At 57.2% G+C, this 129,498-nt stretch overlaps 1 protein-coding gene across 4 annotated transcripts; it reads right to left on the bottom strand.

Annotated features, from left to right (window-relative positions):
* Positions 1-25,857: 25,857 nt before the first annotated feature.
* On the bottom strand, positions 25,858-93,945 carry SHISAL1 (shisa like 1). Of its 4 annotated transcripts, XM_045552825.1 has the most exons (5): positions 72,868-73,242; positions 68,285-68,382; positions 64,662-64,875; positions 54,935-55,246; positions 25,858-30,984 (listed from the first exon to the last, which is right to left on the bottom strand). In XM_045552825.1, coding segments are annotated over exons 2-5 (594 nt in total). In that variant the 5' UTR covers positions 68,352-68,382; positions 72,868-73,242; the 3' UTR covers positions 25,858-30,983. The 4 variants fall into 4 exon arrangements, with proteins under 4 accessions (XP_045408781.1, XP_045408779.1, XP_045408780.1 ...); XM_045552823.1 differs by lacking the exons at positions 25,858-30,984; positions 72,868-73,242 and adding an exon at positions 93,676-93,945 and having other exon boundaries at positions 54,518-55,246; XM_045552824.1 differs by lacking the exon at positions 25,858-30,984 and having other exon boundaries at positions 54,518-55,246; positions 72,861-73,242.
* Between the last annotated feature and the right edge of the window lie 35,553 nt (positions 93,946-129,498).

The raw sequence follows: 129,498 nt of genomic DNA, 5'->3' as shown, positions 1-129,498 counted from the left end.
AAATTAATTTTCTCACAGTTCTGGAGGCCAGAAGTCTGACACTAAGGTGTTTGCAGGGCTGCATCTGGGGCTATAGGGGGAAGCTGCGCCTTGTCTCTCTGGCTTCTGGTGGCCACCAGCATCCCTGTGCTTGTGGCTGCATCACTCAAGTACCTGCCTCCGTGGTCACACTGCTTCCTCCTCTTTTCTCTGTGTGTCTTTTATAAGGGCAATTGTCATGAGATTTAAGGTCCACCCGGATAACCCAGGATCATCTCATCTCAAGATCCTTAGTCTAATGACATCCGCAAAAAACCTTTTTTTCCAAATAAGTTAACACTCACAGGTTCTAGGGATGAGCATGTGGACAGATCTTTTTGGAGGCCACCATTGAATCCACTACATCTTAAACTTATTGCAGTCTACTTTTAGATAGTACTATGTCCCCTTCTCACTTTTGATTGTGTCCTGTGGTTGTCATATGTCTTATTTCCGTATCTGTTATAAATTTCACAAAACATCATTATTGCTTAGAAATGTCAACTGTCCTTTAAAGAGATTGTAGCGTGGGTCTGCTGTTAATGAGTTTGTGTACCCACAGAAATAGATTCAATTTTGAAAATTGTTTAGAAAGCCATAGAATTCTAGAATGACAATTTTTCTTTCAGTACTTTATTATTTATTTATTTATTTTTGAGACAGAGTCTCACTCTGTCACCCTGGGCTAGAGTGCTGTGGCGTCAGCCTAGCTCACAGCAACCTCAGACTCCTGGGCTCAAGTGATCCTCCTGCCTCAGCCTCCTGAGTAGCTGGGACTACAGGCATGTACCACCACACCAGCTAATTTTTTCTATATATATTTTTATTTGTCCATATAATTTCTTTCTATTTTTAGTAGAGACAGGGTCTCGCTCTTGCTCAGGCTGGTCTCGAACTCCTGAGCTCAAACAATCCACCCACCTCGGCCTCCCAGAGTGCTAGGATTACAGGCGTGAGCCACCGCGCCCGGCCTCTTTCAGTACTTTAAAGACTGGTGTCTTCTGGCTGGCGTGGTTTTCAGTGAGAGGTCGGCTGCCGTTCTTACCTGGGGTCCTCTGTTATGTGTCCTTTTTCTTCAGCTGCTTTTAAGATTTTCATTTTATTGCTATTTTTCGGCAATGTGATTATCAAGTGTTTGGTGTGCCATTGTCTATGTTTCTTTTGTTTTGGGATTACTGAGCATTTTGATTCTGTGAGTTTATGATTTTCATCAAATTTGGAAAAACTTTGACCATTATTTCTTCAAAAAATTTTTTGGTCTCCCTTGCTCTCTCCTCTCCTGGGACTCCAAGCACAGAGTTGTTCGGTGGGCTGATGTCAGCTCGCAGGCCATGGCTGCCACCTTCATTTTTCTTCAGTCTTCTTTCCTTCCACGCTTTATTTTGGATGGTTTCTATTGCCGTGTTTTCCCAGTTCATTGATCTTTTATTTGGTGGTGTCTACTCTGCTTTAATCCTACCCATTGTGTTTTTCATCTCAGATATTGTGTTTATTATCGACAGAAGTTCATTCTGAGTCTTTTAAAACATCTTCTATTTCTCTCCTCATCATACTTATCTTCCACCGTCACCAACACATGGAGTATATTTATAATAATGTTTTAACATCCTGGTCTACTAATTCTGCCATCTGTGTTATCTCTAGGTTTTTTTTTTCCCCCATTGATAGATTTTTCTTCCTGGTTATGATTCATGTTTTCTTAATTTTTTGCCTGATAATTTTTAACTGGATGCTGAACATTGGGAAAATTTACACTGGTGAGCACTGTTTGTTTGTTTGTTTGTTTTCAATATTCCTTTACATGTTTTGGCGTTCTTGCTGAGATGCAGTTAAGTCACTTGCAGTCAGATCTTTTTGAGGCTTGTTTTTCACTTTTTGAGAGTGGGTCCAGGACAGATTTTAGTCTGGGACATCTTTGGCCCCACAGCTGAGGCAATGCCTATATGAGGACCCTTCCCACGCCCCGGGTATAGGACGTCTTTCCTCTGTGGCTGGCGGGATCGCAGACTGCGCCCTGCTTGAGCCCCAGTGATTGTGTTACTTTCCTTACTGCTTCCCCGTGGCTCTTTCCCCAGCCAGGGAGGTTTCCTCACATGCACGTGCAGGTCGGCACTTGACCCAGGGACGCAAGAACCTCTGCAGGTCTTCAGAGCTCTCTCTCTCTCTGCAGCTCCTCCTTCTCTAGGACTGCGCCCCACAAGTTATAGCTGCTTTGGTTCTCCCACAATGCAAATGCTGTCCCCGCCACTCGGGCTGTGTTTGGTTCCCCTCCCTGACTCTGCAGGCAGCGAGCCGAGGCCCTCGGAGGGCTCATCTCGTTTCCTTCCCTCTCTCGGGGGTCACGCTCCTGCGCGGCCTGTCACCCAGGGCCTGAGGACCTTTGCTTGCAGATATTTTGTCTGGAAGACAGAACAGTAAACTCAGACCCTGCTATTCCATCGTGGCTGGAAAACAGGGCCCCCTCTTGCCAGAGTTGGGGTTTCATTTCAGCCTCAGCCTCATCTGGCCCCCTGGATCCAGGCTTTTCCTTGGATGACTGGGCACCAGGCTTCCCTGCTTCCCCTCCCAGTCTCACCTGCGCTTTCTTTGGGCTCTGTTTCCTCCGCCGTCCCCGAAGACGCAGCGCCGGCTCCCAATCTTCACACCATACGCCTTCCCTGGTGACATCTTCAGCGTGTGCAGTGCCTGGCCCTCCTCGCTGAGGGTCACTCTCCCTTCTCGGCTCCAGCTCCAGCCCTGAGCTCCACTTCTACGTTTCTTTCTCTTTGTTTCTTTCATTTTTTTTTATTGTGATGCAAAATGTGCCACTTTATCATTTTTAAACGTACGGTTCAGCAGTAGCAAGTACATTCATATTACTGTGCAGCCATCCCCACCGTCCATCTCCAGAACTCTCCTCATCTTGCAAAACTGACACTCCGCACCCATTGAACAATGCCTCCCTCCTGCCTCCTCCCGCAGGCCCTGGTGACCACCATTCTACTTCCTGACCTGACCCACATTTTTCACTGTCCCGGGCACAGCTCCTTTTGGGGAGCCCTCCTCAAACTCACCGCACCCAAGTCAGAACTTGCACCTTCCTGGGTCCTCACCCTGGTCAGCTGGTGTCCCCGCCTTGTCTCCTCTGACTCCAGCTCTGCACCAGCAGCCGCGGCGTTCCTGTCCTCGGACCCCGATCTCGGTACCGTCCTGCTCTGACCCTCCCAGGTCCCCCCTCCAGGCAGCGTCTCCTGCTCACCGTGTTCAGGGCTCTGTCCCCTCTCGGCTCTGCCTCAGCCTTTCCAAACTGCTTCCAGGTAGTTCCCTGAAATTTCTGTGCTCTTTCCAGGCCTTTCTGATGCTGTTGTTTCTGCCCAAGATACCCTCATCCCACCCACCCCAGGAACTTGTAATTCACAAAAGGAGTGGGCAGGTCTCTGGGGGAGAGAGTGGGGAGAGGAGGCCCGTGGGACAAGGTGAGTGTCTGGGGGCCCCGTGCCTGGGGGCGGGTGGAGGAAGTGGCCCCACAAAGGAGGCTGAGAAGGGGCAGAGCAGGGACCTCTCTCTCCCCTCAGTCCACTGTCCATCACCCTCATGCTCTCTCTCCCTCCATCCCAAGAAACCCAACTCCAGCAGAAGTCGCAGCAGAAGCTGGAAGCAGGATAATTATAGTGAGCTGAGCAGGAAGGCGTCCAGGGCCAGAGAAGGCGCTGGCAGCCTTGGGCTGGGTGTGCAAACAGCTCTGGAGTGATGGGAAATGCCTCGAAGGCTGGGGTGCCTCGGAGTTGAGCCGCTTCCCAAAATAATCCAGGGGGCAGCTGTCTCAGATTCCGAAACTGGGTCTGGCCGCCTGAGCTGCAGGAAGCCCCAGGCCCCACACCAGCCCCGCTCTGGGAACAGATGGAGCTAGGAATTCTTTTTTCTTTTACCAAAGTCAGCTGGTGAGCGAACAGCTTGTCTAGAGAAGAGTGTGTTCCTCCCCCTCTCGCTCTGGCAGCTGGTCAAAGCTGCACTGCCCCCTACACGCCCGTCTCTGTCCCACCAGCCTTCGCTCCTTATAAGGCACGGGCAGCGGTGAGCACGGGATGTCACACACCTTTCTCACTCGGGGACGCTCGGGGTCCTCACCTATAGGAGGTGTAACCCAGGGAGCACCCTGGGCCCTCGGTCAGTGGGGGACTGAGCTGAGATGGGGCGGCAGATTCTGAGGGGCCTGGCTGGTCCAACAACTGACGATGAGAACGTCCCAGAAATGATTCTTCCAAGGAGAGCCAGCCAGAGGAGGAGGACTGGCCAAAAACTGCACGAATTCATTCATTTATCCACAACCCTTTCATCTCAGTTGGTTGCTTATTACCCGAAAAGGCAATGCATTAACAGCCAGGTAGGTTTTTGCATTTGTACAAATCATTGTGCACAAACCATTCCTAACAGACCTTCCTCAAGCACCTACCGTGTGCAGACCCAGGGCTCAGAGCTGAGGCTAAAGAGAGAGCTCAGACCGAGGGTCTATCCCAGGGTGGGAGAGGCTGGGGTTAGAGTGTGAACCTCGAGTCAGACACGGGGGTGTGGATCCCAGGCACATCCTCTCCTCACTCTGTGACCCTGGACAAATCACTTGCCTCCCTGAGCCTCATCTTCCTTCTCTGTCAAATGGAGGCAATAAGGAATCTAGTCTTCATAAGGTTCCATGAAAGCTAAAGGGGAGTATCCGTCTAAAGAGCCTGAAACATTGCTGGGTACGTAACGTTCAATAAACGTCAGATGACATCATCACCACCACCACTGTCACCTCCATCGCTGTCACCATCATCACTGTCACTATCATCATCAAATCACCACCATCATCATCATCATCAAATCATCCCCATCATCACCAGCAGAATCATCATCACTATACTCACAAAAGCAGTGCTGAAAGCCTCTGCCTCCCTGGATCCTGGTGAGCTGTGTGAGGTCGGGGGCCTGGTCCTAAAAATCCAGCTCATCAGTTGAGCCCACCTGGGTTTCGTGTGATCTGCCCCCCGGGCTCTGCTCGTTGGAAACCCACAGCAGCACTTTGGAGGCACAGAGTAAATACCTGCTGGCTGACACACTGACGGTGACCTTTTAATTCTCCCGGGTGAGACAGATCCAGACCTGCCGCTTCAACTTGCAGCCCCCCCAGCCGGCCACCCCAGCACCCCAGGATGCCAGCGTTAAAGCTGAGCTCAGCTCTAGCTTCGCTGCTCTGACCTCCGGCCCGTGTCCTTGGCCCCCGTGCTAGGCTGGAGGGCTCCCCAGCTCACCTGAACGCACAAGGCGCATGGAGGGCTTCCAGCTCCACACTCCGTCTCCTTTCTCCTCTTTGAGGCAAGAGGCAGCAGTGTGATGTTGTGGCATGTCCTGGCTCCAGTCTTCCTGGGTCTCTTAGCAGCTGCGTAGTCTTGGACAAGTCACTGCCCCTCTTTGAGCATGAATTTCCTCATCTGTAAAATGGGAATGATCTTCCCTGCTTAGTTTAAACCCCAGGGTGGGGTAAGGATTCACTGAAATGATGGTGGGTAGGGTTTGAAAAGTGCTGTCAACTAAACAGCAGTCATGGCTAGCGTCCACTGGACCCTCCCCTTTCTTCAGCAGCTGTGGCCCAGATGGCCTGGCCGCTCAACAACCCACCTCCTCTCCCTGCTGGGCACGTGGCTAGACTACATCTCCCAGCCTCCTTTGCAATCGGCCGTGGCCACATAAAGGAGACCTCATTAGTAAAATGTGAATGAAGTGGGATGCAACACTGCTGGGCCTCGTCCCCAACTCCGGTCTGCTTCCTGGTCCTCGGTACACCTTGACGCCAGGTGATGCAGACAAGCGTGGTGATCTTGGAATCACGCCTGGAGACGGTGGAGCCACAGATGGAGTCACCTGGGCAGAGAGCTGCCTGCAGTCAGGAACGCTTGCTTTGAACTTCACATGAGCACGGAATGTTTAAAGCTTTATCCATTTGGTGTTGGTTCCAGCAGCTGGTGTGACAAGCACTGCAGCACCTTGACTAAAACAGCTTCATCAACTGCTGTTTAATTGTTCATTTTATTCCAATTATATATTTTTTCCATTTCCAGAAGTTTTATTTCCTTCTTTCCCCAAATTTCTTGGCCATTTTCTAGTCTCTTGTTATTTATTCAGATTTTTGAACGCTTCTTTTAATTCTTTCTGTGCATGAGGCATCTTTATTTTATGTTCTGTGTCTGATGATTCTAATATCCGTGGTCTTTGCAGTCTGTTGTTTATGGTGACGCTTCCTCATGGTGCTTTTTCCCTTGTGTGTCTTTGTGAGTTTTGACTGTAGTCCTTTCAACGTAATCATCAGCAAATCTTCAAGGCCCAGGTTGAAAATGGGAACCTCCGGAGATAATCCACACCTGCTTCTGCTTGATACGCAGGGCCACTCCAAGTTGGCCCCCTTTAGATTAAATGCTCAGTCTGAGGCTTTGGGGTCCACACAGCTAGTGTAAAACCATATTACAGCTGTGGCTACGACCCTCGGCTGAGCCTGTCCAGCTGCCGGTTGTGACTTCTTAGGGGAGGTTTTTTTCCCCCTTTTCGCCTAATACCAAGACTGATCAGGAAAATGTCCCCGCTCTCCCTTTCTTAGGTTTCTTCCCCCATCTGATTCCAACAGTGAACAGACAGCCCTTTGGGGATAGCATAGGTAGGCGCTTCCTGCCTGACTTATGCTCAGTGGGCCCAGGCTGTGCTCCCATCCCCAGGGCCACGCGTGGTCATGACAAAGAAGATCTGGTGACCAGGCGTCGCAGATGTCCCCAGGGCAAAGCCAGCTTGGGCAATGGCTCCTCTCTTGGGATTTCACTTTCACTTTTAGTTCCTTGGCTTGTATTTTTCTTGTTCTTGCTTGCTCAGTGTGATGCATTTTAATACATATATATGTATATGTATATATGCATATGTAAAAGTACATTTATATATATACTTACATATATATTATTTTTTCCATTGCTTTGCAGCGGGACTCTTGTGCAGTGAAGGAGTCTGCCATGCTGTGGAAATAGAAGCATTTGCTGGTAGCACATAGCAGAATTTTAATAAGCAGCAAAGGATCTTTGAAATTCTCTCTCCAGCTCTGCCCCTCTCGAGTCTCCACCTGGAGGCATGTGTCCCCACCATCCACGCTCCTCCGTTCAAGACACCCCCCCCCACCCCAGTCCCTGGTCCAGCCAGGTGGGGGGGAGGGGTAGCACTTACTGACAGACGATCTTCTCTGTCACGTCAGCGCAGCCGCACTCTGTGACTGTGGGTTGGCATCCGTGGATTCAACCGACCTTGGGTTGAAAATATTCAGGAAAAAAACATTAAAAAATAACAATACAACAATTAAAAGTAAGACAAATAAAATTTAAAAACCCATACAGTATAACAGCTATTCACATAGCAGGTACATTGTGTTAGGTATTATAAGTAACCCAGCGACGATTTGAAGTATACAGGAGGATGTGTGTAGCTTATATATGCAAATACGACTTGAGCATCCTCGGATTTGGGTACCCCCAGGGGGTCCTGGAACCCATTCGCCAGGACACTGAGGGACAGCTGTATATACTGTAAGGCTGGTGGCAGGCACCCCTCCCTTCCCTAATGAAAAAAGAAGAAGCCCCTCCTATTCCTAAATACCCACCCTAAAGCTGAAACAAAGAAATTCCTCACTCCTCACACCGACATCTCCTGGCCGAAGGAACTCCCATCCCTCAGTCCTAAGAACCTATAGAAACCCACTCAGACTGCTGGGTGGCCCGGCCTCTCTGGTACCACTCCGTGGGTCCCCTGAGGCTCGCCCGGATCCCTCTCTCTCGGGGACTCGTTACCCCCACCCGGGAGCGCTCCAATAAAGCCTCTTTACTTATCCCTTTCAACTCTGCTCGTCTTTCTTTCTCTGGCGCCGGCTACTTCAAAGAAACCTTACATTTGGTGCCGAAACCCGGGAGGGGGGTTTGGCTGCACCACCCCCTTCCAAGAACTCTCACTTTCCGGACCGGGACCTCCGCTGACTGCCTTCGAGTCCCTGATTGATGACCTCGGCCTGGGTGAGTCACCCCGTGTTCTCCCAACCTGGATCCCCCAGGAGCCTCCATCCCTTCCGGGCAGCTGTTCCCTGTCTGTTAAACCGTGGGCCCACGTCGGAGGCTCCCCCGTTCCAGGGGCTGAGGCTATTCGGGGACGCCTGAATTCCTCTCACCCCTTTCCGTGCCGGCACTCTAGTCTCGGGTGGAGACGTCCCCCCAGACTTTTGCTGACTCCATGGCCAGGAAACTGTTCCTGGCTGTTTCCCCATCCAGGTTGTGGTGACATGGGTGACCAAAATTCCCCGCGAGACACCCCTGGGGTGTCTGCTGGCCAATCTGAAGGCCCTAGATTTGGGCATCCGGCCCAAGCGCCTCATTCTTTACTGCAACACTGCCTGGCCAATGTATAAATTGGACAACGACTCCCAATGGCCTGAAAGTGGGACTTTCAGTTTCAATATTCTGCAAGACCTTAATAACTTTTGTTGCAGGAATGGCAAATGGTCGGAGATCCCATACGTCCAAGCCTTTTTCTGTTTGCGCTCCCGTCCTTCTCTCTGTGTGACCTGCCACCCCGCATAGGTCCTCCTTGCGCAGGGTCCCCCACCCCCTTCCGCCTCTTCTCCCTCTAACTCTCCACCGGACGACGTCTCTTCAGACGCCCCTTCTGCTTTCTCCGATCCACCCGACCCCCACCACACCCACAGGCGCCCGCCCGTCCTCCCGCACCGCCCAGCCACTGGCCGCTGTCTCCCGTCAGCCGGCACCCCCGCTCCCACCAAACCCCTCGGACCAGCCCCTCCTCTGTCCCTTACGGGGCGTGGCAGGCGCTGAGGGGCTTGTACACGTACATGCTCCCTTCTCCCTTTCTGACCTTTCTCAGATTGAAAAGTGCCTAGGTTCATTTTCTAATGACCCTACAGCCTACACCAAAGAGTTTTGTTACCTGACACAGACATATGACCTTACCTGGCATGATATTTTTGTTATACTATCCTCTACGCTCACTACTGATGAAAAGGAGCATGTCTGGACAGCAGAGGGACCACCTGTTGCAGTGTGTCCTTGCCGGCCTCCAGGCCCCCGCCCACCGTGCTGTAAATTATGACAAACTCAGGGAAATCACTCAGCAGACAGATGAAAACCCCGCAGCCTTTCTCAGCTGCCTTACAGACACCCTTATCCAATATACCCGCCTAGAGCCTACCTCCCCGGCAGGGACTACTGTCCTGGCAACTCACTTTATTACTCAGTCCTCCCCTGACATCAGAAAGAAACTCAAAAAGGCAGAGGAGGCCCTCAGGCCCCTATCCGAGACCTGATGAACATGGCATTTAAAATCTTCAATTCCCGAGATGAACAGGCAGAGGCCCAAGAGGAGGCCTGTGTCCACCAAAAGGCACACCTGCAGGCCCGAGCCTTGGTTGCAGCCCTGAGGCTGGCGGGACCCACAAAACCATCGACCTTGTCTAAGGCGACCAGCCGCGCTCCACCAGGCACCTGCTTCAAGTGCGGTAAGGAAGGCCACTGGGCCAAGTGGTGCCCGCAGCCACGTCGGCCCACCAATCCTTGCCCGGCATGTGGTCAAGAGGGACACTGGAAAAGTGACTGCCCCTGGGGACAGAAGTCCGGAGGGTCAGTCCTTCCATCCCTAGACCTGCCGATGACAGCTTTGGGTCTGGCTGCCGGAGACTGAAGAGACCCCGACTCAATGACCCCATCACCCTCGCCGAGCCCAGGCTAACAATCAAGGTAGCGGGTAAGGCAGTGTCCTTTCTGGTTGACACATGGACTACCTACTCTGTCTGGCCTTCTTTTTCAGGCCCTACTTATGCTTCCCAGGTGTCGGTTGTGAGTATTGACGGCAATCCCTCTCGAAGCCCCACCACCGGTCCCCTAACCTGCCTGATAGGTGACTGTCTCATCACCCATTCCTTCCTTATCATGCCCTCCTGTCCTGCTCTGCTATTGGGAAAGGACTTACTAACCAAGCTGGACACCACCCTCCACTTTTCCTCCGGAGCCTCCACCCTTCTTCCTCTCTCTCTCTCTCTCTCTCTCTCTCTCTCTCCCTCCCTCCCTCCCTCCCTCTCTCTCTCTCTCTCTCTCTCTCCCCCTCCCTCCCTCCCTCCCTCCCTCTCTCTCTCTCTCTCTCTCTCTCTCTCCCTCCCTCCCTCCCTCCCGATTCCTCAGCTCCGCCCACAGCCTCTCCCACCTTACCAAGCCCTACATACCCTCTCCTGTCTGAACCCCGAGTTTACATTAAAAAATTATATGTGTAATTTTGTTTAATTCAGAGGTTGTTTAAAAATTGGTTCAAAGCCTAGATTTGGAGGGAAAAATAAAACCAAGATAGAAGGTAACTAATAAGGTAAAAAAGAGATGTAGAAAGGCTATGAACATAGAAATGTATTTTTGTTAAAAAAAATCAGCAAGAGAATAATTTGTGCAGAGAAGGATCTTGTGCAGTGACTTTTTGTCCTGGAACGGAATGGCTGGTTATTTGAAAAAGAGGAAATTTAGGACAAAAAAGAAAGCCCAAGTATGTTGTAGACGGTCTGTATAGGTTATGATGAAATTCATAAAAGGAATTTACAAAAGAATTTTATATATGGTTGAGTCAGCTATAATTAAAAAAAGAAAGGTTTGGTTAAAATCACAAGGTATTCTTAAAATACCGGTTTGCTCTTAATAAAACCACAAAAGTGTTTTAATTCTAAATCTACTGACAGCTAAAAAAGGAGGGACCTACGTCTTCCTTCAAGAGAAATGCTACTACTATGTCAATGACAGGCCCCCTCCAAAGTTCAGCTGTCTAAGCCTGCTGTCACATACCTTGGACTTAGTCTCACCCCCACTTCCCGACATCTGTTATTCACCAGCAGGCTCTTCGCGACCTCCAGCCTCCCACCACTGCTAAACAAATTCTGTCCTTCCTCGGGTTTGTTGGTTTCTTCCGACACTGGATCTCCAACTTTTCTCTCCTTGCCAAACCCCTCTATGAGGCAGCACACGATGCCTCCACTGGCCCTCTCTTAAACCCTCAGGCTGTCTGCCACGCGTTCCTAAAACTTCATGTCTCTCTCCTACAAGCACCCCCTCTTAGACTCCCTCATCCTAAAAAACCCTCTAACCTCTACACGGATGAGCGCCAGGGCCTGGCCCTCGGCGTCCTCACCCAACCTCTGGGACCTACTCCCATTTCCACCCCAGTGGCCTACTTATCCAAACAGCTGGACACCACGGTCCGTGGCTGGCCGCCCTGTCTCCGCGCCTTAGCAGCGGCCACTACTCTCACCAGGGAGGCCCTGAAACTCTCCCTGGGACAGAACTTACATGTCTTCTCCACCCACCATTTACAGGACCTTCTAACTCACCGCTCTTTAGCCCTCCTCACTCCGTCTAGACTACAGGAATTCCATCTCTTGTTTATTGAAAATCCCACCATTATTATATCTCAATTCCCAACTCTAAGCCCTGCCACTCTGCTCCCCATTCCCTGCCTAACCCTGTCCTCACACTCCTGCTCAGAAATGGTTGAAGCCTCCACTACCCCTAGACCTGATCTGTCAGATAAGCCACTCCCTACAGGGGACTTAACTTTCTTTGTTGATGGCAGCTCTGTCACAGGTGAGGACGGCAAACGCTGGGCAGCCTATGCCATTGTCTCTGCCTCTCAGGCAACTTCTCCGGGCCCACGCAGACAGATACCTGCCTCAGCCTCCAGAGACCGACTCAGATATCTCTCACACGGATATCCTCTACCCTTGAGACCAGTGTTGCAAATTAAAGTCACAGGCAAAGTATACTAAAAAATATACGATTATTACCCCTCAGCGACTATTCATGTCAGCCGTGAATACGTCCTGGCCCACCAGACACAGGTTCAAATATCTATCGATATTCTGGAAGCAGAACAAGCTCTAGCAGGACAACTTTCCTCCCGCCCTAAACATTCCCCTCTTACCTCCTGGCTAAATATTGTTCAACATACCCTCGCCTTCCTAAACTCCTCCACAATAATCTCTAATGTCTCCCACTGTTTCCTCCGTGCCTCCCTTCAACGACCGCCTACTGGCCGCTGTTCCCCTAAACTTTTCTAACCCCTAAAAGACTCCGTCATTGGGTCCCTCCTGCTCCACTCCGCTCACCCGAGTTCCCCCATGGGAACCTGAGCCCACAGGCCAACCTTATGCAGATCGCGTGTGCTTTCTCACCACCCTCACTGACCCCAACCTACAACTTCATGGACACTGTCTCACTAACCATACTGTGACCACGATCACCTCTTCTGCTCCGGTGCAACGGAACACTTACCCGCTACGTCAATACATCCACCCCGGGTCCTTGTTTCCCTGTCATGGTGGTCCCTCAATTAACTCTATATGGTGAGTCTGAATTCGGGTGGCTTCTCCCGGGACCCCGCTCAAAACGAGCCATCTTCTTGCCGGTCATGGTGGGTCTCAGCGTGGTCTCCTCCATCGCAGCCTCAGGGCTTGCGGGAGGCGCCCTGGGCCACAGTGTCATTTCTGCCCAGGACTTTGCAGATCGCCTACAGCTATCCCTGGAAACCGCGTCCGCGTCACTAGATTCCCTGCAGAGACAACTGACTTCTCTGGCTCACGTAGCTCTCCAAAACCGGAGGGCCCTGGACCTATTAACGGCTGAAAAAGGAGGAACCTGCATTTTCCTCCGAGAGAAATGCTGCTACTACATCAACGAGTCAGGCCTTATAGAACAAAACATAAGCAAACTCGACACCCTGAGCGAAGAGCTACACAACTGCCATGGGCGGAGTACTTCCCCCTTCGGATGGATACAGTCCCCACTAGCCGCCTGGCTGTTACCCTTAATAGGACCCATTGTCGCCATTTGCCTAAACTTTCTCTTTGCCCCCTGTCTTTTACAGTTTCTCCAACGCCGCCTGCAGGAATTATCCAGAGTGACAGTAAACCAGATGCTTCTTCATCCCTACTCTCCCCTTCCAGTCACCCCTCCACCAGCCGACTCCGGCCCAAAGCCCCCACTATGCCCCTCAAAAGCAGGAAGTAGCCAGAAAGACCGCGGCGCCCTATTGTCACTAAAAGGCCAGAATGTAAGACTGGTGGCAGGCACCCCTCCCTTCCCTAATGAAAAAAGAAGAAGCCCCTCCTATTCCTAAATACCCACCCTAAAGCTAAAAGAAAGAAATTCCTCACTCCTCACCTGACATCTCCTGGCTGAAGAAACTCCCATCCCCCAGCCCTAAGAACCTATATAAACCCACTCAGACTGCTGGGCGGGGCGGCCTCTCTGGTACCACTCCGTGGGTCCCCTGAGGCTCGCCCGGGTCCCTCTCTCTCAGGGACTCATTACCCCCACCTGGGAGCGCTCCAATAAAGCCTCTTTACTTATCCCTTTCAACTCTGCTCGTCTTTCTTTCTCTGGCGCCGGCTACCTCAAAGAAACCTTACATTTACCACCGTCCAAAGGCTGCGGTGGTCTCTTCTCAAGGGCGAAATTAGTGTGGGCTGTGCTGGGAGACAGAATCTTCCTGAATGCCGGTCCTGGCTGTGCTGGGGGGACGGAGCGGGTGGAGGTAGCAGTGCTGGCAGGAAGGAATCGGCCGGAGCCCCGGGGCCGAGGGAGGCAAGAAAGGGGTGCGAGGAGCCGCAGCCTGAGGTGCAGCCTCTCCCGTGGGCGTCCCTGGGGCGGCGGAGGCCCCAGGTGCCAGCCCCTGGAGACAGATTCAGTGTCAACAGCAGGCAGAGCGTTCTAGTGGGCAGGGGTGAGTCCCTGTCCTGCGGGGTGTCAGCAGAGGGGGACACCACCTTCCGGGGAGCCTGCACAGGGTCTGGCATCCGCCAGACGGGCGGGCACGGGGTGCTCCAACGGTGCCGTGTTCAGACCACTCTGGGCCCGGCCCCGGTGCCCGTGCTGTCTGCTCTGGCCATCGACACCTGGGCCGTGGGGGTCGGGCAGGGCATAGCTGACGTCCACTCACCACTAGGGGCCCGTGGAGACAGGACCCGTCAGGAGTGAGGGCCAAGGGTGAGACCCAGGAACCCGACTTTGCACGGGAAGCGCCAGGCTCGCTGCTGCCACGGCGCCGCCCAAGCCGCACTCACCAAGCCAAAGGCAGCCAGGCTGGCTCCGCCCGCTGACGGCTCCCGGCGCCTCGTGCTGCCGTCGACAGGCCACACGTGGAAGCTCGGCCCCAGAGCGGTTCTCGCCGTGGCTGCACATTGGACTCACCTGAGGAGCTTTAGAAACACCTGTGCAGGCTCCCACCTGCCGATGTCCTTGGTCTGGGGTGGTTTGGACGCTGGGAGCTCAAGCCCCTGCCGTGTGATTGTCCCGTGCAGCCACGTCTCAGCGCTGCCATTCTAGGCCACGCGGGCACGGACCCTCACGCCTGCTTGGTCCGTCCTTCATGGCTCCGTTGCGACAGAGATGTGACTATGAGGAAACGTTAACGCCTGTCTTCTCTGAGAACAAGCCGTACAGTGTGGGGCTGAGGAGGGACGGGCTGGCCCAGGACAGGAGTCCCTCGGAGGCACAGACGAGACCCCCATGGACCCTCCCGACAAAGACTCCCCCACCGGCTGACTGTGCGTGTATTTTTAGGAATCTCACACGAGGGTAAAAGCCTTTAAACACTTAGCTACACATTTTACCAGCTGCATCTATTGATAAGAATAAAATTACATATAAGAATCACCAGCTTCAGCCAAAACTACCTTCCATCGGGCACATCTCATGCTGGTCACTCGCTGTGGGGGTTGAGGGTGTGCTGACACCTTTGTACTTCCGGCTGTTCTCTGCACCTACTATGCGCCAGCTCCGGGCTGTGCAGCTGGGCACATGGTTTGGGTCCTCACGACCCAGTGGGGGTCTCACACACTCCTCAGGAGCCCAGGGCTGCGGCCGAGCCTGGGGACTCAGTGGCATTAACAGAAAGACGGTGCAGGGCAGGGGATGCCCCGCTGTGCCCACCAGTCCCACATCTACTCCTTCTGCCATGTTTACGGAGCACTTGTCACGGGAACAGTTTGATCTTTGCGTCTTCTCAGCGCTGCCGTAACCAATTTCTGCAGATGGGTGGTGAAACCCACAGAAATGTACTCTCTCACAGCTTTGGAGTCGGAAATCGAGGTGAGGGCGGGGCTGGTCCCTCCCGGGCTCCGAGGGCCAGTCTGCTCCAGCCTCTTGCCCGGCTCTGGAGGGTGCGGCACCCCTGGCGTCCAACGCTGTGGCCATGTCACTCCAGTTCCCACCTGTGTCGTCAGGTGGCCTTTCTGCTGGGTCTCGCCTGTGTCTGTGGGTCGCAAACCTCTCTCCTTTGTCTCACAAGGACACCTCATCTTAACCACATCTGCAAAGGCCCTCCCCCCACACACGATCACACCCACTGCTCCTGGGGGCTAGGACAAGGACATATCACTGTGGGGACACTCTTCAGCCCACTGCAACCTCAGAGAGGCCCAGGAGGGATGGGATTTTCCTTCTTCAGGTCTCTGCATGGCTGTCCCCAGGCAAGGGAAGTAGGCACAGGGCCCTGAGGGCAGGGCTGGGCTGGTGGGTGGGTGGGGCAGGAAGGGGCTGGATTTGGCCTCGCACAGTCCGGCAAGCACAGCGACCCTCGGCCTTCAAGGCCTCCACAGGTCGGGGAGCAGCCAGACCCTGCGCCCCAACTCAGCCCCTTCTCTGTGGGCATCTTGGTCCGTTTTCTGTTATTTACTTACAACAGAATACCCGAAAGTGAGTTCTTTATAAAGAAAAGAAAGTTCTTTCTTACAGTTCTGAAGGCTGGGAAGTCCAAGGTCAAGGGGGCACATCTGGTGGGGGCCTTCCTGCAGGGGTGGTCTCTGCAGAGACCGGAGGCACCAGGGCGTCGCGGGGGAGGGGCTGAGCCTGCTGTCAGGGCTTTCTTCCTCCTCGTATAAAGCCACTAAGCCACCCCTCTCCGTGATACCCATCAATCCATGAATGGGCGAACCCGCTCTCAGGGCAGATCTGTCACCTCTTCAAGGCCCCAGCGCTTAACAGTGCCACACTGGGGGTTCAGTTTCAACGTGAGCCTTGGAGGGGCAAACATTGGCCACACGGGGCTCAGTGTGGCCTCAAGAGCCTCCTGGGGGTGTCTGTTCACTGCGACCAGAGCCCACCCTCCCCTCCCCCCAGCGCCAGTCAGAGCAGGTGGGAAGACCACGAGGCCTGGGGCGGCGGCGGCGGCCAGAGGTGAAGGGGCTGCCCGCGGACGGTGCCCACCTGCAGGCGGCCAGTGCCAGCGCCCGCTCCCGTTTCCACTCCTGGGACCGACTGCCCCGGTGAAGAGGCCAAGGGCGCCCGCCCACCTCTGGGCATCCCTCCCCCATCCTCTGTCCAGCATGCTCCCTCCCTGGCACCCACACGTACAGCTCCTTGTCACCCAGCTCTCGGCTTAGTTGACACGGCTCCCCGTCACCATTGTGAAGGGCCCTGCCACTCTCTTCCACCGTGCTGTGTTCTCTGCCTCCCGTTAGCACTTGCTGGCATCTCCGCCCCCTCTTCCCTTTGCTGTCTGTGTGGGTTCCCTGCAGGACTTATTCACTATATCCTGTGTCTAGAGCAGTGCTCAGCACATTATAGGAATTCAGAAAAGGAGTTTGTCAAATGAAAGAACTTTCTAACAATTGGAGCCATCTAACAATGGCATGGACTGCTTAGCGGTAGTGAGCTCCCCGTCATTGGTGGTATGTAAGCAGTATTTGGATGAGTACCAGAAAGATACATGAGAGGGATAAGCACAGGAGGTAAAGCTCAAGCTTAGGGCAAGCACAGATGCCCTCCACGGGTCTCTGGCTTTCCAGTGCCCCCTCCCTATCCTGCTACCATCTTGCTGTGAGGCCCTGGGTGATGCCCGCCCCCTCTCTGGGCCCGGGTCTCTCTGCAGTTCTAGAGAACAAGAAGTGGCAGCATCTATTTGGCTGAGGCAACCAGATGGAAAAGGCTGCAGAAGGAAAGACCAATATTTATTCATTATCATATTCAGAAATTAGAGCGGGGAGCCACAAATAGACATTTCTAACAAGAGCCCGTCTGTCCCTGCCTGTCGGGCTCATACTGCAGGTTCCTCGTGCATGTCACGTCTCGCCGCCTCTCCCACTGGGGTTTGGCTTGAATATTTGCCAGCCGCTCGGTTATTTTCCGAGGCGATTAATGAGAAGGTGGGACGCCGGCCACAGTCAGGATGTTCTTTTAAAAGAACTTGAGTTCTCCGGACAGGAGCCCGGCTGAGCAGGACAGGGGTGGGGAGAGCCGAGGCGAGTGCCACTGGCCGGAAGGTCTCCTCAGAGCCCAGGCTTTGTTGGGTGGCCTGTCTCCTTCCCGCAGTGGCCGGCTGCGGACAGGCGCCGGCTAAGATTTCTCCACCTTCTCCCATGGCACGAGCTTTGCGCGAGCAGGCATTTCTCCGTCTGCAGACCCAGCTTTGGTCTCCACTTCTGCCCTCCACACCCCTGCGCCTTTCCCCTCTGCGACAGCAAAGCCCCTTGAAACAGCAAAACTTCTTCCCATCTTTCTGGACCCCCGTAGCACACTGCTGGCCCCACGGAGTCCCTGCAACTGCCCTTCATGAAGCCAGAAGTCACCTCCAACCAGCCCCTGATGGCCGGCGCTCAGGCCTCACCTATCGGGCCTCAGCAGCGCCTGGCTCTGCCGCCGGGTCCCTCTCTCCATGCCACGCTGTCTCTACCTGCCTGCTGGGCCCTCGGCGCTCTTAGCTTCACTCCCGCCCCTCTGGCGGCCCCTCCTCACGGCCTTGGATGTGTTGGAGAGTTCCGGAGCTCAGTCCTTGGACAGTGTCTCCTCTCATTAACCAGCCACTCCCTAGGTGGCCTTGTCCTGCCTCAGGGCTTTAAATGCCATCAAGATGCCAACGACTCCCATGTTATGCCTCCAGCCTGGACCTCTGTCCCAACCCCCGTGCCACTCCCACTTGGATGTCAAAGCCACCTTTTCTCAAGCTCAGAACGTCCAACACCAGTCCCCTCCTGGGCTCCCCACCCCAGTTGGTGGCAGCGCCGTGGTTCTAGTGGCTCAGGCCAGGAACGACGTGGTGCCTCTCTGTCTCCCATGCTCCACACCCAACCCGCCAGGCACCGTGTTGGCCCCTCTACCCGACACATCCAGAATCCGACCCCTTCTCTCAGGCCCGCTGCTTCCATCCCGGCACAGGCCCTTCTGTCCTTGCCCCCTGCAGGCTGCTCCCAGCACCGCAGCCAATAGAAGCCTTTGAAACATTGAGCCAGGTTATGCCACTCCTCTGCCTTGCCAGGCTCCTACTTTTCACCTGAAATGCAAGCCAGTGTCTGTTCCGGGCTTTGCAAAGCCCCAGGTAATTCGACTCCCTGAGCCTTCTCTACCATCACCTCCTCCCGCCCTCCTTGCCCCTTCACTCTGCTCTGGCCACACAGCCCTCCGTGCTGTTCTTCCAACGTGCCAGGCATGCTCCTGCCCCAGGGCCTTTGCACTTGCTGCTCCCACTGCTTGGATGCTCTTCTTCCAGACGTTCACTGGGCTTACAGCCTCACCCCCTTATCTTCCTTCCACTTACCTTCCCAGTGCTACTCACCCGACCACCTTCATATTGCAGATACTCACCCTCCCTGCCTCGACTTTTCTTTTTCCCAGAGCACTCACGGCCTTCCGGCACGCTGGTATTCATATGTCTGACGATGCAGAATGCTATGGTTCATCATCTGTCTCTGCCTGTTAGAGTGGAGCCCCTACAAGGGCATATATGAGGCGCTCAATGGATGCGGGCAGAGAGCTCTTTGCCTGGGCCTGTGCGTGGCAGGTGTTCGACATTTCTGGTTATGAGTGGGAGCTGCAGAGAGGTAGCGCCTTTGTGCCTGTTGCAAATTCGCTAATCTCAGCCCCAGCGCTGTCACCTGCAGGAGAGGTAACAGTGCTGACCTGTTAATTTGCTATGAGGATTAAATGAGGCAAGGTACTAAAGTGCCTGGTACAGCGCCCGGTAGTATTATTACTGCTATTATTATTGTTACCGACAACACCGAAATTGTGTGAAATAATCTAAAACTAGAATGGTTAACTCAGATTGAGAGCAGAGCTTGCCCAATAATTTATAGGGAGATTTCTCTGCTGGGGCAGATCTTTTCTGCTCCTGCCTGTGAAGTGGGGCGTTTCAGGCAGCATGATATCACCCACAGGCAGCTGAGTCAGCTTGGGGGAAGGCTCAGTCCCCACCCCAGGGAGTGGGGACCAAGGGGACTCCTAAAGCAAACACGGTATGCTGGGCAGCCAGGGCCCCATCAGCCTGCTGTCTGGCACGGTGGCAGGACGTGGCGGTGGGTGGATGGGCCGATGGATAGACGGATGGAGGAATAAACGCAAACAGGTGGGGTCTGGGCAAGGCAGGCAGACTGCTTTGGGCCAACAAGCAAGAGCCACTGGAGAAATGTGGGTGACAAGGCTGACATTTTATCTGAAGACCTGGCTGGTGTTTGGGCTCTGCTACTGACAAACTGTGTCGCCCTCCCTTCTAGGCCTCAGTTTCCCCATTGCTGGGAGATGTTTGGACTAGATGCTCACTAATGTCCCTTCCAGCTCTGACTATCAGTAAACCTACGATTTCATGTGGGACTATGTGTGAGCGAGGGCCTGGACCATGGCAGTCCACCGAGTTTCCAAAGATGATCACCACAGCATCTCCCATCCCGCTACACCGTTGCAACACGGTCTTGCACTTCTCCGTCAAAAGGTGAATTCTATTTCCCCTCCCCTGGACTCTGAGCCAGCCCTGTGATGGTTTTGACCGATGGAATGTAGCAGAAATGACGCAGCTCTAAGCCTGTGCGTCTTGGAGAGCTGCTTCTTAGAACCCAGTCACCATGGTGTGAGGAAGCCCAAGCAGTCACGTGGAGGCCCACATGGAGAAGAGCTGAGCTCCCGCCTTGTGGCCAGATCAACCCCAGCCATGTGAAGGTCACATTGAACCCTCCAGCCCTCCCAGCTCCCCAGTCAACACACAGGAAGCAGATAAAACACATGCTCAACCCACAGAATTGTCATAGGAGATGGTTGTTGGTAATTTGAGCTAAGTTTTAGGGGGATTTGTTATGCAGCAATAGATAACCTAAATAACTGTCCAGCTGAAGACTTGGTTTAAAAATGTATTTTAATGGCATGAACAAATACATACATATATTACACATAAATGCCAAAATGTGTTTCCATCTGCAGAATTTGTTTTCTTGGAAGTCTTTTTGGTTCTGTTTTCCTATTTTGCTTGGCTTTTTTTTCCTTCTTCCCACACAGAACACCCTATGCCCCCAAATCGAGTTGATTTATTCTTTGGAATACTTATGCAATCATTTATTAATGTGTGGAGACACATATAGGGAGGCTTTTTTGGGGGGGTCATTATGTTACAAAAATGTAATTAATATCATACTCTCTTATTCTATATTTTGCTTTTCTTATTTAATAATTCTTTGTGAAAATCCCCCCAAATCCCCTGTAGAGCTCCAATTCATTCTTTTAAATAGTTGCATAAAATTCCACGGCATGGCCATTCCGTATTAATCGACCACTCCCAGGGGTGCGCTGGGGCAGCACACACTGGCTGGTGAGAGCCTATTGTTAATTTTTCAGGAATTTTGTGAGTCTGTTGCTAAGTGCAGCCAGTAACAAAATTAAATTATATAAACTTCTAGTTAAAAACAAAGACAATAAATACTCAGAGTAATCACTTCCTAATGATCTTACCTCATTTTACTATTGTTAATGCTCTAGAGCTGATGTGTGCTTGCTGCAAAATCTACATAATGGTGTGCTCTGTGCACCTCTTCCCAAGGCTGCGTTCAGAGACACCACGTAGACAAAGTTGGCCACAAAGTATACACACCATGGAAATCGGCAAACACCACAAACCAGGACTTGCTATACTGTTTTGTCAATTGTCTACACTGTACAAGTGATGGACACAATGTTGTCAATGAAAATGCAACTTAAAAGTGTCTGTAGCTATCGCATTGTGAATTGCACAGTTGAGGGACTATTCTTCCAGGATTTGCAAACAGTTGTCCAGTTCAGCAAAGAGGCGACTCACACCGTTGGTGCATGAGTGAAGTTCCAACGTCCTCTTTGGTTCACTTTCATCTTCTTCGTTAACAAAAACGAAATATCGTGTTGGAACTGTATTTGTTATCGCTCACAACTATCTGCTGGCTACCGATGCACCACTTTGGCAAAAATCAACAAAAGCATTCTGTGAGAATCAGTTGACTATATAAATTTTATCCTAAAGAGTATTATGTATTTTATTATTTTTGTAAACTTTGTGCCACACATCCTTTATGTTAATAAACTTTATAGCAAAAGCGAGCACACGTGTGTGTGTGTGTGTGTGTGTGTGTGTATCTGCGTGTATCTGCATTTTCCCATCGCACTGCACTGACTCTGTTCCCTCTTCGTAAGCCTCACTTCGCCCCCATTCCAACGTGGAACTCCATTCCTTCCGTGCTGAGTCACAGGGTATGTGTATTTTTAATTGGAATAGATATTTTCAGGTTGCTTCAACAGAGGTTGTAATTCTCATTTGCAGCAGCGGCGAGTACCCTTTTCTCACACAGCTGCCAACAGTGGATTTGTGGGTTTGTGTTTTGCAGCCGGACAGGTGCAAAGTGGTGCCTCATTATTCCAATTCGCTCCCCTCTCTCGTCCCAGGGGGCCCAGAGGTCTTTTCACACGTTTGGTGCCGTTTGGATTCATTCTGCGACTTGCCTTTTCTTTTTCTGTTGGGTTGTTTATTGCATATTCTCTGTATATTAAATAAAAGCCTTGCATGTGGATTGTTGTTCCAGATCTTGTTTACATACTGATTTTGTGTCATCTTTTGTCATACGAAAATTAATTTTTGCATTACCAGATGTTTATCATTTCTTTTGTAGCTTCTGGTGTCTGGTCTTGGTCGGGACCGTTTCCCTGTGTTGGGAGTGTTCATATAAGCTTTAGAATTTCTTGCTGACTTTTTATTGTTCTATTTAGGTCTTTACTATGAAGTTAGTTTTTGTATATAGCTACAACATGGGTCCAATTTTATATTTTTCTGGATTGGTAGCCAGTTATGCCAGTATAATTTGTTACATATGTGTGGTTTAGTGAAAAATAATAACTACTATGTATTAATAATTCCCCACTATATTGAAATACTACTTTTGTCATACTAAATTATTATATATGCTCACATATATTTTTATATTCGAATCTATTTGTCTATTCCTGTGCAATGAAGTATTGCTTGATAACAACGTTTTCATTCGGGGGTTTGTAGGAAGGCAACGTATTATATTATCTCTGGGAGGAGGGCCTTGAGAGTGACCCCGTTCTCTCTCTGTTTCCCTTTCTGTGGCCTTCACCGCAGGGAGGGTCTGTGTTAAAATCGTGGAGACACAAGACTAACGTAGTTGGATCCCTGAGTCACTTTGTGGAGGACAGAGTCCCTGGCGCATTGCCAGATGGCATCATCTTTGTATGCAATTGTGTATGCATTTTCACCCCAGCGTAGCTCATCCTGTCCTGACTAATCACTGGTGCTGCTGCGTCAAAAAGCTGAAATATACAGCATGAGCCCAGTGGCTGGCGGTGGGCGCCAAGCACAGTGGTACTGGGGGCTGGGGACGGCGTCTGTGCTGTGAGTGGTAATGCGTTTAAACGGGGCACTTGCACTGACGTGCAGCCGGTTGCACTGCAGTGCTAAAACCAGAGGGAAGAAAGCAGCGTGTTAGGAAAGTACCTTGGCTGTTGACTGTCCAACAAGGTCTTGCAAGAAAGACACGAACTCAGGAAAGAAGTGGCTGGTTCACGAGCAGCGATACAGGGTACAGAGAAGTTCCAGAAATTCGGGGCTTAGCGAGATTGGGAAGCTGACTGCTTCCCGCTGTCAAATAACTTGATGCAGGAATGAGAACGCCATGGAGCAACAACGTCCAAACCACCTCAGGATGAAACACAGATTAAAAAGATCCGAGGAGTCTCAAGGCAGCTGCCATAGTGCTGTTTTGCTGGATTCAGAATTCCATCTGGGCAGTTACTTTTAGCACATCAGAAATATTATTATATTGTCTTTTGGTTTCCACTACTTTCCTTGTAGTTTGCCGCCTGTGTAACTGTGCTCCTCTGAAGGTCATCTCCACCCTGACCTTACCGCCTTTCTGGTTGTTTTTACCATTTTCTCTTTGTCTTCTGCTTCAGTTGAGTAGGGCTTCTGGAATCTGTGGTTTGATGTCTTTCATTAGTGGTGGCAAATTCCTAGCCTTGTATCCCTTCGAATAGTATTTCTTTTCTATTCTCTTTTACATCTCCTTCCAGAACAATCCCATTTCAGTTCCACGTCTCCTACGATTGCTAAGTGCTTTTCTGTGTTTTATTTTTTTTTTTTTTATCATTTTATCCCTTTGCTCTTCATTCTGGATGTTTTCTTTTGACATATCTTCAGGTTTATGAATCCACTCTTTAGTTGTGCCTAATCTGCTTTCTCATATGAAAGCTTTCCATTTTGAGATGATTGTATATTCACATGAAGTTGTAAGAAGTAGTGCGGAGCTATCCTTTTACTCAGTTTCCCTCAATCATAGCATCTTGCAAAACTGTGTTACAATATAGCAACTGGGGTACTGCCATGGATACAATATAAGAGCTAAAACTATAAAGCTCTTAGAAGAAAATACCCCTTGTTCCCCCGCTGGAAAACCCCGGTTCATCCTCTCAGCCTCCTCGTTCAGAAGCAGTAAGTCCCCCGGGGAAAAGCAGCCCCAAGTGCCACCTCATCTTTCTTCCTCTCCAGACCTTGAACTCGTAATCCTTCACTACCTTGTTAGCTCTTCCAGACCTTCAAGCAGATGTTTAAAAACTATTTTGTCCAGTGTTTCCAGCGGACCTTCCATCACCTGAACACACCTCAAGTGTGCAGGTGGGGAGGGGTTTCAAGAAAACCACCCACGAAGATGTGAGGTGTGTTCAGGAAGAGAAGCCCCTGCACTGCCTTCCCGTCCTGGTGGTCTTCCCAGTCGGTGGCTTGCAGCCCTGCTCTCTGCCCCCGAGCAGAGGACAGGGGACAGGAGGACAGTGCCAGGGGCTGAGGGAGTCGGGGCAGCCAGGCCCTGGCACCTCTGGGTCAAGCGGGGAGATGTCTGGCTGCAGAAGGTGGCCAGGCCCACTGGTGCCCACTCTGGGGGCTGCTTGGGAGTGTGGGGTCTCTGCAGGAAGAGGCTGTGGGCGGCTGGTGGCGAAACTGCATGACCCTGTGTGCATGTGTGCGTGTGGGTGTGTGCGAGTGTGGGTGTGTGCGAGTGTGGGTGTGCATATGCATCTGTGTGTGATTGGCTGTGTCCTAGCACCGCCCTCCTTGCCCGGGGGTTGGGGCGTGGGAAGACTCCCACCTGGCTCTGCAAAGAAGCCGCAATGTGCTGAGAAAGTGCCCGCTGCAAAACAGCGACACCCAATCCTGCCACTGCCCTTGTCTGACCCTTTTCCTGCCCCAGAACTGACGCTGGCCAGGAGGGCTGCAGGGAGCCAGACCCCCCAACAGGCCCCTGGGCCTCAAGTCTGCGCAGCAGGAGGAAGACCTTTGCGTAGATTCGAGGTGGAAACTCTGGACTGGGCAGGACCCGGTCCCTGTGTGCACGGAGGGTGCTGCTCAGGCCAGACTGTTAAGGGGTCGAGACCTGGGGAGAAAGAGGGGCAGCGTGGCACCGTGGGGTGCAGTCACCGGGGGTGCACCCCTTCCGAGTGCATGTGCCCACGTTGGGACTGCCTGGTCGGGTGGCTGGTCCCTCTCCTGTGCCTGCTGGCTGGAGTCAGGCGCAATCATTCCATAACTGCCTTTCCAGGCAGGTGTTGAAATATACTCGCCCCCGGGGACCTGCTCCCACCCCGGGTTCAACGAGATAACAAACAGGAGGCACCTGGCGCGTCGCAGGGGGCACTGACGGTGTGGCTGCCTCCGGCCATCATCCCTGGCCTGCCCGCGGGCATCAGCTCCGTCCCGTCTGGTGCCAGGGCTGGGCCTGGGCTGCCTCTCCTCGCTGGCCTCACTCTCGCCCCTCTGGAGGTGGGGCCCGTGTGGCCTCTCCATCTGCCCTTGGCATTGCACCCCCAGGTCTTCACGTGACCAGCTCCCCCTCACGCCACCCTCTGCCCCCCCAGCCCCTGCTCCTCCGCCCTCCCCAACAGAGAGTGACAGGTTCCCACGAGTGCATTTTGACACATTATAGCAAAGTCAACATAGGGAACAGTTGACATGACACTCCTTTATTAAAACCTAAGGACATCTTTATAAAAACTACTGTATATAAAGACAAAAGCGGAGCAACAGCAGTCAGTGTATAACACGTTATCGGTACATTGTATTATTATAATAGTAGGAGTATTATTGGTTTTTGGTTTTCCCGCTCATCAGCTCAGACCCCACGCCCGCTCTCATGAGTCGGATTTAAAGGAAGAGTTTCTGCCCTCGTAGCCGTAGGCCCCGTCCAGCTGGCCCCCGGGGGACACACTGGCCTTTTGCAGGCGGTTTCCTGCCTCGCTAAGGTGGCTGAGCCCCTCGCCCTTGCAGTCCCCACGTGGTCACTGCTCACCACCCAGTGCTGCCTGGTTGGCTCTGTGACTGTGACACGCCCACTAGCTCTCAGACAGACATGGGGAACAAACAGGAGTCTGGGCGTGAGAAGCCAGGTGCCATTCCAAGGAGAGGCGCTCTGGGGCCACCAGCATGGTTCGGCTGTGGCCACACTGGATGCCCGTGGTGGCCGTGTAATCAATCCCAGGCTCAGGATTGGCTCTGACTGCAATGGGATCCTGCATGTTTTGGAGGATGGTTTAGCACAACCAGCAGGTACCTCACTGCACAAACCGAGGGGTCACCGTTCTCAATGCGGTCCACGTAAACGGGGTCCCTGGGAGCCCATCACCACTTACGTGACAGTGTTGTGGGTGGTGCCTCCTGGAGGTGGGCACTGTAGCAGCCCTGAAGTTCAGTCTGTCATGGGCAAATTGGTCAGGGCTTTGATGTGAAGACAGGAGTTTTAGGTACAGAGTGACAAATGGTGTAATCTGTTCACTCAACAAGCATCTATCTAGCACCAACTCTCGGGCAGGGTCCAGACTGGAAACTGGATGGGGGTGGAGCACTGCCACGTCCAAGATCACTTTCGTGGCTGGAATAGGTGAGTGTTCCTTACTCATTTTGTGAATCTGGGCACTTCTGACTGCTAGGGAGACCCCGACTACAGCCGGAACGGCTCCCACAGGGGCACCGTGCACAGAGCCAGGCCCCCGGCAGGTGCTCGGCAAACACCTGTTGAGCAGGTGGGTGACGCCTTCATGACAGCGTGGATCTTCTAGCGTGGCCCTGACCTCTTCTAGCTCACCTGACTGTCCAACTTCAACACCTGAGTTTTCAGGCCACGGCCCCCAAAGCTGTGAACATTCACTTAAATACCAGGTGAGCAGCAGGATGAGAATCCCCCAAGTTTGTTTCTACCCGTCCAGCCCCGGATTTTTACAGCAGACGAGAGAGGGGCCCACGTGGCCGTCTCCCAGTGGTGACGTGGTTATTCACCATTTACAAGAAACGCCCCCAGTGACGCCGTTCGGGGCTGTGTGCCAATCTGGATTGTTGGGGGATCTGTAAACTCACTTCCGGAGGCCCTTCCTGTGGGTGGGGACCAATTAGCCAAGTTGAAAAATTAAGCTAAGCCAGTGAAAAATTTAAAAGTCTGCACCTCTGGGAAACTTGTCATCCTGTGTGGCCTGACCTCTAGCAGACACAGAGTCAGTGTGCCAGGGGAGGGCCCGGGCAGGGGCAGTGGCTGCAGGGACGAGAGGGCTGGGCCACACGGGCCGGAGCCCTGACCCGGCGTGGACGGTGGGCTGTGCAGGGTCAGCACTGGGCACGGCCACACCCACCATCCTGGTGTGTCTGAGCTGAGCTGAAGAGAGCGCCTGGTCTCAGGGTGAAGCCTGACACCCTCAAGCCCTTCTTTTCAGCCCTGGGGACAAAGGTGCCTGACTTTCTGGCTGAGGGGAAATGCCACCCACCGAGGAGCACTGCGGGCTGCCTGCTTCTGCTTTCTGGAGCATCGGAGACAGCAAGAGGGGCCAGATCTACCTGCAGAATCATGTGTACATGTGCATGTGTGTGTGCACGTATGAGTGGCTGCACTGTGCACATGTGTGTGTGCATGCATGTTTGTGTATGTGTGTGGGGGGCGTATGGGCATGTTCATGAACGTGTGCATGCACGCATGTGAGTATATGCATGCATGCGGCTGTATGTGTGTGCATACATGTGCATAAATGTGTGAGTGTGCGTGTACATGTGTGTGCATGCGTGTTTTCAATTAAGGCCTTTTGGACATTGGCAATGGTCACAGTCAGGTGCTGGCCTGGTGGCTGGAGGGTCCCAGCGAGGCAGGGGAGTGGCCTGCTTCTCTAGGTGCAGGGCAGTTTCAGAGGCCGAGGTGAGGGCAGTGAGCCGGGGGTGCTCCCAGCTGCTGATCCTGACTAAGCTCCCCAAGCGCACGGCAGTCACACCACACACAGACACGCGGGAAGCATAAAACTGCTCGTTAATCACGCCGTTCCCAGTGGGAAACAGTCCGTACAAACACGGTAGCTACGCACCAGCATCGAGTACAGATTCCTCAGTGGACACAGAATGCTGTTACCTTCTTTCTCTTCTTTTTGTTTTTCTTTTTCTATTATTATTATTAAAAATTACATAGTGATAGACAGAAGCTCACAGTACAAAGTAAAAGTAGGCAGCTTAAAAAATTAGGTTTGGGAGTCACTAAAAAACATCAACTCTATAAATCTATACCTGCATTCGTCACTACCCCACATCCGTTCTCAGGGACACTCTACTCACTGGCAGGTCCACAGCCATGGCAGGATGGGGACAGGTTCTCATTGTGATGACCTGGGGTCCTATGGGGTTTCAAGGAGCCCTTGACATTGCCAAGGGACTGCACTGCACACGCCTGCTTTGCACACTGCTGTCATCCCCAAGCTGTCATCCCCAGACACAGCAAGTATGACCGCCCCACCTCCAGCACCCTGCCCCCCCCACTTGAAAAGTCAGAAACGGAGGCTCCGAGGGGCCAGCTGACTTTCGAGGTCACCCAGCTGGAAGGAGCAGTGCCGTGGCCCCTGCACTCTACACCTGCCTTTGCCACAGGCTGCCTGCTCAGTCCCTGTGGTCTCTGCTCAGCCACATGGGTGTGAGGCCTCCTGCCTACCACGGAACATTCCAGTCCCTGGCCCAGCTGCCCAACAGGGAGTCGGCAGAGCAGTAGGACAACAGACCCATGAGAATTTTCATTTATTCCTGAAAAGACCTGTGGGGCTGGGAGGAGTGTCCTTCTCTAAGGTGGTAAATCTCAGGGGGCGCAAATCAGGTGACTCCCAGCCCTAATTGTCACTTGGCCACAGTTCCCTCTCAGGAGTGGGGACACCTCTCTGTGAGCAGCTGTGTGAGCCCCCAGAGTGTCAGGACGCCAGGACTGCAAACCTTTAAAGGCCTGACCTGGCTCCTTCCTCTCACTGATGGGGAAAAGGGTGGTGGAAAAGGTGCCTGAGGTCACACTGCTCCTAGTGGCAGAGCTGATGTTGGAACCTGGGTCTTGTGCCCCTACCCTGGGCTTCCTCCGACTGGCTGATCCAGCAGGGCTGAATGGCTGGCTGGGCACCCCCGTGGCAACAAGGCCCCGGCATGTCCTTGGAGGACCTGGCATCGGGGAAGGACACCACGCCTACACCTGACCACAAGCCTGAGCAAACGTCTCCTGCTTTGACTCCACCAGCGCTGTCTGCACAGAGGAGATGCTGGGACCAAAGACTGAAGCCACGGGGTGGGGTCTTCCATAGCCTGCCTGTGTGACCTTCAGTGTGACCTTGGACGAGCCACTTGACCCAGCTGAGTCTCAGTCCCCTAGTCTATAAAATGGGAGAGTCCCTTCTTTACGGGGCTGTTGCAAAGCCAGGAGGCGTGGAACATGCTTCATGTCCCCGAAAGTTTGCTCAGCATGACGGGGACTCACTTGGACCTCTGGCCTGCTCACCGTGGCCGCCTTCTGCTCTGCCTCCAGGCCCTTGCATGGGCCGTTCCTCTGCCTGGAACGCTCTCCTATCCGCGGTACACCGGGCCGCTCCTGCTGGTCCCGCAGACCTGACATCACTGCTCCACAGCCCCTCACTGACGCGTCACCACCACGGCGACTGGATTCTCGGCAGAGCACTCGCCGCCATTGCCACCTTCTTCCTCCTCTGCCCTCCCTCCCCAGCTGGAGGGCCGCACGAGCAGGGCCTGCCTTGCTCTCTGCCGCGCCTGGTCGGCGGACAGACCACGGACCGTCCGTGTAAGAACACGGGGTCTGACTGAGTGAGGACACAGGGTCAGAGGGGATGTGTTTGAGCGGGGGGGCCCCCAAGCTAGGGGTGGTGGGAGATTTTGGTATCACTAACACTAGCAGAATGAGCGTGTCTACGCTGGCAGTGTGGCCTTCGGGGACTTATGTGACCATCATGTAGGTGATGTCCTCCCATATGTGTGCCCCGGGGCAGCGAGGCGGTGAGCTCTGTGGGCGGATGTTACCGGCATCCAGGTCTATGTGGAAGTCCCACCTCAAATCAGATGGATTTCTAGAACCTTCCCCTCTGGGTTTCATCAACGTTCCTGGCAACGACTCATGTGTTTGTCTCTCCCACCAGGTGGGGAGCTCCCCGGGGACAGAGACCAGGTCTGACTCATCTCTCGTCCCCGTCACTCACTGCCCAGCACGGCACCTGGCACACAGCAGGTGCTTAACCAGAGTGTGCGGGGTGGACAAGGGTTGCCGGCAGTGACGGGGGAGAGCTCAGGGTGCTGGCCCGCCCTTGAGAAGGCATCTGGAGGTGCCCCAGAGGTCATGCTGGGTGTGCCCCGGGCCAGGAAGCATGTGATGTCTAGGGAACTGAAGCCTGGACTTTCGGTTCCTACACCCTCAGGTGAGGCTGGCTCCTCCTGGCTGTGTGACCCCGGGCCTCCCTCCGCTCTCTGAGCTGTTTCTGCAGGGGGTTAATCACACCCACTTCCCAGGTGGTGAGAAAGGGTGTGCATGGGAACACCCAGCCTGGTGCTGTGGTCGCCCGAGGTGCATCCCTTGTCATTACTCATTATTACTGTTGCTCACAGGAGTGAATTCCACAAGACCCAGCCCGACCGGCATTGTCAAAGCCCCAGCGCCTCCCGAGACACAGCGGGGCTGTGCCCTGTGCTCAGCCAACTCCATCTGGGTTGCAGCCGCTGGCTGCGGCGAGAAGCTCGAGCTGGACACCGACCCTGGCAAGAACCCCCAGCCACACGGTGACCTGTGTTCATCAGAGACCCTGGGGGGAATCCAATAAAAATCAACCAAACAAACAAGAAGAACACCCCAAATCACACACGCACACGTGCGCACACACACGCACATTCAGTATTCTGACACGGATAGGCCCGAGGGGCCACCATTGGTGGGGCAGAGGGAAGGGAAGCTTCAGGTTTTAAACCACGGTTATGACTCACAGGCCTAGATCTTTCTGGCTCAGATCAGCCAGAGCAGCTTTGTGTTGGTCATCCCAAGTGTACGATGAGTCACCTCTCAGAAGCCACCGGCCCAAAATAGGACTATTGCTTGTGGACGGGTGGCTGAAAATCCCCTCCCTTGTACCCCCAGTCCCTACCCCTGAGTTTGCTCCTAATCTCAGAAGTCCATGGAAGGGGACTTTGGGCATAGGCAGCCTTTCTTCCTCTGCCACAGCCGCCGCCTCAGCGCTCCCTGGCATCTCTGCAGAAGTTGCTCTTCTTGGAGGCTGTGCCGGGTGCTTCGGCTCTCACCTCCCCCATCCTGAGGCACAGCAAAAGCGTTTTCTGGGGGAAATAGAAGGAAACAAAATATCAGATGGTGTCTCCTCCAAGGAAACTCACTGGGGACATTTCTCATGGGCCTTGGTGCCTGGAGAAGACTGTTTTTCTCTGAGCACATGGCCTTTGTCATCTGGACATTATGAAGCATGTGACTGTAAGACCAGAAGCAGGACAAGAAACTCTGCTATCATTATGGTTCCGTATAGTACTAGAGCCCCAGCCCATGCAATAAGACATGAAAAAAGCATAGAGTACCACATCAGGACTGGAATAGAAGAACCAAAATTACAATTAATTCCAGGTAATTTACACAGAAAATCTAACAGAATCAGCAGGGTAATGATTAGAACAAACTTGTAGATATAGATATAATTTTTAATCTCTAAGACATCAGACCAACTTATAAAACTCAACAGTGTTCATGTACCTCAGCAATTACCAGAGTGATTACACATCTTGGCTTGGGACAATCCCAGTTAACACTTGTTGTTCTGACATAATTTTTAATATTGTTCTTCTTTCAAAAAGTATTCTTATCTGGATGATAAATTATGTGGTCACCCTTGCTACAACAAACTGAAAAATATTAAAAACAGACAGAGATACCATTCATAATAACAAAAACCATTACGTATCTTGGAGAAACACCAAGATATGCCCATACCCTACAAAGCCACAGAGAAGAAACCAAGGTGCTCCTGGAACAGGAATGCGCCAGGAGACCAGTGGGGCAGGGAACAGCGGTGTGAAAACAGGCCACTTACAGCTTGATTGGCAGAGTCAAGTCACAACCAAGACAGGGAGGAACAGAAGTACAAACTCCATCTGTGGCAGGCACCATGAATCCCCTGTCCTGTGTCCAGTCACAAAGACTCACCTTCCCAGACTCCCCTGCAGTCAGGGGTGGTCACATGACCAGCCTGGCCAATGCTGCGTGAGTGGGCGTCTATGGGGAAGGGGACGTGGCTCCAGGGGAAGAGGAGCCATCTTGCAAGCGTGCAAGTGAAGAACCCTCCCTGACTTAGGTGAGAGACTGCCGTCTCCACGTCACTACAGCTGAGTTTCCTCTACTTGCATCTATGACAGTCCTTAGTCACAAACTGTCTTCAGCCAAGCTTCCCCGCATCTCAGCAGGGCAAGCAGAGGAGTCCAGGGAGGGGCTCTGACAGAGCTGCAAACCCGACTCTGCAAGGTGAGTGAAGCGCCAAGGGGAAGAGCCCACCCTCCGCTCTGCGCATCAGTGGGAACCCGTGCATAGGCCAAGGAGGAGAGAGTCCAGGGTCATCACCTCTGCTTCACAGAACAAAGCCAGGTCCAGGTCATCAGACCTCCTGCTTTGTTTTTCTGCATAGCACACGTCTCCATCCAGCATACCACGTGTTGTACTTATTTGCTTAGTTTATTTTATCCAGTAACTTTCTAGTTGTTTTTCCAGCTAGGAATTTAGCTATAAGAGGGCCAAGGTGATTGTGTGTTTTGCTTATTGCAGGGCCTAGAATAGTAACTGGCACACAGTAGGGGCCTAATAAATATTTGTCGAATGAATGAATAAACCAAGAATTTAAAGCCCAGATGAACCATCTGTCTAGTATAAAGTCATCAGAAAAATCTGTTGAACACATTTTTGAATTATACTTCCCATGAGCCCTTCTTAAGTAACTGACTGGAGGACACACTCAGGTGAACCAGGGCTGAGTGAGGTCACACCGGCACAGGCAGAGCGACCAGCACAGCGCCTGTTTCACTGTGGGACCCTCTGAAGCAAACCTGAAGATTGTGAGGATCACAGAAAAGAACGAAAGGGAAAGCAGAGACCTGATCCGCATAATGATAAGCGGGCGAGGTGGAGGTGAGAAGGGAGCTAATAAGTAAACTGTGTCTTATTCATTCACAGTCAGCGTCTAAAGAGTTGTTTAGAAGTTTAAGTAAAGCTAGAGGCACAAAGGTAAATAGGAAGAATAATATAATCAACTACAATAATTTGATACAAGGGAGACAAGGGGAGGAAAAGCAGAAAGATTGTAATTTTGACATCATTCATAGTAGGGAGAAAATAAATGCTGTCTAAATAACTAAAGGATTAAGAATATCATATCACATTATAATTCTGAAGATAACCATGGGAGCCAAAACACAGCTTTCCAAATTATCAGGAGACATATATACAAAAAATAAAACAAAGACAACAAAGACCATATGGTAAAAACTGACAACCCCCACAAAAGCTATAAAAGCAAAAAGCAGATCATAAACCATGATGACAGAATTAAGACCAAATGGATCTGCTGTATCAGGAAATGTTAATGAGCCATGCACACTTGCCAAGGAAAAAGCCTCAGACTGGATGACAAACAAAATGCACTGAAGGGAGAGTGATTCAGAAACGTTTAATATCAGAGGTGGGCAGATGACTAAAAAGTTACGGAGGTGGACGTGGGGACGGCGGCACAACAGTGCGAATGTGCTTGGTGCCACCGAGCTGCACACTTAAAAATGCTTAAGATAAATTTTATATTGTGTACATTTTACCACAATTAAAAAAAGGATGGGCAGAAGCATAACAAACAAATGCAAACCAAGCAAAATCAGGGGTCATAATCTGAGTATCAAGGCAAGAAATATTAAATGAGAAAAAGGCGGGTGCCGTGGGAGCAGCCAGGATGAGAGTCACTGTGAAGAGCTAACAGTAATGGAAGCTTATGTACCAAACAACATAGCCCCAATATTCAGAGAGCAAGAACTACTGGGCATGTAGGAAGAAAAAGACAGAGTATGCTAGGATTAGCACATTTAATTCACTTTTCTCAATTCATTACAGGTAAAGTTAACAAAAACATAAATAAGGAAATACGGAGCCAAATACTCTAATGAACAACTCTGTGTTTGTGTGTATTAAACAGAATTTACTTTCTATTTAAATGCTCTTGAAAATGCACACACACAAAATACTATGAAGCCACAAAGAAAGTAAATTCCCAAAAGTAGAAATAGGACAATATTCTCTGATTGCAATATACTAGAATTTGAAAATATTAATAGCAAACCCACAAAAACCCCAAACTCTACCACCAAGAAGTTTGTAAACTCTTTAAAATAACTCTTGAGTCAAAGAGAGTAAAAAATAAAAATTGCAGAATACCTAGATAACAATGAAAATATAAAACATTACATTTCAGAACCTATGTGATGCAGCTAAGCCAATGCTCAGAGGAAAATGTATAGCCCTAAAATACTGACCTTATTAATAAACAAGGAAACATAAATTAATAGTACCAACTCAAAATGTTTAAAAGGAAAGAGATAATAAATACAAGGAAGACATAGGAGAGTAATAGATAAATTAAAACTGAAATGCAGTTAAAAACAGCAAAAGGAATTAATAAATAATTCCAACTACTGGTTCTTTGAAAAACAATGAGACATGTTAACTGCTGGCGAATTAATAAAGCAGAAGACATAGGACGTAGAAGGGGACGTGACCACTTGGAAGCATCATCTGTCCCTTTGCTCTCCAACTCCATATCTTACTATCCCTTAACCCTTCCCAAAAGGCTTTTGCTTCAGCTCTGCAGAATTTGCCCTGGTCAAGGTCACCAAAGATCTCCGTGTGGATAAACCCAGTTGTCAGTTCTCAGCCCGCCTTTCATTTGTCTTCTCAGCAGCACTGACTCAAGTGATCACTACAGCTGCAGGGACACTCCAGCTCCTTCTGGTCCTCGTCCCCGTTCTCTGACTCCTCCTGCTCAGGCCCTCTGCCAGCCCCTTCCCATCTTCCCGGCTCCTCTTCCCTCCCCATCTCTGCTCACTCCTGAGGGTCCCATCTCCTCCCAAGGATTTCAGCACCATCTGTCTGTTGATGACTCAGCAGCCTCAAACTCTCACCCAAACACCACGCTTACAGCCAAATTGTCTACTGACATCACCAAGCGGGTATTCGGTAGACATCTCAAACTTAATATGTCCCAAACTAAAATCCCAATCTTTCTCCCAAACCAGCTTTTCCCACGGTTTTCCCAACCTCAATAAATGCAACTCCATCCCGCCAGCTGCTCACTCCAGAGGCCTGGAGTCATCTTTGGCTCCCTCTTTTTCTCACACGCCGTATCCAACCCATCAGGTACATCAAAAAGCCTCACACTTCCTGCTGCCTCCACTGCTCCTACTGGGGTCCAAGCCAGAAATACTTGCAGGGGCTGCTTCGCTGGTCAACCCCTTCTGTCTGTTCCCAACACGGCAGCCAGAGGGGTCGTGTGAAGCCTAAGGGCCTCGGTTGCGATGACGTGGCTCTGTGTCCCCTGCTGGGCAGCGGGAACATGGTGTTTGCATCATTATTTTTATAATATTTATATATACTATATAGATTCTTGTGCACAATATGAAATATTTCAGAATCAATAATGTTAAAAAACTAAAAACAATTCTACATGTGGTTTCTTAGAGGGTAACGTTTTGAGGCCAGAGCTGGGAACTCTGTTCCTGGTTCGGGTTCTATGGCCTCCACTCCCAAGGACCCTCCTTCCAGAAAGCCCCAGCGTTCTCTCCACACTGTTGGGAATATCCTGCCCTTCCTCCACCTGGAAAGCTCCTACACACCCTTCAAGGCCTCACTCACTGGGCACCCCTCTGTGTGGCCTGTCTGACTCCCACAAGCCCTCGTCACGTTCTGCACCACACAACACTGTAGAGTGCTGGGGCAGTGGTGACCATGGGCCCTGAAGTCAGACAGGCCTGGGTTGAGATCCCAGCTCTGCCCCTCAAATGCTGTGTGACCCTGGGTTAGTCACTTAACTTCTCTGGGCCTCAGGAACCCACCTGATGCCACTCCAGACCCCTGGGACTCTCCTCACTGCTGGCCGACAGGACTTGCCCTGCTGTGGACACCCCCTGGCTGGGCGGCAGCTCTGGCCTGGCCTACGGAGCACAGCCCAGCCCATCAGCCCACTGAAGCCCACGAGCCTCAGGAATGCTTTGTTACTGTGCAGACTTCCGGAAGGAGTCTCTGGCAAATGTCAGCTTTTGTTCTGTTTCACAGCAACCACGCCTCGGCCATGCAGGGAGCTATAGCCTACGAGTGCGGGCTGAGAGCCCACTTGCCCTGACGCGGGGGCCACCTGTCCCCCCAGTACGCTGCTGGTCACCCCACCCCTCACTGCCCACCAGCCCACGGAAGCCAGGCCCAGGACCTCCAGCACCCCTCCCACCCAGCATCAACCCGGGCTGCTCCATGAGATTTCTAGAAGCCTGTACTGGGGCCTCTCCTCCAGCCAGGCCTGGCTGGGTGCTGGGGGCACGGAACTGAGCCCTCTAGGGCGGGGGTCACAGCAAGAGCAGCAGATCCGCACCGGGTCAGCAGCGTGTGTCCCCAGGCCCGGGCATCCTGGGCTGGGGGCACAGGGAGACACTCCAGAGCTGGTGCCATGCGGGCTCTGAGTTAGCAGGGTGATGGGGTCACTCCAGGAGGGTCACAGGGGGTGTGGCTGTCACGGCACAAAATGCTCCTGGCCAGGGCGGGTCTGGAGAGGTGGCAGCCACTGAGGGCTTCAACCTCCAGGCAAAGGCGCTGGCCTCGCTCCCAGGGCTTTAGGGCAACGAAGTGGAAAATCACTCCGAATTCTAACAAAGGCAAGACTTGGGGCCCACGTGGAGCCGGCATTTCTTCTGTGCCAGGCACGGTTCCAAACGCTTTCCATGCATGCGTCGTCTCACTTAGTTCTCTCTACAATCCTGCAGGGTGGGGCTACTCTCCCCTGCAACTCACCGATGAGGCTCAGAGAGGTCATGTCACTTGCCCAGGGTGACATGTCTAGTTAGTGGTGAAGCCTGGAGCTCGGCCTGTGCCGCTAACCACTGGACAACACAGCCGTCCCTCTCACACCGGGCAGCGGCCTGGGCAGGCTGGGGACCAGGGGGCCAGCTGGGTGGCAGCCACGGCGGCCAGGTGAGACAGGCGCTGAGCCTGGAACGGGCAGTAGGGCCGCGGGAGGCAGAGGCTGTGCAGCTGGCAGGCCCTGGTGGGCTGGCATCTGCAGCCTAATTGGGAGATAAGCAAGCACCTGGCAATTTGAATAACAATGAAAGCTTCCAGAACGCAGAGCTTCTGTAACAATAACCTTCCTGCCGGCAAAAGCAGAGGAGTCACGAGGCACAACAAGACTAATTGCCAGGTGAACTGTAGGCAGCGTGTGGCAGCAACAGCAGCTCTGCAAGTGGTGCCGACTGCACGTGGGGGTGGACCCCGCGCTCTCAGCACCCCCTTCCCCGACCCTGTCCGCAACCGGGAAGGGGAGACGCGGCCACCAGGCTCATAGACGTGTCTTTGCAGACGGTACCAGGACACCGAGGGAGCTGCTGGGGTCAGATGGCAATCCCACGGAATGTCACCCTCCTCAGAGAACAGCACTCGGCTGATGTGCTGAGGTTCAGGATTTGGAAATCGGAGGTCGCCCTGGGTTGTCTGGCTGGGCCCGAGGCCATTACAGGGTCCTCATGAGAGGAAGGCGGGAGGCCCAGAGGCAGAGAAGGAGATGTCACCACGGAAGCAGAGCACGGGAGACGCCACTGCTGGAAGGGGCCACAAGCCAAAGAATGCGGCAGCTCCTGGCAGCAGAACAGGCACGGGGGAGGGTCGGCCTCCAGAAGGCTGCAGGGCTGCCGCACCCGGATGCTGGGTGTTCGCGAGACTCGTTTCAGACCGCCGGCCCCAGGACTGCAGGAGAATAAATCCGCGTTGCTTTGAGCCACTGAGTTTGCGGTAACTGTCCCTGCACCACCGGGCCCTGACACAATGCCCACGAGAAATGCATGCGGACGTTCGCCAGGGGACTTGGCCGTGAGTGCTCGGAGCAGCTTTGTTTATCGTGGCCCCAAAGTGCAAACGACCCACACGTCCTCAGCGGGTCACAGGTAGACACGCCATGGGGCGTCGGTACCACGGGATGCCACTCAGGCAGTGAAAAAGAAGGAACGACTGAGGCACACAGTAGGACGAGTGTCTCAGCTAAACACTGTGGACGGAGCTCACGCCGTCCAGTTCCGTCCACGACGCTCCAGGACAGGGCAGCCAGCATGCAGGCGAGAGGTCAGAAGGTGGAGCGGGGCTCGAGGAAGCCTTTTGGGGTGTTAGAAGTTCCATATCTCGGCCTGAAATTCCTCGCGCTGTACGAGTGACGAATACACTTAGGAGCTTTACTCAAATGCCAAACGTGTCACGTGAGCTGCCGGATGCCGTCCACTCGGAAGTCGCCCAGCACAGCGTCTGCCGTGTGCAGCTGCTCCATGAATATTTTCTGAAGGGAGAAGAGATGCCACCGCCTCGTGACACCTCCACCTCCCGTAAGGTGCACAGAGTCACAGGTGTGCTCCTGCCTGGGTGAAACCAAACCCCCGTTGTTTGGCAATTTATGAACATCCGCACATACACCACCTCAACTGAATTCCACTCCGCGGCAGTTTGGAGGGTGGCAGGAGCCGGGTGTTGGCTGACAGACGCCACATCCATTCCCCCTCCCCTCTGAACTGGTCTCTGAGTCCCTCGGCCTGACCCCGGCCCCAGCTTCAGCGTGGGCCCTGGTGGATGAGCCCATTACTGTGTCCTGCCTCCGTTGTACAGGGACTGGCCCAGGGATGAGTGCACGACCCACAGAGGGCCAAGCAGGACCAGCAAGGCGTGGTTCTGGGGTCCATGTGTGAGCCAGTGAGGGTGCTGATAGCATCTTTGCTGCTGACTTGGGACCTGAAAGCCTGTTGCTCTGGGAGCTGGTGATAGCTGATTCATGATCCAGAGGGAGACTTGGGCCCCAGTCTCAGGGAAGTGGAGGTGAGAAATGCAAGTTCCTCTTCAGATGATTGGAGCTGCTGGATCAAGCCTCTCCTGAAATCCATATTCTTGCTACAGTGTTCAATTACATGACTTAAACATTCCCTTTATCCTGTAAGTCAGTCTGAGTTAGGGTCGCTGTGCCTGCAGAGCGAGAGTATTCTAACTGATCACTAACACCGGGCACACATCCAGGCCGCGGCCAGAGTGGGAACTTCATCCTCTGCTTCTTTGCCAGGTGCTCTGCTCCAGCGCCTGCCTTGTCACAGCCCTGGCAGACCCACGGAATCATCCAGTTCTTGCAACTTTGCTGGGAAGAAAGCAGAGATGATAAATCCATTTTATAGTTGGATAAAGCAAGGCTCAGGGCCATAGAGCCCAGGCAGGAGGAGCTGCACACAGGCCTGAGGCCTGCTGGGGACCAGGTCTTCTGAACAGCGGCTCCTTCTGGCAGCCTCTCTCCAAGTCCAGGGTGGAGCTGGCACACGGGAGCCTCCGTGGAGTGTGCTGAACAAGTGGCAGAGGGCAGGTGTGCTCACACCGTCCCCGACCCTGCAGGCGTGTTCTGGCAGGATCCAGCATGCAGGGGCTCAGGGCACAGCTGGGGTGTCCCGATGAAATGGTTGCTCCAGGGGATGGCGATCCATGGGTGCAGACGCAGCAAGGCCCCTGGAGACCCGCCTGCCTCCCTGCTCCCCCTCCGTGCTCCGAGTGCTGCTCTCTGCAGCGGGGAGAGACACCCTGGGCACGGAGCAACAGGCCTCTCATGTGATCCGAGATATTTAACCGAGTCCCACAGCCCCAAACCTGCCCTGGGCCCAGCTGTGCACGTGCTGTGTGACTTGGGCAGGGCACGTCCCTCTCAGGCTCCCCAGCTGGAAGATCAGCGGCTCACAGCACCCGTGGAGGCCCCGAGCCCACCTCCAGGTCCTCGCACGCTTGTTTGGTCCCCTCCCTGTGAGGGTGGGGACTGGACCAAGTGACGCACCCCTAACGAGTGGACAGAAGTGATGGGGACAGATTGTCACTTCCAAGGTTACAAAGACTGTGGCCTGCACCTGGGTCCCCTGTGCTCCTTCTCCCTCCAGGCCCTCTTCCGGGGGAGCCAGCTGTGAGCTGCCCCACGGGGGGCCTGGTGGTGAGCAACTGACACCTCTAGCTAGCACCCAAGGCTGCCACCAGCCCCGTGAGCGAGCCAGGAAGTGGTTCCTCTCCAGCTGAGCCTTGCGATGACCACAGACCCAGCTGACACCCTGACCACAGCCTCGCGGCAGCCAGCAAAGCCAGCTCGGCCGAGGCCAGATTCCTGGCTCACAGAAAGGGTGAAATGAATATTGGTTGTTCAAGCTGCTGAATTTTGGGATAACTTGTTACACAGCAAGAGGTCATTAATACAAGGCCTCAGGGCGGAACTGGAGATTCTGGGAGCAGAAGGATCTCAGGGACTACACAGCTGGACTTCGCTCTGCTGCCTCCCCAGTAAATGAGCCTCTGGCCCCAGCTTGCACACCCCAGTGACAGGGAGCTCACTGCCTACCGAGGAGAGCAGGTTCCGCCGTGAAATGAGACTGCCTGGTAAGAAGTTCTTCCCTCTGGACCTGGAATGTGCTTCCCACATCCTCTTCCCACTGGTGTCAGCTCAGCTCCGGGGGTCCCCCAGCTCCTGCCCAGAGATGCGTGGGTTCCACATGCCCCACAGTGAGCTCGTCTCTGGACTGTGCGTCTTTGCATCACAGATTCATTCGGTACCTGTCTGCTTCAGGTGGGAGCGCTGGGTGGTGAGTGAGGCCCAGGCCCCAGCTCGGCCGCTCGCAGCAGGGCCGGCAGCAGCCGGCCCCAGGACGCGCCTGTCTTCACTCTTACCCTCAGCGGTAAGTCACCTTTCTCCATGACCCTCAGTTTACCCATCTGCTGAACGAAGATTTTGGTGAGGATTCCACGAGGCAGTGCACACACAAGCACCTCACATACAAAAAGCACAAAATAAGTCTTAGTAAGTGGGGAGAAAAAGTATTTCAAAAAGGGGTGGTGTGCAGGGGTTCCGATGTGTGTGTGCGCATGCGCGTGTGTGCAGGGGTTCCAATGTGCATATGTGTCTGTGTGTGTGCAGGGGCTCTGATGTGTGTGTGTGCAGGGGTTCCAATCTGCGTGTGTGTGTGTGTGCGTGTGTGTAGGGGCTCTGGTGTGCATGTGTGCAGTGACACTGGTGTGTGTGTGCATGTGCGTGTGTGCAGGGGTTCCAATGTGCGTGTGTGTGTGTGTGCGTGTGTGCAGGGGCTCTGGTGTGCATGTGTGCAGTGACACTGGTGTGTGTGTGCATGTGCGTGTGTGCAGGGGTTCCAATGTGCGTGTGTGTGTGTGTGCGTGTGTGCAGGGGCTCTGGTGTGCATGTGTGCAGTGACACTGGTGTGTGTGTGCATGTGCGTGTGTGCAGGGGTTCCAATGTGCGTGTGTGTGTGTGTGTGTGTGTGTGCGTGCAGGGGCTCTGGTGTGCGTGTGTGCAGGGGCTCTGGTGTGTGTGTGTGCAGCGACACTGGTGTGTGTGTGCATGTGCGTGTGTGCAAGGGTTCCAATGTGCGTGTGTGTGTGTGTGTGCATGTGTGCAGGGGGTCTGGTGTGCGTGTGTGTAGGGGCTCTGGTGTGCATGTGTGCAGCGACACTGGTGTGTGTGTGCATGTGCGTGTGTGCAAGGGTTCCAATGTGCGTGTGTGTGTGTGTGCGTGTGTGCAGGGGCTCTGGTGTGCATGTGTGTAGGGGCTCTGGTGTGCGTGTGTGCAGGGGGTCCGGTGTGCGTGTGTGCAGGGGCTCTGATGTGTGTGTGTGCAGGGGTTCCAATGTGCATGTGTGTGCGTGCGTGTGTGTAGGGGCTCTGGTGTGCATGTGTGCAGCGACACTGGTGTGTGTGTGCATGTGCGTGTGTGCAAGGGTTCCAATGTGCGTGTGTGTGTGTGCGTGTGTGCAGGGGGTCTGGTGTGCGTGTGTGTAGGGGCTCTGGTGTGCATGTGTGCAGGGAGTCTGGTGTGTGTGTGTGCAGGGGCTCTGGTGTGCGTGTGTGCAGGAGGTCTGGTGTGCGTGTGTGCAGGGGCTCCGGTGTGCGTGTGTGCAGGGGCTCCGGTGTGCGTGTGTGCAGGGGCTCCGGTGTGCGTGTGTGCAGGGACTCCGGTGTGCGTGTGTGCAGGGGCTCCGGTGTGCGTGTGTGCAGGGGGTCCGGTGTGCATGTGTGCAGGGTCTCCGGTGTGTGTGTGTGCAGGGGGTCTGGTGTGTGTGTGTGCAGGGTCTCCGGTGTGCGTGTGTGCAGGGGGTCTGGTGTGTGTGTGTGCAGGGGCTCCGGTGTGCGTGTGTGCAGGGGGTCTGGTGTGCGTGTGTGCAGGGGCTCCGGTGTGCGTGTGTGCAGGGGCTCCGGTGTGCGTGTGTGCAGGGGCTCCGGTGTGCGTGTGTGCAGGGGCTCCGGTGTGCGTGTGTGCAGGGACTCCGGTGTGCATGTGTGCAGGGGCTCTGGTGTGCGTGTGTGCAGGGGGTCCAGTGTGCATGTGTGCAGGGTCTCCGGTGTGCGTGTGTGCAGGGGGTCTGGTGTGTGTGTGTGCAGGGTCTCCGGTGTGCGTGTGTGCAGGGGGTCTGGTGTGTGTGTGTGCAGGGGCTCCGGTGTGCGTGTGTGCAGGGGGTCTGGTGTGCGTGTGTGCAGGGGCTCTGGTGTGCGTGTGTGCAGGGGGTCTGGTGTGCGTGTGTGCAGGGGCTCTGGTGTGCGTGTGTGCAGGGGGTCCAGTGTGTGTGTGCAGGGGCTCCGGTGTGCGTGCATGCAGGGGCTCCAGTGTGCATGCGTTCAGGGGCTCCGGTGTGTGTGTGTGCAGGGGCTCTGGTGTGCGTGTGTGCAGGGGGTCCGGTGTGCGTGTGTGCAGGGGGTCCGGTGTGCGTGTGTGCAGGGGCTCCGGTGTGTGTGTGTGCAGGGGCTCCGGTGTGTGTGTGTGCAGGGGCTCCGGTGTGCATGTGTGCAGGGGGTCTGGTGTGCGTGTGTGCAGGGGGTCTGGTGTGCGTGTGTGTAGGGGCTCTGGTGTGCATGTGTGCAGGGAGTCTGGTGTGTGTGTGTGCAGGGGCTCTGGTGTGCGTGTGTGCAGGAGGTCTGGTGTGCGTGTGTGCAGGGGCTCCGGTGTGCGTGTGTGCAGGGGCTCCGGTGTGCGTGTGTGCAGGGGCTCCGGTGTGCGTGTGTGCAGGGACTCCGGTGTGCGTGTGTGCAGGGGCTCCGGTGTGCGTGTGTGCAGGGGGTCCAGTGTGCATGTGTGCAGGGTCTCCGGTGTGCGTGTGTGCAGGGGGTCTGGTGTGTGTGTGTGCAGGGGCTCCGGTGTGCGTGTGTGCAGGGGGTCTGGTGTGCGTGTGTGCAGGGGCTCCGGTGTGCGTGTGTGCAGGGGCTCCGGTGTGCGTGTGTGCAGGGGCTCCGGTGTGCGTGTGTGCAGGGGCTCCGGTGTGCGTGTGTGCAGGGACTCCGGTGTGCATGTGTGCAGGGGCTCTGGTGTGCGTGTGTGCAGGGGGTCCAGTGTGCATGTGTGCAGGGTCTCCGGTGTGCGTGTGTGCAGGGGGTCTGGTGTGTGTGTGTGCAGGGTCTCCGGTGTGCGTGTGTGCAGGGGGTCTGGTGTGTGTGTGTGCAGGGGCTCCGGTGTGCGTGTGTGCAGGGGGTCTGGTGTGCGTGTGTGCAGGGGCTCTGGTGTGCGTGTGTGCAGGGGGTCTGGTGTGCGTGTGTGCAGGGGCTCTGGTGTGCGTGTGTGCAGGGGGTCCAGTGTGTGTGTGCAGGGGCTCCGGTGTGCGTGCATGCAGGGGCTCCAGTGTGCATGCGTTCAGGGGCTCCGGTGTGTGTGTGTGCAGGGGCTCTGGTGTGCGTGTGTGCAGGGGGTCCGGTGTGCGTGTGTGCAGGGGGTCCGGTGTGCGTGTGTGCAGGGGCTCCGGTGTGTGTGTGTGCAGGGGCTCCGGTGTGTGTGTGTGCAGGGGCTCCGGTGTGCGTGTGTGCAGGGGCTCCGGTGTGTGTGTGTGCAGGGGCTCCGGTGTGCATGTGTGCAGGGGTCCGGTGTGCGTGTGTGCAGGGGCTCTGGTGTGCGTGTGTGCAGGGGGTCCAGTGTGTGTGTGCAGGGGCTCCGGTGTGCGTGCATGCAGGGGCTCCAGTGTGCATGCGTTCAGGGGCTCCGGTGTGTGTGTGTGCAGGGGCTCTGGTGTGCGTGTGTGCAGGGGGTCCGGTGTGCGTGTGTGCAGGGGGTCCGGTGTGCGTGTGTGCAGGGGCTCCGGTGTGTGTGTGTGCAGGGGCTCCGGTGTGTGTGTGTGCAGGGGCTCCGGTGTGCGTGTGTGCAGGGGCTCCGGTGTGTGTGTGTGCAGGGGCTCCGGTGTGCATGTGTGCAGGGGTCCGGTGTGCGTGTGTGCAGGGGCTCTGGTGTGCGTGTGTGCAGGGGGGTGGCCAGTGCTCTCCACACTGCCCCTCACAGCCCAGTTCTCCACCACTGGGTCTCTAGGGAAAATGAGAGGCCACCAAAGGAAAGATCCTATTTGCAGACAAACTGGACTTATTTTGTGTTTTACAGGGCACCATATCATTTTCAAGAATTTAACATGAAATCTCACTTTCTTTCCTTAAGGCAGAAGCTGGCCAACATCCCAGCAAAGGCAGAAGGCAGGCGGATGGGGGAGGGGACGGTGATGCTATTTGGTGCCAGCTACGTACGTCCAGTGGCTTCTGACAGATAGGATGGTGCTGCACACGTCCCTGGAGCCCACTGGCTGCACCGCGGGACACGGATGGGGACGGCATGCAGGGGCGTCGCTGGGCAGCAGGCAGAGGGCAGGGCATCCAGCCCCGCATCCAAGGCCGGGTCCCCGCTACCCTCCACTGGCCCCGGTCCCCCTGTGGACACGCTCGTCTCAAGGCGTCCGACCCCAGGCCCTCCTGCTCGTCCCCAGACTCCTCTCCCAGCATCTTGGGCACCTTGAACTTGAGACCCTCCACACCTCTCATCCCCAAAGTCACGCCTGTGCCAGGGGTCCCATCTTTAAAAAATTGCACCAGCATCTTCCCAGCTGCTCGGCCAAGGGTCCTCCTTGGGTCCCCCACTTCCTTCTCACCCCCGAGCCCGTCCCCGAGCCCCTGCTGTGGGCGCCACCTCCACTGCCACCACCCTGTCCAAGCTGCAGACAGCCCCACTGGTGAGACAGTGGCAGCCTCTTTGGTGGACTCCCAGCACCCCTCCCAAAGGCAAACTGGGTCCTGTTCCTCCCCTCGGGGGCTCCCCCGTGCCTGGAATAAGAAGCTAAACCCCACTGTGGCCTTGCACAATCAGACCCCACCTGTGTCTCCCACCCCTCCCCTCCTGTGCTCCCCGTCTCCCCCCACACTGTGCCACCCCGACTGTCCTGACGTGCACATGTGCCAGCTCTCTGCCTCAGTGCCTTTGCACATTCCTGGTGCCCGGACCGCTCCCCACTTCCACGCTGGTCTCTTCCAACCTACGCAGGCTCACTCCTTTCCAGCCCACAGATCTCAGCTGTCCAGAGAGGCAGGGCCAGGTCACGGAGGGCCTGTCCTTGTCCTGCCAGCCTCTGGGAGCCTCACGAGGGCCACGGGCCTCTGCAGACTCGGGCTGAGGCTTCTCTGGCTTTGGGAGCAGGGTCCACAGGGAGCCGGGCTGGTGCTGAGCCTCACGACTCAGCCATGCTCGCAGCCATCCTCCCTGACTTTTGGACATTTCTCGTGGAGCTCTGGGCCTTCAAATATCCCATCCTAAAGGTAAATTTTTAATGCCGCTTCGGTAAATATTTGATGCCATTGCTTTAATGGGAGACCTGCGTTTTACAGTAAATGCCGCAAAGTGCTCCAAGATGCTGTCCTTTTCATCAGCAGCCTCTGTCCATAAATGCCCTTGCTTCCTGCTCTACAAAAATAAAGGCTCTCTCCTTTGCCTCCTGCTATGAATTTTTCAAAGCGTCTTTCAGATCCATTCTTGTCCCTGATGGGCATCTCCATTAGCCGGATGGAAGGGCAGGGAGGCTTTAGGCTGAAAGACACGCTGACGCCTCAGTCCCCTCCCCCACCTCAGACACGGAAAGTGAGGCCCGGGAGGGACGTGGCCTGCCCGAGCTTAGACAGCACGTCGGTGGTGAGGGGCCGCACGAGGTGCCCGGACGCCCAGCCCATGCACTGCTCCGGCACTGGGACCCCCGGTGGACTCAGACCAGCCCAGTGGCTCTGGCCTTGCTGGAAGTGGACAGCAGGGAGGGAGCCCTCGGGAGGAGAGTGACCTCAGAAAGGTTTTGAGGGCTGCGTAGGAGCTCCCCAAGGGGCTGGCAGGAACCCAGTGAGGTGTCTGGGCTTGGGGAAGTGCCTCGCAGGCAGGGAGGGGGTCTGATCACTCTGTGTCCCCAGCCCTAGCCTGGGGCGCTGCCTTGGGTCCATCCTGTGATGTCAACGGGCCTCCTGCCTCAGGGCCGTTTGCACCTTATCTTTACGCATCTTCTGCTCCCGTCCCCTGGTCTCTGTTCCTTTGCACCTCCTCGCTCCCATTAGCCTGGGCGCTGGCCTGGCCCGTTTCCAGTTTGCTGCGACCCGGCCTGTCCCCCGAGCCCTTCCACCACCCTCGTGCCAGGGCAGGGGCTGGGGACGGGGGTCAGGCTGGATGCAGGGACAAGCCCAAGCATGTGAGGTGCGCACACACACTCCCCACACACACACACCATGCCACACACACCACAGACAACACACACACACACCCCATGCCACACACACCACACTCTACACTCAACCCCGCACCCCCGGGCTGTGTCCGCCCCACCCAGCATCTTGGCCGGGGTGGGTTCGTGTCCACCATCCTTCCAGGGCCTCCCCGTGCCCAGTGGACGCTCACCTGTCCCTCCTGACTCCTGTCCATCTCATGCTCACGTGTGACCTGTCCCTGCCACTCAGGACCCACATCTGCCCTTCACACCTCCCCCCTGCGCCAGAGTCCTGCTGCGGTCGGCACCAGAGCGCCCCCCACACTGTGCCCAGCCCCCCAGCACTTGTCAGCGGCTACACCACGGGTCACTCAAGCCAGACCTTCAAGTCGTCCTTGGTGCCCCCACATCCAATCCCTTTATGGGCCCTGTCCCTTCCACCTCTGAAATGTTTCCTTGATGTCCCCCTCGCCTGGGGCACAGCAGCGGCCTCCCCGCGGGCCTCCCCCTCCGAGCTGCCCCGGCTCTGCCTGCGGCCCTGGCTCTGGCCACGCTGCCGCCGGACAGGCCGCTTGCTGCTGAGGCTTCACTGGCCCCACGTTGTCCTTAGACTAAGGACACGCTCTCTCCCGTCTCCAGGGTTCTGCTTAACCGAGTCCCGTATTTCCTCCCGCCGCCAAGGCCGCCAACTGTGTGATGCGCCATCGATTGAATAATGGCTTTTTCGGGAGGAAGTGAGCGGCACTCCATTAAGCGCACACATCCACCGGGGGACACATCTGGATCTGAGACTCCGAAAGGTGACAACGACATGTCCCTGAGGAACAAGTGACGACGGCATCAGTTGAGGTTCATGCAGGGACACGGCAGCCACAGGTGCTGCAGACTGAGGCACTCGCTGTGGGAGCTGAGTCTCCTCACCTGTGCGGGGGCGGTGAGGGTCCCAGGAGGGGCGTGGAAGGCTGGGTGAGGGTGGCTCAGAGGCGCTGGGTGGGCGGGAGAGAGGGGCCCAGCTCGCGGGGGGCTGGCAGCCGGGCCTACCCGACCACCGAGTGGCAGCTGAAGGGTCCACAGGAGGCTCCTGCCTCCGTGAGGACACAGGGAGGGTCTCGGGGGACTGGTGGGCAGTGGGGCGGACAGCGGGGCACAGGTGGGAAGCTTGTGACACCACCACAGCTGTGCCTCCTGGCTCTGCCCAGTGGGACAACTGGCACCAGTGACGGCTGCGTCTCAAGTCAGCTGCACCAGGAGAGTGGCGACAGGGTCCGCCCGGACCCTTAGGGGTGCCTCAGGGACAGACGAGGACCGTGCGGAGGGTGCGCATGATGGGGAGGAGCAGGCCCCTGCAGCCCGCGGCCACCTGGGCGTCCATCGCCGACGGGAGCCGGACGCCCGTGCTGGGAGACGTTCGCTGCGCCGCTCGGGGAGCCGGGCCTATTAAAAGCCCCTGAGCTAAATTGGTTTCGGGAGCACAGCTGCCCCCGCCCAGCCACGCGGGTCTCTTTGCGGGATCTCGCCCGCCGGCATCAGCCGCTGCAGCCCGGAGGGCGGTTCTACGGCCTTCCCGCCGATCGGCATAAAGGGACACCCTCCTTTCTCCAGGGCAGGTAACGAGCCCCAGATTCGCCTTCACTGAAACGTCTTTCCGTTAATTATCCACACGAGCCGCGTCTCTGTTTACACAGGAGTTACTGTGTTAGGTAATTTTAATTAAGATTCCAAAGTAGCCGGGTGCACGTGGGTCTCCCCCAGGTGTGGGATTAGGGGCGCTCCTGATGGGCACTGTCCTTCCCCCCGATGCCCCCATTTTCACAAACAGGCAGACAGGCTCGCCCGCGGTCAGCGGCCCGAGGATCTGCCTGGCCGGGCGCGAAGTCCTCACCGTCCAGCCCACCAAGCTGCGTCCTGGGCTCAGAGACACAAAACCTCCATCTGAACCGCGGACATTGTGTCCGGCCTCGTTCATTCCCGAAGTGCATCTTCAAAGTGACTTCTCCAAAACCCTCTCTAAGGTACATTCACTCTGCGGCTGAACACATCGATTTTCCCAGGCAAATTCAGTGGAGGGTCAGAACGGATTTTCCACGCATCGCGGGACGGCGGAGGCCCTCAGGGGCGGGGCCTGGCCTGTTTTGTCTTTCTGTTCCTGGCACTTAACCCGGGGAGCGGCCCTGGCCGGCCCTCAGCAAGTGCTTGTTGAATAAATGAGTGAATTAATGATGCCCAGGCTGCAGCCCCACAACAGACTGTTCCAGAGACGGAAGGGAAGTTTGCCGGGAGCGTGCCAAGGTGTCTCCTCGGGGGTGGAAGATGCAGGCATGTGGCAAGAAGGGCTGACCAGCCCTCTGCCCCCAGGTCCCCTGCTTTCTCTGCCCCAGGAAGGACCAGGACCCGGGAAGGGCCAATGACTGGACGTTCCAGAACCACCTTCCCCTTGTCCCGGCCATCACTGCCCTGGCGCGTATCTATGGGTGTCCCTGGAAACACTGGGATTGTTTCTGTGCGCACGTAAGAAACGCATCACGTCCCCCAGTAAGGTTCACGCCCCCCGGGGCAGGCGACGTCATCTGACGTGGTAAACAGGCCCACACTGGCACTGTTACTGTATACACAGTGGCAGCTGGTAAGCATTTGACAACCTGCTCTCTGGGGGGCGGGAACCCTGATTGGTCGCGTTTGCTGCAGATCCGCGTGGTGTAAACACTGCCGACCCGCTGGCGCGGAAGGCGGGTTGGGCAGACGCACAGCAGCCACAGTCGCATAGATTTCCGCTGTGCAGACGTGGCGAAGGCAGACAGCCTCGAGAGGGTCGATACGAGTCAACGTAGCGAAATAATCAGGAAGTGATGAGTTTTGAGTATTTATTACATTTGTGTTTAATATATAATTTGTTTAATCGTAAGTTTATACAATTTAATTTTTAACAGTGGCCATGTTTAACAACAGGCTTTCAAAATTTCTGAAATTTTAACTGTCAGCTCTTGGGAGCCGGTGTGCAGTAGCTCTGCCACACGCTGGGTACGTTTATGGATTTGTCTTGATGGGTGTTAGGAAAAATATCACTCTTAACCCAAGACGACATTGCTTAGAGCAAGTCCGAGTTTTTTAAAAAGGCCACTTGATTTAAAGTCAATTAAACATGTATTAAATAGTACAAGGGAGGTTCACAGACAAGACAAACACCAAGGAGACGCAATTTGGGAAATAAATGTTACTTTATGAAAATGGCTTCGATTGTGGGCTGTCTTGGAGGCACAGTGAAATAAATGGGCAGCTCACGGGAGAGGAGACACAATTAACTGATGAGAGGAAGGTGTCCAACCTCACTGATGATCAAAGCAACGCAGGCCGTATACAACGCAGCACCCCCAGGCCGGAGAGGTGCCGCCACTCGCATGTCCTCAAAGGCCACCTCCAGTGCATCAGCCCCGTGGGAATGAGGGACAAAGAGCCACAAAACTGTCACACCTTCAACTCAGGAGGTTCCCAGCCTGGAATCCAGAAGACATCACTCGAGAAAAGCCACAAACCCACAAAGGTGTCCGCTGCAGCCCGTGTCTGCCCCCCACCCCCTGCCAGCGTTATTTGTCACAGTAAAAAATTAGCCGCTGTGTCGGTGCTCTGCTGTGGAAAATGGCTCAGTGAATGCCCGCATGTGGAATCTGGGCTATGCGGGAGCTGCCGAAAGGACCTTTAGAAAGATTAAGTAAAATCACAGATCATGGCTAATTTAATGCTAAGTGAACACAATCAGAATGCAAAATTACGTGTAAGTGCGTGTGCATGAGGAGGCAGAGGAATGCAGTAGTCGCCGTGTGTGGGTCTCCCTGTGGCCTTTCTTTCCTCTCCCTTTTTACTCTTAAAATAATACAATCTCCACAACATAACAACGAACATTTACCGAGGCATTTGCCACATGCTGGACCCCGTTCTAATCCTCACAGCCATCCTGCAAGGCAAGTCTACTTGTACCCATTTTACTGATGGGAACACTGAGGCCCAGAGAAGCTACCATTTTGCCCAAGGTTCCCCACGAGCACCTGGGGGCAGAATCTGAACCAGCTGAGACTCTGAGACTACACAGCCCACCACTCTGCCAGTTTGCTAGAGTGTGGCTATGAGATTTTTGAAGTAAAATTGTATTAAAAACCCCAGACACACTTTATGTGCGGGATGACAATGACCGCAGCATAAAGCAACGTGCTGCGGACTAGGGACGGCTGGAGGGGAGGGAGCGGCCGTGTTTGGTGGGGAGGCCATTCGGCTCTCCTGCGAGCACTTTTAGGACGGAAAATAAAGCAGAAAAAGCGAGGAGACTGTGACCATTCCTTGGGGAAGTGCTGGGGAGGAGGAAGCGGGTATAAAACAGGGAAACGAAATCAATAATGAACAGCAGCGAGGCCTGTGCGCTGGCACCACGAGCCTCACCGCCCCTCCCGACAACCCTGAATCTCCGGGATGGGGAGTCAAGGTGTTGTGTCCCCCAGGAGGAGAAGGAGAAGGTGTTGTGTCCCGCACAGGGAGAAACCTTGGCGCTGCGGCAGGTGTCCTGCTGGGGCCTGGCGCACAGCAGGGCCTCCGTGGGTCGTGGCCATGTGGGTCCTGGCTGGGCAGCACCGACCCCGGTCAGAGGACGGTTCCCGGGGCGGAGGGAGCCCTGCACCCAGGGAGTCCACATGGGGCTGGGCACCAGGGCCTGGGCAGGGACAGGAGGGGAATGGACACTCCCTGCAGCCCTACTGCGCATCCCCCTCGACTCCCCATCACCGCCACTGCCCCGGGGAGGCACCGAGACAGAGATGGCCGGTCGCTCATCCCACCCCAGCTGCCTCCTGACCACTGACGGAAGGAAACAAGCCAGGGGAGCCTGCCCCAGAGGAGACGGGGTCCAGAGAATCTGAGTTCATTATCTACTAAGCAGAGGAAAAGCCCAGCTTCCCCACGAAATTACAGGAAGGCAGCTGTGCCTGCCCCCATCACGCCCCTCCCAGACGCCCAGCGGCTCGTAACTCAGTTACGGTGGATCTGCGGGGCGGGAGGGGCCGCAGGGCCCCATCTGCAAGGAGGTGATTCCGGGCACCCGGCTTCTGCCAGCGGCAGGGAAATCGCATTTCTGGTGACGGAGATGGATGGGGTGTGTGTCCGCGGGGACCAGGATGCAGGGACCGTGCAGGGATGCCCCACTGCCACCAGCGCCGTCAATATTGCCGCTGAGCCCCCGCCCAGCCCCAGGGTTTCTGACGGGGGAGGCTGTGCTGGCCCAGCTAGGGGAGCCAAGGGCCACGAGGCCAGACTTGGCAGGCACCCGGTCCACTCCTCTGCCTCCCTGGCTCTGGCATCTGCTCCCGCCACAGGGCACCCCAGGGTGGGAGGCATGGACCCGGGCAGCTGCAGCAGGGGACCTGTCACAGCCCCTGCAGCAGCCAGAGGCAGGAGTGTCCTGGGGGCTGTGTCTCCCCCAGTTGTTACACCCCTGCCTGCCCTGTCCCGTTGGTGACTTGGCCCCCTGCCTCAGTCTCCCCTGGAGTGGTCCTTGACCCGCTGCTCGGCTCCCACTATGCCTAACATGGAGCATCTGGGAACAAAGGTGACAAGTGTGTGTCTGCAGCTCCTCCTCCCCCAGCCCCTCCTGTCTGCTGGGGGCTCTGGTGTGAACAGAGATTGGGGAGAGGCCTCAAGGAGCTGAGACGCTGGAACCGTCCACACGATGACAAGTGGGACAGGGAGGGGAGGGGAGGGGGAAGCCGCGAGGCTGGGCTCAGAAGACAGTTCTGGAGATGAAAGCAGAAAGCGAGACAGAAGGACGTTTCAGGAACAGCCACGCTCAGTGGAGGCCTGAGGGGCGTGAGAGGGAGGGAAGCCTTTTGAGTTGTCCGATGAGGTTAATGGGCCTCCCTGGCCCCGCACACCTCGCTCCGACACCCCCAGCGTGACCCAGCGAGGCTGGGAGGCACTTGCAGTGTCTGGCTGCTCAGTGATGTTTTGTTCACAGTGACAACACGCGGAGGTTGTGCCACGTGGGGCCAGGGACCTAGCCGGGTTACAGTCAGACGCCCAGACAGCCGTGGTCCCCATCCCTGCCTGTGACGCTGGGGATGTCTTGTGTCACATAGCTCCTTCCGCAGAGGGCCCTGGAGAGGCAGGGAGGGTCCCCCCAGCTCTCTGAATCAAATCCCCTCTCCCCTTGGTTCCTCACTTGGCAGAACGAAGCCCTCCAAACCCCCCTCGCCCAAAGTCACACCGCATGTCGAAGAGCAAAATGGGAGCGGGAAGGTGGCCGCGGATCCAGCCAATGGGCTGGGGATCCCTTGTCCTCCGTCACCTCCACGTGGGTTTCAGGTGGTGCTCTCTGAGCATGCTCGCAGGGTCTCGGGAACACCTTCCTGCACCTGCACTCCGGAGACGCGGAAGGGCACGGGGGCTCAGAGCACCGGCGCGGAACGTCTGCCCTTTGGACTTGGAGCTCAGCCTCTCGCTCAGGCTCAGCGCACAACCCCGGCAGGCCGGGCGGGCTCTTCCCCACGCCACGGCTGACATCCCTGAACTCTGTATCCTGGGAGCACAGTGCAGGCCTGGCACACGGTAGGCGCACAATGGGTGCTTGTTGGTGAAAAGCAATGTGGAGCGGCGGGGGTGGGGCTGGAAACCGGCAGGTGCAGGGACGCAGGAGTGGAGTGCCCGGGCCCCTCGGCACAGGCAAGCAGCCCCCAGGCACGGAGCACAGGGTCTCACAGCGTCCACCCTCCTCTCCCCGTGCACAGGGCGGCGTGAGCTACTCCGAACGCACGTACAAAAGGCTGCGGGAGGACCAGAGTTTAAACGGTAGCTTCGCAGCTATCCCAAAACTTGGCTACTCTTAAGGACATTGCCCAGTGCTTCTCACACCCCAGTACGGCCCCTGGGAGATTCTTGGTCAGTAGCTCTGGATCCTCAGTTGGACAAGCCCCCTGGTGTGTCTGCTGCAAGAATCCACATTCCAGAACACCCCACTGCGGGGTCCGGATGTTTCACTGTCTGCAGCTCCCTGTGGGCTCGGGGCCACCTCCCCACTCCTCGGGGTGGGACAAGTTCTCTTCCCCACCCGTCCCCTCGCATCACCAGGAGCCTGGCCCGGGGCCCCCGCCAAAGGAGCCGCTCGGTCAGCATTTGTCAAACCGAGCTGAGCGGGCTGTGCCTTTGTCTCCTGCATAATAGATGGCACAATTATTCGATCAATAAGCACAAGCTGATTTACGTGTATCCTATTAATTATTTAAGTCATTCATTACTGAAAAGTCACTACCTGTTAGCTATTTAAATGATCACTAACTCTTGAGAAGCAGCAGCACGGGTTAACTGAGCACCTACTATGTGCCTAGTGTTTAATTTATTCCTCAGGACAACCCCCGGGGGCGAGGGCATCTTTAACCTTGAGCCCTCACAAGGATTGGAAGGTTAAGGGGTGAAGTTATGTGCCCCAGGCCAGGGAGGGGTAAACAGCAGAGCTGGGACTCATACCCGGGTCACATGGGCCTGAACCCAGGGGTCACTGTGCACCCGCCAGCAGGAGGGCTCTGGGATAGATCTTGCATCCTGGGCTCAGCACCACGGTGTCCTGGGATGACGCGCCTGAGCCCCGTGTGCCCCGGCTGCAGCTCAGTCCCCACAGAATGTCTGAGCCCCACACGCAACCCCTTGACTTGGGAATCGACGCTGAGGCTGCCTCCTGTGCTCAGTGCTGGCCAGCTCACGGGGGGTTCCTGCCCCTCTCTCCCCCCAACAGTGGATGCTGCCCTGCCCAGGGGGTAGGTCACGCCCCAGCCCTGCCACACTGGAGCTGGGTAGAAATGGGAGTCGCAGGAGATGAAGCCAGATCTACACGCCCCTTGGCCAGGGTAACTGGGCTGTGCTGGAGCAGCCACCCCACAAGGCCAACCCCCTGATATCCTACCTCTCTTGCTGGCTTCCTTCCCTTCCCCTGAACTATCACTAAACAGCCAGTCTGAGTCACCTCAGATGCCCTTATGTGACTCAAGATATGCACATGTAAGGAGCCAAGCAGTAGGTTTATTTTATAAGCTCATGCTGAAAAATTTTCCCCAGCCCAGACAGACTGATTTGCTTCCTTTGACCAGACTCTGGAAACTTGGAAAGCCATCCAATTTCCCCTTTTGCCTTGGCAGCTAGGAAACTCAAAACTCCACTTAATGTTCACTGGCAATAACATTCGAAGTGCAATGAGCTTGCAGGCTTTGCTTGTAAGCTCTGTTTCCACCTTTCCTGTTGACTTTCCTGTCCATGCACGTGTCATACGCTACCACGGCAGCTTCAAATCCTTCTTGGCCAACCAACAATAGGATGAGTAAATGATCAGGTAACCAGCGAGCCAGACAGAGCAGCAGTAACGATCAGGTACTTTCCAAGCTTGCCAAGGACAATGACCCAAACTGGTCTGGGCCTCGATGGGCAGCTACTCACCAGGCAGACGAGCTCTGGAAGGTCACCAGCGGTGTGCTGTGAGTGTCTCCCTGCAGCGTGTGCACGGCCTGGGGGGCTTGCGGCAGGGGGCCTGGGGGCGGCTGTGGCGCCGGCTGCCCCGGCCGAGGGCCCCGAGCAGGGTTCCCCCACCGCCGTGGGTCCTGTTTCATCCATCGTCCGTGGATACCCCAGCGTGCCAGGTAAACCTTGCAAATGTCGTAGTTCATTGCCGAGTAATACAGAAGATCCAGAACCAGCAGCATCAGCACGAAGAAGCCGTAGATCCACACTCCCAACAAGGCGGTGTAATTGCTGGGGACAGAGAGAGATTGCGTGAGGGGAGGATAGCAGCCCGCTCGGGCCACAGGGCATCAGCGGGGTTGACTGGGGGACACGGCACGGCATGGGAGCTATTTTGGCATCCACAGAGGAGGGGCACCGGGCCCCCCTGCAGGGCGGGGTCCGGGCTCCGCTGCCTGCCCTGTGCGCCTCCTTCCCTGGACCGCCCCCCCCAGCATCCCTGGGCTACTTCCCGTGGGTCCCACACTGTCGGGCACTATGGAAGGAATTCTGAGCTGGCCTTTGGGGCTCCCATGATGCGGCAGCTTCTACTCCCACCCACTGCCTCCCCCAACACCGCGGTCTGCTCTCGCCTGCCCTGTCTCCCGTGGGTGCCCCTGCTCGCCCCCCGCCCAGGCCTCTGCTTACGCTGTTCCTGCCACCTGGGACGCTGTCATGCCAGCCCTCGTTGCCTTCCCCTGCGAGCTCCTTCCATCTTTCACCCTCCCCGTCCCTCCATCCTCGCTCCCCTGGGGTCCCCTCCCCTTGGCATGACCCCCGACATCATTTTTCTTATTCATTCACGCATCATGGCCCCCACTGACGGCCGCCCCCTGCTCCCCAGGCAGAAGCAACAAAAGCCATTGGAGGGTTTTTCGTTGCAAACGTTCCCAGCCACGTTGTCTCTCCAAGTCAAGCTGACTCTTCGCAGAAGAGCATGCTCTGCCCACCCCCAGCACCGGGCCTTTGCACAGGCTGTGCCTTCTGCCTGGGCCGCCCTTTCCTTTCCCTGCCCAACTCCCACTAGCCCCCTGCTGGGGACGCTTCCCCCAGGAAGCCTTCTGGACACCCTGCCCCCTACACGGCTGGGTCAAGCCCTCCTCTGGCCCACAGCCCTAGGTGGCCCTCAAGCCCAGCCCCCATCACCTGGACCCACATCTGTCTCCCCCCACCCCAGCCCCAGGCTGGAGTCTGAGCCTCCCCACCCTGTGCCCATGGGGGGCTGGGCCTGCCACTGCAGCTGGGGCTGCTGTGCTCCGAACAGTGCTTGCCGGGGACTGCGGCTGTTCAAAGGCACCGCTTTATTAATCTCTAAACGCCGCCTCCATCTGCTCCCTGCTGCGGGCATCTGCTTGGGTGGGTGTGAGCCTCGGGCGTCCAGGAGGAGCGCTAAGCAGTGCTGAGGAGCAGAGCCAGCATCCAGCCTGCGCACGGCTGCCCCTCATCCCTTGCCCTGGCTGAGCCTCTCGGGGTAGAGCAGGTCCCCCAAGACCCTTGTGAAGCCTGGGGCAGGAGCCAGCCTGGAGCCAGGAGACATGGATCCACGTCCTCCTTTGCCTGGCTTGCTGCGTGGCCCTGGAGAACCCCTGCCCATCTCTGGGCCTGGAGATGACCATGGGGCCTTTCCCAGGCTCCGGTCCTTCCCAGGCTGGGTTCAGCCCTGGCTCCAGCCGCGGCCTCTGCAGCAGGACGGGGCTGCTCTCCTCGGACTCCTCCGGGTCCCACCAGGGCTGAGCCAGGGCTGGGGAAGCTCACGTCCGCTCTCTATCTGCAATGCCCTCCCTCCCTCGCTCGGCCAAGTTCTTGGCCTGAAGACTTGGCTCAGGCCCCTGAGGGCCCTGGGCAGGGGTGGGCGGAGGGTGGGGGCTGGGGGTGGGGAGGCCTGTATGTCCTGAGCACTTAGCATGGGGCAGCCGTGGGGCAAGTGCTTAGGGGTCAGTAGCTGCGTGAGGAAGAGTAACCTGATAACTCCGCCTCACTGCGGTCCTTGCTGCCGCCTGGGACTCCACCTCCCAGCCACCACCTCCATGAAGCCCACAACAGTCTGATGGGCCTGCTCATGCTAAGGTGTGAGTGGCTGACAGCCAGGCCCCGGGCTGCCTTTTTGAAGGAGAGACTAGCTTCGCCTGGGGGCATGTGGATGTGGCATGCCGCCTGGGGAGAAGAGGCCGCACCCAGCATGCTCGGGCACGCGCGCCAGGTGGATGTTCCTGCAGACGGAGGAGTGGGCCGAGCTCCGGCTTCCCCAGCAGCCTCCCTCCTGCAGCCCCCCAGAGCTGCTGTAAGCCAGGCTCTTCCTCAGTGGTTCCCATGGCAGCAGCCTCGGGCCGGGGGAGGGGCTGCTGTGTGCAGATATTGTCCGGCAGAAGGGAGTCCCGACGCCAGCTGGGGGTGTGGCTGGGCCATAGGCTGGGCCTGCAACCACTGGGACCCAGAAATCACAGCACCAGAGGCAGCAGTGGACACTTGGCCCCTCACCTGCTTTACACCTTAGCCCACTTAATGCTCACAGCAACCACGGAAGGAAATAGTATTATCACCACCATCCCTGTTGTACAGATGGGAAACTGAGGCTCACAGGAATTAAGACACTTGTCTAAGATCTCACAGCCATTAAGTGGCAGGACCAGGATTTGAACTCGGCAGTCAACCTCCAGAGTGTGAGTTCCCAACCACTACACCTCACTGCCTTGCCCAGGTGCCACCCAGGCTCTCTGGGTAGACGGGCTGCCTCCAGCCTGGTGCCCCCCTGCCTGGAGGGCTCCGTCCATGCTGCCCCTCCACCCAGAACTCACTCCCTACTTCTTGTGCGCCCAGCTGGCCCTGCCGCCACGTCTTAGCCCAGTTGCCACCTCCTCCAGGAAGCCTTCCTCAGTGCCCCGTGTCAGCTGAACCCCTCCCTTGGGCTCCCACAGCCACTAGGTTTCCCCCAGAAGGCACTGCCGCCTTTGTTGTTTTGCAGGACTGCCTCCCCACGAGGGCAGGGCTGGGGTCCACGTCGTCTCTGTGTGCCCAGCGCTCAGCACCGGCTGCCGAGGATGTGACTTCAGCTAACACAGACAGTGCAAATGACGAGCTGTGACGACGGCAGCTCTGTTCTTACTAACTTCTTCGCTAGATTTTGTATTCTGTATGCATGTTCACCAAGAGCTAACGGAAATACTAGCAAATACGCCGTGCCAGTGCCCCGTGCTTGTGAATCCTTGCAGCCAGGCCACGAGCGAGGAGCTAGTAGTCCCACTTCACACGGGAGAAAGTGAGGCCCAGACAGTCACTTGCCAAAGCCACACAGCTGGGAAGTGACAGTGCTGGATTATGGACTCTGACCTTAGAGTGTGCTGAGCCTTGGGGACGTTCTAAGGCTGAATCTAGGACAGACGCCCAGAGGGGGATTGAAGTCCCAGATCTCCCTCCTAGCATCATGCTTATCAGCGTGTCATTGTCACCGTGTGCGCGTGTACAGCTGGGCTTGCCGGCCTCCGCAGCCAAAGCTCGCTGGAATCGGCACATGGCCCGACCCTGCTGCCCTCCCGGCTCACCCTCGTCCTCGCTGCTGGAGAAGGGAGGGGCTCGCGCAAGGGGTGCTGTGGCGCTGACGTCCTCCCGCCCCCAGGGGGCCGCCCTGGGGGCAGCAGGCTGGGAAGCCCAGGCCCTGGCGCATCCTCAGGGATCCCTCCTGCCTCCCGTGGACTGTCTGCCCCACACTTGACCAGCCGGGAGGATTCAGGTTTTTGTTTTTTTTTTAATTTTTGCAATTTAATTTAAAATATACGACTTGGAAATTAACTCCGTCCAGATGCAGGGGTCTTTGTTGCATGTGTGTTTTTTAAATGGCAAAAGATAAAAACTAGAGGCTGAGGCTGTTTTATGGGGCAAGATGTGAAGCCAGCCAAAGCCAAAGACAGCAATTGTTCAGTGGATTCTGGGATATTTACTGATTCGAATTCTTTCAGTGTAACCCAAGCAACAAACAGACCTTCTCCGATGGAGCAATCTCACTGAGCATCTTCCTGGACGGCAGCGGCTACGGCAGCGGGAAGGACAGCTGCGCCAGGGCTGTGGAGATGGAAGCCCCGGTCACCACCCCACGGGGCGGTCACATTTGAGGACCATGTCTGAGGCCATCGTGTCAGAAAGAGACATCAGCTGCAGGGGCCTGGCCTGGTCTGGCCTGGCTGGGAGACGGCTGGTGGCCTCTTCTGCCAACCTCATCTAAAAAGTGGCAGTGCTGTGCCCACCCGCAGGGGTGGCCTGCGGGCAGTGTGACAGGCAGATGACCCTGGTGACTACTGTGGGCTCGAGAAGTCAGGGCTGCGTGAATTCAAATCCTGGCTCTGCAAAGTTCTCTCTCTGTGATCTTGGGAAACTGGGCTTCAGTTTCCTCATCTGTGACAGGGGGACAACTGTGGCCTAACGTGAGGCTCGATGAGATAACAGGAGGGCCTGGAAAGAGAAGGGACCCAGTGAGTGCGGCTCATGGGATGAAGGCACAGAGGGAGTGCTCGACAGGGCGAGGCCCAGAGAGGCAAAGCGTCTTGCCCAAAGTCACACAGCAGGACCAGGTTGTGCGGTGCAGTGGTGGCACACAGGCTTTGGGCCAGAAAAACCTAGTGAACAGGGTCTGTCACTCTCAAAATACTCACTACCGCTCCCTGGAGGCCTTCCGAGCGGGGCCAGTCCCCACCCCCCGTAACAGACTTGGACAAGTGATGTGCTTTGGCCAACGAACCACGAGCAAAAACGCTATGGCCACTTCTGAGCAGAAGCTTAGAGCCACCCAGTGTGTTCTACCATTGCTCTTGTCCCTCTGCCAAGGGGACAGCTGCCCCACATGGGGACTGCTCACCTGGCCTCGTCACAGAATGTTCTATGTGCAGAGCCTCAGTGCCCAGAAGGACAGAGAGTGAGAGCCAAAAGTAAGCCTTTGGCCTGGGGACTTTGGGTGCTTTGTTAGCCAGTGTAACCGAGCCCGGGCGACTGGTACGGCCGACCCAAACCCCGCCGTGCTCCGTGGGCACCGCGTGGCCGTGGGCGAGGTTTCACCCTCTCGGAGCCTCAGCCCTGGCGAGTGGGGCTTGTGGAACCTCTTCACGGTAACAACTCCAGGGGGAGGAGGGAGCTAGCGTGAGTCAGGCACCCCGTGTGAGAGCAAGTCCCGTGAATGCTCCTCTGCCTCCCTTCCCTGGCCTGGGGAAACAGGCAAGCCTCGGGGACAGAGGTTTCATGTACAGCCAAGGGAGGAATGACAGCGCATGCACGTCACACGCCGAGGCCTCTGAGTGCACGGTCGGTCCTTCCAGAATCCCGCCCCCACCCCAGCCCTGTAGCCGCCTGCCTGGTGAAGGCTGGCCCACACGCTACGCAAGGTGCCACCCCTGCCACCTCCTCCAGTGAGACTTCCCTGTCCCCAGAGAGAACTGACCTCTCCCCACACACGCCTGTCGCGCACTGAACCCTGGACAGAGGCTTCCACTGATTGCTCAGGGACCCGGGTCTGTGTCATTGTCACCGGGCTCCAGCAGGCCCTGGCACGGGAAGGCGTGCAGTACACCTCTCCTTTCCGCCCCAGCCCTGCCCCCTGCCCCACTGGCTGGCAGTGGGCGCCGCGCCTGGCGGTCTCGCCGTGGCGGTGGGCTTGGCGAGGCTGCTTCCTGTCACTCCGCCTGCCTTCCTGCCAGGCAGCCAGAACCAAAACAAACCATTCTGTTCCTCCAGAAAAACACAAATAAATAAGTCATCAGAAGCGCTCTCCTTTTCCCTGTCACAGCCCTGCCTCCCGCATGACTCACCAGCGGGAGGGTGGGGGCTGGGGACGCGCCCGGAGCTCTTGCTCTGGCTCCAGGCAGCCGTGTAAAGCCCCTTCAGGGGTCATGGCTGGCCTGATCCATCTAGACTGGCCACCAGCAGCCACTAACCTGTCTGGGGTACTGGGCTGTCCTGGCTCCCGGCCGAGATCCAGCAGAATCCGCAGCATCACCCGTGGGTGGCAGAACGAGGGCTCCCTCGCCCCCTGGGTCTCTACTCTAGTTGTTATCACCCATGTGGCCTGGAACAGGTGACTTCAGCACCTGCCCCAGGACAGCCACAGAAGTGGATTCTCCCTGGGTCCCTTCACACATGCAGGCCCTGTCCCACCCGTTCAGGGACCGAGGATGCCAGCCCCTCTCTGCCGCTGGCCCCACCTGGATGCCAGGCCCTGCTCCAGCTCCCCGGGCTCGGCCTCTCCCCAAGGTCCCCGAACCTGGGTAGCCGGGCAGGGGCTTCCACGGCCCCTGATCTGAGCCCTGGATCTCCCCTCAGCGGGTCCAAGTCTTGCCCAGGCCACTCTCACGGCTTCTGCAGATGTCCTAAGTCCTCTCAGGCCTCACCCAGGCACCGTCTGTGTGACACAGCTGCTTAGAACCCTCCAGGGCCCCTCAATGACCTCGGGAGAAAGTCCACGTACCGGCCCTACCCCGAGCCTAGGAGAACCCCCTCTCCCCCTGTTGTCTGTCTCTGGTCCCCTTGTGCGTCCTACTTGGCCGCAGTGAGCTCTGCCCAGAAGTGCTGTCTCCTCTGGGCCGTGGGCTCCCGGCTCTCTGCACGCTGAGCACTGGGCACCCCCCCAGGAGGCTCAGGGGCACTTGTCACAGGAAGGGCCCAGGGCGGAGGCAGGGCCCGGAGCCCAGTCCTCCCTGGTGGGCAACGCCCCTGCACCCTGTCTGTGGAAAGGGAGGTGGCGAGAAGATCGCTGGAGAACAGGGAGGGAACCCCTGGGGACGCGCACAGCCGGCAACGGCAGGAGACACTGCTGGCCGTGCCCGGGGCTGGGGGGGACATGCTCCTGGCATCTACTGGGGCAGAGCCGGAGACGCTGCTGAACGTCCTACAATGATGGGGGCCCCCAACAGCGAGTGATCCAGTCCCAAAGGCCAGCGGTCTGCGGCGGCCATTCCTTCCCCGGGGGCCTCCTCCGCTAGGGTTTGCCTGCGTGGGTGGAAGCGCCAGAGTTACGGAGGCGACTTCCAGAGCACGAGGGTGGCTCTCGGCCCCCACTGACCGGCTGCCTTTGTCAGGCAAGTCACTGGCTGCTCTGCGCCCCCTCTTCCTCACGTGCAAGGTGGGCCAGGGACGGGCTGCCAGGTGACCTACTGGCATGAGGGGAGAGCGGAGCACAGAGCCCCCCTGCACTGCCTGCTGCACACGTGCTTCTTGAGGACAAAGAAGAAAATGTACATTAAAATTCTGATCTTCAACCTTCCCGTTCCCCCTGCGGGAGGCCTTTATTTTGGGGCCCAGAGATTTGCCGGCAGCCACCAGGACCCCCTGTGCCGACACAGTGGAGTGTTCCGTGTGAAATCCTTTGTAAACGTGCAGATTATAGAAACCTGTGGGCTCCGACTCGAGGATCCCAGACACCAGTTGCCAGACCCTGTAGAAGTCTGCGGTGCTGCCAAGCCTCTGGCTGGCTGTCGGCCGGCCCCGCAGCCCGTCAGGGTCCTACCCCCGCCCTGGCACCACCCTCCTCCCTCAGGGAATCAGTTCTTGGTCGCATAAAAGGCTCGGGTCAAATTCCAGGCCTCCTGCAGCCCTAACGTGATGGACAGGGCTTGCTGAACAACTTCACACGCAGAATTATTCTGAGGCTGAGCAGATGGCAGGATATTCGGGGGAAGCACCCGTGCATTTGAGGAAGGAAGGCTGGGAGCTGGCCTGGGGGGAGGTGGGGAGCCTGGATGAGAGTCGGGGAGTTTGCAGCTCCTGCCCAGCCCAAGGGAGGATGCACCGCCCCCCAGCGAGTGCAGCATGGGGCAGAGCCCCCGAGACCCGGCATCAGCCAGGTTGAGCCTCAGACCCCCGCCCACCACCTCTCGCTGCTGCCGCTGACCCCTTCAACGGTCACTCAACAAACGTCCCCTCCAGGCAGATTTGTCCTTATGGTGAAAAAATACATCTGCCCCAAGAGTCAGCCTCTAGCTTATCGGGAAAATATCTGAAGCATCCCCAGTAAAGTCAGGAGGAAAGCAAGAAGCCCGACAATTCTCACAACGATCTAAGAGGTACTAGCCAGCGCCATGGGACCAGAAAACAAAACGAGGCACAAAGATCGGGAAGTAGGAGATAAAATTATCATTGTTTGCAAACGGAATAACTGGAAGCCTAAGAGGAAAAGCATTACAAAGGTAAGAAATTTCAGTAAAGTGGCTGAGGACAAAATTCATATGTCAAAGTCATTAGCTTTTATCATCTTAACAACAGCCAGAGGACATAGTGGAAGAAAAGACCTTATTTATAATAGCAACGTGAAAAGAAATCACTGGAAATAAATGCAGAAGGTATGTATAATATCTATATGAAGAAAACTAAAATGCTATGAAAGAAAATTTGAACATGTGGAAAGACCTTTGCATGGGAATATTCAACACCATAAGAGTCAACCCTTGGATTCATCTATGAATTCAATACAGTCAGAGTGAAAAATACTAACAAGCTAATTCTAAAGTTCAGGTGACAAAAGAGGCTGGGGGGAATAGACCGAGACATTAAAACATATTAAAAGTCACAGTAGTTAACACGGCAAGGTACTAACATGTAGACAAACAGGTCAATGAAAGCCACAAATGTGTCACCACCTACCACTTTACTCAAATTTAGCACGTGACGGTGTATGATGTTTGCATTTCACATTGGCAGAGAAAAGATGACCAATTTAATGAACGGTGTTGGACAACTGGCTGCCTACTTGGTAAAAATAATAAAAAATAGGTTTGATTCCTACCTTGAAACTTACATCACAATATATTCCTCATGGATCAGAGATTTGAAGATAAACAATTAAAACATAAAAGAAGTAGAAGAAAATATGGGGGGATTTTTAGTGGCCTTGGAGTAGAAAAAGCCTTTCTCGGTAAGACATAAAACCCAGAAACCACAAGGAAAAAAAATGGATAAAATATGATTACATAATCATCAAAATTAAGCATGAGGAAAAAGCATCCTAAAGTCAAAGACACACTGAGAAAATCCTTGCACCTCATCCTATTTCCTTCCTATATAAAGAATTCCTGTAAATAAATAAGGACCAAAAACTCAATGGGAAAACTGCAAAAGCTGTAAGCAGCGGGCTCGAGGAAGAAGAGACACGAACGGCTCCCAAGCACGAGAGAAGACTGTCAGCTTCAGTCGTGTATCACGACTCTGTGCTGCCTTTAGCATGTTCCTACTGCTTTTCTCCCAGCAAGCTCCTCCTCTTTCTCCACACCTGTGGTCCCCTCCATCAGGGGACTCGCTCTCAATGTGTTTTAATCACCTTAAGCAAAAGGACTGCGTGGGATTAATCTCCGGGTCAATAGTGTCAGCCGGCATTTGCTGAATGAGCAATGGCTGGATGGAGGAACGTGGCCCAGCGGAGTCCAGGCCCAGGAGCCGTGTATGCCTGAAAGCCTTCCACATGCCTAACCTCACTTAGCTTCAGCAGTGGCCCTGAAAGGTGGGTATTATGTGCCCATTTCTCAGATGAGAAGATTAAAGCTCAGAGGGCAGCACGGGCCAGAAACCCAGACTTTCTCAGACTTTTTCCAGGTCCACCCACACGTTGCCCAACAGCTTCCCCCCGGGACGGGATTTGGGGGAGGCATCCTGCCCTGAGTGGGGCCCAGTGGGGCTGTGCCCCCGGCGTGGTACTCACTTGTGCACGTAGCCCTCGGAGCCGGCGGTGAGGTTCGCCTGCATCACCGCCTGGAACTCCGTCTCGTTGCAGCAGTATTTGAAGACCGTGTTGTTATGGTGACAACAGAGGATGAAGGTTTTGTTGTCCGAGAGCCGAGGGCAGTGGAAGCCAAAGTGGTAGCGGCCTTTGTGGTCCGTGTACGGCTCGCAGACCCGGAAATGTGCGGACAAGACTGGAAAACAGAGTCACCAGGCTCGGTGGGGGCCCTCGGCAGCCCACAGGTGCCACGGGGTGGGCACTGGGCCGCCTATTCTAGGGTCCCGCTTGCCTCTTCCCTCCCTGGGAAGTCTTTGAGACCCACTGCAAGCATCACCTCTCCAGGAAGCCTCCTCTGGGCTCCTGTCACCTGGGCTCCTGGATATACTCTGTGTCCCCCGGACTGGGGGCTCCTTGAGGGCAGGGCTGCATCTCAAGCCTCACACAGATCCCTCCCACAGCCCAGTATGCAGCAGGCACTTAATTAGGAAACCGACCTTAATGGAGCACACCTACTGTGTGCTTCACAGGCCCAGCTCATTTAATCCACGTGGCTGCCCCAGCAGGCAGGTGTGGGATCCCACTTCACAGATGCAGCAACTGAGGCGCAGAGGCCTAAGATGACTTGCCCAAGTGGTGGTGGGGCAGGACCGAACCCAGGCCTGCCTGATTCAAAGTCCAGGGCCCCCTCCACTCCTCCGCCGGTGGCTCTAGTAACCTCTGTTTCTGGGTGGGCCGGCCGTGGACATGGGTGGGCCAGGCAGGCCCAGGTAGGGGCCAGCATGGGTGCAAGGACCCCCTTGGGTCCCTCTTGGGTCAAAAGCAGCAGCCCCTCAGTTCCTCGGTTTCTACTAAACTGGTGCCCTGGACCCCGAGGTCCCCAAGGGCCTGCCACGGTCACCCCTGCCCCATGGTGGTGGAGCTGCCCTGGGACCCTGCTCACAGAGGACGCTCCTATTCAGCCAGCGAGGCTGCTGCCAGCCCGGGGTGGTATTTGAGTCGTGCCGATGGTGACGAACAGGAGCGAGAGCCCGAACAAATACAACAATGGAAAAAACCTGGAGCCCGCTGTCTCCGGCTTAATTAGTATCTTCATAAAAGGGATCGCTGTATCTAATTTGTATCGCTGAAAAGGGGCTTCGTTGGCTGAATACATTTCTCCAACCACAAAGGCACTGGTTTTGCAGCAGCTCCTCCAGCTAGTTGAAAGCTGTGTCTGCGGAGAGGTTATTAGACTGCAGCCCACACAGCCGCCCCGAGCTGCGGAGGGAAGTCCCAGCTGGGCCGGGCTGGAGGTGGGCGGGCAGTGCTCACACGCCAGGGTGCCGAAGCTGCCTGGGTGGCCTGCGGGCAGTTCTGCGCCCCTTCCCAAAGGACAGCACCTTCTTCATGGGGACAGGCACGACCACGGCAGGAGAAAGGTCCCAGCTTTCTGGGAGTCAGGGGAGCTCTCCAGGCCTTTGTCCCATCCTCACCCTCGGGAGGCAGAGGTTAAGTGCCCCGGGGAGACAGTCACTGTGCTCACTCTCGTCCCCAGTGTGCAGAGAGACTGAGCTCAGAGCGGAGGTTCTCAGAGCTGGTCCCTGACCTGCTGCAGCAGCATCCTTTGGGGGCTTGTCAGAAATGCAGGTTCTTGGGCCCCTCAGCAGACCTTGCGAATCCAAAGCTCTGGGCTGGGCCCTGCAATCTGTCCTCGCAAGCCCGCCAGGGTTTTGGGGCCACAGGCCCAGAGGGAGGGTGTGCCGGAGGCAGGAGGTGAGGGGCAGGCAGGCAATTCTGGCCGCCACCCGGGGCACTGCCGGGGTCTGCTCACACTCAGCTCGTGGGCAGCTGGGGAGGACACAGGCACAGCTGTGCTGCCCGTCAAAAGTCCAGCTCAGGCCCGGGACAAGCCTGAGAGGCCACCCCAGGAGGCAGGGAGGGGACAGAGCTGGGAGGCAGCCCGGAGGAGGTGGCCTTTGAGCTGGGCCTCAAGGTCTTGGGAGGAGCCGATGTGCAGAGATGGGGCTGGGGGAGGAGAGGCCCCGACGGACCAAGTGTGGAAGGGCCCCGCCCAGCACCCACCGCCCCCTCTCTCGGGCCCCACTGGACAGTCAGCGCCACTGGCTTTGGTCGTTTGGCAACGACACAGGGGTCCCTGGAACCAGCAAAGCGCAGGCCCTGCTTGGCACAGGAGGCTGTGGGCAAACTCGGGCAGGCAAAGGGCGGCACCTTCGGCTTCTGCTCTCAGCGCGGTGTGGCCCTCGGGCTGAGGGACACCCCGTAGGAGGCCAGTGGGTTCTGAGTCGCCAGGAAAGCAGCCCAGGCAGAGAGGGGACACCGAGGGGAAGGCCATGCTCTCGGGTCCCTGAGCCTTGGATCACGAGCACTCCGCTGCGTGCAGACCTCAGCGAGACTCCTGGTCCCGGTGGGCCTCCCTCAACGGCCGGCTCCTGCCCTGCCTGTGTGACCTCCAGCAGGTTGCTTTCCTTCTCTGCGCCTCAGGGCCCTCATCTGAAAATGCCCGCAGGCAGCGAGGACCAGATGGTCCAATGCATGGGAAGCACCTGGAACAGGGGGATGCGGCTGGGGGGACGGCCGCCTCCAGACCCTGGCCTGGGCTTGGCTTTGGCTCTGCTGTCCTGGGAGTCCTGCCCGGCACCCTCTGCCCCCCTCATGGCCTCTCTCTGGGCTACTACGCCCCCTGCAAAGGGGCAAAGGCTAAAAACCACCAGGCTGATGCCCACGGCTCTGCTAGAGCTTGTGGGCAGGAGGCAGTACAGAGACAGACAGAGACAGAGGGAGACAGAGAGACAGAGGGGGAGACAGAGAGACAGAGACAGACTGAGAGAAACAGAGAGACACAGAGAGACAGAGACAGAGATAGAGATAGAGAGACAGAGGAAGACAGAAACAGAGGGAGACAGAGAGACAGAGACAGAGAGACAGAGATAGGGACAGAGAGACAGACAGAGACAGAAGGAGATAGAGAGACAGAAACAAAGACAGAGACACAGAGCAGGAGTGGCAGAGAGGGGCACCTTGCTCAGACCAGGCACTGGCTGGCCGTGCTGGGCTAGCCTTGCTGTGGGGGGAGCTGGGGTCAGTTAGCTCTAGTTTGGGGGAGTGGAGGACGTGGCTTACGCCCGTCTTTGTAACCAGGAGAGCTCGAGCTCACCTGTGACTCCAGCTGGGATCAGGGGGACAGCCTGGGAGGCTGTGCAGGTGCCAGCAGGTCGGGCCCCAGCATGGCCCTGCTGCCTGGGTTAGACTCCACCAGCTGCGTTACCTCAGACAAGTCAGCTCCCGCTCCAAGCCTCAGTTTCCTCATCTATAAACTGGGATGACTATGCACTGCCTAACTTCCGCTTGCAGGGCTTCTCCCAGGGCCCCCCGCAGCCCGCTGAGCTCCGTGGCAAGCCCACAGGGCCACGGCACACAGTGGGGCCTCGTGGCACAGCAGCGAACATTAGCTCATCACCAGGGGACACCAGTGGGGTGGGGGACCCAAGACAGGCCCCTGTCGGCCCCCAGAACCCCAGATGGGCCAGCACCCACCCCAGGGAGGGCCCACCTGCCCCCACCCCTGCCACCCCCTCCCCACTGAACATCCACGGAGGCTTTACCTGCGGAAAACAGCAACGAGAAGAGGACGGTGAGCACGTTCAAGGACGGCTGGCCACAACTGGTCATCGTTTGGCTTGCATCGACCCGTCAGAGCTGCCTGTTTAACGAGATCCAGGAGAGGCTGGGTGTGGGCTGTCGCGCCTGACACCGGCTTTGCTGCCCACAGCGGGGGCCGGGCAGGCGGCGGCAGGGGAGCGAGTTTGCCGGGAGCAGGGGCCGGGCGTGGATGGTGGAGACGCTGCCATCCAATTTCCTTTCTGGAATGAATGACTTTCCCCCACCAGCCAACTGTCACTTCCTTTTCTTTTCACGGCAAAATGGGACTTAATCAAAGGAGGAGGATGGCTCAGGTGGTGGAAATGACCGGTGGGCAGAGCCTGAAGCCGCGGGAGTGAGGATGCCCGGGCTAGCTCGGCCACCTCGGGGCTCCCAGGACCCAGGTCTCCCGACCGTGCTGCTGACGGTGACTTCTGTCAACCCCCCCACAAGTATGCACCGAGCTGGGCACCTTTCCAGGCGTGAGGGACACAGCGATGAACGAAATAGAAACTGTTCTGCCCCCTGCTTGCTGCGTTCCAGTGAGGAGGGCTGCCGACACACAAACAAATGAATATTTAAAATGCTATGAGGCTTCTGAGCACAAGCCCTAAAGACCCGGAAGCCGAGACCCACACCGATGTTTGTGCACCGTATTCACAGCAGCCAAAGCGGGGAGCAACCCGAGTGCCGTGGATGGAATTCTGGATAAACAAAACGCGGCGTGGACACACATGGAATATTAGTCTGCCTTAAAGAGGAAGGAAATTCTGACACCTGCTACAACACGGCGAGACCTGCGACAACCCAGAGGACACGACACTCGGTGAAATGAGACAGAGAAAGGCAGATGCTGTGGGATTCCACTCTCAGGAGACAGCTAGAGGGTAAACTCAGAGGAGCAGCAAGCAGAACGGCGGGGCCGGCGCTGCAAGGAGGGTGCGTGGGGAGTCAGTGCTCAACGGGGACAGAGGGTCAGTTCGGGAAGATGAAAAAGTTCTGGAGATGGACGGTGGTGACGGAGGGTGCTGATGGCTGCACAACAATGTAAATGTGCTTAATGCCACCAAGTGTGCACTAACAATGGTTACGGGGGAAGGTCTCTGTTATGTTTACGTGTACCACGATGCATTTTTTAAAAAAAACACTATGAGGGAAAATAAAGCAAGGTGTGCAGGGGAGCAGACAGTGGTGATGTGGGGGCTGCTGTACACAGGGCCTCTCCGGGAAGGTGACATTGGGCAGGGCCTTGGGTGAGGCAGGAGAGAGTCTGTGGCCCTTTGGAGGAAGCGTGTGACCGAGGGGAGCAAGTGCTGCCCGAGCGGGAGCAGCGAGGAAGCGGGTCACAGGGGAGGGGAAGTGGAGGCGTGGGGAGGCGGCCCAGGGTCCTCCCTGTAAGCAGGGCGGCCCTCCCATGAATTTCGTCCCCCACCCAGTTCATTTGTTGAAGTCCCAACCCCAGGATCTCAGAATGTGGCCTTGTTTGGAAAGAGGGTCACTGCAGAGGCCATTAGTTAAGATGAGTTCGTGCTGGAACTGGGTGGCCCTAATCCACTGTGACTTATCAAAAGGGGGAGTCTGCACACGGGCACACACGTACAGGGAGAACGCCAGGCGAACGTGGAGGCAGAGATCAGGGTGACGTGCACCAGCCAGTGAACACCAAGGTTGCCCACAGACCACCAGAAGCCAGGAGAGGCCTGGAGCAGACCCGCCCTCGCAGCCTCAGAAGGAACCAACCCCGCCAACACCCTGATCTCAGACTTCAGCTTCCAAACCGTGAGACCGTAAACATCTGTCGTTGACGCCAGTGGTGTGTGTGTTTTTTTATGGCAGCCGGAGCAACCGGGGACAGCCCAGGGAAGGACTGGGCTGGGGTCCGCAGGTAGGATGCTCACCTGTGCACCTGGGGGCGGGATCTGATGTGAGGATGGTGCGGCCTGGAGAGCCCACATCTGCCCGGAGGTCGGGGGGACCCTGGGGCCCTCCCAGCCTGGCTGAGCTGCCCCCTCCTCCGCCATGTCCACACCTGGGGGACAGGTGGAGAAATGCACACACGCGCCAGAGACCTGCTGCCAGACAACACCGTTCTGAGAGAGGACACAGGACAATGCACAGCCCAAAGAAGTGAGCCCCTCTGACTGCCCAGACGTCCTGGGCACCTGCTCCGGACCCCTGGAGCCAGCCCGGTCACAGACAGCAGAGAGGACACCAGCTCGGGCCCCAGGCAGCTCTGAGTCCTGCTTAGTCGGGGCAGAGCCAGGGCGGCGGGGCAGGCAGAGGGGAAGCCACCCGACAACCCAGAGGCTGGAAACTTCGGAGCCAGGAGACAGCAAGACTCAAGGCCAGATGCATGGTGCTCACAGCCTGGCCCCGGCCCTGCCTTTGGGGCCTCAGTTTCCCCTGTAGCATGGGCATCATCGTGGTACCTGAGGTGCTGGATGCTGTCCTTGTGAGGTTTGGTTTATCAGAATAAGAAAAGGCGTAGCAGGATTGTAAAATGCCACTGAAACCTGGGGCCCTAACATCAGGCTTACTCGTGGTGGTGCCTCAGGGCCAGGGAAGGGCCCCTCCTGCCGCACCCGCGGGCCTCTCTGCTCCCACTGCCGCCCTGCTCGCCCCCCACGGCTGTGAGCTGCTTAATTGCTCTGAGCCGGGGCCTCCTCCTGGCCTCCTTCAGGGCCCTCCTGGGAGGATGAGCTGAGATTAAAGCATTTGAGAGCTTAGGAGAGGATTTCACCGGGGGAAACCGAGGATCAGCCCCGGAAAACGCACTGCAGGAGGCGGAGAGCGACGGGTCCTCTGAGACGACTCCCCCGCAGCCCCATTCTGCAGACGGGGAAGCCGAGGCCCAGCGAGAGCTGAGACAGGTCTCCAGACTCCGGGTCCTTCCAGTGCCTGTAGGGTGGGGCTGCCCCACGTTTGCGGCCAGGGCTTAAGTCCAAGAGTTGGTGGGCTCGCTGGGTGAATGAGGGTCCTGCCCTGGCCCCTGAGGCAGCTTGGGTGCCAGAACTGAAGGCTAAATCCTCAGTGGACAGAAAACCCCACGGCGTGTCACGGAGGAGTTATGGATGTAAAAGTTCCACTTCTGCTGATGGGAGATGGCAAAGCTGGGAACCAGCTGCCCCGGCCCGGGCTGCTCGGAGAGCTGCCTTGGAAACCTCGCCGGCCTCGGGGCCAGCCAGCCGCTGTGACCCTTGTGGGCCCTCCACAGGTTCCACAGTGCTGATATTCACAAGGCCCAGCCACCACCTCGGGCCCCTCTGGGGGGGGACTGCAGAGGGGGACCCGGACTCGGGGCCTGTGGGCTCTGGTGAGGGCATGTCGGGCCGCCAGGGGCATCCCCAAGACCCCCACAGGTGAGGTCTGTGGGAAGCTGCTCCGGCAGCACCGGGAACGGGGCCTGAAAGGTGTCACCCTGCTCTTGCCGGCCCTGCCCGGCCTGGCCCGGCCTGTGCAGTCACTTGGGGCCGCTGGCCTGGTCTGGACGATGCCCAGCTCAACTCGGCAACTTCACCATGCTGTCTCAGGTGACCCCCACGTCAGCCCCGCGAGGTACATCATCAAACTCCCGTCTCGGAAAGGGGGAAACCAAGACTCAGAGAGGTGAAGTGACTAGCCCAAGGTCACACAGCCACTCAGACAAACCCAGGCTCCAAAGCTCACTCCACCTCCTGGCACCGAAAAAGTTTCCAAGGCCTCCCAGAAAGCATGTTCACCACAGACAGATTAGATTCATCCTCCTGGGTTCTATTTCTTTGGAAATTGGTAAAGTGCCTGAGATGGTAGCTCACGACCAGCGATAAAACTCTAATAACTGGAAGAACGTTCCGGATGAGTGGGACTTCCCCGAACGCTCGCTGTGTGACCGGGTCCAGGATCACGAGTCAGGCACGCATCTCTGTGGTCCACCCTCCGGTCAGCCAGGGACTGCCGTTCCCGGATTTGAGGATTATTTTTAAACACCGAATTTGGCGAGGCCGGGGAGGGGAAGGAGGGCATGTGAAGAGAAACAGAGCCGGGAAGATAGATGAGTCCCACCGGGAACCACAACAGATCTGTTTTCGTGGCCACAGGCTCGGCAGAGCGGGGTGGGGGAGGCACGGCAGGCCAGGGCCAGGGTCCCGGGCGCCGGTGGGTCACCTGGAGACCCCGGCAGCAGCAGGGGCTTCCCGCCCACCCCTGCTCAGCCCCGCAGCCGCGTGTGCCGCCTCCTGCCTGGCCTGCCACGGGCAGCAAGGCCTGGGGCTCGGGCCACTCTGCCCGGGCCAAGTCCTGGCTCCAGCTTTGGGAACCACACCCTGTGTGACCTGGGGTGAGTCACCTGAGCCTTAGTCTCCTCAGCCCTGAAATGGGGATAAAAATAGTATCTAAATCACAGGTCATTGTGGAGATTTCATGAAGCAATGCATCAAAGCGCTTGGACGGGGCTGGCACACGTGGGCCTCAAGAGGTGTCGGCGGCCGTCTCTGATTCTGCCTCGTCCACCAACCCGGCCCTCGGCGGCCCCCGCGCCGCTGTCCCCAGTGCCCATCTCACCGTCTACCTGCCTCCTCGGAGTTCACCGCCACACCCACTCCTGGAGCCCCTCTGGGCCTGTGCACATGCTGCTCCCACGCTGGGGCCACCCTTGTCCCTCTCTGCAGCCGCAGGCTTGAGGCTCGCTGGGGCGTCCACCTCTCAGGACAGCTGTCCCCGCCCGACTCCCGCACCCTCCGCCATGGGCTCCTGAAACCGGCCCTTCACCTGCCCGGTGTTGCCATGGGCCGGCTGGGTCCACCAGGGCAGGGCTGGCTGGGCGGGATTCGCCCCGTGGCCAGCGTGGGTGGAGCACACTGTGAGGCCTGCCGAGCGTAGTGTGTGTCCTGACTTGGGAGTGAACTTGAAAAGGGGAAACGGGCAGCCCCGACCACTGCCCCCAGGGTCTGGCCCTCTTTAGACTTGGGCCACACCGGCCTGGACTTCCTGGCACTGAGAACAGAGAAGGACATGTGACTAGTCACATGCTGCACCTCACACACCCCACCTCCTCCACTGCCGTGGTGGGAGGGAGGCTGGAAGTCCCGTCCCAGCACCCCGGGCGTGGGGCCCAGGCTGGCCCTTCCCCCCGGGCAGCCCTTTCCCACCTCGGACTTTCCCACGTGGACGTCCAGAAGCAGCCTTGGTTCTCGCCCTCCCGACTCCACTGTGCAGGGCGTGGTTTCCCTTCAGTGAAGCCTAACACTCTCTGCTGTGGGCCACACAGGGCTGGGCACGGGGGACTCAGCCGCAGGCGACAGACAAGGGCCGCTGCCATGAGACCGGCGGCCTGCGGGAGACAGTCATTGCCAGCCTATGGCAGACGGCAGATTACACAATGCGTTGGTAACGAGCTTGGGCACGATCGGTAGTGGTAGTAGTACTGGCAGGAATAGTAGCTGAGCCGGGGCAGGGCCGGCTGGGGCCGCACCGACTGTCCCTCGGGGAAGCAGGTGCCCAGGAGCTGGGCAGGAGCCGCAAACAAGGAGACAGCCGCCAACGGCTGCAGCACCCCCACTTCTCATCGCTACCCTGGGCTGGGCCATCGGGCCCCCCATCGTGCAGACGGAGAATGAGGGCCCTGAGAGGGGATGCAAACTCCTGTGCCCTGTCTACACGGCTGCCGAGTGTTCACACCCCCGGCAGCATGTTTGCTCACAGGCACCTGCACAGTCTCACCGGTGACGTTTGACCTCCACAAGTCCCCAGGTTTCCAGCACAGACCCAATCCTGAGTTTGTGAACTTTTGTTTTCAGGACAACATCCACTTAGAGGTTATGAAATCTCTCTCTGAAATGTGAAGTCCAGGAATAAACACTTCATGCCTGTGTGAAGTAAGATCAAAGCGTGTCCTTCTGACCCCCTTGTGCCTGTAGGAGGGAGCAGCGGGAGGGAACGAGGACGTCTTCCCCCGCTGTGCCGGCCAGGGCCGAGGGGCCCGGAGCGTGGGCCTGGGAAGGACGGACACAGGACGCCTGCGGCCGGGGTGCCGCGCAGCACAGCCAGCAGCGCGGGGGAAGGGCAGGCACCTTGAGCCCCCGTCACAGCCACCGTGAGCTGAGCCTTGCTGGCACCCAGCCCTGCATGGGTCACACACCCACAAAGCCAGTCCTGCTGAGACCACTCATTTTTGCTCACGGCGGTATGCAGCATGTGGCTTGGCACACAGTAGGCACTTTACGAACATGAGCTGCACTGGTTGAAGAAATGTAGGCATTATCATCTCCAGCTCAGAGAGGCTAAGTAATTTGCCCCAAGCCGGAGGGTGGCAGGGCTGTAATTTAAACCCAGCTCTGTCTGACTCCAAACGGGTCCACGGAGGTTGTGGGGGTGACGACACAGGCTTCGCAGTCAGTCTCCTGGGCCTTGAAGCAGGGCCTTATCGCTTACTAGCGGGGTGATCTGCCAGCTCCCCAGCACGCCGAAGTTAGACAGAAAGGACCACGAGCTGGAACATCTAGCAACTGCTCCATAAATGGCGCTTATCTGGTGTTGCCCCTCTGCCGTTCCCAAGGCTGATGGTTTGGGTACCTGGGAGGGTCCTGTGTGCCCCTTGGCAAATGAAAGTGTGTTTGACCACCAAGTCCGGTCTGACTTCTCCAGCTCTCTGCCACGCTGTGCTTGTGTCTTTGGGTAGCACACTGATCTCCTTCTGCCTTGCCTGCTGGTCTAGAGCTTCCCTGCCTGGCACAAGCTCCTCAAGGGTGGGGACTTTTGTGCCCCCGTATCTCCCCACCATGCTTTGCACACAGGAGGTGCTGCCCATAGAATAGGAACTCCATTAGCTCTCACTGGCGTGGATGCCAGGTTCATCTTCTCGCAAAGAGCAAAATTCCAGATGGGAGCAGCAGAGCAAGGCCCTGGGACAACAGGCTTGCTCCTCCACTGAGACAGGGCCTGGACCTTTACTGCCACCACCAGGAGTGACCCTGGGCCATCAGCCTCAGTGGAAGCCTCTCACCGTAGCCAAGAAACCCAACTCCGGGCTCTGGTGGGACAGGGGAGTCCAGGTGGGACACTCGGAGCCCTGGACCTACAGCCCCAGGTCCTCACTGTCCCCCTCAGCCTGGCATAACACTTGCTCCACTGGGCCAGGGGCAGGGCCAAGGGCAGCGGAGAGAAGCGTGCTCGGCACTCTGGGGTGTCGTGGGTGGGCCGGGGGCCCTAACTGGGAAGGGGAGCAGGTTACCACCAACCTGGAAACCACCCCCGTCTCCCCACGCCCCTGCCTCCCTCAGAGGATGAACCTTCCAGTTTCTCCCCTTACAGTTCTCTTCCCCCAGCGACACCCACCACCCACCCCTCCCTGCAGCCCGCGGGGCTCTGGGTCCAAGTTATACACTTGGCTGTTCCAATCACTCCCCTTTTTGAGCCCGGGCCCTAGGCCAGTTCTGTGCCCATCAGATGCTCTGTGTGTGTTTGAGGTAGGCACCACTGCTAGCCCATTTCACAGGTGAGGAAAACTGAGGCCAGGGAAAGGGAACGATTTGCCGGAGGGCACACAGCTGAAAGTGGCTAAGCTGGAAATCCCAGCCCTGCTGAAGACCCCAGATGCTCCGCTCTCCTCCTTGAGGGGTGGGCGGCTCCCCCACCCAGCCTCAGTTTCCTCCTTGGTTAAAGGGTGAGCTCAGCTGAGAGAGTCGTGGGCGCTTTGCAACTCGACAACCCTCTGCCTCTATCTGTCCTCCTGAATTATTTGGTTGCACCATGGAGATAAAACAACCCTGGAAATCCCAGAGGCATTTTTTTTTCCCAGTGGAGAGACATAAAAATATCACACGAAGAATGAATCACTTAAAGTGTCAGGGCAGGAAGAGGAAAGCCAGGCCACAGAGCGCCACCGGAGGGGTGGCCCTCGGTTTCTCTCCAACCCCGCTGGCCTCGCTTCTGGCCTTCTGGCTATGAGGGGCCCTGGCCCTGGGGCCCCTTCTTCCCTGGGGGGAGGAGAAGCCAGAGCCCTGAGCCTCAGTTTCCCATCTGTAAACAGGGATACACGGCCACCTTGAAGGGGCATTACGAGGGGCCGAGGCGGCGATGGAGGCATTTGTTCATTTGTTCACGTCACACGTTCATTCATTCGTTTGTGCATTTCGTGTCGGGTGCGATGCTGGCTGGGGCCTGCAGACACCGCAGTGGGCTGAGCAGACCCGTCCCGCCCTCGGGAAGCCAACCCAGTACCCTCAGGGCTGTGACGAGAGCCGTCCGACAGTGTGCGCCCCAAGGCCTTCTGCAGCTCTCAGGCCACGCCGGGCCCTGCTCTGAGCGTTTGGCCTTCTCTTCCCAACCACCTATGTTGGCCTCTTGACACCAGGACACCAAAGCACAGAGATGGTGAGCAACTTGCCCAAGGTCACACAGCAGGCAAGTGATAGTGCTAGCACCTGTGCCCCCCCACAGGGCTCCTGACCCTCTGCTCGGCGCCTGCTCGTCCTTGGCCCCTCACAGCTTCACCGTGGCCCCTCACATTCTTCTGTGACTGAGGGTCACATGACGGCCTTGCCTGGCTTCTCCGTCAGACCCCCAGCCCCCCGCCCGGCCTGGTGTGTAGCGGGCTCAGCCAGGGTTTGACCCCGAAGGAACTAACGCATGCCTGGGCACAGCAGGGGCCTTACCTGCTCTGCGGCTCAGGGACCAGCACCCGCTACGGTAGGCAGACCCCTGGCCGCTGGCCCCTTCCTTGCTCTTGGTCACCACCAACCCTAAAGCCCAATAAAAGGAGAGTGACTTGGCCGGGCCTTGTATAGACAAAGGCCGGCCTGAGTGCTGAAAAGAATTCAGCTTGTTCCTCTGGGGCGGGGCTGGGCTGGGAGCTGAGTCACCCAGCGGGAGCCCAGCTCCCCGCCTGGGGCCGCCACCACCTGGTCTGATGGCCTTATGTGTCCTCACAGCTCTAGTGAGAGTCCCATTCTACAGGTGAGGAAACTGGGGACGCTCCCTGGGGGCTCTCAGGGGGAGGAAGCTGCCCGGTTGGGGTTCAGACCCCAGCCCCAGGGCCCCAGGGGCCACCCCTCGGCGAACACTTGGCACGGGACTGTGCGTTCCCTCCTTGGTCCCCGGCCTCTGGCAGGCGAGTGGGCATTAGTGAAACCACCACGCCAGGCACCACCTGGCAAGATGCGTGGAGAAAGCCAACAGTCCCGCCTCAGCCGTGGGAAGGAAGCCCAGAGCCAGAGGGGCCTGTCCAGGGCCCACGGCGGCGGGCGGCATTGCCTGAGTCCAGCTGGGCTGGCCCCTCTGCAGCCCTTTCGTGCCACCCGGCAGCAGAGGGTCCCCTCCGTGGGGAGTGGGGAGGTGCCCACACCTAGCACCATTTGAAACACATCGGTGGCTTCCACGTCCATGTGGACATGGCCCAGGGGCCCAGCTGGCCTCTGAAGCCACATCTCCCCGCTCCCGTCTGCCACCCGCACTGTGGTCCCTCTGCCGTGCCCTTGGCTGGCATTCCTGTCGTGGCCAGCGCCACAGCTTCTGGACGGCATCTAAACCCAACCTTAGAGGAAGCAGCTCTCCTCTCCCTCCCTCCCGTCCCTGGAACCCTGCCCGTCCCGAGCCAGGCCAGAGATTGATCTCCTTTTTTGTCCCTTTCAGTGGACAGGGCACAGACTGGCCGCGTGCGCCTTACCTAGCCAGGGCCCCAGCAGACTAGGGCAGCCCGGAGGGATCGTGCCACGGTGGGGAACCGGGGCTGGGAGCCCGGAAGTGCCTGATGCAGCCTGGTGGGGTAGGAGAAAGGGGGGTGTTTAATCATCACAATTAAGGGTGCTGTGATTATCCCCAATTTACAGATGAGGAAACTGAGGCACGGAGAGTTGGAGTAACTTGTCCGGGCTGCCCAGCTGGTGTGTGGCTCTGACGCTGGGCTGCGGAAGGACGAGCAGGAGTAGGGCTGTTCTTTCTCGGCGGAGGGACCGAGGTACACAAAGCTCCTCCCTGCCTCTTGTCGGAGACTCGCACGGCAGCAGGGACCCCGCAGGGCTCTGAGCTTGGGGTCTGAACACCCGGGTTCGAGTCCCAGCTCTGCCACTCCTCAGCTGTGTGACCCCAGGCAAGGCCCGGGGCCTCTCGGAGCCTGGGCTGCCTTGCCACCTGCGACACATGAAACTGTAGGTGCACCAGTTACTTCTACCCCTTCTATCTGCCCTTGACAGAGGCCGGAACCACAGGGAAGGCCAGCTGCTGCCGGGGGCGGGGTGAGGGCAGCTGGAGGGAGGACCACCGGGCCAAGCCCAGGGACGTGCCGGGGGCTGATTTCACTGCAGGGGCTGCGAGTGAGGAAGGCACCAACACCCCTTCTCTGCCGAGCGGAGGCCTGGCTGGCATAAGGGCGCCGGGCACTGGAGTGTTCGCAGCAGCCCTGTGTGTGCCAGGAAAGCCCTGGAGACAGCCCGGTGGACAGACAGGAAAATGCACCGCGGTTCAGCTAAACCCTGGGGCACTCTGCAGCCATCAAAGTGACCGGCAGCCACCCCAAAGTGCGCGGCTCCAGGCTCCGTTCTTATACATAGAAATGAACTATTACAGCCCCCCCAACAATCACAAACAGGCCCACCCTTCCAGGTAGCTGAGGCGACACCAGGGCCTGGGTGGGGCCTGCAGGGGCGGCCTGGGTGTGGCCGTGGCCCCTGGGAGGCTGCACCCCCCGTCCCCCCGGTTCACAGCCCCAGGCTCCCAGGCTTGCAGCGGGAGTTGTCCAACTCCAGGAGGGATTTGTCTCTGGTGGGTTCCTGCCTCCTCCGAGGGAGCTCCAGACACCCTGTCCCTTCGAGGACTGCCCAGTCATAAGCCCCCTGTGCCTCGGTTTCCTCATCTGTCAATCAGGGATGCGGGGTCACGTAACATCCCCTATATTTCAGCGTTTCGACCCGAGCTGGGGACCCATCTGACATCACAGGCCATGAAATTCCAACGCTACCTCTTGTTCCTAATGACCCGCCTGGGCCCAAGCAGTTCATCTGACGTCGGGGAGGCTTGGTTTACTCCTCTGTAAGTGGGTGCCCTGCCCCCGCCCCAGGTCACTGGGAAGATGACTGGGAGAGAGAATGTACGGGCCTCTGCGTGCACCAGGGTCTCATGGTCTCACGGCCTCAGGGTCAGCAGATGGCCTCGGGTGACTCAGAGAGGCAGGACGGGGCTCCCTCTGGCCCTCAAAGCATTCACAGCCTGGGGCGGGGAGGGGGGCTTCACAAACCACAGGCTCTACACTTGCTGGGGAGGGGACAGGAAGGCCCCCACCAGGGCAACGTGCTCTCTGCAGGGCCCTGGACAGGCCTGGTTTCATCGGTCACGTTCCCACAAACCCACAGGACCGTGGCATCCCATGACCTGCCCGAGGTTACAAGCGCAGGCCCTGACGTGGAATCCGGGTTTGGAACAGACCAGGCCAGGCAACCCCGCTGGGACGTGCTGTACCCTGGGGCGAGCGAGGTACCTGGCTCAGGGGCGGGGCCAGAGCTCACTAACTTGGGACTTTGGACAAGCGAGTGGCCTCTCTGAGCCTCAGTTTCCCCATCTGTCTAAGGGGGGTGGTACCCAGAGAAGGCCAAGATGAATGCAAGACCCCGGGGGTGCCGGACCAGGGGGTCTGGGCGCGGTGTTGGGGCTCACCGGGGAGCCGGCAAGACATGCAGGATCCCAAGCCCCCCAGGCCTATCAGGTCAGAACTGGGGTGCGGGGCAAGGGACCTGCCTCTTCCCCAGCTTCCCAGGGGCTGTTGATGCCACCGGGCTAGAACACAGGTCAGGAAACTTTTTCTATAAAGGGCCAGATAGAAGATATCACCTGCTTCACAGGCCATGGGGTCACAGACAGAAAGCAGCTACAGACAATGCTAGGTGAGTGGGTGATTCTCTGTTCCAATAAAACTTTATTAACCTAAACAGGCAGCTCCAGTTTGCAAACCCCTGGGCTGGGGCCTTGCTACCCAAGTATAGTCCCCAGCATCTCCTGGGAGCGGCTGCAAATGCAGGCTCTTGGGCCGCCCTGCCTGCTAAATCAGGGGGTGCACGCTGACCCTTCCGGCATCTGCGGGTTGGAGAAGCCCTGGGAAGGAGCACGCAGCAGGTTCTCCGGGCCCTTCCTGGCCCTGCTGGTTCCCCCTGAAGCAGATCAGGGGACAGGCAGGAGGGGGAGCTGGGGCTGTGCTGCCTGGAGAGTTATAACAAACCAAGGCACCAACGCGGCTAATTGGCAGCAGCTGCTGTTCCAACCAGAGACTTGTCAGTTGTGATTAAGCGAAGTTGCCTTTAGGCCAATCAACTTCAAAATTATGCAAATAGAGCCTCAGCAGAGACCACAGGGATGGCGCAGAGCCAGCTCCCCTGCCCCTGACCTGGCACTCTCAGCTCCCCACTGCCCGCCTGGGGGGCCCACGTCCACTGGTGCCACCCGTGGCCCAGCTCCACTTCTGGGGGTTAATGAGCCTCCCACCTACACGCTCTGCCACTGGCACAGAAGCCGCGGGGCAGGTGGTGATCTGGCAGCCAGCAGCCAGGCCAGGCCTGGGCGCTTCTCTTGAAAGCGTCAGGTGCCCCGGGGACGCGCCGGGACGTCAGCTGCACTGACCCACAGAACCCAGACCCGCCTCTACGCAGGGCAGCCCACACCCAGGCCTTCTGGCTGAACAGCGAGGGAAGTGGGCACCTCCAAAGGTGGCAGGAAGTGGCTCTCAGTCACCTTCCCAAGTGCTTGCGAACCCTCGCTGGCCCCCTGCCAGCTTGCCCAGACCTGGACAGACAACAGGCCTCCTCTCGTCCACACTCCCGTGGCCCCAGCCCCGTGGTCCTCACCTCAGCTCTGCCACGTCCCTCTGCAGGCCACTCCCACGGGGGCCTGAACTGCGGATTGGTGCGAGGGGCAGGTGGGGCAAGGAGAGAGCACCGACCCCCTGTCGTCCACGCCAAAGAGACCAGACACTGGTCTGAGCCGTCTCACTGGGAAGAGGGAAGGACCCAGAGTCCTGGGGGTCGTTTCTGCCCCCGCCCGTCCTCCCTCCTCCCTGGGGCCGGGGCTCCCCCGTCCCCGCCTGGCAGCAGAGCAGGCGCCAACCACCACTCCCCAGTTTAATCCCTCTTCTCTGTGTCCTCTCAAAATGAGAGACCCTCCTGATTCTCAGTCCACACTTTAGGAACAAAAGAACCGCCCGTAAACGTGTCCGCCGGCGTCTGCCGAGCAGCAGAGCACGCTGACCGCGGCCCAGGTGGGCTCTGCCCCCGCAGCCCCGACTCCAGACGTGCGCAGAGAAAGAAGGGCTGGAGGGGCACAGCACAGACCCCACCCCGTGCAGCCCATCTGGGAGCCCACCCAGGGGGCCGTTCCAGGGCAGAGCCCACCTGGGAGATGGCCCCCCAGGGCCAGACGCCACCCGCGCCCACGACAGCAGGATTCCTGCTCTTCACACATGAGCGTCCCTCCTCATGGGGGGAAAACTGCTACGTTTTCTAGCAGAGGTCAACATCTGGGTAAACAGTGTTAGGGAAGTCTAATTAGTGCGCTGCCTTTGGGGAATGTTGGCTCAGAAATTTCTGGGGAACGGAGAGGTAACATCCAGAAGCATTTACGAAAGAGCTTTGTCGGCAGGAAACCCAATCAGAACTGGAACCGCAAGTGCAGAATTCCAAGGGGAGGCGGGTGCTGGGCCCAAGCCTGGCCGGAGAGAGGACAGAAAGTGCAGGCCAGCCTGGGGGAGGGGACCCAGCTGGTCCTGTGACCCTGGACACGTGACTCGGCCTCTCTGGGCCTCCCCCTGTAAAGTGGGGTGCTAACCCCAGCCTCACTGGGGTGGTGTGAGGGTTAAATGAGGTAATATTCATACGGGTGAACCTTGAGCACCCTGCTAGGGTGTCAGGAGGTGATTAGTCAACAAGGTCCCCTTTCCCTGGCCATCCTCTCCTGGGACTGGGGTTTGCTTAGAGCTGTCACCCATGTTCTCAGGTGAGTCACACAGGGACCCTGAGACATGGGCAGGGGGTGTTCCTTAGCCTCAGATGAGGACAAAGAGGCTCAGAGAGGCTGTCCCTTCCGGAGGTCACAGCACATACGCAGACAGAGCTCCCTCCATGACAGTGCGCTGGCCACACCCAGCCCGAGCCACACATCCCAGGCGTAGCTAAGGGCGATGCTCAGACACTTGGGCTCCAAGGGCCCCTGTGCTGTGGTATCGCCCCCCATTGTCGGCTGGGGGGCTCTGCCCAGGACTGAAGCCCGGGGAGACTCCAGGCCACGGAGGCAGAACCCACGTAAGAGGCAGACTGTACGTGATCACCGCCTCCCGCCCCGCGGAAGCGCGAGGAAGACTGTGTCCCCAGCACCTACGCTGTGCCCAGCCCTGTGCAGGCTGTTTTACGAGAATTCATTTTCACAAGAGGAGAGAGGACCACCCTCAGTTTGCAGATGAGAAAACTAAGCCTCAGAGAGGTTGTGTCGCCTGCCCAAGGTCACACGGCTGCTGAGCTTCTGTGACTTGGACCCAAGCTGGTCGGGTTTCCAAAGCAAGGATCTCTGGCCCTCAGGCTCTTGGCCTTGGGCCTTGGGGAGGAAGGGGGACAGGAGCGGGAGCTGCCATCACTGAAATGAAACCACTTCCCGTCACTGGGAATTTCCCCCCCGTGATTGGGTGAAACAGAAGAGACCTTTCTGGGAATCAGCTGGTCCCATGTCCCACCGGGGCGGGCTGTGCCCATGCTCACAACATCCCGGCAGACCCCGCCCCGGCGGAACTCCCCACAGCCCCGAGGGAGCCCACTCCCGTCGGGGGACAAGTCAGCCGCGTGGACAGCTCCGGCCCCGCCCCCAACTCTGGTCTGGCCTCACACTGAACAAGCTTATTTTAAAACAATCAGCATTTGGCTCAAGTCGTGAAAGATTAAATGTAGGAGTTGTGTTAGGAGGAGTGGGACGCACCGTGCCAGGAAAGAAAGGGGTCAGCGGCGTGGGAGGCCCCTGAATGTCTCCGCCCCAGCTCCTGGCCCAGGGACGGGGCGTGGGGCGTGGGGGAATCCAGGTCTTGGGAGTGACAGGTCTGATTCCAATCCTACTTCCACCTCCACCAGACCACGTGAGTGTGAGTGGGTCGCTTCAGCCAAAGCCTCAGTTTCCTTCCTTTTCCCCCTTCCCTCCTTCCCTTCCTTTAGGCAAGAAACTTATTCAGCACCTACTACGTGCCAGCCTCGATTGTGGGCCCCGGCCCTGGGGATGTAGGAGTGAACTAGACAGATACACCCGGCCTTGGCAGGCAGATGCCCTGGTCTGGCGCAGTGGGAGGTGGGGACAGAAGGTCCGATTTTAGCTATGCCCACGTCTGAGCCGCTGTAGGCTATCGGCGGCTCGAGCCTAGAGCCAGGGCTGCTGCCCCTCCGAGACCCCCTGGTTGCCGCCCAGAGCTGCGCGTGGAGGAGCAGCCGGTGGGGATGAGTGGGCGGGGAGGTGGCGGGGGGACAGTGAGGAGGTGAGGCCCTGGCCGCGGCCTCGGACAGTGCACAAATAAACCCCAGCTCATCCCTCCGCCCAACTGAGCCGGGAGGGAGAGAAAATAGCTTTCACACTAGATTTTCTAATTTTTTTTCACTCCACTGCTTCTAAATCGATCCAGAACAGATTGTCCAATTGTTTGAATTTCAGGAGAGAAGTCTCCTAATCTTCCCTAGTCCTGCCTATAATTCTGCCACGCCTTGCGCCCCAGACTCCGCCGTGACCCACTCCTCCGCCGGGCTCCGGCTGGCCTTCCATGGCCGTCCACGGCTGTCCCGGGCTGGCCTGCTGCCTGTCACCTGCAGGCGATGGAGGAGGGGCTGGCCCCTGTGGGAGGTCTGCACCCCCAGGCGGCACGCATGCCCAGGGACCTGCTGGAAGCACCCTGCCCCTGAGGGCAAGGCTTTGCTACCCCAGGAAGAGCTGAGCTCACCGGGCACTGTGGGGTGGTGGGGTCACACCGGAGACTGGCCACAACCTGCCTTCCTCTCCCATCAGGAAGGTACTTTGGGTTCTGGGCTGAGTCACACACAAGCATTGTTACCCCACTGCCCGCAGCAGCTAGGGCAGACAGGTGTCACCTCAGGTACCGATGCAATTGGGGCTGCCTGGGGACTGGGCGCATCTGGAGCCTGCCACGGCAGTCGACTAGCAATGTCTGCCCTGGGCACAGCAGTGGATGGTGGTGGTGCTCAAGCCACGTATTTGCCATCTTGGGTCCACAGGAAACTCACCGGAGTCCTCAGAGGTCACACTTGTCCAGCCTTGGCCTCTGCTCAGCTTCCCCCAGATGCCATGGGCCAGCTGTGCAAACCCTTCCTTGGAGCTCTATGGGCCTTGTTCCCGCCCCCTCGAACACCCCGTCTCCCCACTTGTCAACCTGCTTAACTCACACTCCGCCTCCTAGGGTGCTGCCTCCCCCAGGAAGGCCTCTTTGACGCCCAGCCCCTTTCCCCCAGGCAGAACTGCCCCCCACCTGTCATCACCCGCACCTGTGCATCCCTGAGGGGGGACAAGAGCCTCCAGGCAGAACAGGTGACTGTGTCCCTGGCTCCCTGCAGGCTGTAAGCCCATCAGGACTAGCCCCGGCTGCCATCGCCAGAGTGAATACACTGGTGACGTGAACTGAACAACCGGCGTGCCCACCCCTGCCCGACACCTGCCCCCTTCTGAGGAAGCCACAGGCAGTGGCGAAACCCAGACTCCGGTTGTTAAAGACCCTGCCTCTGGCGACCTCTGGACCCAGACAGAGCATGGACAACCTTGAGCACCACTGCTCTCCTGCTCCTACAGGGCCCACTCGTCCCCGGGGGCTGGCCACCCGTGTCTCTCTCCTCCAGAGAGAAAGAGTTCAAACAATAACAAGTGAGTGGAAAGGGATTGCCCACCTGGAGCACTCTGCACGGCCCTCAGTGATCCTGGCTCAGACTTGGTGCAGGAGGGCCTGCTATGGACCCATTTCACAGAAGGGGAAACTGAGACATGCAGGAGCGAGGTGGTTGGGCAAGGCCACACAGTGGGGAGGGGTGGGCACAGGAGTGTGGGACCCTGAGCTCCCATGCCAGCTCCCCTCCTGACCTTTCAGTGTATTTGACCTCTCCAGGAGCAATAGCAGAAGCCACCTAGGGACTTCGCAACTTAGCAACTATGAGCCCTCAGGGAAGTCACTTTGCTTCTCTGAGCCGCTGGTGGGTAACCTGTCCCAGTTCACGGAATGTCAAGAGGATTAAACAAAGTAGTGTTTGCAAAGTGCCCAGGCCGCGGGCAAGGAGGTGAGGGTCTTCCAGCCAGTCAGGGCTTCAGGGGCCTTGGGCAGGGTGGCTCATCCCTGAACAAACGGCGTGCCCACCCTGTCCTGTGGCTCTCCCAGGCCTGATTCTGCCCACAGGTTGGAGGCGCCACCTCACTGCCCCAGGCCCCTGCCACCGCTTCCCTGACCCACACCCTGGGTCCCTTGGGAGGGGATCAGCCAGTCCCCAGGCTGATGTTTCATGAACTCTACCCACACCGCACCACTCCGCGCTCCAAAACTGCCTGTGCTCCCTGTCGCCCACTGCGCAAAGCCCAAACTCCTCTGACTGTCAGTTTGCCTTTACAGTTGCAGAGCACCTTCAACCAGTTATCTTCGCATGCCCCAGGCCTCCAGCGGAGTGCAGTGTTCTCCTCATGATACGGGGGGCGGGGGACAGAGGTTCAGAGCAGCGCAGGAACTTAAGGCGAAGAAGCCACAGTCTGAACTCAGGTCTGTCCTGCTCCAGAACCAAACTTTCGGGGACACCAAGCAGCCTGGGTCCCCAGACTTGGGCCACTGGCCCCAGTCAACAAAGGTTCGGACAGGGAAGAGGGATCACATCCAGTTACACTACACATCCCACCTCGTTGCTCATGTCCTCAAAGGGAAGCCTCTGCCCTGGTCCTTCAGCTCCTACCTGAGCTGCTTGTCATGTTTCCTAATGGCCACCATTCACTCACTCACTCATTCGTCTGTCCGTCCATCCAACCCTCCATCCATCCCCCCCTTCATTCTAGCAGACCCGTCCAAGGCATGCCCAGCCGGGCTGGATGCTGGCTACAGACAAAACCAGGAACAAGGTGGCCGGTAGCCCCCCCCACCTTCCAGGATAGAGAGGAGCTCTCTGACCCGCTCGGCTCTGTGCCTCCTTGGTGCTTGTGTTACGAAACGTAGCAGTGGTGATAACAACACCAGCAATGTTGACTGAGTACCTACTGTTTGCCGGTCTGCACTGGCATGTTCTTTGGATTAACTCATTTAATTCTTGCAAGAACCCTGTAAGGTGGATATTATCCCCATTTTTAGATGAAGAAACTGAGGCTGAGAGGTGATGTAATTTGTCCAAGGTCCTACAGCCAGTAGGAGTGGAGACTGGGATTGGAACCCCTATAGTCCCTCTGGAGCCTGGGGGTGATACGTAGCAGTTATCACTGTAGCTGATCCTGGAGTGTGGAATGTGAGCTCCCTCCCTCTAACCCTCACAACCGCCCATCCAAGTTATTATCATCATCACCATCAACCTTATTTTGAAACAAGGATGCTGAGGCTCAGAGGGAAATACCGCAGAGCAACACTGGGCACTAGAAAGGCTGGATGGGAGCCCAGGCCCCAAGGCTGGCTGCTATAACTCCTGGCTCTGAGGTCGCCCGGCACTACTGCCTGACTGTGCACTGATTCATTTCCACGTGCATTCAACTACTGTCACGGACGTCCCTGCTCCAGGGTCTGGAGATGATCAGATTTGGTTCTTGCCTGGCTGCTTCAAGGAAGGGCCGCAGCAGCAGTATTAACAGAGTAACGATGCAGTTTGTAACAGTAACGAAAGGCGAATACAGAGCTGACACCATGGCGAATGCACACTATGTGCTAATTAAGCATTTATGCAAATTTATCTTAGCTGGTTCTCACAATAACCCATTTTGCAGGTGAGGAAACTGAGGCTGGGGATTTACATAACTTGCTCAAGGTCGCAGAGTGAGAAGCCAGCAGAGGGGAGATTGGTCCAGGGTGGAGCCCCAGCGCAGCCTCAAGGACCTCAGGCTGCTCCTGGAGGAGGAGCCCCCCACCCCACCTGGGGAGCAGCACCTGGAACCTCCCTCTGGCTTGTTTGCCCTGACCACGGGCCTTGGCTCAGCCCAGGGCACATGCCCCAAAGGCCTCGTGGTCCCAGGGATCAGATTCTGGGCAGTCACCCCCAGCCGACGCCACATTTTGACCTGTTCCAAGAAGCCTGAACAATCTAAACCGCAAAGGCCCTGCTGAGCTCCTGCCGGGCTGAAGGCTGAACGGGGTTCTGGCCTCGTGGGGCTCAGGGATGACCCTGGCTTCCTGCACACTGCAGACAGGCTCCACCGCCACATTTTGTGGACACAGAGACCGAGGCTCGGAGCTGGCGGCTCTGGCGTGGGCATCACCAGGGCACACGTCCTGAAGCCCCGTCCCTGCTGCAGCCAAGGAGTAAGGCTCCGGTGGCCCCTCTGCCTTTGTGTCAGTGCGTGTGGTTCCTGGGTTTCATTTTTGGGATTTTGAGTCAACGGCTTGCTATGCTCACTCTCCTGCCCTCAGAGAGCCCGCTGATCCAGACCGGGGTTTCTTTCACAGCCCGAGCCGTCCGTCCGGTTGTGACTCTGGCCCCCTCGCTTCCCTTCTGCAGGCTCAGCTCTTTTTAGGGAACCCAGACCTGCCCTGGGCTACTGGAGGGCGATGTTAGATAATGGATATGAAAAGGTTCTGTGCAAAGACAAAAACCAACCACTTATAACAAAGCAACTTTCATATGTTAAAATTACGAGGGGCCTCTGAGGACCACACCCACGTGAGACCCTGTTAAGAACCTCCTCAGGCCGCTCCCCATCCTGAAATGCCCTTGCCTTCTGCTTGAAACTCTCCTACATGTCCCTCAAGACCTAAGCCAAAAGTCACCTCTTCTGGGAAGCCCTCCCTGACTCTCAGATGCCCGTTTTTCTTTTGTTCTCCTGCACTCCCCCCACTCCCAACTGCAAAGCTTACCAGGGCAGGGCCCTATTTCCAATCCTCTCTCCCCGTCCCCTGGGCTGGCGCCCCACCTGGCACTTGGTAGGCGCTCCAGAAGCGCGGGATGAATGAACGCTAACGCATTTTCTGTTGGTCTATAAATCCAGCTGCGCGTACAGCTCTCCCAACAAAGGAAAGGAACCAGAAGCGAAAGCAAATCACCATCGTTTCCGTAACACGCTCAGGGAGCCTCGGAGGAAATTCTCCAACTGGATTATGGAAGGAATTTGCCTTTATTTTTAATTTGTGCCAATATCTAAGAAAACGGCACTTTATTTTGAGCCCATCAGGCGATGAGGAGCTTCGGAATCTGGCACAGGAGACAAACTTTCCCAGCCCAGTTTCCCAATGCAAATCTCTCCGCAGCAGCAGAGCCGGCCGTCGCCTCGCCTCCCTCCGCCGGCGTTTCTCCGAGGCTTGTCAGGGAGGAATAATCAGATTATGTGGCTGGGTTTTAAAAGATCACGGTTTGTCTTATTTTCCAGGGAAGTGTGAACCAAAAAAAAAAAATTTTTTTTTCCTTCCCAGGGCTCTGCTAAGAGTTTCCAGAACTTAATTCAGTGTTAAATGGGTGTAATTTGGGAAACTCATGCATTATTTCTTAATTTCTTGAAGGCGCATTTGCGCACATCTGCTGAGGTAGGGGCGTGTGCGGACAGATGGGCGGTGATCGGAGTGTGCGCGCCCCAGACGGGAGGAGGGAAGGAGAGGGGGGCGTGGAGAACATGCGACGTAAGCCCTCCATTCATGGTTGACGTGGGAAAGCATGGGACAGGCGGCATTTGCATTTCATCTTGGCTTCTGTTTTTCTGCTTGGATGGCCAGGGAGGAAGAGATTCCGAAGGCTTTTCCTAAGGGAGCCTGGGTGGGGGGCGGTTATTGCAAATTTCATCATCCAACGAATATTTGTACATCCACCCTGGCAGCGGCCTCAGAGGCCGCTGGACAATGCCCACCTCATCTGCAATGCATGGGAGAACAACCTTGGACCTCAAGGATGGCCAGTTCACTGTGACCTTGAGCTTGTTTCTAGCCACTTTGGGCTTCAATGTCCTCATCTGTATATGGAGAAGCCAATGAGCTCCAAGCTCCCTCTATGAGCAGCTCCTGGGGCCTCGCGCAGCACAGCACATGGGTCCTGGAGCTGCTGCTGTCCCCACCTTAGTCTGACACCTGTCCCCAGTGTAGGCAATGAAGAGCAGGGCTCCCATGCCAAAGACCCTGTTGGTGCCTTTCTGGCACTTCCAGAAGCAGCATGTCCCCAAGTTGCTGAACAAGAAAACCTGGGTTCAGAGGGGCTGTTGCCAGTGCGTGGGAAGTCAGGATGCCAAGGGAAGGCCCTCCTGAGCATTGCAACTGAGTCACAGCTAAGAGGAAAATGAGGGTGGCGCTTGGCACAGCTGGGGAGGGGTGGGGGAGAGGGGGCACATCAGTAGGGCAGCAGTGCCAGGACATCCACAGTCCCAGCTACAGAATGACATATTCACATAGTCAATCATTAACCAGGCACAGACACTGGTCATGTCTAGGCTAGGAGGTGCCTAGGGGCAGGTCTCGGTGGCCTTGGGGTCTCCTCTGCCTCCCGAGGGGGGTCACCTGTAGGGGTCAAGGAATGTGTGCACCAGAGGAAGGAGGGAAGGGGTGGAAAGAGGGAGGGAGGGAGAGATGGGACCTCCCCAATGCCAGGCCCTGTGCAGAGTGAGATCAACCCGTGTAGAGTTGACAGCGTCCCCAGGAGCACATGTGCAGGTCTCCCTCTTACAGCGGCTCCAGATGTTCAGGACCCCACTTTATAGAAAAGTGTTTAGGAAATGAGGCCCCACTGTTCTTAGGGGTTGACTATTGTTCCAGTAACTTCTAAAAAGCGCAGCCAGGCTGGGAAAAGCCCCTCGGGGGGGATCAGGGGAAGGGGCTCTCGGTTCATTGGAAGATCAGTGTGGATCTGTTATATTAGTCAACTAACATATTAGTCACAGATAATATATATCTGTTACATTAGTCACCCAAAGGGAGGTGACACCTTGCATCTGAGCGTAAGATGGGCCACACTCTGGGTCAGTCAGTCCAGAGGAAAGTCAACAAGACACTGACTAGGAAGCCAGACTGCAGAGACCCTGACCCACAGGGGCTCATGGCCACCGTCTCACCATCGGGCGCCAGGTGACAGTGTCGTGGCCGGGGGCACAGTTCTAGCTGTGTTCATGTATTAACCTCTCCGAGACTGTTTTCTCATCTGCACAACAGAATCTACAACTGCCGCTCACGGGCTGGCGTGAGGACTGAGCGATGGGTTCTGCTCAGCACCGACCTGGCTCTCGGTCTGCCTCGAGCTTTCCCTGCCAAGTGCAGTCCTATCGCTGTGGGGGGCACAACTGCGAGCCTGTGTCAGTCAAGTCCTTTACTGTAGACACAGACAGTGGGGGCAGCTGGACATGGTGTCCACCGGCCACCTCCCCGGTAGAAGCCAAGGGTGTGGGCAGTCCTCTCCTGCAGTGCGGCCAGCAGGAGGGGCTGGCGGGGGTTTGGCCGACTGTCCTAGAGTTGGAAACCACATTCATCTTCTCGTCCCAAACTGCCCCTCCCTCTGCCTTCCTCAACCACGGGCAGCCCACCCAGAGGCTCCGAACCTGGCCACCCCGCTGCGCAAACCCTCCCCCAGGGCAGGCGGTGCTGTCCCTGCCCGGCCTGCTCCAGCTGCTCCACCTCCCTGCCCTCTCGTCCTGCAGCCACCTCTCCACCCCAGACGTCCAAAGGTGCCAGCCTGCCTCCCAGGTGTCTGCACCTTTGCCCACAGAGGGTCCCTGCCAGAACACCTTCTCCCCCTTCTTCTGGCTGATTCATGCTTGTCCTCCTGGCCCAGGCCCTGACCCCTCCTGTCTCCGTGGGGCCGGTGCTATCTGCATGCGCCCCTGACATGTGCCCCACTGCCTAGCAGCCTGGCCCAGGCACACCTCTGACTCTGCTTCCTCTAGAGCTGCCAAAGGCAGAGCCAGTGCCCATCAGTGGTAGGCGAGGGGGCTCACGACCCAGCTGAAGAAGGGTGTGAAGGAGCGGATGGGCACAGACGGACGGGTGGACAACCGGTAACAGGGAATGGCTCTCAGGAGGTCTCCATCTGGGCAGGGCCCACTTGCTTTCTGTCTCACCCACAAAGGTCTGAGCAGCACTGGCCCTGCCCCACACCTTTGTCCAGTCCAGCTGCCCTGATAAGCTGCAGGCTGGGTGACTCAGGAGTGTGGGGATGGGACATTACACACACACACACACACACACACACACAAGCACACATGCATGCACACGCGCGCACACACGCAGCTCCAAGCCAAACTGCTTCCCTCACCTCACTTCATCAGTCCAATACCTCCCAGATGCCTGAGACAGAGCCAGGATGTAGCGTGACAGCGACATTAAGCAAATAGGCCTAAAACCCTGCCTCAGGCTTTCAGCTTGAGCCGCAAGGGGCAGGGGCTGCCGGGCTGCAGAACTTCCTGGCCATCTCTTGTTCCGTGTTCAACCTCCAGCCAGGACAGGGACAGCAGACAGCCTCTCTGGAGAGGTGTCCTGCATGGAGCAGTCACGGATCCAGGACACGGGGGAGGGACCCCCCGTTCTAGGCCACCCTGATTGGTACGGTGATTATCCTGGTGGACACCAGGGACGGGGCGTTATTTTGATTCTGGTTTTGAATGACATTTCCAACCAAAGCCCACAGCCTACCCGTTGGTGAAGAGTCCGCATGGTTCCCGCTGGACCGCCCGACTCCCGGCCACATTTGGACAGTCAGAATCAGGTGAGGAAACAGCGGTGCTGGCGGGAGGAAGTCCCATCGGTCTGGGCCTGGACGGAGCTGAACTTGCCAGCGCCACGGCATTTCAGTCACAGCAGCAGTGACATTCACAGGACGTCAGTGAGTGAAAACACCTCAGACAATGCCTGGAGCCAGGCCCTCATTTTAGAGTCTAGGAAATGGAGGTCCAGAGACGTGTGGGCAGCTGCCTGGGGTCACACAGCCGTCAGTGCTCACTGGGAACTTACAAGGCTTTCCCAGCGTGACCTCACAGCAACCTTTGGTGGTGGGAGTGGCTCTCGGTCTACCTTACAGATGAGGAAACAGGCTCAGAGGAGGCAGGAGCCTCGTTCAAGGTCACCCAGGAGGGCACAGAGGGCTGGAGGCCACTCCCAGGGATTCCTGGTGCAGGGCACTTCCTTCTCTTCCCATCCTGGGCTTCCTTGGCCAGGACAGTCCCTGAGAGGAGGGGTCAGCAGGCCAAGCAAGGCGGGGAGACACGAAGAGGCCACACTGACAGCCTCCTGCAGATTATGTAACCCCTTCCCTGCCCATTGCCCCAGGGGTGCGGCTGGGGCAGGTAACACCCAGAGTGGGACCCCAGCAGGGACCCGGCCTGATCTACCGGCCAGTCCTTGTTGGCTCTTTCCAAAGAGGTAACAGTTGCGGGCTATGGACACGCTCACTGGCTTTTTTCCCTCTTTTTCCCCCCCTCTGGCTGGATAGCAAATACTAACACTAATAATGATAATAATAATTAAAATAAATATAACCTGAAGATGCTTGGGGTCTTGTTGCCATGGCAACCACTGGCGCTAATGAGCTTCCCAGGCCGCTGCCCGGCCACCCAGCCCCCGGCGCGGGCGCGGGATCAATATTGATGGGGCCCTGGGAGGCAGCAGCGGTTCCGCGGGGGCCACGCGGCGGGCTGGGACCGAGGGGCACGCACTTGGAAAGCCTTCCTCGTTCCCCGCGACTCCTAGCTGGGATCCCCGAAGCCTTCAGGGTCCGCAGTGTGACTCCAGACCCTGTCCAGCGCGCACGGGGCTCCCGGCTCACTGGGCTCCCAGACTCGGTCCTTGGACGCCGGTCCCCACCTTGGACGCGGATTCCGGTCCCTGCCGCCGCGTCCCGTCACGATGTGCTCCGGACTGTTCTTTGGACCGGGGGGCCCTTCCTCTCCAAGGTTCAGCGATCCCGACCGCGGTGAGCGCTGGCGCGGACCCCAGTGCCAGAACACCGGCCGTCCCACAGGGCTCCTGCCCCCAGACTCACCCCTGGTCGTCCCTGGCCCCTTTCTAAAGCGCCCAAACCCCCCAGTGCACCTTACGCGCCTCTCCCAGGGCGCCCACCCTTGCCCGCCCTGGGCGCCCGCACCCCTTCTCCGGAGCCGCTGCACCGCAGACCCCGCCCCCCACCCGCCTGGACCGTCCTCCGCCAGGAGCTCCGTCCCCAGCCCCCTTCCCGGGCGCTCGGACCCCGGCCGAAGCGCCCCTCCCCCGCGCTGCCCCTGCCCGCCCGCCCCGGGCGCCGCTCACCTCGTGCCCGCCGCCCGCTCGCTCCTCGCTCCGCAGCCGGGAGCCGGCGCCCGCGGGAGCCGCCTGCTGGGGCGCGGGGGCTACCCACGTCTCCGCGGTGCCCCCGCCGCCGCCGCCGCCGCAACAGTTGTCCGGGTTCTGGGGCTTGCGGGGACCCAGGGACTCGGGGATCAGGGGCTCCGGGCCGGAGTCCGAAGGCGCCCGCTCCTAGGCGCGCGGGGCGCGGCGCGGCGCCGGGGCTCCTCGGGCTCGGGCTCGGGGTCCGGCTCGGGGTCCGGCGGCCGGCCGCATGCCCCGCGCTGCCCCGCCGCCGCCCGCGGCTACTCGGCGGCCCGCGCCGCCCCGCCGCCCGCCGGCCCCGAGCCCCGCGCCGCGCCCGCCGCCGCCGCGCTCATGCTCGCGGGCCCCGCGCTCGCCGCCGCCGCCGCCGCCGCCGCGCTCTTTGCCGCCCGCCCGAGCTCCGCGCCCTCTGCCGCCCTCCGCGGGCCCGCGGCGCTCCCGCCGGCTGCCCTCGCCGCTCCCCCGCCGGCGCGCGCCGCCTCCTCCCTCTCCCTCGCGCTGCCTCGCGCTCCCTGCGTCCTCCGCTCATTTTCTCTTTCGCAATCTCTCCTTCCCCGCTCGCGCTTTCTCTCCCTTTGTGCTCCTCCTAATGTTTCCCCTTTGCAATCCCCCTCTCCCCTCCCCTCCTTTCTGTTGTTCTTTCCTCTCACTTTCTTTTTACTTCCCTCCTTCCCATCCGTTCTTTCACTCCTTCTCCTTTGCCCTTCCCTCCCCTCCCTGCCTTCCTTTCCTTTCTTCCTTCTCTTGGTCCCCTCTCCTTTGTTCCTTCCCCTCTTGCCTCCCCCCTGCTCCCTTCTCTCTCCTTTCTCCCCCTCCCCTGTCTCGGCTCTCCACCCCTCCCCCACGCACCTGCTCCCCCGGAGCTCCCGGCCCAGCCCCTGCGGGAACCCCGCCCGCAGCCCCTCCAGGCCGCACCTGCGGGCACCTCCCCAGCCGTCCTCCGCAGGCCGTGTTAGTGCCGCCAGCCGCCCTGAGCGAGGTGGTCGCCGTCAGGGTCGGACTTGCGAGGACCCCGCACAGCCGGCAGATGCTCCGTCCAGGTTTCCCGTGGGAAGAGCCCCGGTCCTGACCCCCCTGGACCACTGCCTGGGCTCTCGCTGCCCCCGCCGTCTCTCCCCCCAGCACCGCCGTTTCCAGCTGCCCCCAGTTCACCCCTCAGCTGCAGGACAAGGCTGTGCTGGCCTCCGTGTGTGGCCTCCAGCTGTGGGCCTCAGTGTCCCCACCTTCCTCCGTCCTGGCCCAGTAACCTCGGCTTGTAAAGAAGGTGTTGGGGGGACCTTGCAGCCCCCTGAGGAGCCCCACAGAAGGATGGTGGAGATGGTTTATAGATTCCTCATTTTAGGAGGGAAAACGGAACCCCTGGAGGACTATCGGCCCTAAGACTGATGCCACCCGGAGTCACCTGTGTCAGTGGGTCTGATTTTAGTTTTATAAACATTGATTGAACCTCACCAGAAACTGAACCCTTTAGAAGCTTTATTTCATTTATTCCTCACCAGAGTGCTGGGCAGTGCCCTCCCCATTTTACAGATGAGGCAGTGGGGCTCAGAGAGGCTGAGACACCTGTTCTGAGCCACACAGCCGGCAAGGGGCAGAATCGGGCTCAAGCCTGTTGTCCAAGCCCAGGCTCCCCGTTTGGCTCACCCACAGTACCGTCCTTAACAGGAGGGAGCCCTTCAAGGAAGACGCTTGGCTGTCGTTTTGCTGAGGAGGAACCAGAGAGAACCAGTGTTTCAGCAAGACTGGGGAGGCCACCTGCCCAAGCCCCCATTGCTGATGGGGCATTTCTGATGCCACATCCCGTGCTCCTTTCAAGGGTAAGAGAGGCTCAGCTGTGTGCCCAGGGCACCCACTGGGGGGTGGGAATAGGGCCAGGGTGCACCCCACAGGAAGCCTGCGCCATTGGGGTGCCTCGGTTTCCCCCTCATTCTCACAGGCCGCCTTGCCCTTCTCTCCTCCAAGTGGACATGGTCTGAGCAGCTGCCTTGGGCTGGACACTGAATCTACCCTGAGGGACCAGATATGGGCCCTGCCCACAGGAACAGTCGCCAACCAAGGGCAGGGCGCACCCATGAACACCCCAGCAGGGCGAGGTCAGGGCCACAGTCAAGGGCTCAGGGAGGACAGCGCCTGCTCAGCCGCCAGGGGAGAGGGTGGCAGAGGCTGGGGAGGTGGTGTTGCCCAGTGGTTAGGCTCCTGGGATTTGTAGCAAGGCAGCACTTTGTCCCTTACTGGCCTTTGGCACAGCACAGAACCTCCCTGAACGTCAGTTTTCTGCCCTAAAGAGAAGATGGCAGCAGCGCCTCCCTCACAGGATGTCTGGAGGTTAAGTGAGCGGGGTACGCTTTGCCTGGCAAAGCGCCTGGCAAACCGTCCCGGGGTGGGGGGCCGTGATTGTCCCTCGTCATGATGAGGAAGCCGAGTACCAGCGAGGTTAAGAAACGGGTCCAAGATCCTGGGGCTGGCAGGGCCGGGGCTGGGAGGCACAGCCAGGACGTGTGTGGGTTTGACTCACGCTGTGCTCAGAGCTGCCTATCCTCTAAGCCGGGCAGAGGCTGCGTCCTGGGGTCACCAGGCTCTCAGCACCAGGGACACTCAGGGCCTTAATGGACACATGCTGAGTGAAGGACAGGGAGGGAGCCGGGGCAGCACAGTGTGTCTGTGGTGTGTGTGTTGTGTGTGTTGTGTGTCTATGGTGTGTGTGTGGTATGTGTGTTGTGTGTATGTGGTGTGTGTGTGGTATATGTTGTGTGTTGTGAGTGTGGTGTGTATGTGGTGTGTGTGTTGTATGTGGTGTGTGTGTGGTATGTGTGTTGTGTGTATGTGGTGTGTGTGTGGTATATGTTGTGTGTTGTGAGTGTGGTGTGTATGTGGTGTGTGTGGTGTGTGTGTGGTATGTGTGGTGTGTGTTGTATGTGGTGTGTGTGTGGTGTGTGGTGTGTGTTGTATGTGTTATGTGGTGTGTGTTGTGTGTTGTGTGTGTGTTGTGTGTGTGGTGTGTATGTGGTGTGTGTGGTGTGTGGTATGTGATGTATGTGTGGTATGTATTGTATGTGTTATGTGGTATGTGATGTGTGTGGTGTATGGTGTGTATTTGTGTGTTGTGTGTTGTGTGTTGTATGTGTTATGTGGTGTGTGTTGTGTGTTTGTGTGTGTTGTGTGTGTGGTGTGTATGTGGTGTGTGTGGTGTGTGGTATGTGATGTATGTGTGGTGTGTATTGTATGTGTTATGTGGTATGTGATGTGTGTGGTGTATGGTGTGTATTTGTGTGTTGTGTGTTGTATGTGGTATGTGTATTGTGTGTGTGGTATGTGTGTTGTGTTTGTGGTGTGTGGTGTGTGTAGTGTATGGTGTGTGTGGTATGTGTTATGTGATGTTTTGGTGTGTGGTGTGTGTTGTATGTGTTATGTGGTGTGTGGTGTGTGGTGGGTGTTGTATGTTATGTGTTATGTGGTGTGTGTGGTGTGTGGTGTGTGTTGTATGTGTTATGTGGTGTGTATGGTGTGTGGTGTGTGGTGTGTGTTGTGGCATGTGCGAGTGCGTATGTTGACACGCAGGGGTGGGTGGAGTGAGTGGGCCTCTCCCTTTTCTGGAATGCCCGTGCAGTGGGTGTATCTGTGCGTGCTCTCCGTGTGCGGTGGCGTGTGTGTGATCCTCTGTGTGCGAGGGAGAGCTGTGTGCACGCGTGTGGGGCGCTCAGGATGCCGCAAAGCTTCGTTACTCAGTGGAGTCCGCCCCTTCCCCCGCCCCCCCCCCCCGCACCTGCCACTGGGCTCTGTGCCTGTCCGGGTGGCTTCCCCAAGGAGGCCCACAGCCTGGCTGGGTGACATCATGGGGTGCTCAGGCTTCAGCAACTGCGTGTCCGCAGAATGAAACACAGCGTCCTCTTCCTGTCCCTGCGGCCCAGCCCCCTTGCCCGGCCACCTCAGCCCCGCAAGGCCTCCTCAAGCCCCATCACGCAGGAGGCTGCCCTGCCCCCCTCTGTGCTCCCGGGGCCCTGCACCTTCCCCTTCTCCACGGCTTGGGCTTCCCCGCCTCGGACAAAACCACTTCGCCTCTCTGAGCCTCAGTTTCCTCATCTGCAAAATGGGAATGACCTCAAAGGGTCACATGAGGACTAAATGAGAGGTGTGTCATAACAGGCAGCACTCCTGTTGGGATTAACACAGAATAAAGGAGTTCTTGGCACTTGGTCGGTACGTGGTCCTGTCAATGTCCCTCTGCTTTCCAGGAGGCCGAGGGCTGGGCAGGAAAATGCGTGGACTTTGAACTGGTTGGATCTGGGTTTGAATGTCAGCCCCTCACCAGCTGTCTGACCAGGGGCAAGTTCATTCACTTCTCAGTGCACAACTCCTACGGCTGCATGACCAGTGACCACAAAATTTACAGTTCTGGAGACCAGAAGTCTGACATGAGCCTCCCTGGGCCAAAATCAAGGTGCCAGCAGGGCCGTGCACCCTCAGAGGCCCCGGGGCAGGGGAGGCCATCCTTGCCCCTTCCGGCTTCGGGTGGCTGCGGCATCCTTGGCTCGTGGCTGCATCACTAGCCTTGGAGGCCAAAGTCTTCACATCTGTCTGCTCCTCCTCCCATGGTCTCCTCTGGAAGCGCCTTCTGTGTCCCTCTCGTAAGGACACACGTGATTGCATTAGGGCCACCTGGATAATCCCGGATAATCCCCATCTCCAAATCCTTAACTCAGTGCCATTTGCAATGTGCTTTGTCCCCTTTGCCATATAAGGCAGCACTGATGGTTACAGGGACGAGGACGTGGCTACGTTTGGGAGGTGAGGGAGCCTTTCTCAGCCTCCCATGCTCGGGGCATCTGCAGAGGCAGGGCGAGGGCGCAGGCTCGGGCGACTGTGCGAATTCGGTGAGACAGAGCACGTGACTGTCACACTGGACCATTCAAAAAACGCGTGGCTGCTCCACTCCGCCCAGGCTGGGGAGACACGCGGTAGCTGCACAGGCTGCCCTGGGACACGGTGCCCCACCCGCTTCTGAGCACCTACTGCGTGTCAGACCGAGCCCGACGCCCCACATCCGTGGCTGATCCTCCCTCCCTGTTTACTATTTCCCGGCCTTCGGAGGCCTGCTCCCCCGCAGACGCTGCTCACAGGGCGGCCGGCGATGACTCACGCTCGCTCCCTCTGTGGAGAGCTGCCTTTTCAAAGGGCTGGCTGGGGAGGGAGCTAAATTTAAAGCCAGGCTTCCCGAGAAGATCACCTGCCACGTCAAAATCGCTGCCATTTAATTAGACATCGGGGGCATGAGGCATCCACCTCGATGCCTGCCGAGACCCCCCTTTGAGAGGGAGGTGCTGGGGCGCAGAGACTCCCGGGCAGGCTCTGGCATGAGTGTGACCAGCCGGCCCAGTCTGGACATGTCTCCCCCACCTTCCCCCACCCGCCTCGGGGAGCAGCCCCCATCCTCCCAAGGACCCCATAGTCCCTCCCTTCTCCTTCAAGATCTTGGGGTTCCAACCCTAGCCCCCCATTTGATAAATTCAAGGAGTAGAGGCTCAGAGATTTAGACACCCCAAGTCACCCTGCTTGGCCCAGATGTGGCGAAGCAGGGGTTTGAACTGCTGGCCCCAGCTCAGCCGTGTCCTGGACCACGTGGCCGTCCTGCTCCCTGTGTGCCGTGGACGGGTGGGCAAGGCACCCGCCTCTCTGGTGAACTTGTCCATCCAGAGGGGCTGAAACACCGCGCAGGAGGCGGCGCTTTGATGGGGCCTGGGGGGCTTTGAGATCAGCTCACTTGTTCACCAGGGAGGAGAGGGAGGCCCAAGGCCTGCAGGGTGGGAGGAGCCGCAGCAGCCAGGCCTCTGCCTCCCAGCCCTGCCTCCCTCTGAAGCATGAGGCTGGCTTGGTCACTGTCATCCTTGTGTCTTTGTCAGTGGCTGGGGCCTGCCAGCTGCCCATAGCTGCTCCCTCTCTCACACTGGCCATGGGAGCCACATGTCACAGTGAAGCCATGGCCTCCCCATGGCTGTAGGCACAGGTCCCCCAGGATGCAGGGCCACCCACGGGTTAGGAATGCCGGCCGTGGGGTCAGAGCCCTGGGCAGTGTCCCCAGCCTCGGTGTGCTGTCTGTAACATTGTGGGGCTTGACTGCTCAAGGCGGGACACATAGTAGGTGCTCTGTGTGCAGATGCCACAGCTGTGGCTGACTTTTGGCCAGAGATTTGGGAGCCCAGACGTGGTGAGCTGGGTACCAGGGCCCAGGAAGCTTCCCCAGGCCAGCTGCCCTGCAGAGGCACCAGCGCTGTGGTCTGCCGGAGCCAAGGGCTGTAATCTCATCCCTGAGGACTCTGCAAAGCCTCCTGGCTCCTCCCCCCTGTCCTGCCACCTCCCTTCTGGCCACAGGTGTGAACATACATTTCTTTTCTGGCCCTGGCAGGGACCATTCCCAGCCCTGACAGCCCTCCGAAGTGCACAGGGCAGGCAGGTTCTAAGCTGGCCCCGTGACCTCCCTCCCCAGTGCTACCCTGTGGTTACGCTACATGGCCAAGGGGACTCTGTAGACGTAATTAAGGTTATTGATCAGTGGACCTTAAGATAAGAAGATTATCCATGTGCCGGGCTTCACCACCCAAGTCCTTTATCAAGCAGAGCGTTTTCTTTGGCCGGTGGCAGCAGCCACGGGCGGAGAGATCCCGCTGTGGGAGGGCTCTACATGGGTGGGCCGGGGGCTCAGGGCAGGGAGGTGAGAAGCAGAGAGAAGCCCCCAACACCCAGCAAGGAAACAGGACCTCAGTCCTACAGCCACACGGAGCCGATCCTGCCGCCACCCTGAGCTGGCCCAAAAGCGAATTCTTCCTTGGAGCCTCCAGGTAAGGGCGTGGCCCAGCTGCCACCTTGACATCAGCCTCTCGAGACCCCGAGCAGAGCGCCCACCCCGCCTGCCAGGCTCCGGGCCGGCGGAACCGGGAGATGATAAACGGGTCATGTTTTAAGCTGCAAAGTTTGTGGCAATTTGTTACGCAGCGATAGAAAACTAATACATTCAGCAGCCACTTGTGCTAATAACTTTTTTATGGGGTGACAGCCCGTCTCTCCCACTGCAGCCAGGACGCTCTTGGCACAGAACTGCCCTGACCTCGCCACCCACTGCTTACAGACCCTCCGTGGCTACGCCTTCAGGGTGAAGTCTGAGCTCCGGTCTGGCATTCAGCCCGGGGAAGGAAGGACTCAGGCCCCGTCAGTCTGGAGAATGCTGGCTGCACAGGGCCCTGCAACGCGCTTGGGGGCCGCTGAGTCCAGGAACAGCTCCCAGAGGCTGCCTTGCAGCCGCCTGCTCCAAGCCCCGGGGCCCAGGGCCACTGAGATGCCTCGGAGTCGGGACACCCAGCTGCGCTGGCTCGCTGGGAGGGTGTCTGCTGCGAGTAGGCAACGAGAACCAGAAGGGGTCGGGGAGGGGAAACACCCACGTCCCTTCCCGAAGCTGAAACAGAGAAGACCCCATGGACCCAGCGCCCCACACCCCACAGTGCCTGGCTCTGTCCTCAGCGCATGCTGTGCATCACGTCCTAACAGGGTAGGTGCCGTTGCCAATCCTGTGACATAACCATGTCACAGGTGAGGAGCTGGGAATGTTGGTGAGGCAGAATAGCGGCTCTGGGGGGAGGGAGCAGCGGGTGCAGAGCAGCCCTGGCTCTGCCACGGGGCCCTGGGCTCGACTCCTGGCTGCCCACGGACAGCGGGTGTCCTGACCCGGGGAGCAGCTCAGCTCCTCACCTGTGAATCGGGGACAATGACAGCCAGCCTCAGCCGGGGGGATGTGAGAGACCCCCACCCATACCTCAGAGGCTCAGCCGTGCCCCAACCTCAGGCTCACAGGGGCAAATGACAAAGTCCCTTCGTGGCACTCTGCGGCTACCCCACGATTCCCTGCAGCCGGCAGCTCTCACGGGCTCCCTGCATCACACCACGAGGTGCCTCAAACCCAGCGCGCAGACGACGAGAATTGATAGGATGCAGATTGGTAGGTTGAGCCAAGCGCCCCGGCAACAGGCCCGATTTCCACACAGCCCAGCACTCGCTGCCGCACGCCCTGGAGTGAGCACGACCTCAGTGCTCGGGCTCACTGGCCTGTGCGAAAGCTCCTCCCGTGTGTGGGCGCCCTCCACACTCACTAATGCCGCGCAGACACCCTCATCTCAGAGCTGAAGGAAGGAGGCCCAGAGAGGCTGTGCAACCAGCCCGAGGTCACACAGCTCATGAGAGGCAAGACTGGGGCAGAAGTCTGAGGACTCCGCTGCAGGTGCTCTTGCTTCTGCCCCAGGCAGCCCCTTCTCAGAAGCCTCTGTCTTAGGGGACGAGGCTGAGGGCTTTGCTCTGTAGACCGGTCATTTTAAATCCCCAAGGGCAGAAGAGGGCAGCTAGGCCTGAACAGGAGCCTCAACTTTGTAGCTGTGTGGTCCTGGACAGACAAGTCACCTACCCCCTCGGAGATTAAGATCTACCTTTTCTGTCGAGGTTGACAGCTGGGTGGGGACAGGAGGAGTGCCCTCCCTTCTCTCTCCCGCTTCCTGGGCTGGGCGCCGAGGGTGGCTCAGTAACTACGTATTTAACTGAAACCGTGTTAGGGCTCCTGTGTAGGAGGTGCCCTGTGTCTCCCTGAATCCGCACAACCACACTAGGAGTCACTTCTATACGTTCCTGTTTACAGATGACAAAATAGGTGAGGTTAAGTGACTTGCCCAGGGCCACACAGCTGGGAAGTGGCAGAGCTGAGATTTGAACTTGGATCTGTCCCCTCCTGGCCCCCGCCCCAGGCCCCTGCCCCTGCTCTCGATGCAACGAGGAACAGAGCTGAGAGCTCTGGAATGGGAGCTGGTCCTGGGTCTGCCTCCTCAGGCCCGGCCTCCCGCCTTGCCCTGGGACACGCAGCTGGGACGTGGCAGTGCTGCCCGCGCTGCGCTGGATCTCCGAGTTCAGAACTGTGCACACCAGCATCGTGTCTGCGTCAGAGAGAACAAGGCTTCGTTCTGGGGTCCAGGAGGTGCCTTTGTCTCAGCCCTCCCCACCCTGCATCCAGACCGTGTAAGGGGCCGGGCCCTCTGCAGCCGGTTATGTTCAGGTCTTGCTCCCGGGTCCCCCAGGACTCGATGGCTGGTGCTAGGCCAGACAGAGGAAAGAGAGGACCAGCTGCCTCTGCCCCAGAGCACCATGGGAGTATCCTGGGGCACCCCCTACCAAGATGGAACCCCAGAACCACGGCCGCCAGAGCAGCCTTCCCAGAGCAGCAGCCTGAGCCCCCCAAAATCCAGTGATTTGCCTGAGGTTCCCCACACATCAAGCCTCCTCGCCACCTTCATGTCCTGTTTTAATGTGACAATTGCAAAATAAACCCCGACTTTGCTGTCAGACTCCTGGGTCTGCCTCTTATCAACAGTGCAGCCCCTTGGACAAGTCACTTTCCCTCTCTGAGCCTCGAATGTCCTCATCTGTGAAATGGAGCCAATAGCTCCTCCCTTTTAGGGGCCCTGTGATGGCTGGTCAGCCGAGGCCACATTATCAGGTGCCCCAGCACAGGGACTGGCGTGTCCAGGGACTCGGCCACACCACCCCTCCCCGGTGCTGGTTAGTGCCTGGTGCCTGTGGTTTGGAATTTCACTGATCACGGTAACAGCTGCTCTGTCTTAAGCACCGGCAGGTGCAGGGCACTGCGCTGGGCACTGCGCACGGTGTCCGTAAAAATAACCACAGCCACTGCGTTGAGCCACACGTCGGGCGCTATTCTGCCAGTTCCACAAACATCGTGTCAGTGGCTGTGGTTTGGCCCCTGTCACCACCACACCCATCTCACAGACAAAGGAACCGAGGTTGGGCGCCACGAGCCCAAGGCCAAAAGCTCGCACCTTTGGTCAGTAGAGCTGAGGTCCGCGGCTGGGGGAGCCTGGGCTGCGGGAGAGGAGGGAGGAAGCAGCGAGGAAGGAGGGCGGGGACGTGTTTACAGAGGGGCAGCAGCTGGGATTTGCAGGCTGCCAGGCCCTCCCCGGAGTGGAGTAGACAGGGCTGAGGATCCGTGAACGGCCTTGGCCATGGCCCGGCCACGGCCCCACCCTGGACCTGGAGCACGGAGGTCAGAGCAGGATGGGTCTGTGCCACAAACACGGCACCAGTCTGGGTGGGAGCCCTGCCCTGGACAGCAGGCGCGCTCCCCGCTACGGGGGGCTCAGTCACCAGGTGTGTTGGCTTCACTGGGGAGAACCCCTCGGCCCTCCAGCTCTAGCCTGTCAGCAGCACTTCCTAGGACCCTCCTCTGGGCAGCCACTAGTGCCACCTGCTCTGAGCCTCACTGTCTCCTGCCTGGACTTGTGCAGAAGCCAGCAATCTCCCCAACTCTCTCAGCCATCCTTCAAATGGAGCCAAAGAATCTGCGTGAAACCCAAATATCACAGTGTCACTCTCCTGCTCAAAGCCCTTCTACAGCTCCCCACTACTGTCAGGGTAAAGTCCAGATTCTACCAGCCGTCTGCCCCGTCTCCTGGCACAAGGCTACCCGGGGCTCGCACAGCCTCTCACCTTTTCTGAAGGTGCCGTGGTGCTCTCTCTTCCCTCCTCCTGGACGGTGTCTCCTGCTGCTTTTTATCTTTGAGGACCCAGGTCATTTGTCTCATCTGGGAGCCTTCTCTGAGCCCCAGTGTGGTCCCTGCTTCCTCTGGGCTTCCTGCCCTTCACAGCCCTGGTCACACGGGAGTGGCTCTCTCTGCCTGTGCTCCCATCACTGCCAGGAGCTCCCGGAGGGCCAGGCCTGGGTCCGCCTGGGCTCGGTGTCCCCAGCTCACCCACCACAGGGCCCAGTCTGGAGCCAGCCGTGGTGCTCAGAGGTGCATACGTGGTTCTATCAGCCAGCCTGGGAGGCAGGAAGCTGCTGAGGCCCTCACGGCTCCCCAGGACACCCAGCACACAGTCTGGCCACGTCTGCAACTTAGCACTGACGTTTCAGTAATAAGCAGCTTTCATCCCCAACTCTCTGAGCATGCCCCCAACTTTAATTAATTCTCCCCATACCCCAAACGAAGTGGCTCTTCCCACAGCAGATAATGATGTGCGAAGTTCTTTCCATAAAGGTGCTGTGATTAAGTAAAGGTGCTGTGATTAATTCCACTGTGTAATTAGGATCCTCTCCTCCCACCTCCCAGGCCTTTCCCGGCTCTACCCCTCCCTCCCTGGAGCCCACAGGTGCACTGGGGGCCTTCAGCATGCAGTGTTGGTTTATTATTGGTATAAAACCGTGTGTAAGTTTGCTGCCTCAACAGCTTGGCTTTGTCCTGGGAAAAAATAACAAGATAATTCTTGCAGAGGTGACAGAGGCAGCCAAGGAGCAGCACTGGAACCTGGTTCCTGCAGCTCGCTGGGTGAACTGAGGTTGGGGAAGGCCCTAGGAAATCACTTTAGAAAGCTCTCCCTCCTCCAGGAAGCCTCTCCTGATTAGTTGGCTCAGATAGCCTCTCCCTTTTCTGTTTCCCTCTGGCCTTTAGAGCAAAGGCCCTGTCTTAATAGACGAATGCTTAGTGTTGGCCCGGCCTTTCCAATGATACTGAGAGTCCTTGCATGTGATTCAAGTCCCATGTCTTCACACCCTGGGAGATGAGCAGAGGAACGGGCACCCATGGGTGGGTGTGTGCAGGTGGGAGGACAGGTGGGGAATGAGGGAACAGATGGTGCGTGGATGGGTGGGTAGATGGATGGGCAGATGGATGGGTAGGTGTGTGGGTAGATGATGGGTAGATGGATGGATTGGCAGATGGATGGATAGATGGTGGGTAGTTGATGGGTAGATGGTTGGGTAGATGGTAGGTAGATGGTTGGGTAGATGGTAGGTAGATGGTTGGGTAGATGGTGGGTAGATGGATGGGTAGATAATGGGTAGGTGTGTGGGTAGATGATGGGTAGATGGATGGATCGGCAGATGGATGGGTAGATGATGGGTGGGTAGATGGTTGGAAGATGGAGGGAGGGATGGGTAAGTGGATGAGTGGACTCATGGGTGGGTGAGTGGATGGGTGGCTGAGTGAGTAGGTGGGTGGACGACGGGTGAGAAGTTCTTGGGAAGGTGGATGTGCAGGTGTGGGGCTGGGTAGACGGAGAGCTGCATGGGGAGGGGAAGGAAGGGCTGGGTTGGTGGACAATGGGTGAACCGGTGAGTGCAAGGTGGGTGGGTGAGGGACGGCGGCTGGATAGGTTAATGGGTGAATGAGGGGTGCATGGGTCATTGGAGAGAAAATAAAAGGATAGTAAGAATCATTTAGCGCTAGCTGGTATTTATTGAGGGACCAGGCACTGTTCCAAGCATTTTACACATGCGTGTTCCCCCATTCAATGCTCGTGTCTGCTCTGGGGTCAGGCTGCCCGTGCGTGACCGGATGTGCTCTGTGACGGGCAGGGCTGACCAAGCGGGGGGTGCTGGGCAGGCTGGGAGGGGGCTGGAGCGAGCCGGTAAGAGGACAAAGGAGTGGGCAAGAGGCTGGTATAAGGGGCAGGGTGCTTTTCTATCTGTCCCCGCCCCGGGGAAGGGCATTTCCATCCACTGGATGCACACTCCAGGAGTCCCTGTCACCCTCGGAGGCCGTCCCTGCCTCACTCCCTCATCTTACTGCCCCTTAGAGCTCCAGCCCTCTACACCGCTGACTTCAGAGCCCCCGGCTCTCACTGGATTTTGTCCCTGAGCCTCCTTAGCTTTCCCGGTACTCCCCTGTCCCCCCAATGGCCGCCAGAGGGGTCTGGCTGAAACACAACCCTAATCCTGCCACCTCCCTGCTCGAGCCCTTCTCTGGCTCTGGCACCTTGGTCTGCTCTGTCACGAGGCCAGCCACTGCGGACACACCGAAGGCCCCCTCCCCGAGACGGGTCACGGCTACGTGGTGCCTCTTCCCGAACACCAGCCCCCTCCATCCCTCTCGGGGCGCAGGGAGACCCCGCCTGCCCCTGGAGCCCCGTCACAGCCTGCCCTCCCTGGGTCAGCGCAGGGGCTTCCGGCCTGGGTCTGGGGTGGCTGCCGGGGTGACCTGAGCTTCCCTTGCCCGGCCGTGGCCTTCTTGTCCGGAGTGAGGGTGAGCCTCGTTCTCCCCGCACAGTTGTCAGGGGCACTAAACGAGGTGTGACAAGTGCTTGCGCGGCAGCTGACAGGTAGACGGCGCTTCAGGAATGTTTCCTATGATTGTTATTAATGATGTCTGCCTTCCCCACCTGACAGTACAGTCCTCAAAAATCACACTGGACTTCCACACAGATGAATCATTTCATCCAACGAACACTTACAGAGGCCCTTCCTACGTGCCAGGCAGTGTCGTGTGTGCTGTGTGCTGGGGATACACCAGTGGCAGGCCCCCCACCCCGGGTGGCATCGCATGTCTGCCTACACAACACCAACAGGACCAAGCAGGGGGCCTCCCTGGGCCTCGAGCAGTCCTCACCTTCCGGAGCAGGGCACACTGGCAGCCCAGGTCCTCCATCAGTCTGAGTCCCTTCTCTCTCGGGGACAGGAGGGGGACCTTGCTCATCCTATAGCCTGAGCCCTGAGGAGCTAAGAATAGCAAAAGGACCCTGCCCCCGCGTTGTGGCCAGCTGCTGCTGGCATCTCTGGGGACACAGCTGAGCCCCACCAGCTGTTTGGGAGCCGGAGTGGGGAGACTTTCATTCCTCAGATGTGCTGAGCCAGCGCCCGGCTGCTGTCCCCGAGGTCCCGCCTGGGGTGTGGGAAGGTGTTTGCATCCTGGCTCTGCCACTTACTAGTGGGTGACCTCGAGCGAGCCACCTGTCCTTGAATCTCTCTTTCCCAAATGAGGAAAGTGTCACTGCCATTGCTTCAGGCTGTGGGACTGGCTTGTGGCCCTGCTCTGATCCTGACCCCACCAGGGGACTTGAGGATGGTGGCCCTCACCCTAGACCCTGCGTCTACCCTGCTCTGTCAAGCGCGGCTTCTTGCCCAGAGATAGGAGAGCCAACAGCTCAGCCCAGCGCCCCCTGGGAGGCGTCAGTGAGGGGTCATGCTCTCATACCTGGCCAGCACAGGCGGGTCACACAGGTGAATCTGTGCTCCTGGCCTCTGGCACAGAGGGGCCCTCTGCGCACCTGGCCACAGCCAGCCTGGGCTCGCGGCTCTGCAGCCCTGGGCGGCAAGCCCTGGAGCGGATGCCACGGCCGTGTGCTGCTTCCCTGGCTGCTCTCTGCCCATGGCTCTCCTGTCCTGAGTCTTCAGAGTGTCCCGCATGGTTGGCAAATCCCAGTCCGATTGTTTTCTCCTCCCCTGGGCCAGCTGCAGGTGAGTGCTCGGTGTCTGCCGGCCAGCGGTGCTGACCAGTGCCCCGGCCCTGCGGGCTCCAGGGCGGTTTCCCCGGCAGCCAACCTGCGGGCTCCTCCGGGCTCCAGCTCTCCGCGCCCTCCTCCCATCGCCTCCTCCAGAATTTCACCGCAAGCCATCGACGTAATGAGGTCCAGTTTCTGCATTAAGGTCTCAGCTTAAAATCCCCCTACTGCGACCGGGAACGAGAATCCTTCCATCCGACACAGACATAGCTGGTGAACGCTCATTCCGGGAACCGCCCATGCTGCTCACCGGGAGAGGAGGAGGCAGGGAGGAATTCTCCTAGTTATGTTTATAACCTTGACCTTTCCGCTTCCTCTCTTGTTCACCTACGGGCTGCCAAGTCCCAAATCTCTCTCGCGCGCACCAAACCCAGGTCACCAACTGCCCAGGCCCTGGTCTGCAGGCAGGTCCGAGCTGGTACTCTGCGCCCTTCCCCACCCCTGTCTCCACCCCTCCCTCAGTCCGATGCTCCTCCCTGGCCGGTGGGTTCTTCCTCACCAGCTGATGCATCTACCTGCGTCCACCACCACCCGTTTGTGCCCCCGTCGCTGCCCGGGGTCATCTGCTCTCTGCTCCTTGGCCCCACCTAAGTACAAAAACCCGTCTCTGGCCAGGAGCCCCAGCGAGCTTCCTGACACACCCGGAGTGAGATTGTCTGACCAAGGTGCCAACGCACCAGCGATCGGCAAGATATCAGCAGACAGGGTCCCCAGACGCAGCAAATGAGCAGGGAACCAGAGCAGAGAGGAGAGAGAGAGCACTGCAGGGGACGTTCTTTCAGGAAGGGGGGAGCTGCTGTCCCACTGTGAATCTCCAGGATGAAGGGGGCTGCTGCCATGTTCACCTCCAGCCTGTGCTGACTGGAGCCTGGGGCTGCAGGGCCCGGAGAGTCCCACCCAGGAGAGACCGGGAGAGAGGGGTGGGGTGGGCACAGCCGTTACCCCCAGGGTTGGCCTGGCAAAGGTGCCTACATGGGTCTGCAGACCAGACATGGGCCCAGGGCTGGGGGAGTCCTGCCCAAGGCGCACTCGGGGGATCCAGATGGTGAGTCTCCAAGGTGTGGCAGTCAGAGAATCAGGGGCTGGAGGGCGGCAAAAACTCCACTGACGGCACCTTGGTGGTTGCTCAGAGCACAAGACAGCCAGGGAGCTGGGTGGGGTTCCTGCCAGGGGCTCTGGGGCCCCACAGGGTGTGAGCTCCTTCCCTGTGCGTGGGGGCTGCCAGGCCCTGGGACCACCCGTCATTTCCTCCCAGGTTATGGGGGTTGTTTCCAAGGAAGAAAATGGCTTTGTCCAGGAGCCCCTGGGGTAGGAACAAGCCAGGTTCAAGGTCAGCTGGCCTGAAACACGGCAGGGCTCTGACTCCCAGGCCTTCGGTTTCCTCTGGCTCCTGGCCCAGACCAGAGGGCCCTGTGGCCAGGCAGGTGGGGCCGGCTGCTCTGCCCACTGGGTGGGACGTGTGGGCCCCACGGCCTTCTTCCTACCTGCCCGAGGCTCAGGGGCCTGGGGACACCTGTGTTCTAGCAGCCTGGAGCTTTGTGAGTTGACCAGGAAAGTTTTCAGGCTGGGTATACTGGGCAGGGTCCCTTCCCAGCCCAAGGGTCTAACCAGGGGACGAGGGGTGAGGAGGAGAAGGATTCCAGCCAGGAGCCCTGAGGTCGGGGCTGCATGTTAAGGACCTGTTGCTTGTAGCTAAATTCCTGTTTGCAGAGAGCCCAGGTGGCCTCACCCCCGCCTCAATTCCCACACCTCTCAACAGGTGGCATGTGGCAGGTGCTCTGTGGGTAAGTGTCTGTCTCTGAGAATTGGCTCTCAGCCAAACAGCGGTAGCCACAGAACTCATCACCCACCGGCCGTTCTCACTTCCCTGACAGTCCGGCTGCCCCCGAGGTCCCCACGGCTGCCCCTCCTTCCTCAGGTCTGTGCCGACAGGTCGTTTTCTCGGGGAGCCTTCCCTGAAGCACCCTCACCCCTGACACTTCCCAGCTCCCTTCTCGGCCTGTGTCCTGAGGGTCACTGCCACACGCGGGTTATACGCGCGTGTGCTCCCTGGCATGGAGTGCATAGATTCAGAGTTCTCTAGAAGACGAGGGAGGGCCGAGTCTGGGGCTGAGGGAGACGGGGCAAGGACACCCCAGGTTTCTGAGTTGAGGATCGGGCTGGGGGTGGAGCCATTTGCCCCAACGGGCCCGAGTGACACTTCCCTGGATTCCCCGCCTGCACTGGTGCCCACGCGGCCCCTGTCGGCCCCTGAACGAGCCCATCCCTGGCACCCACCAGACTCGCCCGGCCTCGCTGGCTCTGAGGCTGGCCTCACTGACGCACAGCCCCTCCTGGGCACTGCCTGAGGGCTGCTGTCACGGGCTGAATTGTGTCCTCCCCCAAATTCCAGTGTTGGGGTCCTAACCCCCAGAACCTCAGGATATGACTTTATCTGGAAATAGGATTGTTGCAGAAATGATGAGTTAAGATGAGGTCAGGGAGGAGTGTGCACTCAATGCGACTGCAGAGAAAACACGGCGTGAAGATGGAGCCTTGGATTGGAGTGACCCGTCTACGGCCCAGGGAGCACCCACGACGGCCAGCCGAGCCCAGACACCAGCAGAGACAGCTGGAACAGACGCTTCCCTCTGAGTCCTCAGCACAAAGTCCCCAGCTGGCACCCTGAGTTTGGACCTCAGGCCTCCAGCACTGCGAGGCAGCACATTTCTGTTGTTCAAGCTGCGCAGCTCAAGGTACTTTGTTAAGGCAGCCAAGGAAACGCACGTTGCCAGGCTCAGACCGGCCGGTCCCCTGTGCCCCGCACTGCACTGACCTGGCGCGTTTGTGGGTGGGGCTCACCCTCCCCCTCCCCCTCCCCCTCCCCCTCCCTCTCTCTCCCCCTCCCTCCCCAAACAAGGAGTTGCTTCTCCAAGTCTCTGGTTGCTCATTTAACAAATTAGGATAATAATACCCACCTCCCACGGCTGTCACCAGCCTTCAATAAAATATGACAGAAGGTGCACCTGGTCTGTAGTGACGCTCGGTAATTGGCGGTGGCAGGAATGCGACGGTTATTTTTATTGTTGTTATAATTAATCGTGTTACCGTAATTAGCTGTCAGCTGCCAGGTCTGAGCTGGCCGTGGTGGAGATAAAAGAGCCTCACGGCGGGTCTCTGCCCACAGCCATGTGCAGGGGAGGGGAAAGGTTTGCATTCATTCATGCACCACTCACCGTTGCCGCCCCCCTGCCTGGCTACCAAAAGATAATCGCAATGTTGTATGATCAGGGCTCTGGTTACAGGAATCTGGGGGCTTTGGGGGCCCAGAGGGCACCTGTCCAGCCCGGGATAGGGCAGCAAGCACAGGAAGACTTCACGGAGCAGGTGACTTTTGAAATAGGCATAAAAGGAGGAGAATTTGTGCACCTGGGCTCCCAGCTCGTATGTTGGGTGACTTTGGCCAGCCCTGTCTTCCTTGATTCTCGAGGATGAAAAACAAGGAGCAGGAGCTGGCAGGCTGCTGAGCCTGTCCCCCGGGAGAGACTAGGAGTTGTCACATTGTCCCCAGGCCCCGCCCTCAAAGCCAATCGAGGTAAGGACACAGGTCCTCTGCTAGGTGCTTGGGGAGGGGAGGGTCATAGGGTCATTCCAGCTGGCTCCCAGAGCTGGGCCTGAGGATAAGAAAAGAAACTCTACAAACATCTGAAACACGTCACGGCTCCCTGCTCCGATGTTCCAGTTGGGGAGAACACAGCACGGAGCCAGCCTCGCTGCAGACCCGCACCCCGCAGCGGCCGAGCCCTGACCATCCAATAAGCACCTGGTTCTTGTCACTCAGTTTCAGCTCTGTGGCTGCCCACCTGCCTGTCCTTTTGAGGACTGAACTAGAGGGATAAATGGGGAAGCCAGAGCTGGGCAGATGTCGCTATTTCTGAGAATTGCCGCGCGCTCGCCACCTGGGATTTTGTTTTCCCGGTTGGAAGACAGAATAACCCGGCAACGCGCAGCCTTTCCTTGCTGGCAGGTGTAAGGCCTCTTGTAAACATGAGCTAGAGAAGGAAAAAGAAGCGCACGTTTGCTGAGTGCCTGCTCTGGATGGGGCTCTCTGTGCTCTGTGTGTGGTTCCTTCCATGCTCTGCACCCATTTTACAGATGAGAAGTTGAGGTGCAGAGAGCTGAGTGAGCCTGCGGGGCTGGGGGAACCAGGAGGTGGCTCATCACTCAGAATGTCAAGCCGAGATTTGGGGCGTGAGTGGCTCTGGGTGGGGGTGGCCAGGCAGGTGGGGGCTGAAAAGGACAAGGAAGAATATCCCTAAGACTGTTGTAAGGGGGACAGAGTTCGAACCCAGCCCCGACAGCAAGGACAGTGGGGCTTTATGGCCAAGGAGCAGAGGGAGGGGTCAGTGGGCGGAAAATCACTCAGAGGACCTTGGTTAGACATCCAGGGTGGGGGAATTTTTGCCAGGCTGGCCCAACGGGATTCCTGCTAAACAGAATCTCAAGGGTGGGGGATGAGGAACTTTATCAGATGCCAAGAAGGGGGGATTCTCTGCCTAAACTGACTAAGCAGGATTGGTCACTTGGGAGCAGGTGGTTGTTGCCTCTAGTGTGAATGTCCAAGTGAGGACATGCCCTCGGGGATGTGGCAGGGCTTTGAGGAGTCCTAGGAGGGGCAAGGGGGTGGGGTGAATGTCCAAGGCCAGGAGGGTGATTGGGGCCCCATTGAGGGTCCAGCAGATGCTAGGACTGAGAACTTTGGGGGCCCCAGTGTGCATCTGCAGAGCTGAGGTTCCCAGTGAAGTCTGGGGACAGGAGGGGAGGAGAGAGGTGCTGAGTCAGTCCCAGGAAGGAAGGGCGAGGGCCACAAGGGCTCAGGGCTGGCTGTGGACACGTTGCTCAGGCCCCTCAGTGTCCAGAGGGTGTCCATCCTCTGGGCACGTGGTAAGGACAGTGGCTGCCCTCTCTGAAGGACTGTGAGTGCCTTATAAGGTGGGGTGCATGGGGGCTTTGAAGGATTCTGTTGATCAGCCAACAGCAGCCATCTCCCCAGTTTCCTGCTAACAGAACACAGCTTTGGTCGGGTGGCAACAAGCCTGGGCCCAGTGGGACCAGCCAGGACGAGTGATCTGGCCCGGGGTGGGCCAAGGGCCTCTGGGCTGAGTGTGGGGACACTCATGCTTCCTGGGACCCCCCACATGCTCCCCAGTGGGCCATGGTGTCTTTGGTGCTCAGAACCTTCCCGTGCAGACCTGAATCCCAGCATGGACACTTCCTGGCAGGGGAACTCAGCCCTCGCCCAGCTCAGCTTCCTCATCCTGAAAACAGGTGATCAGGACACCTGCTCCCTGGGGTGCGTCAAGAGGGTTACGTGGGCCCAAGCCCGGCCCATCATGTTAGCAATGATGGTGGGAAGAATTAGGGACCCTGCCCCACCCCATGGGCTCATGCTAGCCTGCCCAGGTGGCTCTGCAGGACTGGCCAGAGACCCTCCTCTATGGGGCTGCAAGGCAGTGTGTCCAAAGGGCCTGGGGCAGGCTGGCTTTCCTGCTTTGAAGAGGCTTCATGTGTCGACTCTTGCCAACCCTCTCACAGCCCCCAGGACACAGCTGCCCTCAGCTATTCCCACTCTGCGGATGAAGAAGCTGAGAAAGTGAGGCTCAGGGAGGCAAAGCACCTGCCCAGGTCTCCCAGCCAGGAAGCAGTCCCATGGAGACGGGGCCTGGGCCGTGGGCCCTTGCATCTGCTCCCTGGGCCCTGTCCTCACCAGCGTGCAGTAGGGTGGCGCAGGGGAGGCACATCGGGAAGTGAGAACAGCTCGGGCAAAGGCTGCCGGCAGGATGGGGCTGGGACCTGGGGGAGGCGCGAGTGTTGGGGAGCACAGAGCAGCGCCAGGAAAGACATCTCAGGGGAGGGTGGGTCATGCCTGGACGGCCACCAGGGTGAGTCCCCAGGTAACCTTCCCTGCCCCTTCCTGGCTGTAGGGCCTTGGGCCACGGTTCATCCCTCTGACTCGGTGTTCCCATCTGTTCAGTGGGGACCCCTGTGACGCGGGAGTGACATGTGCACGTACAAGGGACTCAGTAGTCAGGATGCCCCTCCTGACCCGCCACCACCCCACCGTCTGGGGTTTCTGTACACGGAGCTCCACACGCAGGCCACCACGGCAGCTGTAATTTGGGGAGAAATCCCAGTGACAAGACAAATGTTCTTTGCCACTGTAGCTCCCTGCCCCGAGGCCGGGCTCTTAGGCTTCTGCAGCTGGCAGCTGGCAGGGGACGCGAGCAGTGAGGATCCCAGGGCCAGGGCCAGCACATCACTTCATTCCAGTGAAGACGTGTCCCCAATGTGGGCTGCTGGGTGGCATGGCGAGGGGGCCAGGGCTGGCCGGCATGGAGGGAGGCAGGCAAGGACATGTGGGTGCCAGACTTGTCCCCGAGGAATCCCACCAACTTCCGTTGTGGCCCAGCTGTGGGACAGCCGGGGCTTCGGGACTGACTCTGGCTCTGCAGAGCAGCTGTGGGGACGTGGGAAAGGTCAGCTCCATGTCATCCGCAGCACAGAAGTCGGCAGGGCACATGCCAGCGGGTGTCAGTGGGGCTGGCTCTCAGCGCGGTTTCCCTGCTGTCCGGGGATGTGGCTGGCGAGCCCGCCTTCTTCTGGAAGCCGTGCGTTCCTCCAGGGCGGCTGTGCCTTGCGTCACTGCTGGATCCTCCAACAATCTCCACACGGCAGCTGTGTGCCGAGCGGGGCGGGCATTGTGGGTGCCAAGATAAATGTCTCAAGTTCATTCTTCTCTAAGCTCGTTCCAGACGGGCCCCTGGCTGGTCCCCACAACCCGACGTAATGCAATCACCACAGCCCCTGAAGGCCTCTGGGGCATCGGGAACGGTTCTTGACCATTTGGGGAAGTGGTGTCACCTGGCCTGGTCCAATCCTGCCTCAGCCCCAGCCGACTGTGTCACCCTGGGCAAGTCACTGTCTCTTCCAGACGTGGTTTCCCCATAGGAGGGCAGAGCTAGCTGGGCAGTTACGGGGGAGCTAGGACAGTGACCCTGGGGCCCAGGATCTAGAGTTACAGGAAAGCACCAGCATCGTGTCCTGCGAAATTCATCTGCTGACGTCCTAACTCCATCCCTGAGAATGTGACGGTCTTTGGAAACAGGGTTTTTAAAGAAGTTAAAATGAGGTCACTAGGGTGGGCCCTGATCCAGTGGGACCGGTGTCCTTACGAGAAAGGAGATTAGGACGCAGACACATGCAGAGAGATGGCCATGTCACCAGAGACACCAGGAGGAGACGGCATCTACACGCCAAGGCCAGAGGCCTGGGAGGAAACCACCCCCAGCACCTTGATCCCAGACTCTCGGCCTCCAGCATGGTGAGGATGTCGGTTTCTGTCGTTTAAGTCACCAGGCTGTGTGCCTTGTTATGGCGGCCCTAGCAAACAGACCCTCTCAAGCTCAAATCCAGCCTGCAACACACCAGTCACGGGACCCTCGCTGACGTCCCCCCCAGGATTCGGATCTGGAGGAGGCCGGGCTCCCCAGTTCTCCACCCAGAGGGTCTCAAACGCTTTCCCCAGAGGAGATGGTTCCGCCATCCCTGGCGCAGCAGAGCCAGAGGTTAGTCACACCCGGCCCGGCCTCCGGCTCCGGGACCTTCCTAAAGGGAAGCTCCAGGTCTGGGGGTGTCTGTGGCGCGTCATCGGGTGGGAAACCATCCGGACAAACACGTGGTGGAGTGAGCCTTGGTGAGTCCATGCAATAGAGTCCAAAGTAGCTTGAGCCCCATCAGTCTGACAATTACGCCCCGGGAGACGGAGGGAGGGACCGACACTCACCAAACGGCTCTCCGAGTGGGGCCCGGCTCTGAGAAATGCTCTTCCTACGTTGTTGTGTTTACTTTTCTTATCATCCTAAGGACGGTAGACATCTTTATCCCTACTTTACACACAGGCCAAAGAACGTGCCCATATCACACGCCAGTTAGTAGCGGAGCTGGGATTTATTCCCTGAAGATGGAAATTGCACGGTGGGGGGCGTAAGACGGGCGCAAGCCCTGTGGTGGCTGGTGGTGGCTGAAGTGTCCCAGGGACACCCTTGCTGGGTCAGGGCAGTGGGATTAGAGGGTTTTTCTTTCTCAAACACTCTTCCCATGTTCCTTTTACATTCACAACAGAGAGGAAAACGAGACATCGCTGTCTGATCTCGGCTGTGGCTGTTTAACGCCCCTCCTGTGGGAAGCCCCCTCCACTCGGGACCCACCACCCCACCACATTTGGGGCCTGCCACTGCCATGGGCTCTGGGGTGACCATGGCTCTGTCCCCAGGCCTGCCACTCCAGCGTCCTGGGCGCCTTGAAGGCAGGGCTGTGTCTCTTCCGCTGTCCCTCCCCACCCCCGGCACCAAGCTCTGTCACAGGATGGTGAGGCAAGCCCTGACACCCGCGGGCGTGTGCCGGCCCCGCCCTGGGCCTGCGACACACGCTAATTCATGTCACACCCACATCCAATACCCGAGGCAAATAGTGCATCGGGCCCATTTTACAGACAAGGAGACCGAGACCCAGAGGGGTTGTGTGACTTGCCAGAGGCAAATGCCTCATGTGGGGGCACCAGGAGTCACCCCAGCACTTTGGCTTGGAGCTCGAATGTGTGGCCACTGTGCTGTCCTGCCTCAGCACAGAGTAGTCGAGTGACTGAATGAGCGAGCGGCTCTGCCACTTACTGGCAAGTCCCCCAGCCTTGCTGAGCTCCAGTCTCCTCGCCTGTGAGATGGGCTTCCCCCCTCATGTTGCTGCGGGAGGGATTTACCTGACACCGGAGACTCGGTTTCTCACTGTGTGGACTTCGGGCTCTGTCGGGGCAGGGAGGGTGGGGACCGTGTGGGGCCATCTGTGGCCCGGGGCCTGGCTCAGAGTGTCTCATGCCCGACCTGCCGGACTCGGGTCTCCGGGCATGGCGACGCGCCAGCTCCTTCCTCCTGTTTTTGGCCCAGCGTGTGGCAGCCCAGGGAGGCTCCAGTCCGGCTGTCGGCACAATAGCGAACCCGGGAGCTCCCAGGGCTAGTCCAGGCTCACACCCGGACATGAGGTCACGGTGACCCCAGCACGTCCCTCTGCCGGGACAGCCCCAGCCCAGATGGCTCGCAGCCGTCCAGAAGGGCCGGCCCGCTGGCTCGGGGACGCTGGCCCGGACGGTAATGAGGGTTCCCCGCGGAGTGGGAGAGACTCCACATGGCTGGCGGCGGTGCCTGGACGGCACCCAGCATTTTTCCAGGGCATTCCGGGAATCCCGCTCTGGCTCCACGTCTGACGCACTTTGAGTCAGCACCGGAGCCAGCCGCCCGCTCCGGGCTGGCCGGGAGACAGGCTGTCATGCGTCACAGGGGGGCCCGAGCGTGCGGGGAAGCCCGGAGCCCCCGACCTGGAGGTTCCTTAGGTGTCCCTGGCTCATGGCTCCCACCTCACAGATGAGGACACTGAGGCCCGGAGGCTGAGGCCACCTGCCCCCAGCCCACCCCGATGCTGCCTGTCCGTCACCACAGTAGCCCACCCTGGCTCCCCTGCACCTGCTCACCCACGGGTGTGACTGAGCGGGGAGGCTACCCGCACCCCACCCCCTGCAGGGGCTCGCCCTGGCCTAAGGAGGGGGACTGGGCCTCGGGCGTGGGGATGGTGGCCCAAGGTCAGCACACCCCACCCTCAGGGTACAGCAGCGTCCTGGTCTGGGGTGGCCCTGTTCATGCCACAGGGCGCTGTGGCTCATTCACCCACTAAGGCGCATGCCCAGTTATGTGTGGAGGCCCCACTCTGGGCCACACCCTGTCCAGGAGACAGTTTCTGCCTTGGGGACCTTGTGTGGGCGCAGCGGTCCCCAGGCCAGGGTGGGGAATGCTGAGGAGGGGAGCACGGTGAAGAGCAGGCTGGGGGCACCCAAGCCATCCCTCAGAAAATCTCCATCTGATACCAGCGAACAGTTCCTGGGAAAGGAGTTTCTCCCGCACCCTGCCCCACCCCGGTGGCAGCTCTCCTGCCAGCTCTCTCTAGCCTCAGCCTGGCCTCCCAGGGGACTTCAGCCCCACCTCGCCGACAACATAGCCATCTTGGGTGTTGGTGGCTGCCTGGCCGGCTCTCGTGTGCGTGGTCTGGTGAGTGGAGCCGTGTGCAGCCCAGAGCAGGCTGCCTGGGGGGTGGCAGGGAGCCTGGCACTCTGCGTGCAGGAGGGGTTCCCCTCGCTGTTGTCGCTGATCTAAATTTTACACCCAAGGGAGAGTCCAACGGAAGGGCCAAGTCACACCAAGTGGCGTTCGCCGCGTAGCCTCCTGCGACTGCTGTGAACACATGCTCCACAGCCCTGCCACCGCCAGGGACAGGCCTGCCTTGGCACCCACCCCTCTGACCAGAGAGAGGGGAGAGGGTGGTGAGAATGTGGCCTGGCCAGGCGTGGGGGACGGCTGGGGACAGCCAGGAGCCTGGAGAACAGGCTGGGAATAGCCTTGGGGCTCATCCAGTGACCCAGTTAGAGCCGGGTCCAGGGATGCAGCTGCCAAGGGGACAGATGGGCTGGGCCTGGGACCAGTCCAGCCTCAGCCCTCCCCTCAGAGCCAGGCTGGGAGCAGAGCACAGGGCCCCAGGTGCTTTTGGACCCAGGAGACACCGGTTTCATCACAGCTCACTGTGTCACACATTCACATCTCTGTAATTCATTCATCCCTCTGTGGCCCATGGCCCGTGGCCGCGTCCGTGCTGGGCAACGCCGGCCCGGCAGATGAAGAGCCCACCACCTTTGGGAGCTCCCTGCTAGAGGACAAGATGGACAAGAGCCTCAACAACCACACGGAGTGGTCAGGGACGTAAAGGGGACGCAGAGGGAGGGGTGAGCCGGGTGGGGGTGACGGTGAGCATGTGCCCAGCCTCTCAGAGGCACAAGCCATCTACATTCACCACTGACTACCCCCCCCCCCGTCTCACTAATCACCGTGACTGTATCTCCCTCAACCCACCGATTTCTGCCACCTCCACTGCCATCAGCGGAGTCACGGCCAGCACCGCCTCCTGCCTGTCCTCTCTGCTGACCCCCCAGCAGGGAGGAAGTGGGAGAAAGACATGGGAGAGCTACGAAGGCCGCCAGGACTTGAGTGCCAAGATCCCGGAGGGAAGGAAAACTCATCAAGGCGAGGCTGGTACTCTACCCTCCTTTTCCTACGGAGACATCTGCCAGCTCGTAGGCAGCTGTTCCAACAGGCTGGGGTGCCAAGCAAAAGACCAAGTAGAAAGTGGCAGAAATCAGAGCTCTTGGAAGCCACGCGGGGCTGGGGAGACAAACCGTGGCGTTTAGGACTGTCGGAGCATCCAGGACTTGAGGATGTACATTCCAGGAGAAGAAAAGCAGAAGTGAGCCCAATTTCCTCTCCTTCTCCCCCCGAGAGACCTGCCAGTTCTTACGCAGAGCGAGCCCGGCAGGGAGTGGCGGCTCTGAGACTGAAAATCTAAGCAGGACTTTCAGCTGATTTATGGTTACAGGGGAAAAAACGGAGTTCAGGGATCACCAAGGAGGAGGGACCCAAGTAAACACACCACAGACTCACCCTGAAGGGTAAGTCAGAGGAGGCCGGCCTGGGAAGATAAACCCAGCTTAGAATCACTCAGGCTCTGATTGGATTAAGGCTATCTCTTCCTAATCTGCTTTCAGGAGCTAAAGTAAGTCTCTCAAGAGGATTATGATATTATACAGGGGCTCTATACATTTTATTTTAAAAGTTCAATGTTCACTTAAAAATTACCCAAGTGAAAGAGGCGGACAAGGTAAATGACCCACCAGCAACCCAAATATTGGAGTTATCAGACACAGACATCAACATCGTTGTTGTATGTTCAAGGAAATAGATAACAAGATAAAGAATTTCAGCAAAAACCTGGAATATGCAAAAAAAGAAGCAAATGGAAACTACAGATCTGAAAAATACAATAACTGACAACAAGAACTCAATAGATGGGGTTACGAGCAAAGTAGACTAGGCTGAATAGAGAATTAACTAACTGGAAAATAAGTGAGTAGAAATATTTATATCAAAGCATAAAGAGACCAAAAATGAAAAATATAGAAAAGATGATTTAAAAAAATATGGGAATCAGTCAAAAGATTTACGTATAATTGGAGTCCCAGAAAGGGGAAGAGCAAGTGAGGTAGGCAGAAAAAAATATCTGAAAAGATAATTTCCAAATCTGATGAAAGACATCAAGTCAAGATTCAAGAACCATAATAAGCTCCCACGCAGCACCTAGTTACATCACAGCAAAACTGCTACAAAATAAAGACAAAGAGGAAAACTCACAAGCAGCCAGAGAAAAAAGACACATTATCTTCAAAGGAGCAACAATCAGACTGACAGATGAGTTCTCAGTAGACCACAGAATGGCACCTTTACAGTGTTAATTGGCTTAACTTAATCATTCTACATTGTGTGCATGTAGCAAACATTATATTGCACCCCATAAATGTATACAGTTATTAGTTGCCATTTAAATTTTTTAATTTAAACAAGAAAATAAAACAAATGCCAACCTAGAATTATATGCTTTATGAAAAATAAAAGTGAAATAAAAATACTTTCAGACAAATACAAACTCAAGGAATGTATTTCTAGTAGACCTTCAAGAGAGGAAATACTATAAAAGCAATTCTTCAGGTGGAAGGAAATTTGTCCCAGACAGAAAAATAATAATATGGGGGGGGAATGAGGAGTCGGAGGAAGGGCCAGTGTGTAAACACCTGGGCATGCAGAGCAACAGGGAAACACCTGGAGGGACAAAGTCAGTCAACATGCTCCAAGACCCCTGCATCTTCTGGCAAGTGGTAAAAGTAGAAATTTAAATTAGACTACAATAAGCCACAGATGTGTGCTATAATCTCCAGAGTAACCACTAAGAGAATAATTTAAAATGTATGACTAGCAAGCTAATGGAAGGGAGAAATGGAATAATAAAAATATTTGATTACTCTAAAATGAGTAAAGTAAGTGGGTGAAGGAGCATAGAACAGGTGAGAAAAATAGAAATGAAATATTTTTATTAAAGGATAAAGATCATCTCACTTAACTTTAATTGGTTTAGCTGCTTTTTAAACTCCAACTATGTGCTGCTTAGAAGAGACATCTTAAATAAAAAAAACTTGAGCAACTGACAGTAAAAAGACAGATAAAGATCATGCAAACTCTAACCAGAAGGGACTAGGTTTAGCTATAGCAATATCAGGCAAAGTAGACTTTCAGGCAAAAATCACAAATAGAGATAAAGAGGGACTTTTTATAACGATAACTTGTCCTTACCAAGGAGATAAAATAATTCTAAATTTTTATGTCAATTTTTATTGACATAATCTCAAAATAAACAAAGCAAAAAATGAACAAAACTAGAAGGAGAAATGGACCAAGCAGCAATCACAGTGGAAGATCGATGCGTCCGCCTCAGTGACTGAAAGGGTGCGCGGACAGCAGCAGTCGGGATGGAGAAGATTTGGACACGTGATGCAGAAAGCTGACCTACGTGGCTTACACGGAACATTGTAAAGCAGCAGCAGCAGAAGTGCATGTGGAGCATTTACCACAGTAGAGTATATGCTGGACCATGAAGCAAGTCTCAATAAATTTCAAATAATTAAAATCATACGTTCTTGAAGCACAGTGGGATTCAACAAGAAATCAATAACAAAAAGGCAACTAGAATATCCCCACTGTTTGCAAATTAATATACTCCCAAATAGCCAATGAATTGAACAAGAAAGCACAATGAAAATCAGGAAATATTTTAAACTGAACAACAATAAACGTGAATCATCGAAATACAAGCAAGGCAGCTAAAACAGTTCTTAGAAGAAAACTTATAGTCTTGAAACTTATATTTTAGGGGGAAAAAGGCTGAAAAAAAGGCTATTTAGTGATCCATCTCAAGATGCGAAAAAAGAACCCCAAAACACCCAAAACAGCAGCAACAACAAAGTAAACCCAAAGAAAGGAGAAGGAAAGGGATGAAAGAGAGATCTGAAAATAATAAAATAGATAATGTGAAAAATCAACAAACTGTACAGTTCGTTTTTCAAATGATTAAAACAATTGATAAATCCCTAGCATGACTGATCAAGAAAACAAAAAATAATAACAAGAATAACAAAGGAGACATCTCTAGACCTTACTATCATTAAGAAAAGATATTATGAACATCTCTTTATGTAATAAATTTAAAATTTAATTGAAATGGACAAACTCCTGGAAAAACAAAACTAGCCAAAACCAACCAAGAAGAAATAAAAAACTTGAATAGTCTTGTATCTATTAAAGCATTTGCTTTATAATTTAAAACCTTCCCACAAGGAGAGCTCTAGGCCCAGATATCCACACTGATGAATTCTTCCATTTAAGGAAAAAGATAACACAATTATATACAAATTATGCAGAGAATGAAAAGTGGGGGTATTTTCCTACTTGTCTGAGAGGCAAAGCATGGCCCTCATACTTGAGCTGGTGAGGACATTACAGGAAGGGGCCGGACTGTATTTTCCGAGAGCGACACACCATATGTTACCCCACCCCCCACACTTCTGCAAGGGAACTGACACTCTTCTCACTCCGTTTGAGGCGGGAGGAATCTTGTGACTTCCCTGACCAATGCAAAGCTGTGAAAGTGATGTTATGTGATTATAATCTCAGAGCCAGTTCAAACAGGTTCAACTTTGTCAGTAACACAATAAGTTGTTTTTCAGTTGCAACAGACCCCTCGTTTATAAATCATGAGCATGTGCAGGTGAAACAAGTGCGCCCAATTAGCGACCCCGGAGCCAGCTGCAACAAAAGAGTCAACTGCCTGTGGAGCCTCCGTAGTGGGACCAAGGAGTGTGGACCAAATTAAGAAGTGAGAGGAGCCCTGTTTTGTTGCAGGACAAACTTAAGAGCCAAGGACCTGGCACCGCCTCTCTGCATAATCTAATCAGACCATGCCTCATTGCATGTTCCGGTCTCCTCATACTTACTCTTTCTATAGCCATATGGAATCTAGCTACATATATAAAGAACAATATATCATAATAAAATTGGATTTACTCTGGGAACACAAGATTGATTGGACAGTTGACAGTCAATATAATTCACTATATTAGTAAGAATATAGCACATAATCATAGGTTTATCTCAATAGATGTGGAAATAGTATTTGATAAAATTCAACACACGTTCATAATTTATTTTTCAGACAGGTTCTTGCTCTGTTACCCCAGCTACAGTGTAGTGGTGTTATCATAGCTCACTGCAGCCTCGAACTCCTGGGCTCAAGTGATCCTCCTGCCTCAGCCTCCCGGGTAACTGGGACCATAGTCATGCGCCACCGCGACCGGCTAATTTTCTATTTTTTGCGGAGATGGGGTCTCGCTCCTGCTCAGGCTGGTCTCAAGCTCCCAGCCTCAAGCAATCCTCCCGCCTTGGCCTCCCAGAGTGCTGGGATTACAGGAGTGAGCCACCACGCCTGGCCACATTCATAATTTTTAAAAATGTTTAGCAATCCAGCAGTAGAAGACACTTCCTTCATCTAACAAAAGATATTTACAATACCTATAGCAAATATAATAATTAATGATGAACGATTGAAAACATCCCCCCTGAGATCAGGAACCAGTCAGGGATACACACTATCACTGCATTTGTCCAACATTAAGGTTGTAGCCAACACAGTAAGGCGAGAAGAAAAGTATAAAGATTTGGAAAAAGGAAGTAAAACTGTCAGAATGTATACGTTACATTATTGGTTATGATAGATAATCCAAAAGAATTTATAGATAATCTGCTAGAACTAATAAACTAAGCAAGCTTACTGGATACAAGGTCAATGCCCAAATCAATTGTATTTCTATATACCATTCACAAATAGCTAGGAAATGAAATTTTTAAAAATAGTTTACAATAACATCACAGACAGAAAGCACCCAAGAATAAATCTAATGAAAAATGTGCAAGACCTCTACACAGAAAAATCAGAATGCTATTGAGAGAAATCAAATAAGATCTTTTGAACAATGGGGAGGTAGATCATCTTTGTGGATGAGAAGAGTAAACATTGGGAAGATTTTAATTCTATCCCAACTGATCTGCACGTTACTGCTCTCCCAGTCCAAATCCCAGCAGGGTTTTCTTGTATGTGTTTGTAAATTGATGAGCTGATCCTAAAATTTATAAGGAAATTATAAGACCCTATATATTCAAAACAGTCTCATGAAATTGGAACTCGTAGTACTGGATTCAAGACTTACTATCATTAAACCCAAACATTCATTCGAGGGTGATGTGCACAGGTGAGGAGGTTTGTGGGGGCACGAAGGGTGGCAGCCTCCCTGGGGAGGGGTCTGTGTGACCACCTGAAGACAAGGGCTCAGGAAGCGGCAGGTGTGGGGGCAGGTGCTGGGCAGGCGGGAAGGAGCCCCTGCTGTTCTCACTGAACACTGTGTAGGCTCTCTCACCCTGAATCCTCAGTGCAGCTCTGCAGGGCATCCCATTTTACAGATCAGTAAACTGAGGCTCAGAGAGAGGAAGCCATTTGCCCAAAGTCATGATTCAAGCATAGATCCAACTCTCTGACCTGTGCAGAGACTGGCCTGGGCCAGAGCAGAGACCCAGCAGTGAGCAGGGGTGGGGACCACGGGGGCAGGTCTACGTCTTCGCAAAGTGGAGCACTCCCAGCATGGCAGGCAGGGCGTCTCTGGGGCGAGGCTGTTGCTGTCTTCCTCCTCCTGGCAGGCCTCAGGCTTCTGTCCCTACGCTGGATCCTGCACAGCCCAGATGGCTTCTGCTTACAAATGACACTGTCTCTGGGGTGGCCTGGGAGGGGAGGGCGCAGGCTGGCTGTCCTGAGTGCTGGCGAGGGGATCAACGCCATATGCACTCTTAAGCTAAAGCTCAGCCAATGCTCAAAAATGCAAAATAAAAGTTATTCTCAGCAAGCAGGATGTATTCTTTATTCACCCAGCCAATTCCAATCATGCCAGAAGACCCAAATGTTGGCTCCAAACAACTTTCTTCTGCATGCCTCAGGTCACACAGGGGCCCTGGCAGGAAGGCAGCCAGACAGCCCCGGGAATAAAGAGCCAGTGTTGACCTGGGAACGAGGGAGGGCCTAGCCCAGAAGCCCAGCGGGCAGTGGGGAGTGGAGTCCACAAGGCAAGAGCGGAGTCTACCCCAGGCCATATCTGGCCCCCATGTTCCCCTGGGCAAGCAGGCCTCACTTTCCTCTCCTGTGAAATGCCAACGTCACCACTGGGGCACTGGACCACTGGGGGAGTTTCTGGGATCCAGAATGATGCAAGATGCTCCTGGTGCTGGGCACACAGCAGCCGTGCAGGAAACGGTGGCTCTTGGCCCTTGCCGGCCGTGGAGCCAAGGCTGCTGTGGCTGGGAAGCCCCTTGCCCAGGCCTCGCGGCAAGGGGTTGGTGTCAGGGCCAAGCCTGGGGCCTGAGCCCTCCAGCCCCCCAGGCCAATTTGCTGCTGCACTCCAGGAGCAGGAGGAGCCTCGAGACTGTATAAATCCTCAGGGGACAAAGAGATTCCAAACAACACACAGACTGTTTGGGGAACAGAGTCCTGCCTGGAGCCTCTGGGCTCTTTGTAGTAAACAGCCGCCCTGGTGACAGGGACTGGGGAGAGGGAAGTCTGGCTCTGCAGAGGAAGGAGCTTGATTCAGGAGCTTCAGTTATCTAGATGTCCCCAGACACTGGGAGCAGGAGCCAGGGCTGGGAGGGGCCCCAGCTCCCCAATGTCAGAAGGCCCCACGTGGCCATGTGGCTGTATGGTTATGAGCGAGAGCAAACTCCCTCTGGTGCTCCCACCTAGGGAGCTGTGTGGCCTTGGGTAAGTGTCTCAACCTCTCTGGGTTTCAGCGCCATCAATATGGTGCGTTCTGTGTAGAATGGTTGAGAGGAGTCTATGAGTTAACATGTGTAAACTGCTTAAAACGGAGCCTGGCCCCTGCAAAGACTATTAATACAAACGTGTAGCTGCTGTTGTTATTGTTGTCACGGTGGCTTCCTGGCAATTTGGGGCGCAGGGTGGAGGCGTAGGGGGAGGGCAAGGATTAGGACGAGGTGGGACAGGGGCAGAGGAGGGCCCCCAGCATGTCACTTCCTCTCACCCCCCGTGGATGGGGTGCGGGGGCCCAGATGACCCAGGTGTGGCTGGTGCTCCAGGGAACATGTGGCTCAGACCCATCCACTCGCAGCCCTCCAGGCCTCCTGGCCAGGCAGGGGTGGTGCTGGTGTTGGAGCAGGGCAGAGACGAGGACAGGGAGAGGCCACTGTCAGATGTAATGTCCCACACCCACACAGTGGCGGACAGAGCGGCTTGACCACAAGAAGGTCTGTGAGGAATGGTAGTGAGCACCCCATCAACAAAGGTATGCAAGCCTCAGGGCTGGATGTAGGGTGGGGCTCCTGGACCACGTGGCTCCCACTTCCTGGATGGGCACACAGACATCTGTGCCTCAGTTTCCCTACCTGTAAATGGGATGCTGATAGCGGCGAGGACTGGGTGTGTTCCCATTTGCAAAGGCGGGGCGGAGTGGCGGCACGCAGGGAGGCCAGCTAGGATGTCTGTCACGCGCTTGCAGGGTCTGGACGGCAGCGACGTGGGCCGCACACTGCGCCAGGGTCCCGGCGGCCCTGGCAGCGCGGCGGGCGGCGGGGGGCGGCGGGGGCGGCGGGGGTGGGGGAGCGGCGCTGGCTCAGCCGCGTGAGTCTCGGCAGGATCTCAGTCATCATTCCTGGACCCAGGGCGGCTTTATGGAGCGGAAAACTCCATTAAGGTTTTTAAAGCAAAGCTCAAGGCATAATCACCTCATTGTCAGGGGCTTCTCACTAGGGCTGTCAGGGCCGGGGAGCAGCCCCTCTCGCAGCTGAGTGGGCTGTGTCCCCGTGTCAGCCCCAGACGGCCGCAGCCACACTCCCAACGGGGCACGACGGCACAGATGACACGCACAGCCTCACCCGGGCTGGGGCCGGGCGAACGTGCCCGAGGACTCCGAAGACGGGTGGGGGGCGGTGGTACGAGTGCGTGGTGTGTGGGGTGCGTGGTATGTGTGGCATGTGGTGTGTGTGTGGTACGTGGGATGTGTGTGGTTCGTGGGGGGGTGTGATATGGGGGGTGTGTGGTGCGTGTGGTGTGTGGGGTGTGTGAGGTGTGGGGTGTGTGGGGTGTGGGGTGTGTGGCATGTTGGGGGTCGTGACGTGGTGTGTGGGGTGTGTGGTGTGTGATGTGTGGGGTGTGGGGTGTGTGGCATGTTGGGGGTCCTGACGTGGTGTGTGGGGTGTGTGGTGTGTGATGTGTGGGGTGTGAGGTGTGAGGTGTGTGGGGTGTGTGGTGTGTGATGTGTGGGGTGTGTGGCATGCTGGGGGTCCTAACGTGGTGTGTGGGGTGTGTGGGGAGTGTGGGGAGGAGGTGGGGACACCGCAGGCGTCAGGAGGGCGGGGTGAGCCCTGGGGACGGGGCTGCTGCCCGGCGGCCCAGAGCAAGCCGAGGACGCCCTGTGCCTAGGCCCCGCGGGCGGCTGATTCTGCCTCCCCGGGAGCACCCGGGTTTCATCACCACCCCCTGTCCCGTTGGCCTCGCACCAGGCCGGGCCACACCTCTCGCTGTCTCCTGCCCCCCAATCCCTCTGCACGCCGCACCAGCAGCCTTCCTCCTGACACACGCCTGGTCGAGTCAGTGCCCCGTGAGCCCCGCCGTCCCCTGGTCCTCGGGATGAGCACCCACATCCTCCAGGGACCCAGAGGGCATCGCCCAGGCCGGGCCTCTGCTGAAGTAAACAGGAAGCTCATGGGAGCGGGCTCACTGGAGCCCTGGACACGTGGTCCCGTACCTGTCAGGCTTAGTGGGGACGGCCACTGCCCACCTCTCCAGCCACGTCGCACGCCCGGCCCCACGCCATTTGCCAGCTTTCTGTGCCTGAGCAGGTTAGGTTCCCTCCCCACCCCACCCCCTGCACATGTTGTTCCCTCCCCACCCCACCCCCTGCACATGCTGTTCCCTCCGTCTGAAACGTTCTTCCTCCCGCGTCCTCTCTCCCCCCAGTTACCGCCATCTCTCCCTTGGCTCCTAGCTCTGGGAGGCCTCGTCCCTCCCTGGGAGCTCAGAGAGTCGCCCACCTTGTGGCTGCTCATCCCCTCCGGTATCTAATGTCTGTCCCCTGCCCCGGGCCCCATGTCTGGGGACGCATGCCTGTCTAGGGCACTGGCATCTTCCTAGGCGAGCCCTGGTACACAGCAGGTGCTTAATAAATATTTCTTAAGCGGCCCAGTGGGGTAGATCCTATTACATTCCCGTACGTGGGGTGAACCTGAGCCCAGAGGAGGTGGGGTTTGAACCTCACCTGCCCTGCTCCAGGGCCCGCACCCCTCACCGCTGGGCAGAGGCTCCCAGATGAGACATCACCGGTGCTGGGGCCTCCCTGGGCAGGCGTCCCTGCTCTCCCACCCTGTCCCCAACCCCATCATTCTGCTCCTGCCCCTGTCTCTCCCCAGGGCCCACCCACCAGGGACAGCCCCAGACTCTGCAGTTTCCGCGAGGAACAATTTTTCACAAAGTGCCCTTTGAACCTCAGACTTCTCACAGTTCTGATTCCCACCATGACCCGAGGCTCGGTGTTAGGTGCTTCCGGCACCTTCGAGAAGAATGGCTTTGTACCAACAGCGTGGCTGCTGGGGCCCAGTTTTAGATGCGCTTCAAGGTTCCTATCCCAGCGAGGAGGAAAATCCTTCCCGGGCAGCAGCCCGAGGGAGAAACAGCAGTGAGCTGGGGGGACCTGGCTGCCTTATTTTCTGGTCCGAGGATTTATACACAGGGATGGGCCAGCTCTGGGCTGGGAGCCCTGCGGCGAGGGCCAACCCTGCCTCAGTGGAGCCAGAGGACAACACCCCTCAGAGGTCCAGGCCAGCCGTGCCCTCCACTTGCTCATCACAAAGGAGCCCCCGGTCTTCCCACCCCACCTGTGGGCCCCACTCTGCTTCCTCATCCACCAGGCGTGACCGTTGGCACCAGGGCCAGCCCCGCATATCTGCACATTCCTCTCCAGGGTAAGGATGCCCTGTCCTTCCCCCACCAGCCTGCACTTCGCTCTATTCATTGTCTCCATGGTCCTGTCTGTACTGCAGTGTCTCAGTTAGGTTAGGACACACAGTCCTTTTTACTGCTGTGTTCACCATAATGTGGCCCCCAACGATGTCCCTGACTGAATCCCAGGACCTGTGAATGTCTCATCTTCCACAGCAAAAGGGATTTTGCAGCTCTGATTAAGGGCAGGAAGCTTGGGGTGGGGAGATTGCCCTGGCCTGTCTGGGTGGCCCAGTGTACCCACCTGGTCCTCAGAAGCAGGGACCCGTGTCTGGCTGACCAGAGAGATGACATGGAAGAAGGAGGACACAGGAAGGACTCGACCTC

This window comes from Lemur catta, chromosome 6, assembly GCF_020740605.2.
Source record: "Lemur catta isolate mLemCat1 chromosome 6, mLemCat1.pri, whole genome shotgun sequence".
Taxonomy (NCBI): Eukaryota; Metazoa; Chordata; class Mammalia; order Primates; family Lemuridae; genus Lemur; species Lemur catta.
This window is presented reverse-complemented; position numbering and strand designations above follow the sequence as displayed.

Bases quoted from the DNA above. Each gene is read 5' to 3' on its own strand.
- SHISAL1 (XM_045552823.1), bottom strand. From the start codon at position 68,351: ATGACCAGTTGTGGCCAGCCGTCCTTGAACGTGCTCACCGTCCTCTTC. The intron at 64,876-68,284 runs GTAAAGCCTCCG...TCTGTTTTCCAG, and splicing joins CTCGTTGCTGTTTTCCGCAG to TCTTGTCCGCACATTTCCGG. The intron at 55,247-64,661 runs GTGAGTACCACG...CTCTGTCCCCAG, and splicing joins TCCGAGGGCTACGTGCACAA to CAATTACACCGCCTTGTTGG.